This window comes from Lacerta agilis, chromosome 14 (genome assembly GCF_009819535.1).
Source record: "Lacerta agilis isolate rLacAgi1 chromosome 14, rLacAgi1.pri, whole genome shotgun sequence".
Taxonomy (NCBI): Eukaryota; Metazoa; Chordata; class Lepidosauria; order Squamata; family Lacertidae; genus Lacerta; species Lacerta agilis.
Window position 1 is genome coordinate 40,936,722 of NC_046325.1, and position 125,161 is coordinate 41,061,882.

The following is a 125,161-nucleotide window of genomic DNA, read 5'->3' on the forward strand; positions in this document are numbered from 1 at the left end:
GTGTCCAACTCTTCGTGACCCCATGGACCAGAGCACGCCAGGCACCCCTATCCTTCACTGCCTCTCGCAGTTTGGCCAAACTCATGTCAGTAGCTTCGAGAACACTGTCCAACCATCTCATCCTCTGTCGTCCCCTTCTCCTTGTGCCCTCCATCTTTCCCAACATCAGGGTCTTTTCCAGGGAGTCTTCTCTTCTCATGAGGTGGCCAAAGTACTGGAGCCTCAACTTCAGGATCTGACATCATGCACAATGCTGCAAATAAACTTGTATACGTATTTTCACACTGTATTCTAAAAAGAGAAAAAAGAAATAAGAAAAAGTAAGAAATAGAAATTATATATATAGATAGATAGATAGATAGATAGATAGATAGATAGATAGTAGTGAATTACTACACCTTCACTCTTTAAACAACTTAGCATATGGATCATATTTAAAAGAATTTAATAAAAGACTTCCACCTCTTTCCCACACAGCACTCATTTGTCTTGTTCGAAAATACTCTGTCCTTCATTATTTTTCCTTCCTTAAATTCTCTCTTAAACTGTCAGTTTCCCGCAGGGTTAATCTAAACACAACCAAATTTTTGTACCCGGATCCTGTTTACCTAGATATTCGTTAAGGCATTCCCATTTCTCTGGATTATATCCTTTGGTTTTTGCCATATTAAATCCGTCAATTTTGCTAATTCCAAATACTCACATAGCTTAAAACAAAATAAAATAAAAAATTCCTTCCAGTAGCACCTTAGAGACCAACTAAGTTTGTTCTTGATATGAGCTTTCGTGTGCATGCACACTTCTTCCGGTATCTTCAGGTATCTTCTTCAGGTGTCTTCAGGTATCTGAAGAAGTGTGCATGCACACGAAAGCTCATATCAAGAACAAACTTAGTTGGTCGCTAAGGTGCTACTGGAAGGAATTTTTTATTTTATTTTGTTTTGACTATGGCAGACCAACACGGCTACCTACCTGTCACATAGCTTAGTTAACCATTCCCTTTGTTGGAATGTAATTTCCTTTCCAATGGCTTGCTATTAATATTCTCGATGCTGTTGTTGCATACATGAAGATATTAGTTTTGTCACTAGGGATATCATTGTACAGAATTCCTAATAAATATGTTTCTGCCCTTTTGGTGAATTATATTTTTTTATCAATTTTCTAATCTCTTCATGAATCATATCCCAAAATTTCTTGATCTCTGGGCAGGTCCACCACATATGGTATAATGTGCCTATCGTTCTGTTACATCTCCAGCATTTATTACTGATTTATTTATTTATTTATTTTTGCCAATCTATGTGGTGCCAAATACCACCTGTGGTGCATCTTCATATAATTTTGTCTTAGTAAGTAGCAGGCTGTAAAATTTATGTTTTTCATCCAAAAAAATTCCAGTCTTTATAATCAATTTCATAACCTAGATCTCGTTCCCACTTTTGCATATTCTTTTCTTTAATTTCTTGTTCTAATTCAACATTATCTAATAATTTGTACATTTTGGAGAGTGTATTTTGGTTATTCTGAAGAACTACTTTTTCTAATTTTGTTATTTTATTCCCAAACCCCCTAGTCCTTATATCTTTCTCATACGTCGCTTTAAGCTGAAAATATTCTAACCAATTTATTCCCATTATTTTAATATCTTCGTAAGCCTTTAATTTAGTATTCCCATCTGTTCCTTCTATAATATCTCTATACATTGGCCAGGTGTTTTTTAATGTATTGCTTGCCTATCTTTCTCTCTCATTTTTTTGTTAACAATTTCGATTTATCTTTATTCAGTTTAAATCCTGAGACTTCGCCAAATTCTTTCATTATTGCTAATGCTTTCTGAATACTTTCTACTGGTGTTTCAGTTGTTATAATCATGTGATCTGCGAACGCTTTAACTTTGTAACATAGTGATCCCAAATTTATGCCCCTTATTTATCTTTTCTTAATGATATTAGTAATGTTTCCAGTGTCATAATAAACAGGAGTGGTGACAAGGGGCAGCTTTGTCTTGTCCTTCTTTCAATATTAAATCCCTTGGTAATTTCATTATTTATAATTAATTTTGCTTTCTGTTCTCTGTAAATTGTGTGGATTCCATTCATAATTTTCTTCCCTATGTTCAAACTTTCATATATTTTGATTAGGAAGCTCCATGAAACACTATCGAATGCCTTCTCGGCATTCCCCAAATCCTTTGCCCAGTGTATCATTGCACATGTAATGTTTCCTTGCAGGCACCAGGCAGAGTGGTGGGCAAGTGCTGGTGGGATTTTGGAAAACCGGTGCCCCAAGGTGTGAGGGTGCCCTTTCCCCAGCACAGCACGAAGACCCAGCCAGCCATCCAGTTGGCTTCCAAATGTGAAACCGGGTGTCTGGGTGAGGTGCTCTCTCCTCCTTCACCTCTCACAGGAAAACGTCCTTGTGGCTGGCCCTGAAAACAGGTGCTGGGCCTGAGCGATGGCTTTCATACACAGCTTCCTCTTTCCACGAAATCCCTGCCGGAGGAACATCCCCACCGTTGTGGGGAAGTGGCCTTCCTAAGGGGGGGGGGACTTCTCTTTTGATTCATTTCCTGTGGATGGCTAGACTCAAGTTCCCAGGCTTGCCACTTCCCCAAACGGCGACAAGAAATTGCATGGTGTAGGACCAGCAGATGGACTTCTCTTTTCTCAGAGGGGACATCAGGGGCTGGGCCTGCTTTGCGAAGTCAGATCGCAGGCCCCCTTGGGAGACTGGAAGCCCTAAATATCGGAGTACAGTAATGTTTCCTCTGGGCTAGAACACTGTGGCCATCAAACTATTAACCACCTCAGGTTGGTCAATCCCTCTTCGCTCAGTATAATAAGCCGATAAGGCAAGGGTTGAGCATACATTAGGTGTGTCCCCATTTGTTCAGTCACCTTGGTTACATCCTCAGGCCTTGGCAACTGAAATCGACCCAACTGAAACTAGAGCGGGTGAAACTATGGAGACCTCCAAATACAGATTCAACGGTTGCGTCTGAGTCAGGGCAGACATGGGGTTTGTTTTTTAATCCTCTGTGAGCTTTGAGAACATGTCACAGAGAGCCCTCTAGGGTTCTGCAATGTCCCCAGGCAGGCCAGATTGCAAAAAGCCCTGAAGGAACCGCAAAAGCTCTGCTGGGGGTGGCACTGCAAGGATGCAATGGCGCTGGAAAATAACTGCTTATTCCTTGACACCACAGACAACGAGGAGGCTCCAACTAGCGTTTTCAATCAGATTTATTGTGCTGCAGCTATCTTCCTTCCTGCTTGGTTGCCCTTTGCTCCCTAAATTACCAAGGAACCTGTTGGGATAAGCTAAGCGGAAAAGGGTGCTGAGGAGGAAGGGTGTCAAAGGCTTGACTCATCTTCATATTCCGCAGAGTGACTCGTGCCAGCTGCGGCAACTGGAAATTCCCCAAGGCTGTCTGGACTCCTGGGGATTCCACGAGCCTCCTGAGATGGACCCCCCCCCCCACCTAACCAGCAGATCCATCTCAGCAGGGGGGAACCAGATGCAATGAGACTAAGAGCGCCTCCGGACATGCGAACCACGTGTATGGAAACTTGTGAAGCAAGCAAATCAGGACGAGCGCAAGGCAAATGCTCGTTGTCAACCAACCACCCCATAAACTAGTCAGAAGGAATGCTCGATAAAAGTCAGATAGGATCTAACTTGTGTTAACTTTTGTGCAAGCAAATCTCGATGAATGCTCAGCAAACAGGCCATCTGGAAGAGTCCAAAACCTCAACAGGAAGCAATTAGATCAGGGGTCAGCAAGGTTTACCTCGCCTGAGCCGGAGATCCCTCCGTGGGCCGGATTGCGAGCATGCGTGATTTCCGGCGTCTGCATCAACGTGATTTCTGGCGTTGCGGAAGTGAGTCCCTGCGCCATGCCGGTTTAGCACAGCGTGCGGGGACTCGCCGAGCAGGCAGCTCAGTTCAGGGGCAGCTCGTGGGCCAGTTAAACGACCCCTGTCGGCCGCTTGTGGCCCATGGGCCTTAGGTTGCCGACTCCTGAATTAGATCGACAGAGATGTCAGAATACCCCACTCCTCCCCCCCCCCTTTCAGACTGAGAATACGAAGCAAAATGTGTGACGAGTTGGTTTTTATTTTTATCAGGGATGTTGGAAGCCCCCTCTAGTATCTTTAAAAAAAAATGAAGTGGGGTGCAGACCTTTGAAATAAGTCAGTACGCTCAGATGGCTGTAGGCTAACCACAGATGCACCTGTTCGGAAGGGTGCATCACCTGCAAGAAAACGATGCGTGCAGCAAACTTCAAGTGCGTTTGAATGCTTGCAGATGCTATATGAAAGCGCTTTTTTTCGATCGTGCAGTCTGCGTGTGTGGCGCTATGCGACTTTTCACAGCTGCAAAAGCAACAGGATTTACACGCAAAGGGGAAAAAAGAGAGCATGCGACGGTTAAAATTCCACTGGGAGGAGAGTCTCCAGCACAGCCAGACAAGTGTGGGAGTGAATTTGGCAAGCCTGCATTTCCTGTGTCCAGAGCTCAGCCGAACCCACCCAGTTGTTCTGAGATGCTGCTTGACCCAGCATTTACGCAAAGGCAGGGGGCAAGCGGGTTTAACCCCTGCTAAATCTCAACAGTGGGAGATGTTGGGAATCAGGAAGACTGAAGGAAAACAAGGCACTGAGCCTGGCAAGATCATGCCTGCCATTGCTGCTCACATTTTTATCAACAAGTCTGAAGGCTTAGAATCCTTCAAAATCAAGTAGGGGAAAAATAAGAAAATTGAAAGCCTTGTTCGTTTATATATCTAAAAACAGTGTTGTTGTTTTTCTGGGGGAACGCAGGGGTATGCATACCCCTAAATATTTTGTGAATGCTTTTGTCCATTTACTGTATTTATTTCCCCCGAATTGAACTATAAAATGGTGATTTTCTTGAGTCAAATTGAGAGTACCCCTAAACATTTTTAAAGAAAAAGAGCACTGTCTAAAAGTGTGTGTGTTTCAGTTTTAATAAGTAAAAACAGGTGGCTTCCAGCCAGAAGTGGCATTAATGAAAAATATGATATTCTTCAAAAGTGTCAGGGAGCAGTGAACAAGAGTCCACAACAAAATGTTGCAGTTTGCCCTGGTTTGCATGTGTGAACCTGATCCTGTGGCTGAATTGGTTGGGCAAGGGGGAGAGTTAGTATCAAAGGAAGGAGTCTTTGTTCTAACTTGGGTCTTATTTCATGTTTGTATGTTATGTGTGTTTTAAGGTCCTGAACGTTTAAAAATGCACCCAGTCTGCATGCCAAGTCACTGGAACAGGAGTTCAGCATGTGACTGAGTCACTGGGTTAGCCTGGAAGTGCAAAGAGACAATTTAATTAGACTGACTCTGCTGGCCCCAGGGGTTTGTCCGTGAAGCGAGGTCCAAGTCCAGTCCTGGGTCTAGGGGTCCAAAGGAGGTCAGTCCGGCAGAGAGTGAGGCAGGGAGCAGGTCAAGGTCCAAGGCAGGTGCAGGCACGAGGTTGCAGGTTGAGCATACGCTTGCAACTAAGTTGCTCACGCAACTAAGTTGCTCACGCAACTTGGGCTGGGTCTGGCTGGCTTTTATCTGGCCCTATGCTTAAGGCGGCCCCGATCCTCCGGAGACTCGCCTCTCCTCCGGGCCTGGAGGCGAGCACTCCTCCTGCAGACACTTAGCTCTCTTCGCCTCTCTGTCCTGAGCCTCTGTAGCTCAGGAGAGGCTGGTGGGTTACTGGACCCAGGGGCTGCCTCAGCTTCCTCTGAAGAGGCTGGGAGTGGAGCACCTGCAGGCAATGGGTCCTCCCTCCCATCAGGAGCCAGAGCAGACTCCGCTGATGCCTGCACCTGGGGATCCAGCACAGGTGGGGATCCTTCAGGCTCAAGCCCTGGCCCCGGCTCAGCTGGTTCTGGAGGCGGGGAATCCTGTGCAGGCTGGGATCCCTCAGGTTCAGCATCAGAGTCTGACTCCCAGGCCATCACACTGACCTTTGCTGCAACCTGAGAGGTGTGGGGAATTTTTTGAGTGGGGATCCAAACTAACTTCAGCCTCACCTGCAAAATTAACAGTACGCTATATGGGCAGGGCCAGGGGCATCTTGCCCATAGAGGCAAGTGGCGCGGGGCACCAGGGCGCCATGTTCTGGAGGGCGCCAGGGAAGAGGCGGAGGCTGGATGCGGCACCTCCCAGCATCAGCTCACTGCCCTCGCCCGCCTCTGCCATGCTGCGCCAAAGCAGCGCCACGTCCGGAGCCTCCGCCTGCTTCCCGGCATCATATCGCTGCCCTCACTGAAGCAGCGCCTCTTCCCCGCCAGGAGCCGCCCTCCAGCTGCTGCCTGCCTCCTCCAGCCCCGCAAAGCTGCCAGCAGCGCCGTAAAAAGGTTGGAAACTCTGGGAAATTGGGGGGCGGGGGCAACCACCGGAGGGATCTTTGCACCACGGCGCCGGATATACTTAAGACGGCCCTGGGCAGGGCTGCTGTAGACTATTCTCAGTGAAGCCCTACAACCTGCAGTACATGTATAGCAATGAACTATGCTGCAGAATTGCTGCGTACAGCTCCACCCGCAATATGGGACTAAAAAGAAGAGTTTTCTCCCCTCCCCCTGCCCCCAAACAGGCAGCATCCTGTGTCCACCCCAAAGATACTGCAGACTTGGCGTTCCCCTCAGCCTGCCAATACCTCCCTCTTGTGCTCTTTTGATACCCTTCCCCGAAGATTGGATCTGTAAAGATTTTGAGAGATACCAAAAGCTCTGATCCCTGCAGAGCAGATTCGCATCAAACTTGGGATGGTGGTGGAATCCTGGGGCATAATTCTTTCAGAAATCCTTTCAGAGTCAGCTGCCTTGGATAAACTGAACAGGCAAGAGATGCCATCAGGGGAGGACTGGGGGGGGGGGAATAGGGACAGAAGTGCAAGCCAAATTAGCAGCAAGGCCCACAATTGCAGCAGGGTTATCTTACTACATTTTGAAGCCCTTACTTACTGTGTGTGTGTGTGTGGGGGGGGGGGTCCTTAGGACCATACAACTAAAACGACCAATTGCACCTTAGCTGTCGGGGGCAACTTAACACAGTTTAGCTACCTATTAATATAATTTCACCCTCCCCTCATGCATAGTTGCAAATGAGCCCCCTAAACCGGGCAGGGGCATGGAAGGGGCGCCAGATGCCCGTCTCATGCCAGTCTTTTATCTGAAAAATGGCACGGGGGAAGATATAAAAACCAGGGTCCCTGCGGCTGTTTTGAAAGCAAAACCACAAACCGCAATTTGAAATCTTCCTAGATATTTTAAATCAGTCTGCAACAGGCATAAGCAAACTCTAGCCCTCCAGATGTTTGGCACTACAATTCCCATCATCCCTAGCTAACAGCACCAGTCCAGTGGTCCGGGATGATAGGAATTGCAGTCCCAAACATCTGGAGGGCCAGAGTTTGCCTATGCCTGGTCTGCAACAAGCTGCTAGGAAAATGTGCAGTCAGTGTCAAAATTCCACGCTGTTCCACTTTCTTTTCCACGTGAGTAACACGTAGCAAGAGGTACACCCAGAAACACATTTTTAACATCAAATGTGAAAATGGTTGTTTTGAATATGGCAGAATAACAAAGACTTTGCACAGTGCTGTGCTGAAATGTGTCCTCCAGTTACTTGAGTTTTCATCCTCTGCAAAAAAAAGAAAAAGAAAAAAAATTGTTACCTGTACTTTGTCTTTTGCATCATTCTCAGGGTTCTTTAGAAATTCAGTGGCTGCGAGATTTTGAGCTTTCCTTACTGCTGAGAGGTGGGTAAGGGTGGTGTATGTTTTTCTTTCTGGTAAACATTTCTCAAGCACATGCACAGCCTCCTTGGTTGCCCACACTTCCTTACAAGACAGATTGCCTCATAAAGGTTTCCCCTGAGCTGTAGCTGAAACCTGGGCACCTGGGGAGGCTGCAAAGTGCAGACTGCTGGTGAGATGATTTGTAGACTGAAGGAACTGCCATAAACGAATATCCTTGGCCACCTCAGAAGTTAAGGTAAGTGCAACAAAAACCACATAATTCACTAAAAAACAACAACCTCAAATGCAACTTGTTTTCTCATTAATTGATGGGAAAAGCTGGTGGGTGAAGGAAGAGGCAGCTGTAGACCTGCAGTGCCACCTCCTTTGAAATGCAAAGTCAGCAATGAGACAAGCTTGAGAGATGACACCTGCAAACCCTACAGCTCCCTTGACATATGGAAGATTTAAGGAGAAAGAAACGTTAGGAACTTAAGAGCCCTATGGGATCACGCCAAGGAAACCATCTAATCCACATCCTGTTTCCCACAGTGGCTAACTAAACGCCTCCAGGGAAACTCAAGAGCAGGACGTGAAGTCAACAGCCACCCTTCCCTACTGTTGGCTAGCCTAGTATTTAATCACATAGCACCTCCCAACACGGAGGCTAATTAATAGTTGCGTGATTGATAGCTGTTGATAGACTTGTCTTCCCCAGTCGAATGTTTCACAGCTTCTCTGGAGCTACCGTGAATAACCTGATGTGCCTAAGAGTTCTTAATTTTTGTAATGCAGGGGGATTTTTAAAAATGAAAATTGCCAGGCCTTTGGCTGGCCTACATATAACACATTCCCTGCCCTGGGAACAGAGAAAAAGCGAGTCTGCCCATTCTCAGAAAAAACTCTCCTCTTTTATTATGTTCCACATCTTTCAGGGCTGGCCCAGACCCTCTAAGTGTCCCTATTTTCCAGGGACAGTTCCAGATTCATAGATGCCGTCCCAGTTTCTGATTTGATCCTGGAATGTCCCGCTTTTCCTTAGGATGTCCCTATTTTCATTGGAGAAATGTAGGAGGGTATGGAGTTAGGAGACCCCCAAGCCAAGGAGATAAGTAACTATACAACTTTTAGGTGATATCTCAAGGCAGCCCTACATAAGGAAGTTTTTATGCTTAGGTTTTCATTATGTTTCTATATATGTTGGAAGCTGCCCAGTGGACGTCCCTCTCTCCATCGGGAAATGTTGGAGGGTATTCGGCCTGCGAAGCCTGCCTTCCGAGTTCGCCAGGAAATCACACATTTCCCACCATTACAACTCCAGGTGCGTACTTAAAGAGGGCGGACGGGGAGCCGGTTAACGCCACTGCGGCGGAGGAACGAAAACCTCCGCATATGCTCAGGAGAACGGCGTCTCTTGCTTCTCGCGCAGAAGCCTCCCTGCCCCATACCAAAGGCTCCGGCTCCCTCGGATCGAGACCCACCCCCAACTCGCCCCTGCGCTTTCCCTTCTCTGGTCGAAGTCGGGAAAAGGCGCAGCCCCGTCCCGGCGGCGCTTTCTGAGCCGCCCCGATCGCTTCACCCGGCCCCGATGCTTGAGTTTTGGCACCGGACCGGAGCCCGCCCGCCTTGCCGAGCGCGCCCCGGGCCTGTCTCCCTCGCCCAGCCGGCCCGCGTGACTCATCCGGCTGCCGGCCCCCCGGAAAGGGCGGCTCCTCCCAGGGCAACCGGTGGGGCTGGGCCGGGACGCGCTCCTCCTCCTCCTCCCTCCCCGTTCGGGCGCGGGGGCGGGGAGAGCCGGGGCGGGGCAAGAGCCGGGCTGAGCGAGCGCGCCAGACGGCCGGGGAGCTGTGCGCCGGGAGGGTCCCCCTCTGGCATCTCCAAACGCGCCCTGGGCGCACCGTCCTTTCCTTGGCTCGCCCTACGTGCGCGGATCGAGGCTCCCGCGACGAGCTCAGGCACCGGATGCCGTTCCCCGGCGGCTTGTGGTGGTTGCTGTGCTGCAGGCAAGGTTTCACCTTGCTCCGACGCGACTATGGCGAGGCAGGCAAAGGGGGGGCGGACGACGACGAAGCTGAGGAGTCCTTCGAATTGCGCAGCAAAGGCGACGAGGTGAGTTTGGCAGCTCCCGGAGTTACTTGCTGCGCCCTATTCCCGCCGGGGGGCTGCAGCTTCTGCAGAGCTTGCCGGCAGATCTCACTAATTTTTTTTTTTTTAACCTTGCGCTTTTGCGAGGAGCCCGCGTGCCTTAACTCGTCCCCACGCCCCCGATACCGGGGGGGGACGGACGGGACCAAGAGGACAAAGTCTTCTGAACGCGCCTGGGACGAAAGTTCGCGCAGGTTAACTGCGGGTTCGCCTTTGGAAGCTCTGTCCTGTGCGTCGTGGGGGGGGGGGTGCGGATTGCTCGCTTTACTCAGTGTAAAGGAATTCGCTTGAAACGTGTTCGGAGGCTGTACTGAGCCTTGACTCATGCAGCCCTGGACCTGCGTTCTTCATTTGCAAAGGAGCAAATGAAGGTGGATCCAAGGAGGGCTGGCGCAGTAGAAATCAGTGCATATAAACTTCTTCAGGCGCTTTTGCACCTAGGTTATATGCTCTTTGGAGCCGATCTAACCTGCAGGATAGCACTCCCGGCCCCATCGGCGTGATTGTCTCCATCCTGTAAGCAGTTTGGAAGCCATCCCCAAGGCAGCACTGCCCCGTCTCCTCATCCTCCCAATTTCGGGGGAGGGTGAGCTTTCTCCGGATAGGTAGCGTCAACTAAGTCGCAGGAGTGATTTGCTGGCAACGTGAGTTGGGGAGCGGGTGTCTCCTCATATTCATAATCCTTATGTAATTCTACAGCCATGAATTATGCAGAATGAGCTGTTGTCTTGGCTGCTTGGGCACCTCTTGCTCCCAGCCCATTTCATTTTCACCGTGGGCAAAAGGAAGTCATGGAGAGCTGAAGCCTAGCCAGCTTCAAGAGTGACAGAGAGCAGGGCTGCCTTTTGGCTGGCCCGGACACAGGGCCCTTCACAACACGACCGGAGTTCAGAAAGAAGCCATTCATCTCCCCCACCCTGCATTCCCCTCTGCTTTCTCCCTGGGAAGCAAAAGGGGCACCGCCAATTCCTCCCTCTATTGCCCTATTGCCCACCTAACCGCCTCTTCCAGAATAGGACCCAGACCAGCTCCGAAGGATGAATTTCTTGACATCAGCTGAAGCCGTAGCCGTAGATTTGTGCCGGTTGATTTTTACAGGAATAGTGATGCTTGCTCTAGGGCAGAACGAGACTGTTCCCTCTAATAAAAGGTTTCCTTTCTCTGACCTAGTACTTTGGATACTAGGCATACCTTTGCACTTGTGTGCTTCCTCTGCAAGAGATCCGGAGAGCAGCAACACAAGAGCAGGGACTTTTCTGTGGTGGCTTCGCCTGGCGCCTTCATTACCTATCATTAGGCACCGGGCAAAAACACTCCTCTTCTCCCAGGCCTTTGGCTAATTAAGCAATCCATGGGCTTTTAAACAGTGTGTGGGGGTTATTGTTTGTTACGATGGTATTTTTTAATGTATTTTTACATTGTAAACCACCCCGTGATCCTTGGACGAAGTGTGGTACAGGCAAAAGGTTGCAGAGAAGCCGGTTGCGGTCTGGCTGGCCAAGGGACTTGAAAAGGTTTAGCTTAACCCGAAGCTGGATCTGCTGGGAAAATTGAGAGTCTTCTCTCTCTCTCTCACACACACACACCTTTCTGCTCTGAAACTTCTCCAGTCAGAAAGGCAGGTCCTATCACGAGGAACGGGACGTGACACGTTGGAGGCGATGCATCACTGCAGCCTGGAAGGAACAGGTTTGGGGTTCTCCAGATCTCCGTGTTATTAGACGTCCGTGGAAGAGGAAGCTCTAGCCCTGGGTTTGGAGGAGGGGGAAGGGACCTCCAAGCTGGACTGCGCAGCAAGTTGTAGCCTTGGTTTGCCAACACATTGCTGCCTCTGGCTGCATTTGCAGGTCCTGTTGCCCTCCCAAGAGGAAACAAAATTTGGGGCGGTAGATGATTTGGCTGAAGGCATGAAAAGGCTGCGTCACAAATCCCGGAGACAAGTTGTTGGGGGGCTAAATATACGCATGCTGCTTGAAGCGGATTGCCTCCCCTTCCTTTGCTCTCCCGTGGCTGGGGAGCACCTCCTATTTAATCCTGCTTAGCAGTAAAATCGGAAGCATGTATGTCCAGCTAAAGAAGGAATGGAGAAACTGTGGCCCTCTAGATGCTGTTGGGCTACAGTTCCCATCTCAGTTCTCCAAGGAATATGGCCACTGGTGGTGGAAGATGGGAGTCCATCAACAGCTCCCCAGCCCTCTCCATTTGCACCCTTCCCATGTTGAGAAGAAAAGTACCTCCATACCTGGAGCTTCTGTTTAATTACCATGGCTAATACCTTCTGATAGGCCCATTTATAGAGGATAGGTCCAATCCCATTTCAGAGCCATCTAAGCCCATGGCCATTGTCTCTTGTGGCTGTAAGTTCAACGCATTGTGTCAGGACTGGGGAACTTGCGGCCCTTCAGCTGTTCCTGGACTCCAGCTCCCATCAGCCCTAGCCAATGTTTAGGGATGATGGGAATTGTGGTCTAGCAATGCATTGTGTGACTTTCTTTTGTCTGTCCCCAGTCTGCTGGCCGACCAATTTAACAGGGTGACCCTCAGTTTTAGCATTGAAAGGGGTGGGGAAATTCCCCCTCCCCAATACCATGCCTGATTTTGCACACCTCTGTCTTAACCATCCTTGTCTGTCAGCCTGGATAGCTCAATTGGTTGGAGTGTGGCGCTGATAACGCCAAGGTTGCAGGTTTGATCCCCGTATAGGTTAGCTGCATATTCGTGCATACATAATCCTCAGGGTCCCTTCCAACTCTACAATTCTATGATTATCTGATTCATTCATTCTCCCCCCCTCAAAAAAAAAGTAATTTCCAAGTGCTCTAGCTTTTTTTTTTTTGGACAGGAGAAATGCTCCAGCTACTCCATCATGTCTTTTAACTATAGCCTTTGTGCGATGCTGCCAGAACCTGTTTTCCCCAACGGGGTGCTACGCCAAAGGAGAGCTGGGGTGGGCGTGAGCTCGCTTACCACTACAAAAGCAGCTTGCCTAGCTGGAGAGACCAGATCCTGAGACCGGTCATCTGATAGGTGTTAACTGGGCGTGCCGTAGTGTCACACACACCTTGCCCTGACCCCTCAGGAAATTTAAGGATTTGGAGCAGGCACCCTCAACCTTCGGCCCTCCAGATGTTTTCGGACTACAATTCCCATCGTCCCTGACCACTGTTCCTGTTGGCTAGGGACGATGGGAGTTGTAGTCCCAAAACATATGGAGGGCCGAGTTTGAGGGTGCCTGACTTGGAGGATGCTATCCAGCTTAGGTTGGCTGGGGTTAGGGTGGTCAGGGAAGAAGGGAGTTGAAGTTTGCCAACATCTGGAAGGCCACAGCTTCCTCACCCCCCAGCATTTGAAATTAGCCAGGTGCCAGGCACGTTTTGTGACTGGCGTGGGTCCGATTGCGACCACTTGGAGATCTCTGGATGCCAGGTTGGCAACAGTCACCCCCACCTGGCTGGCCTCTCCAGCTTATTTATTGCATTTATATCCCGCCTCTTTCTCCAAGGAGAACATGGTTCGCCCCCCCTCCAATTAATACCTACAACGATCCTGTGAGGTAGGCTGTGACTGGCCCAAGGTCACCCAGTCAGCTTCATGACCGAGTGCAGATTTGAACCGTGATCTCCCAGGTCATAGTCCGACACTCTTAGCCACTGCATCACCCTGGCTTCCTAGAGTACTTCTGCTGTGCTATGAGCTAAATCAAGTAGGCAAATAAATATGGGGGAAAGCAAAATGTCACTTGGAGAAGGAGCTGAAATATTTTCCTCGAAGCGTGAATTTGTTTTATTCTGGATTTCTTTATTTGATGATTTAATGGGTTGTAAAGCGCTTTGGGATTTCTTCTTCTTTGAGATATAAAGCAGTCTAGAAATGAACTGAAGAAAAAGAAAAAGAAATCTCATTGGGGGGTGGGGGTGGAATGGCGCCTAGACATTATGTTGTGGCGACCGTAACCTAGGTTTTAAAGTGCCATTTGGCAATGAGCTTATATGCCCGAGTTTCCTAACACGGCTCACCCCTGGTTTATGAACAGCAAGGCTCGGAAAGGGACGCCAAATTTCCCCCTTTCAGTAGCTTGTCTCCAAATCCAGTGCTTTTGCCACGCGATTTGATCCAAGGCTTTCTGAAAGAGGAATGCAGAATTTATTTTTCAGCCATGCAAGTTCCTTCATTTCGGGCCCTCAGAATGGTAAGGGAAAAAGCGTCCAGTTCCCTTCTCCATCAGGTTGTGGTGAGAAGTGATCAGACACAACCATGTTTTCACCCGCAGATTCCGCTTTGCCCAAGTGAGAAAATCCACGATTTGTCAACTTGCTCATTTATGTGGATTGTCGTCCGAAGAGTTCCATAAGATGGAACAGTTGCATTTTTAAGGGAGTAGAGTAATCTCTTTCGAAGGAGGCGGGAAAGCTGCTGTAGTCAATGGGTAAACTCTTAACAAAGAGTTTACTATTTCAAAACACTTTATTTCTAAAGTATTACAATGTTCACCTGAACCACAACCCTACCAAAGAAAGCAAAGAGAAGTATCTGGCTCCTTTTTGCTCCCTGCCCCCCCAGTCCCTCACAGTTCAGACTGCTAATCTGAAATATTTCATTTTTAAAATAATAATTTTTATTCATTTTATCCAATATAACAAAACAAACACACAACAGCAAAAGCAAAACGTAACATAAACAGTTAAACGCAACAATAAAACATACTATTTTTATCTAATTTTCTTAACATCTTAATGGGACTTCCTCTGGTCTTCCCTTCCTGGTTTCCATTTTAACTCCTATTTTAAGCAGGTTCATCTTCATATTTAATTTTCCTACCTCTTATTATCCATTTAATCAATTATTCGTTTTATAACCCATTCTTGCCTATTTTCTTAACTATCATATTTATTTTACCCCATCCTTCTTCTTCCCCCCCCTACTATTACTAGTGCTTCGAGGAACCCCTAGGTGTATCCTCTGAATTTCTTATCTTAAACCTTGAAATCATATATTCATTAACTTTTATAATTTTCCCATTTTCCGACTCCCCCACCTCCCCCTCCCCGTCTTGCAATTCCGCTGACAGATCATATTCCCCAACCCCTCTTCAGACCAATATAATCTGAAATATTTCAAGTAAAGGTACTTTTTCGGTTGATTATGGGGGCTTGCAGACTCAAAGAGGGCCCTTCCTTACCATGCAAATTTGAGATAATTGCTACAAACAACCATTAAACTTTTAAAAGCCTTCCTGAGCCTAGTTATTATAGTATGGCCTCATTCACTTCTCCTGGAGAAGAGGGAAGGGATGGACACCTGTCAGAGCAGGGGGAGGGGTGTTTCATTTTCATTTTTCATTTCACATTTAATTTGTATACCGTCTTTCTATTTCACTGTACCCAAGGTGGTTTACAAGCTGAAGAAACAAAGAATGTACACCATATAACAATCCAAACCAATACAAAAATGTGATAATAAAACATAACTTTAAAATAAGCAACTTATATCAAATAAAGTAAGATTCAGCAATCCCTTAGAATAGTATAGAATATTAAATACCAGTATATAAGAATTAAACAGAAATCCACTCTTAACAATTACAGTAGATAATTTCTAAACTATAATCAATAAAAAACAACGGCAAGTCACAGTTTATAAAATAATACAATACAAATTTGAGAAGCAGAGATTGGAGGGTGGGGCAAGGCAGGAGGAAAGGTCTTGCCTGATGGACAGCTGGAAGTCTCTCCTCTTGAGGAGACCTTGAGGAGTCCTGCGTAGGGTTCTCCTTGCCGGAAGCAAATTAGGGCCTTCTCCCACAAAGACTCTGAACAGGGGCGTCGCTGGGGAGGGGCGGTGGGGGCGGTACGCCCCCAGTGACAGGGTGAGCAGCGGCGGGTGGGGGCGACCCCTCCCGCCACTCCCACGCGCCGCTGCGCCCTCCGTCACCCCGGGAGCAGCAGCACACGGATGGGGTGCTGCCGCCGCTTTTTTCGGCGGGGGGGGGGTCGACCAGCGAGGGGGGGTGTCACGCTTGTCACCCCCTCATCGCTGGTCACCACCCCCCGCCGAAAAAAAACCGCGGGGGGGGGGCCGGGAAAGGAAGCAGAGCAGGCGAGTTTAAGCGCCGCTCTGCTTCCTTTTCCCCTTTCCGCTGCTTTTTTTCGGCGGGGGGGGGGCCCGACCAGCGAGGGGGGGTGTCACGCTTGTCACCCCCTCCTCGCTGGTCACCCCCCCCGCCGAAAAAAACCGCGGGGGGGGGGCGGGGAAAGCCTGGAAAGGAAGCAGAGCAGGCGCGTTTAAGCGCCGCTCTGCTTCTTTTCCAGGCTTTCCGCCCGCTTTTTTTCGGCGGGGGGGGGGGCCCGACCAGCGAGGGGGGGTCACGCTTGTCACCCCCTCCTTGCTGGTCACCACCCCCCGCCGAAAAAAACCGCGGGGGGGGGGGCGGGGAAAGCCTGGAAAGGAAGCAGAGTAGGCGCGTTTAAGCGCCTCTCTGCTTCTTTTCCAGGCTTTCCGCCCGCTTTTTTTCGGCGGGGGGGGGCCGACCAGCGAGGGGGGGTCACGCTTGTCACCCCCTCCTCGCTGGTCACCCCCCCCGCCGAAAAAAACCGCGGGGGGGGGCCGGGAAAGCCTGGAAAGGAAGCAGAGCAGGCGCGTTTAAGCGCCGCTCTGCTTCTTTTCCAGGCTTTCCGCCCGCTTTTTTTCGGCGGGGGGGGGGGCCGACCAGCGAGGGGGGCGCGCTTGTCACCCCCTCCTCGCTGGTCACCACCCCCTGCCGAAAAAAAGCCTCGGAAAGGGGGAAATCCCCCCTTTCTGCATACACGTGCGTCGGGAAGTCATGATGACGTCCCGACGCACGCGTCGTGCCCCTCCCCCAGGGGGGTGCCTCTGCGCTGCCGCCGCCCCCAGCAGCGCAGAGGCTAGCGACGCCACTGACTCTGAACCTGCAGTTTCCAGCTCTGGTAGCTTAATCCTGCTAGGAAGTCATCTGAGAAGGGTTCTAGGAGAGCAGTCTCAACTCCTGGTTGTTTCACCAGGCAACGGATGAGTGTTGGCCTAAGACCTGGGAGACCAGGGTCCATATTTCCACTCAGCCATGAAGCTCACCACCACTGACCCCAACCTACCTCACAGGCTTGTTGTGAGGATAATAATGGAAAGCAAAAGAGCCACGGACATCATCTTCAATGTTCGAAATTAGCTAATTGGCCAAGTCAAGATGCCTGGGCTCCAGGATGGCGTCTGACATCTCTACCATCTGGGGATCATTGGATCTGGACTGTTTTCACACACTAGTACCACGTCCTGTAGAATTCTGTCCGTTATATTTTATCTGCACAATCAGAATGAATTTCTGGAACCAAACTGATGTTTTTTCCTTCTTCTGTGCAGCCTGAGTAGGAGTAGTCACCATTAGGAAAAAGATGTGCAAATAGGTCATTATATGTGTCAGGACGTGGGTGGCGCTGTGGGTTAAACCACAGAGCCTAGGGCTTGCCGATCAGAAGGTCGGCGGTTCGAATCCCTGCAACGGGCTGAGCTCCCGTTGCTCGGTCCCAGCTCCTGCCCACCTAGCAGTTCGAAAGCACGTCAAAAGTGCAAGTAGATAAATAGGTACTGCTCCGGCGGGAAGGTAAATAGTGTTTCTGTGTGCTGCTCTGGTTCACCAGAAGTGGCTTAGTCATGCTGGCCACATGACCCGGAAGCTGTATGCCGGCTCCCTCGGCCAGTAGCACGAGATGAGCGCCGCAACCCCAGAGTCAGACACGACTGGACCTAATGGTCAGGGGTCCCTTTACCTTTACCTTTACCTTTATGTGTGGATAAGTTCTTAAGTTCTTAAGCTAGCTCAAGGTTGTCATCTGAACCAGCCAGATGCTTAACAGAATCACAGTCAGTCCATCATTTGGAAAATCATCATCATTCTGTATTCGACCGTCAGTCAGAAAAAATACATTTATCCATACAGAATTAAAACATTTAAAACATCTAAAGGAACTTTAGAATAAAACCTAGCCAGCACTAAGATGAAGCTATACAGATAAACCCATGCATTTGGAAAATAAGATTTTAGTGCTTGCCGCGGCAGCACATAAACTGAAATTGGAGCATGGAAAAAATAAGACTTTAGAGCCTTCTTGCCCCAAAATGGCAACCAGACATTCTGTTTTGGTGACTGTGATCTTGGTTTAAGGAGCCATTTGGCCCCTAGCTTATATATCTTGAGTTTCTAACGCTGGTTTGAGCTCTTTGGAGGAAAGTTGGGACAAGAAAGCTATATAATATAATATAATATAATATAATATAATATAATATAATATAATATAATATAATATAATATAATATAGCATTGTTCTGGAAGCACTCTGTGTGTGTGCCGTTTCTAGTGATCAGCTATTATGAAACTGTAGGCTCTGGGTTGCCCTCAACTTGGACACGGGACTGTAGCATTTATTTACCAACCTTTGCATGGGCACCCACTGGAAAGATGCAAAAACAAGGGCAGGGCCTCTTGCACTTTGAATAATTGTGCAGAAGGCGGCATTTCAAGAGTTGTCGCTTGCATGGGACGAAGATGGCCCCATCGGTGCTGCAAACCTTGCTGTTTGGTGCTTTGGGGAAATGGTGGCTCCCGGAAGCTGGCATTCCCCACCCCCATAACACGAGGATAGTTGAGAGCTAAGGGAATCACAGCAAGTCTTATAGTGTTGGGGGATGTGGTGGGATGGCTGCCAGGCAGCGCCGCTTCTGCTGGTCCTCTTTTGCAAGCCCCCTTCTTCCTCTCTGTGTGCCCAGTGCTTGCCCTCTGGGCAGATAAATATAGTGCTGTTAACTATGTGCTGGGCAACAGTGCCAGATTGCAGGCATACTGTGATTTTTTTTTTTTAAAGATACAATACGGCCTGACATATTACAATGGCACTCACGAAATGAAGACAGCTTTTGCTTGTGTCTTCGCCTCCACATACTCGCTGTTTCTTGCTGTCTTTTCAGCCATGATCCTCTTCCTCTGTAGGTTGGGACAACGTTGAAGCTAGGGCTAGCTTGGTGCATGAATTTTAATATGCTTGCAAATGCTAAAGGTTTTAAGCTGAAGAGAGCAAGATGGTGCATGTTGCCGAAACAAAAGGAAACCCAGCAATGTTTTGCATTTTCAAGCATCATCAGAACATCACACTTCTTCTGCTTTGCTGATAATAATAATAATAATAATAATAATTTATTATTTATTATTTATACCCCGCTCATCTGGCTGGGTTTCCCCAGCCACTCTGGGTGGCTTCCAACAGAACATTAAAATGCAATAATCTATTAAACATTAAAAGCCTTCCTAAACAGGGCTGCCTTCAGATGTCTTCTAAAGGTCGGGTAGTTATTTTTTTCTTTGACATCTGGTGGGAGGGCATTCCACAGGGCGGGTGCCACTACCGAGAAGGCCCTCTGCCTGCTTCCCTATAACTTGGCTTCTCGTAGTGAGGGAACCGCCAGAAGGCCCTCGGCACTGGACCTCAGTGTCCGGGCAGAATGATGGGGGTGGAGACGCTCCTTCAGGTATACTGGACCGAAGCCATTTAGGGCTTTAAAGGTCAGCACCAACACTTTGAATTGTGCTCGGAAACGTACTGGGAGCCAATGTGGGTCTTTCAAGACCGGTGTTATGTGGTCTCGGCGGCCGCTCCCAGTCACCAGTCTAGCTGCCACACTCTGGATTAGTTGTAGTTTCTGGGTCACCTTCAAAGGTAGCGCCACGTAGAGAGCATTGCAGTGATCCAAGCGGGAGATAACTAGAGCATGCACCACTCTGGCGAGAGAGACAGGTAGGGTCTCAGCCGGCGTACCAGATGGAGCTGGTAGACTGCTGCCCTGGATACAGAATTAACCTGCGCCTCCATGGACAGCTGTGAGTCCAAAATGACTCCCAGGCTGCGCACCTGGTCCTTCAGGGGCACAGTTACCCCATTCAGGACCAGGGAGTCCTCCACACCTGCCCGCCTCCTGTCCCCCCAAAAACAGTACTTCTGTCTTGTCAGGATCCAACCTCAATCTGTTAGCCGCCATCCGTCCTCCAACCTGATAATTTTCTGAACGATTAATTCATTTTTAAACACAGCCTACGTGTTGGAAAGGCTGATTTTATGCATGCTGAGTGAGTCACAAATCAGGATTCACTTCTTCTTTTCCATTGCTAGTTCCACCTTATGATAATAAAGGCGTTTGTCCTTCTCTTGTGTTGTATCCTTCTCCATAGCCTTGGTCAACATTTTGATCTCCTATATTAGCGACTGCCACTTTCTCTAATTCAGATGAAATCACCAGCAATGGCAGCACATACTATGCTGTGCTGTATGTATGTAGTCACTGCATAGCATGGATGTGAAGCAAGGAACCTCTAGCAGCAATAGCAGCCTTTTGTGGGCATTATTTGGGCGCCACAACTTTCGGGGTGTCCTGGTTTTCACTTTCTGAAATACGGCAAACCCTAGGCTTTTGGCCCATACCTGAATTTGTACATTCCTCAGCTCGTCACTTTCAAGTCATAGTGTTTTCGATCCTGAAATCTGGCAGCATTTATGATAACGGGTGGTGATAATTAACTGAGCTAGGAGAAAAAGGGTTCTACTTTTTTTGGGGGGGGTAAGCATTTGAAGGTGTACGAGGGTCTCCCCGCCACTTCCAGCGTTGCTTCTTCTCCGGAATAATCCTTCCACACTCTCTTGGCGCCTGCTGCCAGCCTGCCTGCCCCTGCAGGATTGTGGCAGCCCGTGCCAACTTGATCTGAGTTATAACAGGTGTTCTAATGCCAGAGGACAGTTGGTGCCCTGTCTATAACAGGCTACCTGTTGCAGCAGCTCCCTGGCTTTATATTTAGCCTCTCCCCGTTTTTTCCACCTGGCCTTTGCTCTGGCAGGGAGAGGGGGGCCAGGAGGAGTGCAGGGCCTATGTCGAAACTGGACCTGGCTGTGTGTCCTACACTGCACTGCCCCTCCCTCTCCCCCCTTCCCCGGTCCCCTTTAACTGTGCCAGGACAACCGAGCCCCTTTGAATAAGGTGCACAAGGCCAGGTTTTCCTCTTGCCCTCTGCTGGGGGCTGTTCAGCTCTCCTGGCTTGCCCATCCCCCTTTGCAGGGGAAGGAAGCCTTAGCTACAATAGGACTTTGTTTGCCTGTATCTTACTCAGCAATGTGCTTGTGCAATTCTGCACAGCCCCGGAGCCCAACGCCAAGGTCGGCTGAGGATACAGGAACCCGTTCAGCTGCTGCAGCTTGCGGTGTGTGTGTGCGGGGTGGAGGTGGGGGGGTGGCGGAGCGGGTGGTGGTGGTGTTGGCTAGCCAGACAGACTGTGGCCTGGGAGGGGCAGCAGCCCAGACGAGGCAGCCTGGGAAAATTGCAGATTAATAATTCACTCCCATGTGTGGTTGGGGAAATGGGAGGGCCAACGTTACTGTGCATTTTTCCCCCCAATCTCTCTTCGGGCCGGCCTCTTGCTTTTGTGTGAGAACACACACACACACACAACATAAAAATGTGCGACAGAGGGTGTTGTTCCGGCTCTTGAAATCCCCCCACCCTCGGTCTGAAAAGCCTTCTAGCACGTCTCCTTATCCAAATCACCTGCAAAGCGTAGCTTTTGTTTTCTGTGTCCTCATCAGTGTCTCCCTCCCCACCTTGCTTTTCAGGGAGCTCCCTTGCAGGTGAACGTCACCCAGCCCAGTCGGACCAGCAGCGGTTCCGAAAGGTGAGCAGCGAAGGGTCGTGGGGTAGCTCAGTCGGTAGAGCACAAGGCTGTGAATCCCAGGGTCGCGGGTTCGATCTCCACGTTGGTCAAAAGATTCCTGTGTTGTATGGGGTTGAGCCGGATGACCTTTGCGGTCCCTACCAACTCTACCATTCTGATTCAATTTGGGGCGTGGCACTCGAATAGGCAAGTGTATTGGTGGGGGTGGGGTTGGAGTAGCTGTTCATGTCAGAATTCTGGCTCCTGTCAGCAGAAACCTGTAGGATCCTGCAACTCTTGTGATTGGCTTAGGCCCTGACACTTATTCTTTTAAAAAAATAAAAATAAAGACCTATTTGGTCAACTAGATCTTTTCCCCACTCCCATGCCTGCAATCTAAGTCAGAACCCCTGCCCATCAAAGGCCAATGACTGCCTGCCCCTTCTGTATGTTGCCAATTTATTCCCTTCTTCGATGCTGTCATCAGGCTCCACCTTTGGCCCAAAGCAAAATACTGGAAAGGTATTAGTGAATACGGTTTTTTAAAAAATCTCTACGGCTGAAGCCGGCCTCCGTGACAAAAACCACCTTTGCTTCGAAGTCCTACCTTCTGATTTGGGATGCCCAGTGGTTGGCAACGCACTGCATGTGCTTTTCTTGTTGCATGTTTAAAAAAAGCCACTCCTGGGACTTGGTCCTGTCTCAAATTAGCATATGACTGGGGGTTCCTACTGACTTAGATTGCAGGCATAGGAGTGGGGGATCATTCTAGTTGCCCAAATAGGTCTTTAATTTTTTTTTAAAAAAAGAATTAAGTGGCAGGGCCTAAGCTTGCCTAGAAAACCCACCCTCTCCCCTGAAAGTTTTCTCTCAGATATCTGGAGGCGGCTGTGTGGGGAAAACACTTTGTGCATGTTCAGATGCACCCTGTTACCGTTTTACATGAGAACTGGCTAGCTCGGGGGGGGGGGAATTGGACCAGATGATCCTCATGGTGCCTTCCAACTCTGCAGTTCTGTGATTCTCTGTTTTAGAGCAGAGGGGAGCCATAGCTCAGTGGCAGAGCAACCTTCTTTGCAAATAAAAGACCCCAGGTTCATTTGCCGATATCTTCAAGTAGGACTAGGGAGAGAAACCCCATCTGAAACCCCGGAGAACCGCTGCAAGTCATTGTAGATTATTATTATTATTATTATTATTATTATTCATTTATTTCATTTCTATACCCCTTTATAATTTTTAACAAAAATCTCAAAGCGGTTTACAGCATATTAAGCATCAATAAAACAATCCAGCACCAAACATTTCTGAAGGAAGTACACAGTCAAAGCAACACAATTAACAGGAAACCAAAATACCATCTCAAAAGATTTCAAAATAAAACATTACAAAGGAGGTCAACTGCGGAATACATATTTAACACAGAAGTTTACCAAAAAAGAAAAGAAAAGAAAAAGAAATCTTAAACATTTCAAAAGAAAACATTGCTGAGTGAAGTCAAATATAAAATGCACATTTAACAAGAGAATGAAAGATTATCATAAGCATGGCTCGGCGGCCTGGCAGGCACAAAAAGATGGGGCAAAAGAACCCAATAATTAGGATCTGTCGTCAGGCATCGTGATTGTAGATGACGCTGAGCTACACAGACCAATTTCCTGACACAGAAAACCTAAGAGTTCAGCCCCGATTTGGGGGGCATTCCTCCTGGGCCTCAGATTAATGCGTCCCAAGAGCATCTTGTTTTGTTCCTTCTTGGAAGGTTTCTCGCTTCTTTCTCAACTAGAGAGCAACAGAGAGAGAGAGAGAGGAGAAGCAGTTGTGGGAAGAATTCTGTCTGGTGACCCACACTCCTCCCGCCCCGCTTGCAAGCTAATGGTTCCCAGCTGGGGTCAGGCTTAGCGACGGCGCCTGGAGGAAAGGGACTCCAGCATCTTCCTCTGTTGCAAGACAGGGCCTGGGAAAAAGGCCGAGGGGAACAGAGGCCCGTGTGCGAAGCTGAGAGCTCTGGGGTTCGTCCTCCACAGAGCGAGTGTCTGAACATAGCTGTGGCTGAGCGCCTGGGCAAAGCAGAAAGGAAAAGGGACGAATGATGCCTTTTGGGAGGGGGGTTAAAAACATCTAGGTGGCAGTGGACCACCTATATATATTGCTGTTGTTTAGTTGTTTAGTCGTGTCTGACTCTTCGTGACCCCATGGACCAGAGCACGCCAGGCACTCTTGTCTTCCACTGCCTCCCGCAGTTTGGTCAAACTCATGTTGGTAGCTTCGAGAACACTGTCCAACTATCTATCTATCTATCTATCTATCTATCTCAGTGTTTTTCAACCACTGTTCCACGGTACACTAGTGTGCCGCGAGATATTGTCTGGTGTGCCGTGGGAAAAATTGAAAAATTACTTTATATATAGTCAATATAGGCACAGAGTTATTTTTTTTTAACATTTTCTAATGGTGGTGTGCCTCGTGATTTTTTTCATGAAACAAGTGTGCCTTTGCCCAAAAAACGTTGAAAAACACTGATCTATCTATCTATCTATCTAATTGTAGAGTTGGGACCACACAGGTCATTTAATCCACCCCCCTGCAGTGCAAGAATCTTTTTGCCCAACGTGGGCAAGTCTCGAACTAGGTGTCTGGACAAAGGACAGCAGGAGGTGCCTGAGATGGGTGCCTCTCAATCTGCACTCGATCCTCGGGACCTATTCTCATTACCAGGGCGAGCAAAGTGGTCAACGAAGGAGATCGAGCAAGCACGGGCGTTGATTTCTCTTATCATGGTATCACGTACTTCCGGGTCAAAGGCCGTGGGCTTGGCTGGCAGCACCTCTTTTCTTGGTAGGGGAGCTTTCCTTTCTACCTGAGCTCACCTGGCAGGCTATCAGGGTGCCACGTTCTGATCTTGGATGGGGCCGAAGCCCAGCAGTGGATGTGGCCAGGACCAAAGCGTAGATGGGACCATCCTTGGCTCCCTCACAATCCCCTCTCTTTCCCTCTTATTCCCCACTCTGCAGTCTGCTATGGGAGGGATGGGTCACTCTTGCCAGAAACCTAAAACTGGCCTTCAAAGTTAGTCCGGCACCTGCTATTTGCCTGCCCTTGTCCTGGTGTAACTGGGAGTCTTGGTTTGCCTATTTTCCATCTCCCTTGTGGGGTGTGTGGGGGCCCCCAGTCTGCCTCCCTCTGGTTATGGAGAGCCCTCCCTCTAAGCCCCGAATGGATTATACCGTAAGTGCTCATTTCGTAGTAACAAATGATAGTACCCCTGAGTGGGACGAGCGCCTGAAATTGAGCTTGGAGTCGCTCCCAGAAAGGATAATATTGTATATCCCGGACCCATGGAAGTGTACAAATGGGAAATAGCACTTGCAAGTGGACCCTATGCATTGGGGGGGGGGAGGAAGCAGAGCCGAAATTCAGAGATGGCGGTGGGTGGATAAGGCTGGAAATCGCTTACGATTTCACACATTTTGGAGCAGTCCTAACAACACTGAGGGGGGGGGGAGGGGGAGCCCAATTCAAATATGAAAGTCAGAAGCAAAAATCAATAAAATAAATGTGGGGCTGGAATCACTTCATAGACTCCCTTCATAGAGAAGGTTGCAGGATTTAGGGGTGGTGGTGGGGAAGCCCTTCCCTTCCTCTTTTGTCGCCCCCCCCCGTTGCCAAAACGCACACGCTGTTCCCTCGGACAATCCAGCCGGCATCCTCTCCTCTCCTGAGCTCCTTCGTTTCCCAAATTCTTGGCAGCCTTTCTATATAAACAGCTTATTTTTAGCCGGAGGTTAACAGTGCAAGAGCTCTCGGCCCACTTTCCCACAGCCGTGGAGGGAAGTCGGTGTGGGGCCGCGTCCGAGGAGGAGGAGGAGGAGGAGATGAAGCAGTGGGGACGGGTGCTAGAATGTGCGTAGGCTGCAGTTTGGTGTTCTGTGGGGAGTGAGGCGAGGAAACTTGGGGGCACGCAGTTTTCAAACCCTGAGCCCCACCTTTAGCTGAACATTAGCAGTTTTGGGCCTGTGACTTAATTTTTGACCATATAGGTTGCGAACCCACTTTAGTTCCAGTTGAAATGCAGTTGTTGTTTTTTTTTACTCCCGACCCACCAGTGGGAGACCTGGCCTCCGGAGATGGGTCACACCCAGGGTGGATCTCACGATTTAAATCACTAGTCAGTAAGAGTTGATTTAAATCATTTTTTTTTTAAACAGAAAGACTCATTCTTGCTGGTATAATCTTAATGTTTACAACCAGATGAAGGTTTCATTTTTGGAAGAATAAATTTTCAGAGTGGTTTTTGCAGTTACATAAAAAATTACTGATATGGTTATACTACTAGAAATACATAGACAGATAATTATGAAATTATTCCAGTTACAGGTAGGTAGCCGTGTTGGTCTGCCATAGTCAAAACAAAACAAAATAAAAAATAAAAAAAATCCTTCCAGTAGCACCTTAGAGACCAACTAAGTTTGTTCTTGGTATGAGCTTTCGTGTGCATGCACCATACCAAGAACAAACTTAGTTGTTCTCTAAGGTGCTACTGGAAGGATTGTTTTTATTTTTTATTTTATTTTGTTTTGACTGTGAAATTATTGTGAGGTTTAATAAGTTAACTGTTTATATTTGGACAACTTTTCTGCTGTACTTTATTGGAAGGAGAAAAAACATCCATTTCCTTAATAACATTTTAAACAATTTATTTAACTAAAACAATAACATTATAGCATATGTATCCATGTTTGTTAAGTGATGCGGTTAAACAATTAAAAAAACAAACAGACTGAGTACACACATGAAAAACTTAAAACAAATCCTTATTTCCTGATGAATAGCCTTTGGACTGTAATGTAACTTAAATAGAAAACTAGAAAGATTCCCTCCCCAAAAGCATTTTATTTTTAAAAAAATCCAATTTAAATAAAATAAAATCCAATTAACATTTTAAAAATCTTAATTATTATTATTATTTTTAAAAAAATAATTGTTGATTTTTAACCACCCTGACTGCCGTTTTCTCCCTGCCTTGCTACCCAGCTCAGGTTGATCTCATCTCTTTACCTCAGGCATATGTAACCCCAGAGGTAAAGCAAGGCCCTTCAAGGCTGTCAGTTCGGCCCTCAGCAACCCCCTTTGCAGCCACACACCGTCTCTCCAGACCGCAGCCCTCACCAGCCCCAGAATATTGCCTGACTAGAATATTTCCTTGCACTCAGAGGGGCATAGAAACTAGCCTATGTGGAAAGGTTTGAGCATTTGCATTTGTTGCTCCAACCACTTTTGGCCCCCAGAAGCTTGCTGACAGGGGATTGCGGCCCTCGAGCTCGGCGTGGTTTTCCGGCCCTGCTTGACCCACTCTGTCGTCCCACAGGTCTCTGCCAGTGTCCGAAGAAACGCACAGTCTTATCACAGAGAAGAAGAACGAGAGACTGCAAGGAGAACCCGATGCTATCGTGAAAGGTGGGGTCTTAAACGCAACGCGACTCCCCAAGCAGAATCGGGGCTCCTTGGTTTCGTTTGGGTTTTCATTATTCCTGCCTCTGGGGAAGGGTGGTAGGACTACCCGACGCTGCCCAGCCTTTTTTCAGCAGGGTGGTTCCCAGTCATTTGGAGGACGTGCGTGTTGAAGGGATGAAAAGCGTGGTTCTTGGACCGCAAGTTGCGCTGAATTAAACAGCAGCCACAGAGCGTTTTTATCTTCAATGGTTTTGCAAGATACTGGATGAGCTGCCCAGCTCTTTTTGCCTTCTGGCGCTTTCCAGATCCCATCGTTCCTGACCGTTGGGCCATGCTGGCTTGGGCTGGTAGACGTTACCCTTGACACCAACTCGGGGAATGCTGCTTTGACCTTGGCCTCTCTGCACATTCTGGAACGGTAGTTCGCGATGCAGAATCGTGCATTTTTCAGAGTTTTCTTGACATTCGCATTTCTAGTCTCTCGTCGTTGGCATCCACTGGGAGCCAGTGTGGTGTAGTGGTTAAGAGCGGTAGACTTGTAATCTGGTGAAGTGGGTTCGTGTCTCCGCTCCTCCACATGCAGCTGCTGGGTGACCTTGGGCTAGTCACACTTCTCTGAAGTCTCTCAGCCCCACTCACCTCACAGAGTGTTTGTTGTGGGGGAGGAAGGGAAAGGAGAACGTTAGCCGCTTTGAGACTCCTTAGGGTAGTGATAAAGCGGGATATCAAATCCAAATCCAAACTCTTCACCTGCCTTGAGAGACAATGGAGTGTGCCTCCAGGGGTGAAGTCAAAACTGCTGCGTTGGCCACCCTGGGGTGCAAGCCTGGGCAGTGTGTATGGAGGCCCTGGGCTGCCCGGACAACAAGACACCCTCCCCTTTCGGCCTCGCTGATGTGGTCCAAAGGAAAGCAGAGCAATACGTTGGGCACCAGCTTGGCTGCAGGAGTTGCCGGAAAGAGGCGTACAAGGCGCCGTCCAACCATCTTAGGGACTCCACTCCAGATTTGTGTACGGTTTACTCCTGAGCCTTCTCTTCTTCTGGAGATAGCCCTCAAGAAGAAGAAGAAGAAGAAGAGTTTGGATTTGATATCCCGCTTTTCACTACCCGAAGGAGTCTCAAAGCGGCTAACATTCTCCTTTCCCTTCCTCCCCCACAACAAACACTCTGTGAGGTGAGTGGGGCTGAGAGACTTCAGAGAAGTGTGACTAGCCCAAGGTCACCCAGCAGCTGCATGTGGAGGAGTGGAGACACGAACCCGGTTCCCCAGATTACGAGTCTACCACTCTTAACCACTACACCACACTGGCAGCAGAGGTTTTGGATCAGAGTATTCCTTCTCCTACATAGATGGCCTACCTTCCCAGGTTGACCTGCCCTACCTGTAGAGGCAGAAAGAGAGTTAAAGTGTCCTTGGGGGTGGGGTTCAACCTGAGCACAGGCTCCCCCCCCCCTCACCATCTTTCTATTGCCTCTTCCAGGCTGGCTGCAACGGGAGGTGCGGGGAGGTATAAAGACCCCTTGGCTGCGTCCTCGCAAGTACTGGTTTGTGCTGACGGAGGATTCCCTCGACTACTATAGCGGGTGCGAGGTGACCGCCCGGTGCCTTGGTTCGCTCGTCCTCACCAGCCTCTGTTCTGTGCTGTGGCCTGACAAGCAGACCTACAAGGAGACAGGTAAAGAATGTGGGCCTAGGCCTGGGCCTGGCTGTGAAGTGAGAGCCCAGGAGCCAAAGCTCCCTTGCTTGGGTATCGAGCCTTTTAGCACAGGGGTGGAGAACCTCAGATCCAAATGTGGCCCTCTGAAACCCTTTCCTCTGGCCCTTGGGATTCTCCTCAGACCACGCCCTCTTCTAGTTCAGCAACTTGGGGGTGGGGGTGGGGGAACCAACAACTTTTCTGTCCGGATTTTCACTTTTTGAAATATGGCAACCTGACTGGAATGTGCCCTTGGTCTGTAGCAATGCCTCCTACTTGTTTGGGTGGAGGTGTGTGTGTTGCGTGTTGAAACTGGCTTTTTGTGTGCATTTTGTGCAGCTGGAGTGCAGCCTTCTGATAGCTGTGCCTGCTTTGTGGCTGCCCTGCCCATTTCTGGCACCCCCAGCCCATGAGGAAATGTGGCCTTTGGGCCAAAGCAGGTTCCCCATTCCAGTTTCAGCTTTCTTTGATTGATGGATGGATGGATTGATTGATTATATGCCGCCCATCAGACTGGATTGCCTCAGCCACTCTGGGCAGCTTCCGGCAAATGAAAACATCAAACACAGTAAAACGTCAAACGTTAAAAACTTCCCTGTGCAGGGCTGCCTTCGCATGCCTCCTAAAAGTCGGATAGTCGCTTATTTCCTTGACATTCGAGGGCAGCGCGTCCCACAGGGTGGGCACAACGACCGAGAAGGCCCCTCTGCTTTTCACTACCTCGGTCTCAAAAGCTGCTTTTCTGCGATAGAAATACATTGCATGCAAAATGTGAAAGCATAAATTAAACCACAAAACCTTGGGGATTTTTAAAATACGGAAAACCTTAAACTTGTTCATGAGACAAAGGCCTCCTAAGTTCAAAAGGATAGATTTCGACATAAAAGCATAGCCTCTCTATGACCCGTGTGTGGCCATCATGCAGAATCCAAAGCCTTTTCTCTTCCTACTTCCATCATTTCTGTGTTCCTTTCAGGGCTATATCTGCTACTAATGCTAATAGATATAGATCTATAGCTATAGCTATATTATATGGTGCGTAAGTTAAGGCCTGTACACTTCCTGCTTCATCCTAGGGTGTGTGTATATTTTTGGGTTGCCATATGTCTGGAATTTTTCAGACATTGCCAGGATTCAGCCGTTGGAAACAGTGTCCGGGTGGAAATTGTTTAAACGTCCGGGAAAGTCCGGTCGTATGACAACCCTTGTTGGAAGTGTAGATCAGGGGTCGGCAAGGCTTACTGGGGATGGGCCGGATTACTCTCACGGGAGATCCTCCATGGGCTGGACCAGTGCAGCGCGATGCCGGAAATCACTTATATGCATGTCTGCGGTGCCGGAAATCACTTCTGCGCATGCCCAGACGCCGAAAATCACGCCTGCGCAAAAGCGATTTACGGCGTCTGGGCATGTGCAGAAGTGATTTCCGTAGCTGTGGAAGAGAGTCCCCATGCTGCGCTGCGCTAAACCGGGGACCCACCGAGCGGGCGGCACGGTTCTGGGGCAGCTCATGGCCCGGTTAAGTGACCCTCATGGGCCAATTCCCAATTCTCATGGGCCAATTCCGGCCCATGGGTCTTAGGTTGCCAACCTCTGGTGTAGATTCTGGCCAGTTTCCTTTTAAATAGCTCAAAAGCATTTTTCTGGGGTTTTTTTTTTTTTTTAGATCTTACAGAAAAATTAAATAGAACCTGAGTACCTTTTGTGTCCAGATTTTCACTTTTTGAAATATGGCAACTCTAATATATTTATATCTGTGTATACGTGTGTGTTTGTGTGTGTGTGTTTCTGTTAATCACATGCTGGTACCCCCTTTTCTCTCCCTCCTCCGCAGGATACTGGGCAGTGACTGTTTTTGGCAGAAAGCACTGCTACCGCCTCTACACAGAGCATTTAAACGAAGCTGTGCATTGGGTTTGCGCCCTGCAGAAGGTCATCATCAGCAAGCCCCCCGTGCAGACCCCGACGCAGCTCCTCATGTGTGACATTGAGGTGAGCGGGGCAGGGGGGGGGCAGGAAGGGAATAGGTGCGATGTGAGGGCCAGGACACACCCACTCACCGGGGCTGTGAATGGGCCAAGCCACGCTCCCGTCAGGCAGCTAAGGGCAGTTGCAGAAATGCATAATGAGCACGCCCGGCGGTTTACTCCCTTAAAGAAAGGGAGCGGCAACTGCACACACAGCATTTCTTACTCCTTTAAGGTCATGTTGCTGGTTTGGACTGCCATTTTTGCACGCTTTAATTCTTATTCATAACTGCTTTAAGAGTGCCTGCAATGTTACGGGTTTGACGGGTTGTTTAAACATCTTTTTATAATTATTATTTTTCCTTCCGCCTCACCCCTATTGTAAAATAATTTTTATTTGATTTTAGAAAAATATTTCAAAGTCAGTTAAAAATCCACATAAAGAGATTGCTCTGAATCTCAAGACTCCCCCCCCCCATCCCCTCCATGGGTCCTAATGTCAATATTTACAACTGCATATCATGCACATTTTTAATCCATCTAAATCAGGCACTCCCAACCTTTCAGATGTTTTGGACTACAATTCCCATCATCCCTGACCACTGTTCCTGTTAGTTAGGGATCATGGGAGTTGTAGGCTGAAACATCTGGAGGGCTGCAGGCTGGGGGTGCCTGATCTAAATTGTCCATACTGTAGTTTTTTGTTGCCTTACAAGTGTGATTAAAATCCTGCTAACGTTTTCATCTGCTTACAATGGTCTCCTAAATAAATTATAATTTCCCCCCATTCTTTCTTAAAGTTTTTGTCCTCTTGGTTCCTGAGCTTTCCACTTAATTTTGCCATTTCAGCATAGTCCCATCAACCTGGTTTGCCATTCTTCCCTGATCAGGATTCTTCTTTCCATCTCTGGGCTAATGAAATAAACACATTTTTTAAAATATAATTTAACGATCTAAGCCTTGGGGCAGGGGGCTGGTTTCTGTCGGAGAGGCGAGGCCTATGCTAATTAAACAAACGACCAATTAATATTGTTGCGGGTAGGGGTGGAGAGCTAGGCCCGTTCCTTATTGCTGACGTGCCCAAAAGTGTTAAGTTGCGCCACCTGCCCTGAGGATTTGCAATGTGAAATGCAAACGGGTTTCATGCCCGGAGCCTACACACACCTGGTTATCCACCTTTGGCTAGGGCATTCCCTTCGTGATGGCAGCAGGTATTTGCAGGCAGGTTTCCTAAAACAGCTCTTCTGGGAAGCTGCTCTTGTCGACACCGCAGCAGTTCCCAGACTAGAATCAGTAGCCTTGGGCTAGTCACACTTCTCTGAAGTCTCTCAGCCCCACTCACCTCACAGAGTGTTTGTTGTGGGGGAGGAAGGGAAAGGAGAATGTTAGCCGCTTTGAGACTCCTTCGGGTAGTGATAAAGCGGGATATCAAATCCAAACTCCTCCTCCTCTTCTTCTTCATGTCTAGAAATTCTGCAAGCAGAGAAATGGCTCAATTGACAAAGAGGTTAAGGGGAAATACAAAACAATCATTTACCCAGAAATGGGATATATTCAAGAAATACCTACAAAAATATAATAACGATAGAACATCTATGGCAGCGTTTGAATGACCCTTGTGTAAATTAAATATTAATATTAAATATTAATATTAATATTTTTCCTTATTTATATTTAATTAAATATTAAATATAAATAAGGAAAAATGCTACGGTATGTTACAAGAAAGTATTAGAAAGATATATTGAGAGTAAGGTAATAAGTATACAGGTGAAACTCGAAAAATTAGAATATCGTGGAAAAGTCAATTTATGTAAGCAATTGTTTTCATCAGCTACTGGAGTTTAATATATGAGATAGACTTATGACATGCAAAGCAAGATATGTCAAGCCTTTGCTTGCTATAATTGTGATGATTATGGCGTACAGCTGATGAAAACCCCAAAGTTGAAATTGTTAATTTGGGGTTTTCATCAGCCGTACGCCATAATCATCACAATTATAACAAATAAAGGCTTGACATATCTCGCTTTGCGTGTCATGAGTCTATCTCATATATTAGTTTCACCTTTTAAGTTCAATTACTGAAAGAAATGAACCTTTCCACGATATTCTAATTTTTCAAGTTTCACCTGTAAGTACATTCAATATTGTAAACGTAAAGTTCATCGGGAAATGACGAGAAGTCTATCTTAACAAAGTTTAATTTATTTGATTCTACTTTGGCTTATTTTAGTTTAGTTAGAAAATATAAGAAAAGAGCACATATAAGTATAAATTAATATTTAATGGTAAAATCATTTATTATCATCATCACTATTACATTTTCTTTGTGTGTGAATATAAGATCGTGTATGATATCCATGGATTTAAATTAAAAAGATTTTTTAAAAAGAAAGAAAGAAATTCTGCAGGCAGGGTGGACTTATAAATCAACAAAACCCTTCTGGGAAATTATTTATAGTGAGCTAAAAAAAATGTTTAAAACAACTTTTGATAAAGGGTATTGATAAAGGAGACTTAACAGATTGAATAAAAGTATTTAGTCGCAGAAATGAGAAGAGATAATTACTGGGAACCGGGGAGAGGAGTAGGGGGAAGTCCGGGGGTTGGAAGAACCCCTATAAAGGTGCTGAATTTGTTATTGATAAATGCAATTAATATTGTATGCAAATAAATAATTAAAATACATGTATAGATATTTTAAAAATCTGCAGGCAACACATGTGCTCAACTCTTCCGTCTCTGAACAACGTTTGAATGGGAATGCTTCTCACCTGCTTTTTTCCTTTCTCCTCCCCATCCCAGGAGAACCGTGACAGGCCAGAAATCCTGGATCAGATTTATCAAAATAATCCCATCCTGTGCTACACGGCTGGCCCAGTCTATGCGCCTCTGCTGCCCTTTCCGTATGCAGGTGGGTGACCGCTTCCTTGCACATGGGTCAGCATGGTCCTAAAATTCGTTGGCTTCAGTCCTTGGGCACCACGTGCCGTTGGCTGTGCAGTGCCAAGCAGTTGAGCAACTTGGTGGTACGTGTCTCAGGACCGCAATACCGCAAGGACAGCCTCTTTCCATATGAAGCTTCCTGGACCCTGAGATCATCTTCTGAGGCCCTCCTTCATGTGTCTCCTCCTCGAGAGGTCCAGAGGGTGGCAACACGAGAACATGGCCTTCTCTGCAGTGGCTCCCCGTCTGTGGAATGCTCTCCCCAGGGAAGTTCACCTGGTGCCTTCATTACACACCTTTAGGCGCCAGACAAAAGCGTTCCTTTTTAACCAGGCCTTTGGTTGATCTTATTGACATCCAATACCCTTTTAGAATATGGCTCTTTTTGGGGTTTTTTATTGGGCTATTGTTTTTAATTTGATTTTATATACGGTGGTACCTTGGTTCTCAAACTTAATCTGTTCTGGAAGTCCGTTCCGAAACCAAAGCGTTCCAAAACCAAGGCGTGCTTTCCCATAGAAAATAAGGCAGAATGGATTAATCCGTTCCAGACTTTTAAAAACAACGCCTGAAACAGCAATTTAACATGAATTTTACTATTTAACGAGACCCTTGGTCCATGAAATGAAAGCAATAAACAATGTACTGCAGTCACACAGTCAATCTATCAGTAGCTGAACTGGGTTCCACACAGTCACAAAAACAAAAGAAAGAGAGCCACAAAAACAAGAACGCAGAATAAATAGCAAAAACAGACAGACCTCAGCGCATCACTCAAAACGGAAGTGTGGCACTCAAATTGGAAGCACAGCACTCAAAACGGAGCGCGTTCGGCTTCTGAAAAAAGTTCACAAACTGGAACACTTTCTTTTTTAAAAAAATAAAATTTATTGGTATTTCCACATAAACACAACAAATAAAACCATACATTCTACGTATAAAAACAAACACAGCACACAATACAAATAACAATCAAATAAAAACTAATACATACCTCTCACCCTACAAAAACACAGGAACACACCAATCTACTTATTATAATCTTCTGCGTTCAGTTCTAATTTACTTTAGTAACTTTGTTACTAATTTAACAATCATTCACCATTATTCTTAATCTTCAAATAAAACATCTTATCTCATACAACTTATTATCATCAAATAAAACATCACATTCCAAATCTTAACTTCTTATATCCTTTTTTCTCTTAACTCAGTAAAACTGTTGCTCTTGTTACTTCTAATTCCTACCTTACACAAACTGGAACACTTTCTTCCGGGTTTGCAGTGTTTGGGTTCCAGGTTGTTTGAGTACCAAGGCATTTGAGAACCAAGGTACCACTATATTACCATTTTGTTTGTGAACCTCCCTGATACCTCCAGGTATAGGGCGGTGTATAAATCCAATTAATAATAATAATAATAATAATAATAATAATAATAATGGAGCCTGAGCTCACAGCTTATTTCTCCCTGTGTCTCTGCAGCTCCCGGTGGCCAGGGCTACGCGGGGATCCGGGACGAAGCTGTCAAGCTCTTCCACTCGCTGCAGCAGCTGGAGGGGCTGCGGGAGCCAACCCTTCTCATGCAGGGGGTGCTGCAGACGTGCCATGACCTCCCCGCCCTGGTGGACGAGATCTACTGCCAGCTGGTGAAGCAGACCACGGAGCCTCCAGCGCCGGGTGCAGCCGCGGACCTGCGCTACTGGCAGCTGCTTGCTTGCATGAGCTGCACTTTCAGGCCGTCGCTTCCTGTGCTGTGCTACCTGCAGCTGCACCTCCAGCGGTGAGCCCTGGGGCAAAGGGAAATCGGGGTGCGTGTATGTATGGGGTGCATGTATTGCCTTGCTCATCATCATCATCAGGCAGAGAGGCCAGAGATGATGGAATCGTGGAGTTGGAAAGGACCCCCGGGTTCATCTAGGTTCAGCGACGCAGGAAACTTTTGCTGAACACAGGGCGCGAACCCACAACCCTGAGGTGAAGAGTCTCATGCTCTGCTAGCTGAGCTGTCACTTGGCAGAAGCTTCTCTGCTACCCTAAGCGAAGGCAGTCCTGTTCTCCCTCTGCAACGACTCTTGTTGATAGGACGGTCAGGAAAGGGGCCCCTGTTCTCTCTCTCTCTCTCTGTGCTTGGAGGTGGAATGCAAAAAACAGGAAAGAAAAGATTGTCCCAACTAAGGATCAGTGGTTGGACAAATTAATAGAGTTTGCAGAGTTAGCAAGTCTGACGGCCAAAAGGACTACTGATGGAGGGCGGGGGAGGGGGGAGTGAATGGGAACGGCTTGAAGAGTATTTAAATAAATACTATGGTATTAAGGTAAACTGGCAAGTAGAATGAGCCTATGATCGGCAGTGGAGAATGTAAGTGATGGGGAGAAAGGATGCTAAAATAAAGGTGTAGCAAAATAACGTGAATTGGATGTCAGTGAAGGATAGGTTGGGAAGTCCATATAAGACGATGGCAAAACGACGGATGTATGTAAAATATAATCTGGAAAAAAATGTATAAATAAAGCTCCGTGCTTGGAGGTGGGATTAAACCTGCCAAGAGGAAGTAGACATTCTTCATGCCCTCCCGTCTCTGCCAATGCCAGAGCAGAAAGATCATGTCTTTCATGCACGACGGCAATTTGCAGGCCCTTTCCTAGGAATCTTGTTTGTGGATGGGGGCGTGGAGTGCTGAGCAACGTTCTCGGGCGTGGGTTCCCTAATGCCGCTGTTTCCCTGGTCCCAGCAGGACAGAGAAGCAGTTCCCAGGCTCGGAGGCGACTTGGTACGGACGCTTCATCGCAGAGGCCCTGCACAAGACAAAGGGGCGAGAGTGCGTGCCTTCTCTGGAGGAGATTGCGGGGCTGATGGGGCGCCAGGAGACCGAGTGCGGTGTGCATTGCCCTAGCATCGCCACCTGCCATGTGGCCGTCACCTCCCAGACCACAGTCCAGGAGGTGAGCAGAAGCCCTGGGGCTGGATGGCGAGGGCGGGTGGTGGGCAAGGGCGACGCCAGTTGGGGAGAAATCCCTACCCGTGGGGCTTGTGGGTTGCCAACAGGAAGCTGCGGCTGAATTTGTGGATGATATTGGTGGTGTTTACTTGGGAAAGAGGGAAGAAGCAAGGGAAAGAAGACTTGCCTCTTTCTTCGCCAAAAGGCCCAAGCAGCCAGGATTTCGTCTTGCATCGCGGCGCTGGCTGCTTCCGTTCCGCGGTGTGGTTGGCGAGAGATGAGGCGAGCTTCTTTGCCCTTCTCCTCCCACCACAGTGCACCAGTTGGGTCTCTGTGCCCCTACCCTTCCACCCCTACCCTGCCCCCCTCTCCGCCCCTCCGCATGCTTGACGCTGTCTGTCTGTGTGTGTCCCCTTTGCAGCACTGAGTGCCCTCCTGCTGGACATGCCCAGGCTTCCTGTCACCCCCTTTGTCTCCTCGTCCCAGGTGGCCCTGGAGCTGATGTTGCGCCTGGGCCTGGCGCATAGCCCCAACTCATTTGCCCTCTACGAGGAGAGCTGGCAGCATGTGCGCCCCCTGCCGGAGGATGCCCTGGTGGCAGATGTTCTCACGAGGTTCGAAAGGTAAATGAGCTCCCCCCCAACGCAGTACAATTTAACTTGTGTCTCGGTCACAGCTGGACACACAGGAGCCAGGAGGAGTTAAAAAGAGTTGGCAGCACGCTGAAAATCCCAACTCAAAATAAAACAACATCCTAGCCTTTGCGGCTCCAGAGAGGATCTTGCAAATACATGGGGGAAGTCGCTTGGGAAATGCTGGGTTGCCGGAGGAGGAATGTGCACGTGATTTCAGGGCTGGGGTCTATTTCAGCTAGCGGGAGCAGAACTCTGCAATAATAATAATAAAAACCCTAGTTATGCAGGACACACTTCTGAGTTGAGTACAGGATGTATCTGTGGGGAAGAGAGATACAGTAAGACCTCGGTTGTCGAACGTAATCCATTCCGGAAGCCCGTTCGGCCTCCAAAATGTTCGACGACGGAGGCGCTCCTTCCGATTGGTTGCAAGAGAGCCAGTGTGGTGTAATGGTTAAGGGTGGTAGACTCATAATCTGGTGAACCGGGTTTGTGTCTCCGCTCCTCCACATGCAGCTGCTGGGTGACCTTGGGCTAGTCACACTTCTGTGAAGTCTCTCAGCCCCACTCACCTCACAGAGTGTTTGTTGTGGGGGAGGAAGGGAAAGGAGAATGTTAGCCGCTTTGAGACTCCTTTGGGTAGTGAAAAGCGGGATATCAAATCCAAACTCTTCTTCTTCTTCTTCCTGCGTTCAAGCGGTAGCTGCATTGGATGTTCGGCTTGTGAAAAATGTTCAAAAACCGGAGCATTTACTTCCAGGTTTTTGGCGTTTGGGAGCCGAAGCGTTCAAAAACGGAGTTGTTCGGCAACCGAGGTTTGACTCTATCGAGCTAGCAGGGAAGTTTCAGTCTTTTTCGTCTGCCCCAGTATACGTGGCATATGCGGTCGGAACGTTTGATCAGGCTAGGGCGTTTTTGCATGTCCCGGAACTGATGGGATGTCTTTGCTTGCCTTGTTCTAGCTCAGTTGGGGAAGAGCCACCCCGGAAGCCCCCTGGGAGACTCTGGTTCAGGCATTATGGGTGTCTGAACCTGGACTGCGTCCCCTGCAACAGCCAGGAGTTTGCAGTGCTATTTGAACAGGTAAGGGTCACGCTCACCAAGAGAACAAGCTTGCAGGTGTGGGGAGTGCTGTTGTTCCAAGCGACACACCCTCTCCCTACAAGGCCCATTAGCTCTCCATCTACGGCAGCATTGCCCATTTGAGATGTTCCAGCCTTGGGCTGCATCACACTTGCAGAACCCGAATGGAGGCTTTTCCACCCACGCCCACATGCCTTGCTTGGACCAGCTTTTCTTTATTGACCTGCTGTCCACCCGCCTTATTTGCCTGCTCTCTAATTCCAAGATCTTCCTTACTACCAGGGGATCTCTCGCTGGAGCATCATCTGCTGGGCTGTGGGCTGTCCCGCCCGTGGTCAAGCTGCGAGCGGAGTGGAAGCAGCTCCCGTGCAGCCATTTCATGGAGACAGCCTCTCTGACAGGAGTTGCCATGTACGAACGGAAACAGATACAGGGGACGAGGCAGCCAGAGATCAGCCTGGCGGGCACGTGGTCGGCCTTTGGGTCTGTCCTCTGTGATGCAGAGGTTTATTTATCAGGTACGTTGTCCCACCTGCACTTCCGTATTTCCGGGCACGACTTGAGAAGGTACATGATGGAGAGAACTACGAAGAGACCAGTGGCACACACTTGAGGCCAACTGTGAAGAGTAGTGAGCAGGCACTGCTATTTGGCAAAGCAGGATCTGACCATTATTGTGGAGGGAGGATTTTCCAAGATATGTAAAGGTAAAGGGACCCCTGACCGTTAGGTCCGGTCGTGTCCGACTCTGGGGTTGCGGCGCTCATCTCGCGTTACTGGCCGAGGGAGCTGGCGTACAGCTTCCAGGTCATGTGGCCAGCATGACTAAGCCGCTTCTGGCGAACCAGGGAAACGCCATTTACCTTCCCGCTGGAGCGGCACCTATTTATCTACTTGCACTTTGACGTGCTTTCGAAAAGCTAGGTTGGCAGGAGCAGGGACCGAGCAATGGGAGCTCACCCCGTCGCGGGGATTCGAACCACCGACCTTGTGATCGGCAAGTCCTAGGCTCTGTGCTTTAGACCACAGCGCCACCCGCATCCCTTCCAAGACATGTAGCACACTCCAATATCAAAACAGATTTGGGTGTGTTTATCTTTATCCAATGCTGCTATCTATTATCTTCTGGAAGGGTGTGTTTTCAACACACAGCGATTTGCATCGTGCCGGGGTAACTCTTAAAACCTGTGTTATTTTCCTAGAAAAAGAGGTGCCAGAACTCACCATAAACTCCTCCCTTGTTCTCTCATAATGGCAATGGTGCCCGCCTGAGAGGTGCCGGAACTGAGTTCAGGCTGGAAAAAAGTCCTGCGTCTTAACTGATACTGTGGGACCTAGTCATGGCAGGGCCGTGACACAAGGTGGTAAACAAGTTTTGCTGAAACGACACATTGGTACTATTGTGGGCAGCAACTGTTGGCTTTAGAAAAGGGACTCCCTGCCCTGTGGCTTGTCATCAGTCCCGAGGTAGCTGCGGTTGGGGGATTACGTACATTATGGAAAGCTGATTCATCTCAATAAATGTACTTAAAATGTGCATTTTTCACCCACCCCTCTCTTCCTGAATTTTCAATTCTCCCCCCCCCCCCATTTTTGTACAATCTTAAAATTTTATTTTGGAAGCCAAACTAGTGAGAGATGGCACCTCTGACTATATCGTCTCTCCACTTACTAATGGTTTGAGATTTTTTTTCGAAAAGAAAAGTGTAGCCTATATAAACACAAATCGAGCCCTTCTCCGTAACCTAGCCCTAGGGAGGGTCAGAGTTGAAACCCCCAGCTAGCGAGCAGACTATCCTCTCTATGCCACTTTAAATAAATCACCTTGTATTTAGTGTTTCACCAAATAGATACCCATCTCACTGGTTGTCTTTAGCACCCCAGAACAGTTCCTTCTTCCCTTCATCAAAAGCTTTGCTTTTTTGAAAGCGGAGCTCCTTGCTTGCGGAATATATACCAGTCTGGCTGAAGGATATAGACTACCCCTTTCTGCCCCACTCCCTTATTGTCCTTCAAGGGAAAGGAGGTAGAGATTTAATCTGCAAGCAGAGGGGCAGTAAATAGCATCCATAGGAGGCGTGGGCCGAGCTCTGACCTTGCCCCATTTTCTTTTCAGGCAAAGGAGGCGGTATACAGCAGTGCCAGCATATTCCGCACAGAGCTGCAGGAGGAAACTCCCGCGGTGACCGCCACCACCAGACAAAGGACTGCACTTAACCAAACGGCCGGCGACGGGACCCTGCCTGCGCCGAAACTTCGCCCTGGCAGCAGCCTTGAAGGCCGGGCATATCTAGTGCCTTCCCCAGCCAGACACTTGCAGTGACGATACCAGTGGTACTTTATGCTCCTAAGGAGCTGGAAACGTATGTCCTCTCCTGTGTAGAGGGATTCCCTTCCCTTCCCTTCCCTTCCCCCAACGTGTGTAAAAATTTATTTATATCTATAGATCTCCGTCCCTCCATTCGGTCTCTTGGAGCAAGTAGTTGGCACGCTTCTCTCTTCTGCCGGTAAAGCTGCAGGCAGCTTGACACTGTGCCTATCGCATCTGGTCTCTGTGCAGACACTGCGGTGTTTTCACTCGCACATAAAGAGATGGTGAAGAACAGCAGGGGACTTGGGAGTGCTGGGTAGAGCATCTCCTCCTGTCGCTCTCTCTTGTAAAGCTGTTTTTTTTTTATAAAAAGAAAAACAAATAAATGTAGAAAAAACAATCCAGTGGCTGCTTAGCTTTGAGCTGGATGAAGCGTGTCTTGTGAGAGGGATTACCAGTTTCCCCCGGAGTTTCTTGTCTCTTTTTCCACCACAAAGGCCTCTGGCCAAGCTGTTCTGAGCCCAGCTGATAGCATAGTGATTATCGGCGAGAATCGTTTTTTTAAAAGGCAGGGTGTAAATCTATAAATACTGTACAGTAACAGGGCGCCTCTAAAACAGCTGATGCTCATATTGCATCGCATGGCCTCTTGCCTTTTTGTGCTGAATCTCTTAATATTGTAGCTCGTTTTTCCGATCTCTCTTACTGCATGGCGAATGGCTTGCAAATCCGCACCATCCGCAGAGCATTCGTGTGAACAGAGGCTTGCTCAGCTGCAGATCCGTGCACATGGAGTTCCCACTCCCTTCTACACAATGCCTAAAGAAATGCACACAAAAGCTCATACCAAGAACAAACTCAGTTGGTCTCTAAGGTGCTATTGGAAAGAATTTTCTATTTTGTTTCGACTATGGCAGACCAACACGGCTACCCACCTATAACGAGAATTTTTAGTAAATGAAGTGCAGGGGCCTGCTGGACCAGGGTGAGAGAGCCCACGTCACGCTACAGGCAATTTTGGCAAATAGCTATGTTTTCTTTGAAGTCCACAAACTGTGTCAAGACCCGATAGGCAGCAGGGAAATACGAAAAGCTGCTTTGAAGCACACACAGAATGGCTTTCACTTATCTGCTGAGCAAGTGTATTGAGCCTGAAATCACAAGAATCTAAAGTGGCCTTCAGCCCTTGCTGAAATCAGACCGCAAATAAGGTGGTTACTCTCATCTCTCCAGCTGCAACCTCCAGGATGATCTTAACACACACCAGTTTAGGCATGGAAAACATTTTCAAGCCTAACCAATACGGGGGGCGGGGGGAGAAGAGAGGCCATAGACGTGAGGTAGGTTCTCACAGCCCCCAAAAGGTTGGCAACCCCAAACAATCCAAACTCCTCCCCCTTCTTCTCCCATCTCCACCGCTTGTGCATCTACGTACCAAGAAAACAGAGCCCCACCAAAAGCTTCTGAATCCATCCAGCAGCACTTAATAGTTAAATTCCACCTCTTGCCACCAAAAGTCCACTATAATCGTTTTGGGGATTTCTTCTTTGCGCCAATCTCCTCTTTTTTTTTTTTTTAAAGAGCTGCCCATTCTACATAAACAAGATCAAGTCTTTGTTGTTCAATCAAACGCTCCCATTTGTGGGATGGGCGAAACACTCCCCATTTCTGGGACACTTTTTCGGGGGCGGGTGGGTCACCTATGAGGCACTTGCTACGAAAACGGCAGAGTGTAACCAGATGGCGGGAAAGAAGAAAGAGCTTGAAGTATCGCTCCCCCTCGCGTCACGAAGTGAAAGCAGCTGAAAAGGTTAACCTGGCAGTTTATTGTTTTTTAAAGAGGGCGAAGTACGAGGCACTCCTCGGTTCTGATCGCCCAGCACCGATACTTGCCCATCATGACAAGCCCATTTGTGGGCTCCTCTTTCTCCTGCAGTGGTTGGGCTGTGCAGAGGAGAGGGAGACAACCTGTAGCCTCATTTTGCGGCGGAAGGGGCAACCCCACCCTTACGCCAGTGCAACCCTCAGGAGGCAAACAGGTTGAGCCACGCTAATGCAGTTTCCTCAAGGTGTAAGAGCTTTTGGAAGAATTCATGGTAGGAAAGAGGAGGAGAATCCTATTGTGTTGTTTGAAGCAGAAGAAAACAAATGCCATCACTACCCAAAAGAAAAAGGAATAAAGGGTTCTTTTGTCCAGCAGCTTTAGGAGCAAGGATTGTGTCTGTTTCATCCCTGCTACTGGTCTCCATGGTCCTGTCCCTTTATCAGCATGAACAGGGGTCAGCAACCTTTTTCAGCCGTGGGCCGGTCCACTGTCCCTCAGACCATATGGGGGGCCGGACTATATTTTTTTTTGGGGGGGGGATATGAACGGATTCCTATGCCCCACAAATAACCCAGAGATGCGTTTTAAATAAAAGCACACATTCTACTCATGTAAAAACACGCTGGTTCCCAGACCATCCGCAGGCCAGATTGAGAAGGCGATTTGGGCCGCATCCGGCCCCCAGGCCTTAGGTTGCCTACCCCTGAGCATGAACCGCCCTGTTAAAAAAGATAGCCGGATGCTGTGATAAGAAGTTCAGTATCTCCTCACCTGTGTCCTGCCTTACATGTAGCTACAAGTCAAAAGCGAACCCCTGTGTTACAACTCGAATGAGAACCCCAAAATACAGTAACATGAGACCAAGAGCAATGCAATGAATTTAAAGAGCTTAATATCATTGAATAGCGTGAACATTCCAAGGGAAATTCCTTCTAACGACATAACAGAATATAATGCGTATGAATAGTCTCTACTAATTCAGCATTGAACTATAATATTCCAGCAGAGCCGAAGTGAAGGAAAAACTAGTGAGTGTCGGACAGCGTTTCCGGATACAGCCACTGTTTCGTTGTTACTTCTTCAGCTAATACTGTGTGCAAAATTTGAAGCTGCAGAACAATAAACATGATAATACAGAATATGTACAAACAAAGGGCTAAATAACGCAATAATAACAGTAAATAAAAACTAGAAAAACATACCCCATCTAGTGGCATAGAAAGCATACGAAGGGACAGGGCTCATAAGAATATGTAAACACTGCCAACGCATTGAAAGCTAGCAGAGAGTTATAAGGCCATATGCAGGTGTAGCCAATAACAGTGCAATAAAGCTGTATACAAACTTAACAACAAACAACAGACAACCCGGTCAAATTGCAGGATGGATACAAATAACCCAAACCGTGCAAGTATTCAATCATATATATATATATATATATATATATATTCATATTCATATATATATATATATATACACACACACACACACAACCGGAAGGGATATTATCCATAACACGTACAAATGTCTCAAAAGAGGCAATTAGAATTCCAAAAGTGCAATGTTCAATGTGCAAAAAGTTCAATGCAATAAAGCGCTCAAGTCTCTTAGACGTCTGTTTTCCTTTCCTCTTAAACAACAACAATAATAGCAATGTACACAGTAAGCATTAGAATTAATTGATTTCAAAAAAAATGCTAATGCTCACTGTGTACATTGCTACTGTTGTAAACTGAAAACAGACGTGGACGTCTAAGAGACTTGAGCACTTTATTGCATTGAACTTTTTGCACATTGAACATTGCACTTTTGGAATTCTAATTGCCTCTTTTGAGACATTTGTACGTGTTATGGATAATATCCCTTCCGGTTGTGTATATATATATATGATTGAATACTTGCACGGTTTGGGTTATTTGTATACGTATAGAAACTTAAAGCTACAGAGATAGGACACGCCCAAAGCTGAGGTATAAAAATATATATAAAAACAGTACAAAATAGATACACAGTAAACCACATAACACGGTAGAACAAGGCGAGATACATGTTATAACACATTCATGTGACGCCTGAGGGGGCTATCCTGATGGCATACAGTCCCAACAAAATGTAGTATGACGTTTTTCTAGTTTTTATTTACTGTTATTATTGCGCTATTTCACTTCGGCTCTGCTGAAATACTATATTTCGATGCTGAATTAGTAGAGACTAATTCATACGCATTATATTCTGTTATGTCGTTACAAGGAATTTCCCTTGGAATGTTCATGCTATTCAATGATATCACTAAAGCTCCTTAAATTCACTACATTGCTCTTGGTCTCGTGTTACTGTATTTACGTGTAGCTGCGGCACAGTTTCTTTCAGTTGCTGTGGGACGGTAACACAAAATACCTCAGGATCGTACACAGAATCCACAGACGCCTAGTTAAACTTCAAAACGTTGCATCTCTTTATCCGCTTTGGTGCTTATTTCCGCCTGCGATCGAATACGTTTCAATAACACACACGTGCGACTGGAAAACCGCTTAGCAGAGGAAAAAGCTTCTTAGGGACGGGGAAAGGAACAAACAAGAAAAGGAGCTATCCTAATACTGCTAACCAGACTCGCTCTAGGGAGAAATGCCAAAGAAACAGCCTGGTTCTTTAAGGCAACGGGGGAGGGGGGGGAGTCAGGCCCAGGAATGGGAGCATTAGGCTTCAGCTCAACAAGTGATGGAGAATTCTAACAGGAGAGCCAAAAACACCACAAGGAATCCCTTCCCCCGGTTTAGGGACCTGCAAGTACCCTCACAGTCCCAGCCCTGGGTCACAGAAGGTGAAGGGCGGCCTCTTTGTCCCTTCTCACTGCTCTTGTGTGCCCCAGGAGATGTAGTCGGGCCGAGTGGCGGCGTGGTATTCGTCTATCAGCTCCTGGACAACCTTCCGGGAGTCGTCGAGCTCGTCAAAGTTCTCCTTGAAGATGTCCTCCTTGCGGAACTGCTCCAGGAAGGCTTCGCGTTTGCGCAGCTTGTCGTACTGCTGGCAGGTGCGTTCGAAGAGCTGGGTAAAAAAAAAGAACAGGAGGCGTTTGGATTTGATATCCCGCTTTATCACTCCCCTTAAGGAGCCTCAAAGCGGCTAGCAATCTCCTTTCCCTTCCTCCCTCACAACAAGCGCTCTGTGAGGTGAGTGAGGCTGAGAGACTTCAGAGAAGTGTGACTAGCCCAAGGTCACCCAGCAGCTGCATGTGGAGGAGCGGGGAAGCGAACCCGGTTCACCAGATTACGAGTCCACCGCTCTTAACCACTGCTCCACACAGCTCAGAAAGCCACGGCGGGCATGGCACTGTAGATTGGCATCAAGGTGGAGCCAAGCGGAAATAAATCGGTGACTTAAAAAAACCCAAAAACTATGGTATGTTTTGCGCAGTGGGGTTGCTAATAATTCCAATGGCTCCGGCTGCTCAGAATGCAACTAGGCCTCTCAGCACTTGAAAGAACTCTGCTGCCCAATGTATTACAGATTTAGTTGCAGCGGGGAAGGATTTTTTTTCGCTGCTACTGTTTCTGGCTGTATCTAGAGCCTCCGAACCAGCTGTCAACAGGGGCTGGGGATCTCTACCCATGGAGGCTTTTAAATCCTAGTGGTTTCATCATGATCATTATTATACCCCTCCCATCTGGCTGAGTTGTCCCAGCCACTCTTGGCGGCTTCCAACAGAATATTAAAATACAATAGTCTGTTAAACATTAAAAGCTTCTCTAAACAGGGCTGTCTTCTAAAAGTCTGGTAGTTGTTTTTCTCTTTGACATCTGGTGGTAGGGCGTTCCACAGGGCGGGTGCCACTACTGAGAAAGCCCTCTGCCTGGTTCCCTGTAACCTCACATCTTGCAGCGAGGGAACCGCCAGAAGGCCCTTGGAGCTGGACCTCAGTGTCTGGGCAGAACAATGGGGGTGGAGATGCTCCTTCAGGTCTAGTGGGCCGAGGCAGTTTAGGGCTTCAAAGGTCAGCACCAACACTTTGAATTGTGCTCGGAAACGTACTGGGAGCCAATGCAGATCTTTCAGGACAACTGTTATGTGGTCTCGGCAGCCACTCCCAGTCACCAGTCTAGCTGCCACATTCTGGATTAGTTGTAGTTTCTGGGTCACCTTCAAGGGTAGCCCCATGTAGAGCGCATTGCAGTAGTCCAAGCGTGAGATAACCAGAGAATTCACCATAGTTCTCCTGCCCGCCCTTTGCTCCATAAAGAATTAGTCAAGGCAACACCCTCTCCATACAACCCATAAGCACCAACCCTTTACCTCTCCAGGAACATCTTACAGGATTTTCTTTTCTCTCCTAGATTTACTTTCAGAGAGCTATCATCTTTCGGTCCTTGCTTTTCTTACATATATCTCGACAAACATGAAACTTGAGCACGAAAAGCCTTAAGGGAAACTGAATCCAGTTTACAAATGATTCCTGGACTGTGATCAGCGTTAGCTGAAGACTAGTCCGGAGAGAAGTAACGGGCATGCTGCCAGGGAAATATTTCTTGGGTCTGAAAATGCCAACCTCCTTAGTAAACAGCCGCATCTGTGCTTGCGCCCGAACTCACCGACGAAATGTTGGTATGGTTGGCCATCATCAGACCGCTGACCCGATGTGCTGACGGCAAGTATGGAGACTTCCTAGAAAGTGCTACTTGGATGCTGGCTGGGCCCCAGGGAATGAAATTGGCCAGCTTCCTCTCTCGGATCCGCTGCAGGCTCTTGTGGACCTGGAAGGAAGGCGGATTATTTTCAAGGGTGCAAACGCAGCTGTTCAAACCAAGGGGCCTGTATAGAATCATAGAGTTGGAAGGGACCACGAGGGTCAGCTAGCCTGGCCCCCTGCAATGCAGCAATCTTTCACCCAATGCGGGACTCAAACCCACAACCCTGAGATGAAGGGTACTGTGCACTACCAACTGAGCTATCCTGACTACTTCCTCTTTGGATCATAGAAAGGTAGGAGTCGGACGGGGCCCTGACGATCGCCTAGTCCAGGGTTCCCCAAACTTAGGTCTACAGCTGTTTTTGAACTACAATTCCCATCATCCCTGATCACACTAGCAAGATATGATGGGAGTTGTAGTCCAGAAACAGCTGGAGACCCATGTTTGGGAAACCCCCGAGCTAGTCCAACCCCCTGCAATGTGAGAATAAGCAGCTACCCCATACGGGGATCAAACCTGCAACCTTGGCATTATCAGCACCATGCTCGAACCAGCTGAGCTATACAGGCTAGGAAGAGACTGTGGACGCTTTATATTTTGAGTAGTGGTGGACCTCTGCAGCATTCCACAGGCACCGCAGAGGTGTCTGGAGGTGGTTGGAGGGTGGATGGCATCTAACAGACTGAAGTTGAATCCTGACAAGACAGAAGTACTGTTTTTGGGGGACAGGGCGGGCAGGTGTGGGTGCTTCCTTGGTCCTGAATGGCGTAACTGTGCCCCTGAAGGACCAGTTGCGCAGCCAGGGAGTCATTTTGGACTCACAGCTGTCCATGGAGGAGCAGGTCAATTCTGTGTCCAGGGCAGCTGTTAACCAGCTCCATCTGGTACACCGGCTGAGACCCTACCTGCCCGCAGACTGTCTTGCCAGAGTGGTGCATGCTCTAGTTATCTCCCGCTTCGACTACTGCAATGCACTCTACGTGGGACTGACTACCTTTGAAGGTGACCTGGAAACTGCAGCTAATCCAGAATGCAGCAGCTAGACTGGAAACTGGGAGCGGCTGCCGAGACCACATAACACCGGTCCTAAAAGACCTACATTGGCTCCCAGTACATTTCCGAGCACAATTCAAAGTGTTGATGGTGACCATTAAAGCCCTAAATGGCCCAGTATACCTGAAGGAGCGTCTCCACCCCCATCATTCAGCCCGGACACTGAGGTCCAGCTCCGAGGGCCTTCTGGTGGTTCCCTCCCTGCGAAAAATGAGGTTACAGGGAACCAGGCAGAGGGCCTTCTCAGTAGTGGCGCCCACCCTGTGGAACGCCCTCCTACCAGATGTCAAGGAAATAAACAACTATCTGACTTTTAGAAGACACCTGAAGGCAGCCCCTTTTAGGGAAGTTTGATGTTTTACCATGTTTCTAATATTCTGTTGGTAACCGCCCAGAGTGGCTGGGCAAACTCAGCCACATGGGCAGGGTATAAATAATAAATAATAATAATTATTATTCCTAAATGAAATGTGGGTATGAAATGTAATGTGGGTATGTGGTTCTCACATTGCTTTGACACTGCCGTCACGAGAAGTGACCCCTGGTGCGGGTTCCTTCCATGCAGTCGCTCGCCTACGGCTGATCTTTCTCTAGCCACTGACCTGGGTGGGGTCCACTTCCCCCTGGATGATGTTAAGGATGGCGATATAGCAATGGTTCGTCTGCCGGTCACGCCCCATGGACACCATGACGTTCTTGGGCTGCAGCAGCCGCCGCATCACGTCAAGGACGGTGGTTTTGCGGACGCTGGCCACCTGCGGAGGGACAGGTCAGCATAGGCATTCAGTTGGTAGAAGGATTGACAAAGGTCACGCCATACACCGAGAGAGTGGATCAGCACAGCTGGGGAAAATTCTCCATTCCAGGGAAAGTCTTCCCCCGGGAGGGTATCCTGAGACATTACAGAAGAATCACCCCCGGGGTCCAAGGCCATTCGGAAAGAAAATTTTGCAGCTTCATACATCTCTTTACTGATATTTGGGGGAGCAGATTCACCTTCTTGGGCCACTCTGGCTTCCCTTAAGCGACAGAGATAGAGACAGAAATACAAGCTGCCAGGTCAAACCCTATATCCACAGATCAAGGTCAAGAAAAAAATAAAAGAAACAGGGAGCAAGAGAGCTCTCACACACGGAAGTCGCCACACCCACGCCATGCATTTGATACCCTCTTCTGAACTGTCAGCCTCTGCGATCTGCCCTTCTGCATCTTCTGCTGCTGCTTGCGAGGGAAGGGGAGAAAAGGGGAGAAAACATCTGTATTTAGCAGGGTGGGAGTGCTGCCGAAGGGGTCAGCCTCAGGTATTACCATAGCTGTCAACTTTCCCCTTTTTTAAGGGAAATTCCCCTATTCCGAATAGGATTCCTCGCAAGAAAAGGGAAAAGTCGACAGCTATGTTACCCTTCCTTTTCCTTTCTGCACACTTGCAGGCAGTGATTTTTTCAGGGGGGGGGGGAGGGATGCAGGGGGACGCATACCCCGAAACATTTTGTGATCTAATGGGAGAAGAAACTAAAAATTTCAAAATAAATAAATAAAATAAATTAGTTTCTTCTCTAGCACAGTGAATCGTCAGTTCCGTTGCTACCCCCATTTCCTGTCCAGAGTCTCAGACGGAAGTGAGCGTTTAATGTGTGAAGTAGGAGCTGGAATCTAGCACGGCGATGGGTCAGTTTCGGGAAGATGTTAGTGCACACAACCTCATGCCAACGTGGAGGTTACTGGGAGCTGCCAGCTGTGTAATACGAGGCAATGCGTGTTCTTTGTGCTTTTGTCCATTACACTGTATTTATTTCCCCCAGATCTGAACTAGAAAATGGTGATTTTCTTGAGTCAAAATGAGAGTACCCCTAAACATTGTTTTTTTTGGGGGGGGGGGGGGAAGCACTGCCTGCAGGCCTCTAACACCATTATAATCATTTCGACCATAGACCGGACACATTCTGACTGCACCGTTCCTAGGATGTGCGATGGCTGGCCATTAAAACAGGAGGGCAGGAGACTAAAGACGGTCTCTTCTCAGACCCCCTGAGGGTGCAGAGGGGGCTAAGAGCATGGGAACTCCCAGAGCTTGACTTAGGAGAAGAGGCGGGAAAGCACTTACAGCCTGGTCTGTGGTGAGAGGGGTGTAGCCCGTAATCAGGAAGTGCAACCTGGGAGTGGGAATCAGGGAGGCGATCAGACCGATCAAGTCGTTGTTCATGTAGCCGGGGTAGCGCAATGTGGTGGTGCTGGCAGACATGATGGTGGAGACCTAACCCAGGAAGCAAAACCAAAACCGTAAGTCAGGGCAAGACTTTTTGGCAACACCAAAAGGAGAATACATTCCGACCTTGGATCCCGAACGCCTTGGTACTCGGGACGTTTTGGCTCCTGAACGCCGCAAACCTGGAAGTGAGTGTTCCGGTTTGCGAACGTTCTTTGGAACCCGAACTTCCCGACGCGGGTTTCATGGCTTCCGGTTGGCTGCAGGAGCTCCCTGCAGCCAATCGGAAGCTGCACCTCGGTTTCCAAACGTTTTGGAAATCGAACGGACTTGCGGAACAGATTCCGTTCGACTTCCAAGGTACCATTGTACAGTGGTACCTCGGGTTACAAACGCTTCAGGTTACAGACTCCGCTAACCCGGAAGTAGTGCCTCGGGTTAAGAACTTTATTTCAGGATGAGAACAGAAATCGCATGGCGGCAGCGGGAGCCCCCATTAGCTAAAGTGGTACCTCAGGTTAAGAACAGTTTCAGGTTAAGAACGGACCTCCAGAACGAATTAAGTTCTTAAGCAGAGGTACCACTGTCCTGTTTTCAAGGGGCTCCAGGAAAAGGGACACGTGCTCATTTTCCAGGACCTCTTCTTTCAACCTTCTCTCAGAATCCTAAAATATAATAGAATCATAGAGTTGGAAGGGACCACGACGGTCACCTGGTCCAACCCCTTGCAATGCAGCAATCTTTTGCCCAATGTGGGGCTCGAACTCACAACCCTGAGATGAAGAGTCTCCTGCTCTGCTGACTGGGCTATCCCAGGTCCAATGTGGGCCACAAAGCCGAGTCAGAGGGAGATGTGCTGGAGCTAAGAGTTTATTCCAAACAGGGTGGATAAAAATCAATGATTTTTTAAAAAATAAATTAAACAAAATGGATTTTTTTTATTTAAATTGGATTTTTTAAAATAAAATGCTTTTTGGGGAAAATATATTACCATCCAAAGGTTATTCAATCATGAAATAAAGATTAGTTTTTTAATTATGTAGAATAAGGCTGTATATGTTTAATTTTTTGGTAAATAAATTCCATTAATCCATTCACAATGTCATTTATGCTCTTCCAGAGGTTTTTGTAAGATTATTGGGCAGTTTCTCTGCCTACAAGATATTATCACAGATGCTTGGTTTACTTTTGCAGTTCTCAAAACTGAATTTGACTCAGCAGAGATCACATGCCTCTTCTTCACAGCAAAAATGTTATAACATGAACAGAGTTGAGAAAAAGACCTTAATCCTATTGTTCTACAAACCTATGAATACAGAATCAACCCCTTCAGTGTTAAGTTTCAAGAAGTTCAGTGAACAGAATAGAAACAATATTTTTCTGATTGTTTGGAATGGAAGGGATCTAATAAATCTATTTAAATTGTTATTATTAAGGTAATGATTATTTGTCTCCTTCCTAAGTACAACAGAAAAGTTGTCCAAATATGAATGATTAACCTATTAAACTGGGGATAAAAAAAAACTAATATGAAAAGTTGTTATTGTAAAAATCTTCATCTACGTGCATATTAAAGTTATACCAGCAAGAATTAGTCTTTATGTAGAAAACTGATTCAAATCAAGCCTTACTGACTAGTGATTTAAATCGTGATTTAAATCAGTTTGATTTAAATCAAATCCACCCTGATTCCAAATACTTCCAAGTTTAGAAAATAAATGCAGCCAACACGTAGACGCTTGCCTTTCCTGTGAAGCAAATGTTGGGCTTGGACATATGAGAACCAGGTTAAGTCTTCTACAGGGCTCTCATCTCTGCAATAAGGCTATTAATCTTGCATGATGTAATAGCACTCTTAAATTAACTACACACAACCTAACACAAGCCAGTAAAAACACCCAAATACTCAAACTTGCAGAGAACATGAGAAAAAACCAATAGCTAGCAAACTAGAAACGCCCAGCGCTGAAATCTGAAAAAGAGGAGCTTGCTTATTTCTAGCGAGTGAATAGGGTGGGGCTAAAATGTCATTTGGGTCAAGTTCATTAGAAGCCCACACTTTTATTTGTCTGAAAACATTACGTGCCGCTTTTCATAAGCACTTTTTTTTCTTTAAAGTGGCATGCAATCGCCATTTTAAAAAAGCGCCTACAGAACCAAAGGGATGGTCAACAGCAGATTTAAATTCCCAGGGAAGTCAAGGTATCTGAGTAATCCCAAAATGTGGACTTAATATTGCGTCAAAATGTTTTATTTTCTATCTTTTTATTTTAAGCTTATGTGATGTGATAATATTTAATTGTGAAAATTAATTATTTAAAAAAATATTTTAAAATATAAATAAATTCCCCGCCCTGTGTCTTTGAAATCACCTTAACCCCCCAGCCATCCTTCTTCAGGGGCTTGGGGGGTGGGGACAGCATCTTCTCCTCCCAACACCCCTGGTTACTCACCAGCTGGTTAATTTGAGAAAAGGTGGGATTCTGGATATGCAGTCTGTCAGTTGCAATGCGGTTCAGGGCTGTGTTGTCTAGAACCACCTATCAAAGGGGAGATAGGGGTTAAGAAGCAAAGGATGAGTACATGATGGGAGGGAGGGCATCCCTCTGCCCGATTAATGGACACATGATGTTCCAATTCCACCCCACATCCCCATTTGTTTCTTGACTGCTCTCAGCTGAATTCTCAGCCACATTACAGGGCTAACTGACGTGGAGGTACTAGGGAATGAAGAAGAAGAAGAAGAAGAAGAAGAAGAAGAAGAAGAAGAAGAGTTTGGATTTACTATCCCACTTTATCACTACCCGAAGGAGTCTCAAAGCGGCTAACATTCTCCTTTCCCTTCCTCCCCCACAACAAACACTCTGTGAGGTGAGTGGGGCTGAGAGACTTCAGAGAAGTGTGACTAGCCCAAGGTCACCCAGCAGCTGCATGTGGAGGAGCGGGGACGCGAACCCCGTTCCCCAGATAACGAGTCTACCACTCAATGGAACCTCAGGAAACACCCAGAAGCTCCCCGATTCTGACTGTGTTGCCATACGACCAGAGAAACCTTTAAAAAACACCAACCAACTCTACGGAAATTGTTCCCGTGGTCCATCTCTCCATATATAGTGGTACCTTGGTTGTCAAACGGCTTGGCTGCCTAACAAATTGGCTCCCCGAACGCCGCAAACCCGGAAGCGAGTGTCCCGGTTTTGCGAACGTTTTTCGGAAGCCAAACGTCCGACGCAGCTTCCGACTGAGTGCAGGAAGCTCCTGCAGCCATTCGGAAGTTGCGCCTTGGTTTTTGAACTGTTTCGGGAGTCGAAGAGACTCCCGGGACGGATTAAATTCGAGAACCAAGGTTGTTGTTGTTGTTCAGTCGTGTCCGACTCTTCGTGACCCCATGGACCAGAGCACGCCAGGCATGCCTATCCTTCACTGCCTCTCACAGTTTGGTCAAACTCATGTTAGTAGCTTCGAGAACACTGTCGAGAACCAAGGTACCACTGTCTTTAAGAATAGGGTGTTGTGCTTCTCAGCTCTACTACTGAGACCTGGGGGGGGGGCAAGGGAAGGAAGGAAGGGAGTTTCGCCTTCCCCACCCCACGGCACCCCCAATTTTGCAACCCTTACCACACAGTCGGCATTCTGTGTCAGCCGCTTGAGGGTCAGGAGAGAGTTGTAGGGCTGCACAACCACATCGCTCATCTCATCTTGGTTGGGAAAGACTGAGTATGTCTGCACCAGCTTCTTGGGGTACCTGTGAGGAGAGAGAGAGACAGCTGCTTCAATAAAGACGAACATCCTGTATCTCTTTGTGCTTTTGGAGGACTCGTTTCTGTGGCCACAGCGCCAGGGTGCGCATGACGACCCAGTGACCATTTTAGATTAGATGTGCTACTGAGCTGAGGCCTAATCAGATGTTGGGGTGGTGAGCATCGCGGGGTATCTTACTGACTCGAGGCAGAGTCTTTTAACAATTTATACTTTATTCGTATAGTTAAAGCTATGGTTTTCCCAGTAGTTATGTACGGAAGTGAGAGCTCGACCATCAAGAAGGCTGATCGCCGAAGAATTGATGCTTTTGAATTATGGTGCTGGAGGAGACTCTTGAGAGTCCCATGGACTGCAAAAAGATCAAACCGATCCAGTCTTAAAGAAATCAGCCCTGAGTGCTCACTAGAAGGACAGATCCCGAAGTTGAGGATCCAGTACTTTGGCCTCCTCATGAGAAGAGAAGACTCCCTGGAAAAGATCCTGCTGTTGGGAAAGATGGAGGGCACAAGGAGAAGGGGACGACAGAGGATGAGGTGGTTGGACAGTGTTCTCGAAGCTACTAACATGAGTTTGACCAAACTGCGAGAGGCAGTGAAGGATAGGCGTGCCTGGCGTGCTCTGGTCCATGGGGTCACGAAGAGTCGGACACGACTGAACGACTGAACAACAACACCACTTTATTCTTGGCTTCTTCCCCTGCCAGATAAATTTAGACATATATTTCTGCCATTCCTTGCAGTGTCCTGCGCCGCTGATTACGGGTATCCATTGGAAAAAAGGTAACATTCTTGGCGATACATTCATTTCTATTACTGATATCCTCCCCCAGAGAGATAAATTCATCCTTCTCCCATACCTCCAAATTTGTCTTTATTTCTTTCCAAGTATTTGTATCCTTAAAGATATTTATATTCCTAGCTGTCAACCACACTCCTAAGTATTTGACCTTTTCCTCTATTATCAGTTCCGTAATTCGCTGTAGGTCTTTTTTATATTGTTCTGCCACATTTCCCACCAACATTTTCATTTTACCTTTTTTTTAAAAACCTGAAACCCGCTACCTGGCCAAACTCACAAATCTTATCCAAGACCCGTGGCATACTAACCACCAGGTCTTCCACAGTAATCACAAGGTCATCTGCATGCTTCACTTCCCACCGAGAAGCAGAGGAAGGCTCAGTGGGGTGTGGGGCAGACATGTCATTTTTTAAAAATACTACAATTGTGTGAGGAAATCACAGCTCAACTATTTTGGCCAAAACCGAGAAGATGCCGCTTTCAAGCATAATGAAAAATAACCACAACCAAGGAGTGTTTACTTGAGGCTTTATTTCCGAGGCCAAAGGGCAGGAGTCAAGTAAAGGCTGCGATGTATCTGCATCGTCACCGATGGCTCCGTCCCCTCCTCGCAATTTCTGAAAATCTTGCAAGGACGCAGGCTCGCAAATCACTACGTGTCGACGCCAAAGAGATGCGGTTTGCTTTAGCAAAAGCTAAAGAACATTCCTTGCCTGAGGTGGCAGGCTGATCTCAGCCTCTTCTCCCCCCCCCCCACCCCCCGTTTCAAGTCACAACTTCACCAGCTCCAAGGCTTGCCCAAGCTGGTGTCTGGGTGGGGCAGGCCTGACTCTGAGTCAGCTGGGCGTCTTACTCATCCGCCGGGCTGCTGGCTCTCCAAAGTAGCCTGCCTGCCTGCATCGCCTACCACTCGCCGAGCGGTGTGCGCATATGGGTCCGTGCACGTGTGGGGTTTTTTGCCCCATTGCTCACCTGTCATTTAATCTCTCCAGGAGGTAAGAGCCCAGACCAGAGCCTGTCCCACCGGCGATGGAATGGCACAGGACAAAACCCTGGAGGAAAGAACGACGTGCGACAGAAAATATGTCAATGCACATTACAACCGTCGGGCCAAAGGACAATTGAAGCCACTCTCTGTACTCAACAAGGTGGCGCTGTGGTCTAAACCACGGAGCCTCTTGGGCTTGCTGATTGGAAGGTCGGTGGTTCGAATCCCCGCGACAGGGTGAGCTCCCGTTGCTCTGTCCCAGCTCCTGCCAACCTAGCAGCTCGAAAGCACGCCAGTGCAAGTAGATAAATAGGTACCACTGTGGTGGGAAGGTAAACAGCGTTTCTGTGCACTCTGGTTTCTGTCACAGTGTCCCGTTGCGCCAGAAGTGGTTTAGTCATGCTGGCCACATGACCTGGAAAGCTGTCTGTGGACAAACGCAGGCTCCCTTGGCCTGAAAGCGAGATGAGCACTGCAACCCCATAGTCGCCTTGGAGTTGACGTAACCGTCCAGGGGCCCTTTACCTTTACCTGTACTCAACAGGTGAAGGATGGTTGAACTAGCCCATTAAAAAAAACAAAAAAAAAACTGCCACGCTGTGTTCATTTACTTTTCACGGAAAATTCAGACAACGCTACTGCCCAATTGCTTTCTGCATTACCATCTTGTAACCTTTTCGGCGCTCATCTTGCTTTACTGGCTGAGGGAGCCGGCATACAGCTTCCAGGTCATGTGGCCAGCATGTGACTAAGCTGCTTCTGGCGAACCACAGCAGCGCACGGAAACGCTGTTTACCTTCCCGCCAGAGCAGTACCTATTTATCTACTTGCACTTTGACGTGCTTTCGAACTGCTAGGTTGGCAGGAGCAGGGACCGAGCAACGGGAGCTCACCCCGTCGCGGGGATTCGAACCACCGACCTTGTGATCGGCAAGTCCTAGGCTCTGTGCTTTAGACCACAGCGCCACCCGCGTCCCATTTTGTTCACAGTAGGGAGCCCCAACCAAACATTGCAGTGTTATCTCCCAGCTGTGAAGAGGAGTGCTTCTGTTTAGGGCTCTAGATAGAGAGCCTTCTAGGGCTGTATGATACTACACAGTGGCTGGGTGGGATAAAAAAATTATAGCTTTCCTTTTTAACTTAAAAATAATATATCCTATTTCCCCCCTCCCGAAGCTTCCCTATAAACTTCAGAGCGAAGAGCTTTTAATCTCACCAACATGCGATATTCCAGAGCATTATAAATGGTTAGGGCTGGGGTTCCCAAACTTGGTTCTCCACCTGTTTTGGACTACAACTCCCACCACCTATAGCTAGCAGGACCAGTAGTCAGGGGTGATGGAAATTGTAGTTCAAAGCCCCCCCCCCCCAGATTACAGTGGTACCTTGGTTCTCAAACGCCTTGGTACTTGAACAACTTGGAACCCAAACTCTGCAAACCCAGAAGTAAGTGTTCCAGTTTGCGAACATTTTTTCAGAAGCCGAATGTGCTCCGTTTTGAGTGCTACGCTTCCGATTCGAGTGCCACACTTCCGTCTTGAGTGCTACGCTGAGGTCTGTCTGTTTTTGCTATTTATTTTGCGTTCTTGTTTTTGCGGCTCTTTTTGTTGTGTTTTTGTGACTGTTTGGAACCCAGTTCAGCTACTGATTGATTGATTGTGGGCGTGACTGCAGTACATTGTTTATTGCTTTCATTTTATAGACCAAGGGTCTCGTTAGATAGTAAAATTGATGTTAAATTGCTGTTTTAGGGGTTGTTTTTTAAAAGTCTGGAACAGATTAATCAATTTTGCATTACTTTCTATGGGAAAGCACGCCTTGGTTTTGGAACGGACTTCCGGAATGGATTAAGTTTGAGAACCAAGGTACCACTGTACAGGTGAAACTCGAAAAATTAGATTATCATGGAAAAGTCCATTTATGTAAGCAACTGTTTTCATTACCTACTGGAGTTTAATATATGAGGGAGACTCATGACATGCAAAGCAAGATATGTCAAGCCTTTATTTGTTATAATTGTGATGATTATGGCGTGCAGCTGATGAAAACCCCAAAGTTGAGATTGTTAATTTGGGGTTCTCATCAGCTGTACGCCATAATCATCACAATTATAACAAATAAAGGCTTGACATATCTCACTTTGCATGTCATGAGTCTATCTCATATATTAGTTTCACCTTTTAAGTTGAATTACTGAGAGAAATGAACCTTTCCACAATATTCTAATTTTTCGAGTTTCACCTGTATATGGAGTAAAAGAGAGAGGAAGGGAGAGAGAGATGGAAAGAGAGAGAGTATCAACTTCCCCCATATTAGAGAGAGAGAGAGAGAGAGAGAGAGAGAGAGAGAGAGATTTAACTTTTCCTTAATTCCAGAAATTTACTGAGCCTAAATGAGCTGCTTTAAAACAACAAAAACAACAACTTTTCTTCCTTTAATCTACAAGGCAATACAAGGCCTAGTGGAATCTCTTACAAGCAGAAAACACTGTCTTGTTTTAGGACAAAACAAAATAAAAAATTCTTTCCAGTAGCACCTTAGAGACCAACTAAGTTTGCTCTTGGTATGAGCTTTCGTGTGCACACGAAAGCTCATACCAAGAACAAACTTAGTTGGTCTCTAAGGTGCTACTGGAAAGAATTTTTTATTTTGTTTTGACTATGGCAGACCAACACGGCTACCCACCTGTAACTTGTTTTAGGACAGACCTATTTCAAGACACCTGATCTCTCAAGCTTGGCACGAGAGGGAATCACAACAAGTTTCTATTTAACTAAGGGATTCAAAGCAGTACACCTGGAGGATTTCCAAAAAGACAAGTCTCAGGCAGAAGCTAACCAGACCATGGATTGGACACTGATAGCTAAAGGAAGTAACAAGGCCGCGTTGAATAGAGCTGCCATCCTTAACTGTGAAGCAGAAAAGTGTCTCTCTTGTTTTACTAGTGTCAGTGGCACGCAAGTAGCCAGAGACAGACAAATCCCCAAGCTGTAGCTCTGTACCTAGAAGCAGCAGCAGAGCAAAAGTCTGAACTACTCTGGAGGAAGGAGCCCAGAGAGGGCGGCTGCTGCTGAGGTCTGCCAGGCTGACTGCCAAGATAGGTCATGCCTCGTTGCAGCTGCCAACGGAATAGCAAGAGTAACCCAGCGGATTAAAACGAAAGGGATGTGGGGGAGTTAAAAAGATTTTTTTTTTTAAGTGTTTCTTCCTACAAGCAAGAGCGACACACAGCTGTTTGCGAGAGCCGGTGCAGCCTTGTGTACAAGGCCAGAAACGTCACCAACTGGAGTTTTACCAGTCTGCTATTTTTTACCTTCTACCGAGCAGGCTGCCAGAGGAAAAGCAAACCGCTCTGCCGCTCCTCAGCCAGTTCTATGTGGGGCTACCTTTGAAGGTGAACCGGAAACTACAATTAATCCAGAAGGCGGCAGCTAGACTGATGACTGGGAGTGGCCGCCGAGACCACAGAACACCGGTCCTGAAAGACCTGCATTGGCTCCCAGTACATTTCCGAGCACAATTCAAAGTGTTGGTGTTGACCTTTAAAGCCCTAAACGGCCTCGGTCCTGTATACCTGAAGGAGCGTCTCCACCCCCATCATTCAGCCCGGACACTGAGGTCCAGCTCTGAGGGCCTTCTAGCAGTTCCTTCACTGCGAGAAGTGAGGTTACAGGGAACCAGGCAGAGGGCCTTCTCGTTGGTGGCACCCGCCCTGTGGAACGCCCTCCCGTCAGATGTCAAGGAAATAAACCACTATCTGACTTTTAGAAGACATCTGAAGGCAGCCCTGTTTAGGGAAGATTTTAATATTTGATGTTTTATCATGTTTTTAATATTACATTGTGAGCCGCCCAGAGTGGCTGGGGAAACCCAGCCAGATGGGCAGGGTACAAATAAATTATTATTATTATTATTATTATTATTATTATTATTTCAATGCTGGCTGCGGTCGTCAAAGGGGTGGACTGAGGTCTAGCCAGATCCTACGTAGGAGCTCATCTTCAGGTTTTTCTTAATAGTTCAGTTGTCGGTGAGTGGGTTTTTAATGCTCTACTTTTCACCATTTCCCACATTTGAACAGCTTCCCCTACTCCCAAGCTGCTACTTGCCCAGTGGGGTAAGGAACACATAAACCTGAATGGTGTCTTTATGTCCTCCCCAAAAGTCCAAATTATCAGCTGGGGGTGAGCTGCAATTTAGATAAGGAAAAATCGGGGGGGGGGGGGATGTCAAAACATATTTTCCTTGAGCCGCTCCTTCAATTGGCCACCTACCTCTGTGGCTGTTTTGAGCTAAACAAAGGGGGGGGGAAGCATGCGGGCGAGTCAGTCACAAATCTCTGCCACAAACCTGACTTGAGTGATCTTTGAGCAGTTGTCTCCACCACTCAGCCTAACCTGAGTCGCATGGTTGTTGCGAGAATTTTTTTAAAAAGGGGGATTGGGAAGGAAGCCACAACCACATATCCCAGCTTGTGCTCTTTGGAAGAAAGGCAGGATTTAAACAAACAACAACAATGCAATTATTTAGTGATGTGGATTAAAAGATAGCCAAATTTAGCCTGCCCTGTACGCCAGTAGAAGTTTGTTTTTGAAAACCAAAACACAGGGGGTGGGGGGTGGGGAGAACTATTCAGCTATTTTGGAACGAGCATGCAGGAAAAGGCCTCAAAGAGGGACAAAAGCAGTATACCCCTGCTAAAGATTTGGAACAAATGGACTGGAATCCATCTGGAAAGAAACAGCTGCTTCCAACAGAAAATTCTAAGAAAACAGACTAGGAAGGCCTCCCTGGACCAGCAAAATGCCAGTCCTGAAGTCAGTACCTCCCTCCTCGCTTCTTAAGGTTTCTCTTACCTCTAAGCTGTCACTGCCGTCAGCTTCTCTGTCTATAATGTCAAATATGTCTTCATGGATCTTTTCTCCCTGAAGAAAGAAGCGCAAAACAAAACCAAATATTTATCCTCCATTTGACTTTGATTTTTTAAGCCAGAGGTCAGCAACCTAAGGCCCATGGGCCGGAAGTGGCCCATGAGGGTCACTTAACTGGCCCATGAGCTGCCCCTGAACTGAGCCGCCTGCTCGGCAAGACCCTGCACGCTGCGCTAAAGTGACACGGCGCAGCGCGGGGAATCTCTTCCGTGGCTCTGGAAATCACTTCTGCACCTGTGCATGTCTGCAGCACCAGAAATCGCTTCTGCGCATGCCCAGACACTGAAAATCGCTTCTGTGGACGTGCACAGATGTGATTTCCGGCGTCACGCTGCGCCGGCCCGGCCCACAGAGGATCTCCGCAGGAGTTATTATTCGGCCCATGCCCGGTAAGCCTTGCCGACCCCTGTTTTAAGCTGATAGAAAATTAGAAAACTATGAAACTAAACCCTACTGTTGATTATATCTCCCATTCAAGCAGTTAAAAACTATGAGAGATGGTTGCTATTTTGAAGGGGGTATCTGGGAGTTAGACTCTGATGCTGAACCTGAGGGATCCCAGCCTGCACAGGATTCCCCGCCTCCAGAACCAGCTGAGCCGGGGCCAGGGCTTGAGTCTGAAGGATCCCCACCTGTGCTGGATCCCCAGGTGCAGGCATCAGCGGAGTCTGCTCTGGCTCCTGATGGGAGGGAGGACCCATTGCCTGCAGGTGCTCCACTCCCAGCCTCTTCAGAGGAAGCTGAGGCAGCCCCTGGGTCCAGTAACCCACCAGCCTCTCCTGAGCTACAGAGGCTCAGGGCAGGGAGGCGAAGAGAGCTAAGTGCCTACAGGAGGAGTGCTCGCCTCCAGGCCCGGAGGAGAGGCGAGTCTCCGGAGGATTGGGGCCGCCCTAAGCATAGGGCCAGATAAAAGCCAGCCAGACCCAGCCCAAGTTGCGTGAGCAACTTAGTTGCAAGCGTGTGCTCAACCTGCAACCTCGTGCCTGAACCTGCCTTGGACCTCGACCTGCTCCCTGCCTCGCTCCCCGCCGGACTGACCTCCTTTGGACCCCTAGACCCAGGACTGGACTTGGACCTCGCTTCACGGACATACCCCTGGGGCCAGCACAGGAACCAAGGCTGCTCAGCTCCCAGTTTCGTGACCCTCTTACCTGTGAAAAGCCACTGGCCCAGTTATTCCCAGCCCCGCCGCCATGCTCAGACAGGTATATGTTTTCTGGGTTGTACAGGTTGGCGTATGGAGAGTTCAGGATGGAATGGATCACTCGTGGCTCCAGGTCCAAGAGGACAGCTCGCGGGATATAGTGTTCATCGTCTGCCTGTTAACAGGAAACGCAAGCACCTTGAACCCAAAGGACAACGGCACCAAAGAAAAACCACTCTGCCCCTTCCAGCAATCTTCTGCCTGCAAACCTGTAATCTTAAAATGAGTGGCACACATAGTGACAATTGCCACAAGAGCGCACAGCGGATGCGCCTTACCAGTTGCTGTTATTTTCTCTCTCTTTTTTTTTATAAAAATGGTTTCGTATTTCAATAAACATATTCAAACAGACGCAATGTACAGGCATAATAACCACTTAGTTAGCTTTGTTTGCCCAGATACTATACGGCCTCGGCCCAGTTATACCTCAAGGAGCATATCAACCCCCATCGCTCAGCCCAGCCACTGAGGTTCAACTTGGGAGGGTCTTCTGGTGGTTCCCTCATTGCAAGAAGTGAGGCTACAGGGAACCAGGCAGAGGGCCTTCTCGGTAGTGGCGCCCGCCCTATGGAGCGGCCTCCCGTCATATGCCAAGGAAATACAGTGGTACCTCGGGTTAAGTACTTAATTCGTTCCGGAGGTCCATTCTTAACCCAAAACTGTTCTTAACCTGAAGCACCACTTTAGCTAACGGGACCTCCTGCTGCCACTGCGCTGACAGAGCAGAGTTTCTGTTCTTAAGCGGAGTTCTTAACCTGAAGCGTTCTTAACCCGAGGTTCCACTGTAAACAACTGACTTTTAGAAGACATCTGATGTCTTACTGTGTTCTAATGGAAGCTACTAGCTATTCTGCCTGCTGGCTATGACACTTATCCTTTCACTTTACTCTTGGCTGCTATGTCCAGTTCCCACTCGTAGCAGCGCATTTTGAACCCACAAGGCAGAGGGAATAGAAGCCTATCGCACCTGGTAGAAGAAGACATCTTTTCGGTCAGTGCCCTCGGTGGCAAACTCCTCCACAATGCCCTCGGGGCTGATGCCATGCTCTGCGCAGAGCTGCTTCCAGAATTCAAAGCCAACTGCAACAGGAACAAAAGCATAAAGGTAGCACCTGCCTTGCCATCAAGTATACAGAAGAAGGTAAAGACATCACCCTACTACTAAGGGGGAAATAATGCGTGTGCAGGGGAAGCTGCATTCCCTGTTGCACAGAATTTTGACGATACAATACTAGCCCATGAAAATAAGCCCATGAAGTTACCAGCTTGCTTTAAAACAAAAAACTAGCCTGCATTTTTTTTGGGGGGGGGTGCTGCAGAGGAGGAACAGTGAGTTGCATACCTTTATAAATTTAATAAATAAAGAAATGAAATATGCATCATCTTTGGTGCAACAAGAAGCCCGAGGTATTCCACCTGCTGCACATCACAATGCCAGTTCCCTCCCCACCCCCTATATCCACAGGGACTAGCAGCCTTGGCAACACAAGAGAGTCAGAGAGTCATGGCTGTGGCGCCATGCTGTTTATTTCCTTGTAATTACTGATGTGGCTTTAATAGATTTATACATATAGGTTTAATTCGAGCAATACTTTTATTTTAATGATTTGCGTTTCCTCTTCCCCCTCCCCCATGCCCCTACGGGCCGCTCTGTGTTCAGGCTGTTCTTGATTTTATCTGTAAGAGCCGCCTCGAGTCCCTGTTCAGGGGGAAAGACGGGGTTATAAATCCAATAGAGCAGGAGACCCTTAATCTCAGGGGTCGTGAGTTCGAGCCCCATGTCGGGCAAAAGTATACCTGAAGGGGCGTCTCCACCCCCAACTGTTTAGGGAAGTTTTTAATGTCTGATGTTTTATTGTATTTTTAATATTTTGTTGGAAGCCGCCTAGAGTGGCTGGGGAAACCCAGCCATATGGGTGGGGTATGAATGAATGAATGAATAAATAAATAACATCAACAATAATTATCATCATCATCATCATTCCTGCATTGCAGAGGGGCTGGACTAGATGGCCCTTGGCGTACCTTCCAAATCTTCAACTCAAGTGTCTAGTCCTCAACTCTTTTCCTCCCCAATAGAACGCGGCCAACGCCAGGCCACGCCCCTTTAGAACCTTCGCTGTTCCCCCGCCTCTCTCCCCCGCCCTACGCGCTTTTCCGTGGACCCCCCCCCCCCCGCGCATCCCGGCCTTACTTTGGTTGCCGCATTGCCCCAGCTGCAGAGTGATGATCTCCCGCGGCATGGCGGCTCCGGCCTCTGCTCCTCCCGGGCCTGAGACGCGTCCCCTTCTTTAAAAAAAAAAAATGAAAATGAAAATAAATGCCGTTTGCAGCCCCGCTACACGCTTCTTCCCGCCTTCACCTCCTCACACCCTATGAATCCGGTATATACATACATATATATATATATATTATTCCCTTGGCAACGCGCATGCGCCGAAACGGCAGGAAGCGCGCTTTCCGTACGGCAAGATGGCGCCGCACTATGTTGTCGCCGGCATGGGGGCGGCCATGCGAGTGTGCGAGAGGCGGCGGCGGCGGCGATAGTACCGCTGCCGCTGCGGTGTCCGTTGGTGACGGAGAACGATGATCCTCCTCCGCCATCCGCGGGTCTCCCGGTGACGCTGGGCAGAGAGGAAGGATGGAGGCCGAGGCGGCCGGAGGAGGAGGAGGAGGCGGCGGCCGGAGCGGAGAAGGCTCCTTCAGCACCGGCGGCGCCCAGGCCCCGGCGGCGTCGGAGCGGGAGCGGCGGGTTCGCGCGCTGAGCGCCTACCTGAAGGGCCGCCTGGGGCCTTACGAGCCGGCGCTGAGCGCCCTGCAGGCCACGCTCGTCTGGGAGAGGCCGGCGAGGAGCGCGCTGGGCTGGGCCGGAGCTCACGCCGCCTTCGGGTGCGACGGGCTCGGGGGGTCAGGAAAAGGAGTGATGGAGGAGGCGAGGGGACGCGGGCGGGAAACGGGCTTGACGTTTAACTCCGCGTAGGGTGAAGCTTTTCCTTCTCCTGCGGTGCTTATTAGCACTGCCTGAAGTAACAAATCATGTGGGAATATCCTTTCAGGGGTTTGTTTTTATTCTGGCGGGGTGTGTGTGTGTGTGTGTCGTGTACCTTGTTTTCCTAAAGTCATAGAATTGCAGGGTTGGGAAGGATCCTGAGGGTCATCTAGGCCCACCCCCTTACAATGCATTAATCTTTTTTTGCCCAACACGGGGCTGGAACCCACGACCCTGGCATTAACCCACCCAGATGGCAAGGTATAAATAAATCATCATCATTATAATCATCATCAAGAGGCTCGTGCTTCTCAGTCTGAGCTATCCCAGGTTGTTGTTGTTTGTTTATTAGCACTATCTGAAGTATTGAGTGGTGTGGAAGCAGGCTGCATACCTCTTTTGAAGTACTCTTTTAGCTTCCTTTCACAGAACTGCAGAGTTGGAAGGGATCCCCGGGGGTCATCTAGACCAACCCTCTGCAATGCAGGAATCTCTCACTCGGGTTGGGACCCTGAGATTAAGAGGCTCATGAGCTGTCCCGGGTTATTAGTTATTATAATTACAATTATATGCTATTATATTATATGCTATTATTATATTATATTATATTATATTATATTATATTATATTATATTATATTATATTATATTATGCTTGTTTATACTGTACCCCCACCTTTCCCCTCTGACTACAAGGGACTGCCAGGTGGGCTATCCTGCCTTACAACAGGTGGCTTAAACTCTCCCAATGAAATGAGTCTCTGAAGAGGAATATCCATTACGTTTTTATGAAGCATGGTGGTATTTTGGTTAAAAGGATGGTTTATGTGGCACCCTTGGTGGGCTCTGGTCTCAAGTGCATTGTCAGGGAGCCTGGCTAGTGGCCAGGAAGAAAGGGACTTGGTGGAGGCTGATCCATTTGGGGAATGGGGCACTGCGCCACCAACCTCAGGCTGGCCTCAGTGAGCTGCCACTACCGCCCCATCACCCTTCTTACTTACAGCCAGTCCAGGGACTGGCAGCTTCCTGAAGAATTTGTAGAAATCTCAGAATTGTAGGGTTGAAAGGGACCGGTCCAGCCCCCTGCAATGTAGGAATCTTTTGCCCAATGTGGGGCTCGAACCCAAGATCCTGAGATCAAGAGTCTCATGCTCTAGCAACTGACCTATTGTTGGGGCCCATATGCTGTTGCCCCTGCTAATCCCTCCTGTTTGCATGCCTGTTGTCAGTTTTGAATAAAAAGGAAAAAGTGATGGACTGAGGAAGAGCTTCTCTCTCCACCCTCCATTGTGAAGACAATTCTGCTAGCTAGCTTGCATCTAGTGTTTTGACATCAAGACAGTATATGGGATAAAAGTATTTATGGCAATAGAAGCCTTCCTTCTATCCAGAAGTGAGATTTGAACTGATCTTATTTTTGCTTTAGTTTTTGTGTAATCTTGGACGCAAGAGAAAAGATTGCCGGCAGAAGTCATTGCCTAGATCTGTTTTATAATGTGGGTTTGTTAGGCAGGTTGGAGCATGCTGAATTGACAGAGTTCAGTTGCTCTCTGTTATGAATCATGAGGGCTAGTGATGGGTGTGCTGGCCAATCCTGCACTTGCCATGGGAACGCCTGGAGACTTGATGGAGCTGCTTGGATACTGAATGGAAAAGTTAGGATCTTAGGCTTTCCTAGTGCTTCACCCAACATCGATGGGCAAAGCTATAACCCCCCCCCCGTGGGGATAGCCAGCAGATGGGACAACCAGTAATCCCAGAGTTCCTGCTCCCACTGCATCGTGAAAGGGTCCGCTGGCTATGATCTGAAGGTAGTTGTCATGAGTTCTGAAGGTTGCTGAAGGTTTCAGAAGGTTTTCTGCAGGTATCTGAAGGTTCCGAAGATTCTGGAGGTCTCTGGAGTGAAAGATAGGCTAAGCTAGGTAGCGGCCAAAACTTAGAAAGCCAAATAAAAGTTTTTTAAGTAAAAGAAATAAATACTACGAGACTGCAGTCAATGGTGAAGAAGCTCTCAACTGCTCTGTGCGGCTGGTTTTACTTTTGGTTTCTCTCTGGCTTGTCACGCACCAATGTTCTCTCTGGCTTGTCTCGTGCGTTCTCCACACACGCTACAGATAGCGGAGGCTATTTATTAAGGAATCAAACATCGTCATAACATTTACATGAACCAATCACAACCTTGTCTCTAAGCTGGTTTCAAGGCGGGAAACCATCTATTGACCGTTACATTGGCTAAATTGGCGCGCTTTTCCTAAACGCGGAGGGATCCATGCAGCAAACTCCCTGCTGGATCCTTTACCCTTCCTTCCTAATGTGGAAGCACCCCAAAAACATATCCCCCCCCAAGGTTCAAGTATCCTTTATAGAATCCCCTTCAGTTTCTTAGACTAATTCTCAACCCAGCAGAGCAAAGATTAGTCCATGACCAGCCAAAATCTGCCTCTTATGTGGTCACTGCCTATGCTTCCAGAAAGTAGTTCTGGGGAGCCAGATTACAGACTTCTGATCCCCTGTTCTAGACAGTAATGGTTTCTCATTGTGATAGGCTGCTTCTCAGAGCACCAAGCTGCTATGGCTGCAACAGTGCTTTTAAGGAAACAATAGGAAGTGTGTAGTCCCCTGAACTGCCTTCATGTGAGCATCAGGACCCACCTGCTGACCTACTTCTGGAAATAAATGTTCAGTTGCAATTAATAAAAAGAGAGGATGAATGCAGGCAGTTACATGCTGCACAAGTGACTGGGTCTACCCTGCTCTCAAAGGGAAATCCCCTGGTGCTTGATAATCTATTATTGATAACTTATTATTACTGGGTGAAGCCCTGGGAAGCTTCCCCATTCAGTATGACCTTCACCGTGGCAAGATTGCTTTAAATGCACACACATTTCCTTTGGTTGTATTTATCAGCCAAGTAATTTGTATTCTGGAAAACAGACCTGAAGTGTGTTGATGCCATAGGTAGGACACCAAAGAAAGATTAGCATTGTTCTTGATAGGAGCCTGAGGTCTTCTGTGTATCTTCTTGCTAAGTAAAGGTAAAGGTAAAGGGACCCCTGACCATTAGATCCAGTCGTGTCTGACTCGGGTTGCAGCGCTCATCTTGCTTTACTGGCCGAGGGAGCCGACATACAGCTTCTGGTCATGTGGCCAGCATGACTAAGCCGCTTCTGGCGAACCAGAGCAGCGCACAGAAACGCCGTTTACCTTCCCGCCAGAGCGGTACCTATTTATCTACTTGCACTTTGATGTGCTTTCAAACTGCTAGGTGGGCAGGAGCAGGGACCGAGCAACGGGAGCTCACCCCGTCACGGGGATTCGAACCGCTGACCTTGTGATCAGCAAGCCCTACGCTCTGTGGTTTAACCCACAGCGCCACCCGCGCCCAGTACTTGCTAAGTACTGGTGTGTAATTGGGTCTCATTGTAGAGCCCCTTATTAAATGCCTCGGATTGATCATTTATATCATTAGTTCTACAAATGGCTTGGTAGCCCACTTTCTCCCAAGGGCTGGTTCTCATTAAATGATTGAATATAGCCATCTGTCTCTAATTTGGGTGGTTGCAGCTTCTTCCCAACAATACTGATTATATTTGACTAATCATTGCAGAGAAGAAAGCACACAGCTCTTATTCAGTGAGGGAACAAGCAAGTCTTCAAATTTTCTGAAAAAAACAGAACCTCTGAGCTCACATGTCATTTTGTGTGTCAGTGCTGAGTGGTTCTGCCTCTCACTGACTTAACAGGCTTCTTGGCATTCACTGAGTATCTCTCTTGCCAGATTTAACAGACTGCAGCCATTCAACAAGGCTCAGGCCTAGCTTACCAGAAATATTAAGAATGTAAAATCCACAGTAATGCATGTCTATGTTGAAACATAATGACAAGGATCTTGTGTTGGCTGCTGAGTGTTTCAATTTGAAAAAGTGTAATCATTCTTTGTATGCATGGATACAAGGTTATTTACATGTTTACATTTATGGTAAAAATAATTTTGACTATACAGTCGTACCTCGGGTTACGTACGCTTCGGGTTGCGTACTTTTCGGGTTGCAAACTCTGCTAACCCAGAAGTGCAACCTGACGCGTGCGCAATTTGCACATGCGCAGAGCGTTTTTCGCAGTTTTTTCGGTGCGCAGACCGAATTGTTCGGGTTACATCCTTTTCGGATTACGTACTGTAACCCGGAACGGATTAAGTATGTAACCCGGGGTATCAATGTACTGTAGAAAGCTGTGTAACTCTTATTCACAGCTTACAGTTGTAGATTGATGTTAAATAAGCTTTGCAGCACTGCAGATTTTGCTTCTGGTTATAATTGAGTGGAAAGTGACCACTGGCGAATACTCTCTAAATGCCTGATATGTTGATAGATACTCATTTGTTTATAATAACTCTTAAGAGATAAATAAGAATAACATGAGGAGAATACACACACACACACACACACACACCCTCTTTCTGTGGTCCATAGGCAATTTTAAGGTTTCTCCCGCTTGTCTGCAAACTCCTGACATTTGATGCTGAACATTTTTTTCTCCCCTTGATCTTTGTCTCTTTAAACATTGTCTTGCCAGAAGGTGCAAGCCATTGTAAACTGGTTCCTGTCCATAGCAACCCATATACTTAAGATTTCAATACAATGATAATAAATAAGCTACAGCTGCCATAAATGTCAGTTTCCTTCTTGATTGGCAGAGTGAATAGCTAAAATGATCAGTTTTCAGATCATTGATCAGAAACAGAATGATATCTGGTGGATATCCGAGGTCTCACACGCAAAATCCTCTCTCACACACATTATTAACCCTAATGGAAATATATACGGTACTCCAAAGAGCTGTTGTGACACCTTCCATTCCTTGCCTGTTGTTTTCTAACCTCTTCCTGCTGATCATAAGGCAATAATTATTTATCTTGGGCTTCTCCTGCTCCATGGCCTAACACCAGCTCTTGCTTTTAAGGTAACATTTCTAGAGGAATATTGTGTACTGACTAGCTTTATTTTCCCTCAGGTTTTTTGCTCTGACGTCTCTTCATCTGATATTCTTGGTTGCTTTCACCCTGATACTAATAGTGTGTTTAGATCAGTGGAAGAATAAAATATGGCCTGAAATAAGAGGTATGTTTTCCCCCACTTGACCTTTGAATTCAGCTGTGGTCTCCTCCCCCACCCCCATTTCTGAACTCAAGAAATTGCAGATCTCATTAATCAAAACAGTCATTGACAAGGATCTTGTAAACTGGGCTCCTTCCTAGTTGAAATGAACGTTTAGGAGTTGATAGTGTTGAAAAGGCACCCTGGCTGCTCAGATGGTGGGAGGCAGAAGAGCAATTCCACCATAATGAAACTGGTGATTTGGAAAATGGGGATTTGTATTTCAGGTTGCTGCATTTTCACTACTTGTTCATGTGTAGGGGCTTTGCTTTCCAAGTTCGCTTACCCAGATCTCAGATGTTCCAAAGATCTGCTTTTGTTCTCTAGCTGCAGAAAACGCCTTTGTTTGTCAATGTTAAGACATATTCCAAAGGGGTATTTTTTCTTACTGGTTATAGAAACATTTAGTCCAGGCTTTAGTGCATCATTAGATTGAGCATTGAACTAACATCTTGGTGTATATCTTAAATTATATTTTAGTCTGAAAGCAGTCAAGTTAATTCAACAAAACCATAGTATAATTTCTTAGGGAGGTAACCATGGTAAAAAAAATGTCTTTGTTGACTATAGTAGTTTATGATATAGAAAACTGTATTCATGAAGGATGGAATAATAAATTAAAGCAGTAGTTTTAAAAGCTTCATTGAAGACTGAAACCTGATGGTTTTTGTCTCTAATATGCTGGAGCTGAGGTAATATTTGATTAAAAAAAAATCTGTTCCCAATTGAAAGCCTGCTTGCATTTTGAGAACTATCATCTTAGATAAGAACTAAAAGAACATTAGTTCAGGTTGCACTTAATGCTAAGCAAAATCATGGTTTAGTGCAAGGCCACAGGTCCTTGGAGAGGAGATGGTGGTTTCTTGTTCCTCCAGTCCTGCTGCTATGAGCTAAGCCATAGTTTGGCTTAGTATGTCATCCAAACCCAAGCTTGTGGTCTGTCTCCACCAGATAATCCATGAGCTGTAAAACAAGGGTAAACTTGAGTTACATTTTGTGTCAGACCACGAGCTTGATTTCAAATTACACGAATGACTGAAGGAAGAGCAAAGTGACAGTAATATGTTCTCTGGCAACCCACACATTTGCACTAAGCTATGGTCAGGTTTAGCATTACATGCTAACCAGATAATTGACTGCTAGGCCCACCCGCACCCCATCATGCTGCTATCTTGAGGGGCAGTGTTTTAATTTTTTTAATACCTTTTAAATATATTTGCTTCACAAACAACAGCAGTGTACAATAAAATACAAAATGTTTTCATTTGTAAACTAAAGGCAACAAAACCATTTCTACAATTGTGCAATTGCATTTGTACAAAATTACAAACATAATAAATAAATAAAGTTGAATTTATAAAAGTGGGGGCACAGAATTGGATAAAATACTAAGCTCAGGATGTTTTCAGTTGCAGGCTGTCAGTGGGAAACAATTATGCATTATTCTCAAGTCATTGTGTATTTTAATTATGCAGCAAAGAGTTTTTCCCAAGCATTTCCCTCACAACTAATCCTGATCTGTCTTTAATTTTTTAGTAGCAAGACCTGATGAATTAGACAATGAAAGGTATGAAAAATTAAATATCCTTTTCTTTGTAGCATGTCTCATGTTACATGTGCTTGTGTGGCTTAGCTGTAATGCTTTTTGTTAATTTAAACCTTATTGGCAGTGAATGCCCTTCAGTGGCTGGGTGGAAGGAAAAACCCCTTGCTCCTAAATATTGTTGCTTATCTACCTCTTCTCCTAGTTTGTAACTAAGGCTGCAATCCTATGCTTGCTTGGGAGAAAGTCTACTGCTACAAAGTAGGTCCCAGAGTAAGGTTGCAATTTGTGTCCCATTGCAGTGAATAGCACTTCATTCTGAGTTGACATGTAGAGCATTGTGCTGTAAACCATTACTGTACAGTGGTACCTTGGTTTGCATACGTTTTGGATTACAAACATGTCAAACCCGGAAGTGCGTCTCCCAGTTTGCAACATTTTTTTGGATTACAACCCATTTTTTATTTTTTTTATTTTTGATTACGAACAAAAAAATTTTGGAGGCCTCATTGGCGAAAGCGCGCCTTGGGTTACAATCTGTTTTGGTTTACAAACGGACTTCCGGAACGGATTATGGTTGTAAACCTAGGTACCACTGTATTAGGATTAGGCTGCAAGCTACATAAATCTGAGACCTTGAACTCTACATGCACTGGGTTCTTAGAATCCCCAGTTTTCCTAGAAAAGCTGGGGAAATCCAACCTGTTCACTGCTCTTTAATCTCGTCGAGTGCACAGCCAAGGACATGGAGATTTAAGTACTTATTAACACCCTTTAAACAGCCTATAGTCGTACCTCGGGTTACGTACGCTTCGGGTTGCGTACTTTTCGGGTTACGAACTCCCGTAACCCGGAAGTGTAACCTGCTGCGTGCGCAATCCATGCATGTGCAGAAGCGGTCTGCACGCTTCGTGCATGTGCAAAGCACATTTTTCGGGTTACGTACGTTTCGGGTTACGTACAGCGACCCAGAACCAATAAAGTACGTAACCCGAGGTACGACTGTAATTGTGAATACATGTGAGTGGCTTGTCTGCCCTATAGAAGGTTGCCTCCAGTGACAAATTCTTCTGCACGTATCCCATTGAAATGAATTGAGAAGATCTCATTTACGTCTGTGGGATATGTGTTTGGGAGTGCCGCTGGTTTACAAAGGGCTCAAATTAAGCAAGTGTGGGTGTGAAGTCCAAATGCAGGGTCCATTTCTTGCGTGTGAAACAAGAACCCTGAGCAGCTTCAGTGAGGTGGAATGAGAAGAGGGCTGTTTTAAAACTGCAGTAGCATCCATTTCTTGATATTTTATTAGCAAGGTAAGATGTCGTTTTTGTTGTCCCTCCAGCTGGGGCTACGTCCACCCCCGACTGCTGAGTGTGCCTGAACTATGTCACTATTTGGCAGAAGGATGGGTCACAGGAGACAGCTTCATGAGGAACCTGTTGGGCTTCAAAAGGCAAAATCCGGGCAAGGTGAAAAGCAGTCCTCATTCGTACTAGCCATCAGGGAATGGGTCGGAGGGGAAGGGAGAGGGTTTACCCAGAGCAAAGAACAAAGAATGGCAGCAGTTTGAATTACTCTTTTATTTATGTAGAGGTATAATCCGTCTGTAACTGTGTATGCAAAGTGCTCTGTAGTGTACATTACTGGGAAAGAAGGAAACTGGAGGATTGAGAGGCAGGTACAAAGGGGAAAAGGAATGGGATGCCAAAATGGAAAATACTGCAGTCATCCTATTAGATGGAGCTTTCATCAGACTGGTCTTACTTCCACCTACATTCCAAAGTAGAAATGTTGCCCTGATTCTGTCAAAATCACTCCAGGGCTTGGTCCAAAGGCAGCTGTGGCTTATGAGGTTCCTCCCTCCCCTTCTCCTAACGCTTGTGCAAGGCTTCTCAAGCAGAATTCCTCTGTTTTGGTCTCTGTTCCCAAGCATTGAGCTTGCTGGCAGCAGGCAAAGTGTGTCTGTATGGTCTTGAGCCGTAGGAGCCACTTTGCTCACTTTTCTTAATTCGGCAGAGACTAACTTTGGGTTTTGTTTTCCAGTTCTGCCTTCTGGCCTGTGGTGTCCTCACATTTTTGGCTGTGTTGGGCCAGTACATTCCAGGTGTCTGTCTTGCCTATCTAACAAGTGAGTATCTGTGTGCCGGGCGGGGATTGGGCAACAGAGTGCCCTTCACATGAAAGTGCAGAGCATTTGCAAACGAGGTTATTCTGAGTTGTTCCAACTCGGTTGCATTGCAAACTCGTGCGTACATAACAGTCTATTAAGTGGTTTACAGAAAAAAAAAGAAACTACAAAGCAAACAATAAAACCACAAACACATTATCTATATGTTTAGATAAGATCTTTATGTATGATATAATACACAATATCTCTGTTCTATTATATTGTATCCCAAAATGCCTTCTGAGAGCGTTTATTGAACACCAACCCTCTAATCATTCTCTTCCTGCAGTGGTTTCCATCCTTCTGTGGCCACTTGCTGTTTACCACCAGCTGGGTCACCGCCTGTACACCAAATTGGAGCCAGCTCTGCAGCGGCTGGACTTCAGTGTTCATGGCTACATGATGTCTAAACATAAGGAGAGGCAATGTAAGTCTTGTGCAGGGCTGGTACTAACTCACCCACTTCTTGTCTGCTACCTCTTCTTGTTGGTGATGTGAGGAACCTGACAAGATCGGATGAAAACACTGAATGAATCAGCAGTTACCTAAGAATGTTCCTCGCATCCCTGACCATAGTTTTGGTTGGTTTGGGGGGAAGGGAGGAAGGGAATGAGCATTTCCCACAATTGATGAGCAATTGAATGTCAGAACTGTTTCTATCATGGGACCAGAATTGTTGCAGTCCTAATTAGGGCACAGTGGTCAGTTAGCATTTTAGCTCTTGGGGCGCTCTTCCTTGCCCTCTGCAGCCTCTGGTTTGCAATCCCAAAGTCTTCTCTCTGGATCACACCTGTTTCTTCTGCTTGGCTTCTTTATGGGCATTCAGAGTTGCTTCCTTCCCATTTATAACTGCTGTTCTGTGTTCCGATTTCACTGCAGTGCGAAACCAGATGCTGAGGCGGCATGCTGCTAGCGCTGATGGGAGCGACAGTGAAGAAGAACTTGCTGCTTTCTGTCCCACGGTAAATAGGGCATGGATCTTGTTAAAGAATAGGGTGCTGCTAAGATTGGGGTGGGGGAGGATAAGCAACAAGCCGGCCTGTGAGTTTTTACACATGGTCAAACTTGCCTGATTTCTGAAATAAAGCATCTCCTGCTGGCTCTGTTCTTCTTAACTTGAATATGAAATTATTATTTTTATAATGCCATTGGATTTCCCTCATTACATCTACATCTCGTACTTTCAGAAGCAGATTTAGGCATTTTTAATTTTGCAAAACAATTTTTGGGCAACACTTGGGTGGCTGTAAAATGAAGTAAAGGCCTCCAGAATGGAAATGAAGAACTGGAGGACAGCACCTGGCTTTCAAGTTCCTCATTTCTGTTGCTGAGAGGAACGTCTCTGGGTCCATGTGGGGTTGAATGGCATTCTGGAGGTATGTGTGCTCTCCAGTAACCCAAAATTACCTTGCTTAGATCCTTTTTTTATCACTTGCTTCTTTTCAAGTTGGATGATGCAATAGTTGCCAAAGAGCTGGCCATCTCTGATTCGGAGCACTCTGATGCAGAAGTATCCTATACTGAGAATGGGACATTTAATCTCTCACGGGGTCAAACCCCCCTGACAGAGGGATCTGAAGGTGAGGACCGCTATTATCGAAGTTATTAAAGAACATAGTTGCTACCAAATAGTATATTAATCATACAGTTGCAGCTGTTGGTTGTTGGGATAAAAAAGCAAGATATCAGAACCTGGATAAAGTGAGACCAACCAGGTACTGTACAATATGGAAGGTTTGCCTTGGTCCTGCTCTAAAAAGCTTGTAGTTTACATTGAATGAAGCAGACAAAGATTGGTGCAGGGAGAAGTTGCGTACGCTGGTCCACTAAGTGACAGAACCTGGAATTTTATTCTTTGAAATGGGAACTTTCCGTCCTCAACACCTTCAGTTGAGGGCTTTCTGGTGTTAACAGAAAGGCTTCTGCCTGTCGGATTGTTTTAAGACCCATTTGCCAATTAAGAATGCCAGAATCCAGATAGAGTTAGTTCTTGGTCCCTCAAATTCAATTCTGAGGTCTGCTGCAGTACAGAAGCTTTGTAAACTTTCTCTCTCATGCAGAAGATGCAGCTCAGTCAAGTATTTGGGAATAGGTTTCATAACTCTTAATTTTTTCCTCCCCCCCCCAATAACATTATAGATCCCTGTGGGAAGACAATATAGTTTTAAAGAAATTATTGTCTATTTTCCAATAGGAAGTTAGACTGCTTAGTGGTAGGCGAAGAAACCGAGTAATGACTTTGCGTCAAACTAATTCTCTCTCTCAATAGACTTTGATGGCCACAGTGACCCTGAGGAATCCTTTGCCCGAGATCTTCCAGATTTCCCTTCCATCAACCCTGAGGTGACAGGGATAGATGATGAAGATGATACCAGCATAGGCATACCAAGCCTTGCCTGTCGTGTACAAGGCCAGGAAGAGCTGCGACTTTCTCATGACCGGGAGGAAGTGACTTCAGATATCCTAGGTAACCTGCCATTAATGCACAACCTCACAGATGACTTGGCTGGCTTTGTAACCAGGGGAATGATCCAGCTGGCCTTGTCAGGAGCCTCCCAGTCTGGCTCCATGCCTGGCAACAGACGGCAGCAAAGTGCCAAGGCCTTCCTCCGGACCTCCAGCTCGGAGCTTGATACAGATGCTGAAGGAGATGACTTCGAACTGCTGGATCAGTCAGAGCTGAATCAGATGGATCCATCCAGTTCCCGCGGCCAATAAACAATTGTCTTCCCTTCCCTGCTGTGGCTCTTCTGTCTCATGGAGCACAGATGAAGAGCCTTGTGCAGGAGTAGGATAATACCCCATTCTTTGGTGTATAGCCTGATTGGGGCAAATTTGGGAGACAGTGTGAATTTTAGAACAAAACCCCTCTGGTGCAGAATCGGAAGATATTTGTTGCTGAACCTGCCATGCCCTTCCACCTTTCTAGCTTGCTGTGTGTTGCACTCTTTGTTCAAAGCCAAAATGTCCCGCTGCTGTGGTTCACGTTCCAAAATGGGCCTTGGAAGACAGATCTCAGCTTCTGTTTAATGCAACAGAAGTCAGGCAACAGGAACTGGCTTTTATTTAAATGCCAGATAAAGAACAAGTTCTAAAATCTCTTGAGTGATGGAAGTGACTTGTGCCCAGCTGTTGATTGTAAGAAGGAAATCTTCAGATCCAATTGAGTGTACCTCTGTTATGTTTGTGTATGGGACCCTGACATCTGCAAGATATTGGAAGCAGCCTCTATCTATCCCCAGTAAGCATTTGCACGTAATGACCCCAAATCCATATATTTCGAACTTCTGGAGCTCTGATTTGGCTCTTTTCGCACATGATAATGGCAATAATATTTCGGTAGGTTGGACACTCACGCAAACAGTCACACACACACACTTTACTCTTAACTATTTCAGAGAAGTTCCCAGCACTAAAAATGCTCTCCACCCTGCACCATAAAGGTTTGGGCAGAAGCAACAAAAGATTTGGCTCCTAGTTACCCTCTGTCAGTCACCAAAGCCAGCACATATGCGGGAACCATGAACATGCTTCCTCACTAAACAGTCTGCAATCTGTAGTGGCAAAGGGTCTGTCAGTCTGAAGTGTCCATGCACTGGTCATTTGACACCTGCTTCAGAATTCATGGGTGTTTTTTGCTCTCAGATGGCCCCCTCTTTTTGAAGAAAACAATATAGTTGCTATAGAATTTTTTTAGCATAGGATGACAGATGAAAACTAGTCGCAAAGCCAGATTCCTAGGGCCTGCTCACCCACAATATGTGCAGTTTTGCAAGTAGAGCATAAAAGGGGGGTTCACGGCTTCAGAATATTTCATTAGAAAAAGCCTCTGATAATACAGAATGAAACCATATCATCATTTCTGTGGATCTCTGAAATCAGTATGGCGGCAGCATTGTTTTGGCTAAAAGTATTTGAAGACCAAATTTGGATTGGCTCGACGACTGATTTAGGGTACCAAATTCCTATATCTTGGTTGCACTGTGTGCACTGCTGTGAAGATGGTGCTGTGTTCCTCAAGAATAAACCATTTACAAATGGCATCTGGATGTTGCTAATGTTTTTGGTGTGGATTTTCACAGGACCCTCGATACCTGTTTCTCCTTGTTTCAGTAAAACCAGCACAAGTTGTTAACTATGCTGGTATGGTTTTAAGCAGTGTCTCAGACCTGCAAAGAACCTTCACAGAACATACTGTGTGGAGCTGTGTGATGCAGCTAGTAAGTTGGTGATCCTGGTGCTCTATATCTTCCCTTTTAGAACACCACATCCAGACTTTTTGGGTTTGTATACAAAAAGATTAGAAGAGTGTACCTTAGGAGTAATTATTCTTGGTGCAAAGCCATCCTGATAGCCCTCTGTGGACTGAAGAGAGACTTGAATAAATGCTGTGCTTTTACTTTTACTTTTATTTAAAAGGTTTCCAGCCTATTTTCACAACTTGTGAATCTGCTGAACTGAACCATCTTGAATACCTGCATATCCAATTAGCCTTCTAGGTTCCCATCGTTCCAGCTCAACTTGCATCCTCTTTCAGGCTCTGTAGTTAGGCGTTTACATATTTTTCCGACTTCGCATCTGAAGACCTCTGTGATACGCTGCCTATTGTTTTCTTGGCCAAGCAGTAATGTGATGTAGATGCTTTATGCCTAAATAGGACATTCTTGCAGAAAAGACTCAAGAGGGTGGTGCTTTGTATATTTGAAACAGCTTGGTTTTGGTAGCATTTGTGTGGCAATATCATGGTGTTTAACTGCCTTTTTTAGTGTTTACAAATCAGCCAATATTGTGGAAGTTTATAGAGTAATTTGTCATCTTGCAGAAGTTTTTAAAATAAGATGCTGATAACTTTTGAGGTGGGAAACTGACGTTATTTCATTAGGTTTTGTGTTATGTGGATTAGAACAAGATTTTAGTGCAATAAAACAACCATACCTTACCCACTGTATCAGTAGTGGGATGATACTTTTTTTGTTTTTATTGAGTGTTTCTTTCTGCCCTAACTGGAGCAAAATAAAGAATTTGAGACAAGCCCGGTTTCTTTGTTTCTTCAGTGCTACACTTATAATACAGAGATACTTCAATGGGCATGGGCACACATGCAAGCCCTATCTCTAATGTCCCTAATGGACTCGTTTTTAGATGTGCAAAGCTCTGTAGAGAACAACTCCCTGTGATTGAGAACCTGGCTTCAAAATGCTTAGAAAGCCTTAGCAGACCTTGAAGCTACAAGTGCAAAGGCATGCGTCCCTGCCCCTATCTAGGGGTTTAAGACATGTATGTTCAGGCAGTTGCCTGTTTGGTTTCCATACTATTCTATAAAATGGTTCAATTACTTCCCCTGCAAGATTAGAGGAAGGAAATTCCAGATGATGGAATTTTCAAATCAGGTGTTCATGCATTTCTAGCATTCCATCTCATATGCAGATAGGGTTGGAATGCTTTTTAGTTGTCATTATTTTTCTAAAACGTGAGTTGAGACTTACTTGTTCTGATTCATCCTGTTCTATCAAAACTTCAAATCTCCACACTGAGTGCTAATAGCAGGCTTTCCTGGTTCAGATCAAGCAGTAAGTATTATTGGGCCACTTACCTTGCCAGGACTAAAGACGGTTGGATTGGCTTCACTCGGGCCTCAGTTTGGAGTGATGCCAGGTAAGTATGATGAAAATTTGCACAGGTGCATAATATCCAGCACAAAAAAGAACAGCAAGACCACCACCCTTCCTACATGATCACAGTACTTTTAAAGTGTCCAGCATAGGTTTTGTTTGGTTCTGCCAACCTACACAAAACGGGTATATTTATTTATTTTAAAAGTCTTTCTAAACCACTTCATTTTTTTTTAAATCTCCAGGTGGTACTTAACACTATGAACAATATTAAAAACAATATTCATTATAAAAAAGTGCAGACGATGAATCAATAGAATGGTATGACATCAAAGTAAAACAGATTCAGGGGGTTCATACTCATTAATCAGGGTCCAATCTTGTAGGTCAGGGAAAGGTTTAACGAAGTGCCATCTGTGACAAGTAAGGTGGCAGGTTTTGGAATAAGTCTTGGCCGCACTTCCATTCTGACTGCGGCAAAGAGTACTGGCTAATAAAGGTTTTTTAAAAAAATAAAAAACAACAACCCTTCAAATTCCTTTCTCCTCGCCTTGCCATCGATCAAATGGTTACTTTCGTGCAAGTTAGAATAATTTCCCAATGCTGCTGTAATTTATTAAAGACCACAGGAATTAGTGCAGCCCAGCCTTGTAAATCATTCTAAACTTTTGAAATGGTAACATCAACTCCCTGAAGTCAGACAGGAAGGCAGGAACTTCCTTGTCTCCGTGGCTGCCCTTTTGCGAGCAGGCGGGTATGTGTCGTCGTCCCCCCCCTCGCCTCCGATTCCTGCCGAGGCCACCAGCTGCATCTGCCCCTCAAAAACTACATTTCTCCTTGTTTACTCCCGCGAGCCCGGAAGCCACACTGTGCTTATCCATCTACTATTATAGCTCCGTGGTTTCCAGTGCGCCCTCCCTCTCCTGGCCCGAACGCGCTCCCGGAAGCCCGGCAGGGCCTATCCATACAAAGGTATAGCTCTATGGTTTTCACTGCACCCGCCTTCCCGCCCTCTAAGCGGCAAGCTTCCGCTTCCGGGTGTTTCCGGTAGGGGGTCTCCGCCGTGTCCAGGATGAGCGGAGCAGGGAAAACCCGGGAGGGAGCTGCAGGTAAGGCAGTGCGGGTGGAGAGAAAGTGGGGAATCGAGGGGAAGGCGGAGGGGGTGGGAGAGAATGAGCGCGAGCGTGCGTGCGTGCGTGCATATCGCCGCCTCTAGGCCGCGGCTCGGGCCTTCCCTACTCCCTCCGGTCCTTTGCGTTGCTAGGCAACGGCCGGGCCTCTCGCCGCAGGCCTCCCTCGCCCGCGGAGTCCGGATCCGGGCCTCTTCTGACGGTGTGTCTGGAGACCTGTTACCTGCTTCTTGCCTTACTTCAGGCGCCAATTCGCCCGTTTTCTGGAAGGCCCCAGAGGCTGCGTGGCGATTATTATCGTTATTATTATTCTTATTATTATTATTCTTATTATTATTATTATTCATTGCATTTGTATGCCGTCCTTTATCTGAGGGCCGCAGGGCGCCTTACCAACTAATAATAATGATAAGTAAATAAATAAAACAGGAACAAAAGAAAAGAAAACGAAATATGTAACAAAGGAACAAAAGCAAACGCATAACACCCTCCTAAAGATATACGATTTCACCCAGCGCCTAAAGATATATGATGATGACGTCAGTCAAGCCTACTGAGAGTGTCCCGCAAAGGGGGAGCTGCTGCTGAAAAGGCCCTGTTCTCGTGTTGCCACCCTCTGTATCTCTCAAGGAGTGGGGTGCACAGAGAAGGGCCTCAGGTGGTGATCATGGCAGGATCTGGGTCTGTTCATGTGATGCTGAAGTAGGCCCTTGGAATGAGCTGAACCAAGAATGGAAGCCCTCAGTCCTCTGTGTGTGTGTTTATTATTAGTTGGGGGCAACCCAAAGCAACTTGCCAACAAAGAAACAGAAAAACTCACATGGACACATTAAAGGCGGGGGCGGGGCGGAATGCATCAATACATGTTTGTTAACCACCACCTTTTCTTCCTATATACTGAGGATCCTTCCTATTTTTCCCCATTGCAGTTCTTCCCAAGTTGCTGTCATTGGTAATAGAAGGGCCTGCTTTCTGCACTCTTGATGGAATAGCCTTAAGTGCCATTTTGCTTTTTCTCCCCAGCCCCATGCTCCTCTTTCTTTGATTCACACCGCTTTTTCTGTTTCCAAAGGAGCTGGAGAAGGTGCAGCTGCCATCCTGCTACGTTACCTCCAGGAGCAGAACCGGCCTCACAGTGCTCAGGATGCCTTTGGCAACTTACAACGAGAGCATGGCCTGGGCAAGACGGTGAGAGAAGATCTTAGAGGTGAAGGTGTGGGAGCTGTATCATCCACCATTAGCGCAAAATAGACATGTACAACATCTTTCAAAAGCTAAACACACTCTCTATACCTTTCAAAAGCCCCAGATTATATTGGGTATTCCTAGTTTGATACTGTCTTGATTTTAAGCAAATCTGCCAAATATTTTGTACTTCACAATGCTGGACATTCAGTGGTGTGAACCATCCCTAAGGTAATTGTCTGACTGAGACATATACTTGTTTCTCTACTCAAGTTATGAATTCAGCTAAGCCTCGTCTGCTTACAGCAGCAGTTTTGTCATCATGTTATACAATGCAGTAACGGTGCAGCATGGGAGGCTGGCTGTAGTAAATCTCACACTGCTTCCTAGGATATTGGGCTCTACAGCTCTTCCCACTTCCACAGCTTACTGATTTTTCCCTGGCTACTAGTAGATAAAGGGGACGCGAGTGGCGCTGTGGTCTAAACCACTGAACCTCTTGGGCTTGCCAATCAGAAGTTTGGCAGTTTGAATCCCCACGACAGGGTGAGCTCCCATTGCTCGGTCCCAGCTCCTGCCAACCTAGCAGTTTGAAAGCATGCCAAAAAGTGCAAGTAGATAAATAGGTACCGCTCCGGCGGGAAGGTAAACAGCGTTTCCGTGCGCTGCTCTGGTTTTGGTGTTCCATTGTGTAAGAGGCTGCTTAGTCATGTTGGCCACATGACCCGGAAATACTGTCTGCGGACAAACGCCGGCTCCCTCGGCCTGTAAAGTGAGATGAGCGCCGCAGAGTCGTCTGCGACTGGACTTAGCTGTCAGGGGTCCTTTACCTTTACCGTTACTAGTAGATAGCAATGTGAGTTGTCAAGTCCTATATCATGCTGGACTCCTTTATCTCCTTTGATGTGCAAGTATCTTGTGGGAAGGGGAGTCCTCAAAGTTTTAATTTTCAGTTTTTGTTCCGTGACAAAGAGACTTAGATGCACATACAGAAGATCAGTCTGTCCACTTCACAGATATCTTGTGAATATTATTTTTCTCATTCCGTTCCTTCTCTTTTTTCTTTAGGCTGTAGTGAAGGCACTAGAACAGTTGGCTCAACAAGGGAAGATCAAAGAGAAAGTGTACGGAAAGCAAAAAATATATTTTCCAGATCAGGTAAGGGAAATGCCTTTCAAGTTCTATGGGAAGTAAATATTTGCTCACACCAGTAACTGAAGCAAACTATAAAAAAAATATTCAAAGACAACTGTATAGGAAATTCAAATTCCATGAGTGAAATGTAATTGCTGGACAGGGAAGTAGAGTTTGTGACATGGTAACAATTTTATCCTCTGTCCCATTGGTCTTACTATGTTAATAACCCTCACGTCTTTGGTCATGCAGGATCGCTTTGGTAGTGTGAATGACTCAGAGCTCAAAGGCCTGGACAATGAGATTTCGGAACTGTCTTGCAAAGTACAGACCCTCCAACAGAACTGTCGTCACATGGAGTCAGGTGTGTTCAGGCAGGTTCAGTCCGTCTGCTGTGCTAGCCTTTGCTGAGTGAGTGCATGTGCGATTGAGCACTTGAACAGTATGGAGCCTTTGTGAAATGTTTGTAACTGAGCCATAGTACACAGAATGCCTAGAGTCCTTCCCACTGACCGATGCCGTCTCAGATGTTGTAACTAGCAATTCCATTCCAGAACTGAAAGAACTGAAGGGCTCTATGACAACCCCAGAGATGGTTAAGGAGATTGAAGAGTTAAAAAAAGATTGTGCCAATTATACAGAGAAACTGGAGCGAATTAAATCTGCTGCCAATCATGTGACTCCTGAGGAGAAAGAAAAGGTAATGGAGCTGCCAAGGGAGAGGCCAATAGTGGAGACTGGCACGGTCCAGACAGGTATAGTTCTTTCTGGGTGCCCTGCCAATCTCTGCCAGCCATACGCAGGGCCCCTAGTGCTGCTGAATTTTCAGCTTGCCTCAAACACCAAAGGATGGGAGGACTCCAAAATGCATACTGTCATTTATTTATTTATTACTCTTCCTGGGATCTGGGCAGTCCCAGCACTCATCCTGTACCTAGAGCATTCAAATGGGGATAAATGTTGATTTGTCTGGAATTGTCTAGCATTTAATCAAATCAAGGCAACCAGTGAGCACATGTTCTTAGGAGCCTTTTAGCTGTGGGGCTTGTTTAAAATTTCACGAAAGCAATTTTTGTAATATGGATGTCCTTACTCACAAGGTGAACAGTCCCCTCTGTAAAAGCACAGCTGCTTGCCATTTCTGGGATTCTTTCCCACACAGAAAGCTTGTGCACACACTGTCCAACACAATTGTTGTGGTTTTGGTTCTCACATCATAGCTGGCTGCGTTACTGGCCATTCTGTTGGGGACTGATTGTAAGAATTGTTTTCCTTTTGCTTGTTGCAGGTTTACAATGAAAAGAAGCTGTATTGCAGGGAATGGCGTCGCCGGAAGAGAATGGTAAGGCGGCTTGTTTTTCATATAGGATGGGAAAAATAAGTGGTGCGCGCAGCCCCATGGGCAATTTTTTTATGCTATTGTTTAGATCAGAGGTACTGCCCCTCCCCTAACACCCCATACATGTTGTAATGGGGTAGTTTGCCCACCTTTGGTCCCCACCCTTTACTCAGCTCTTACCTGTGGCTCTTAGAAGATGTCAGCGTGCGACAGTGGCCACATGCCAGGAATGGCTTCAACTGGCCGGCTAAAACAGGCAAGAGTGGCCAATTGGTCTCAAACTCTCTGTGAGTTAGGGACTTCGCCTGCATGCAAAGACAGGTTCCAGCGGATTGAGCGGACAAAACCAATAGTGGGTTCAACGGTCAAGAAGGTGGTTTCTGCACGTGCTGCAGAGGGAAGTGAGGGGCAGATGGGGCTCGTCAATCTGTGAAGGTAGCCCACCTGGGAGAAGGAAAGCTCTGATCCTAAACCTCTGCTGCCTTGCGAAATACCTTCGGGAGAAGAAAAGGCTAAATAGCAAACCTCACACAAATCCAGAGTGAAGTCCCTAAGACGGTTGTACGCCCATGAGCTCAGGTTACTTTGGTGTTGCTGATGCAGAAGTTTCATTTCATCCCCAGAGGTGCACTCTATTGTCCCTCTCTTGAGAGACGGATGCCAACAACTGTTTAGTTCTGTAACTTCATCCAGCCAGATGTGCATAGAAAATGCTATACACATGTGATAGGTGCTACACAAGTCTGGAAAATCGAAAAAAGCAAGGCCCTACAATGTTCAAATGCAGATCCACTTTGTTGCCCAGTTTAATCTGGTTGCATGTTAGGAGGGAGAAGTTTCCAGATGCCCTTTCCAGAGATCGGAACCCCAGAAGTAATGAGAGATGTCATTGAAATATTTCATCAGTTTCTCCTTTGTAAGTTTGACTGTTTGATTCTGTTTGTTGGTCCTGATGAGTTCAATGGGATTGCAGGATGAGCATTCTCGAAAATTCTAGCTCATTATGTTTAATGTTCCTGAGATTGTGCTTTCCGTTGAACACTTGCTAACCTGTGGTGGGAGCTATGAGGGGCTGTGGTTTGCATGTTGTTTTGCACCATGTCTTCCTTGCCAAGGATCTTGCCCACACACGTGAACAGTTATTTGCTTATGAAATCTTTCTTCAGTTTGTTTCCTTATAACTCCTTTGAGGTTAGTAGCTGAGCGCTGTAGCAGACAGTCTAATTGGCTGTCTTTTGTATTTTGAGCTAAATCTTAATTCTATGTTTAGTCACTGTAGTCTGCTGAACAAAACAACAGGGTCTGGTTTTTAAAGAGAGAATGCCCAGGAATTTCAAGTTTCAAGATGGATATGAGGTTTAGACCTTTTGTATTTCTCATTGGCTCAGCATTATAATACTAAGCTAAACCATGGTTTAGCATGATCCCGCAAGTGTGCTGACGCACATTTAGAAAATCACAGCTGATTTGACCCTTCCCTGCTCCTTCCACACTACCAGGAGCGAAACCATTGTTTAGATCAGCATTACTTCTGAATCTGGTCTCCAGAATGGTAAGTCAGGATCATACCTAGAGATGGAAAGGCCTAGAAAAACCCCAGAAAAATTGAGAGAGAGAAAACAATTTTTTCTGTGTTTTTTTCCCCAAAGGTGTTTTTTTCTGGAAAATTGGGGGGACGGGACAGTTTGATATAGTTTGCATATTTCACACACTTTTTGAAACTTTTTTTTCTGGGTTTTTTCCAGTCCTTCCCTTCTCTAATCATACCAGACTGTTGTATTCTGCACTATTAAATACTCTGAGGAGGGTGTTCCCCAAGAGGTTGAGAAATAGGGAATAGCTTGCTGCCATTGTTCCTCCCAGCTACAACTTGTAAACTCAACCGTGGCTCCTGAAATATTTAGGCTCATCTTTTTTGGGGTAATCTTTGTCTGTATCATCAAGAGGACTTGTTTCTGTCTACCAACACTGTGGTATAATTCTGTCTTGGTTGAAGGGCCAAGTAGCCAAGTGTGTGTTTTGACTCTCTCAACAGGCAACAGAGCTACTTGACGCGATCCTGGAAGGATACCCCAAAAGCAAGAAGCAATTCTTTGTGAGTACAAACCCAACCCACCTGCCACTGAATGACATGGCCACATAACAGTGGGTTGAGCAGGCTTTTCTCGGCGAGCTCCCATAATGCATTAGTCCAACTACTGCACAGAGGTGGGATATAGGATGCTTCTGTTTTCCTGCCCTGCATCTTAAGGAGTCTGTGTTGTCCTTTGTGCAGGAGGAAGTTGGCATTGAGACAGATGAAGATTTCAATGTTACTTTACCCACCGTCTGAACCCAAGGGCTTCCCTGTTTTATGAAACTGTCACCTACTTAGCACTCAAGTTTCAGTCCGCCATATTCCACATTGCTGTATATTTTTGAAACTACGTTTGCGTTCATTGGAGATAAGCAGACCCTGCCTACTGCACTATTATTTCTTAGTTCCAGCACCTCTCCCCTGGCATGTCAGGCTAATTGCCGTTTTGTTCTTAAAGCTGTTAGTCTCACTACACAGGACTGCTGATAAGCACTTGAGAAAATTGTCTGGGGGTGGGGTGCGGGACACAAAATAAAATACTTGAATTAACTCTGAAGGCTGTATCATTTTTCTCTGTTTGTAACCAGCCTGCATCCTGTATAGATGGTGTGTTGTGCATATTAAACCCACCCAGCTCCTTTGCATTCTGCGTTTAATGCTTCTTCTGTCTGCTTTCTGGAAATTGTGTTTCGTCTAGACTATTTATGCATTGGGAGGGGGAGGGGTGGCTGATTATATATATATATATATATATATATATATATATATATATATATATATATAGGCTTAGCCATAGACATATGTGGTTGAGATACCTCAGGAAGATTCCTTTGAGATTTTAACCATAGAAATGTTTTTTGCAGAGCAGCATTTGTTTGCTTAAAACGGGGGTTGGCAAAGCTTACCGGCTATGAGCCGGATCACTCCCACGGAGATTGTCCGTGGGCCGGACCAGCGCAGTGCGACGCCATAAATCTCATGCCCGTGGCGCTGTAAATCGCTTCTGTGCATGCCCAGATGCCGAAAATTGCGCCTGAGCAGAAGCCATTTTTGGCACCGCTCGGCGAGTCCCCGCGCTGTGCCAGTTTAGCGCAGTGCACGGGGGATTCACTGAGTGGGCATCTCAGTTCGGGGGCAATGGGCCAGTAAAACGGTCTTCATGTGCCAGATCCAGCCCATGGGCCGCATGTTGCCAACCCCTGACTTAAAAGGCTGGTGTGTTTTTAGCCTAAGATAGCCTGACTTGTGCAAGTAACACTTGGGGGTCAAGGTGATCGTTCCATCTCTCACCGATAAGAGAAAAATGCTGGAATAACTTTAGTGCTGGAACTCTCAAGGTATTCAGGGCTGGATGTATCAGTGTGTTGGAGAAACCGGTTTCTAAAATTCAGCTTCGGCTATGTGTGGCTGAAAACAAACAGGCTAGCACAGTCCAATCATTCAAACACTTAGCAAAATTTATTAGAATTGCTTGTCATGATATAAAAAAATAATTTTCATTTTCACAAGTGAGGTCTGTCTAAGCGAGTCCTTATCCACCAGCCAGCAGCAGATCTAGAAAGTGGTGCTTATAAAAGGACAGGGGACCCTCCTTCTTTGTAGCTACAGAACAGAAAGCAGAAGCTGCAGAGGAGGGTTGAATTACGCTCACTTTTTGCTGCATTTTTAGAAACGGTGGGGCTCCGAGGGGCTGAAAAGGCTTCCCCTGCCATGTAAGCCTTGCCAGCCTCTCTCAATCTGTGGTACTGAAGGCAAACGGTATTGTGAACCGGTCAAACAATTATAGAAGCTGGAACTGGGGAGCAAGGCTTCAGTGTTAGCATGGCTTATTGCCCTTCTGGACGGCAAGCAGAATACATCATGTATGCAAAACACACCCATTTATTGCATAACTTGTTCAGGTCACAGCCCTCAGTAGCCCAAACTAAATGCTGGGCAAAGGCATCTGGGTGTCTGAGTAAAACACAATAGAGAGGGGGCTCTGTTTTAAAGTGTCCACACCAAGTTAATGCCACTTAGACCAAAGCCTTATGTGTACAAAGAATTTAAGAGCCTCTGCTCCTGATTTGAGGTGAAGCGAAGGCTGGAAGAGAGCTTGAGTCCCTTAGGAAAGGAACTTTTCTGACAATCAAACCCCAGGACTGTGTGTTGCAGATGGATTTTTATCAGACAAGCTAGGTCAACATGAAGAACACATCAGGGCCAAGGCTTGAAAGAGCGAGACCGCAGCGACTGATCCTCATGAACAGACAGCTAATTTCTTTCCTGCTCACATAAGGAGGCCGAGAGAAGGGTTTCAGAGGTCAATACAATCAATAGCCCTCCAAAAAAGCTTGAAGAGGAAGTACTGGCAGGAATAGCCTCTTGGCTGCAGAGCGCCAGGCTACCACACACCCCTCCTGGGGTGCCCAAAGGTGGTCAGTAGAGCTGGCTCTTCAGTTGTTGCAGGACGCCAATCACAATGTCCCGTAGGGTCTAGGAGAGGAAAGTCCATAGGAATTCGTAAGAGGCTGGTTCAGGTTATAGGGTAGGGCTGGGAAGAAAGGGGAAACTAGCCTGGATGGGATTAAACCAGAACCTTTAGTTTTCAGGCTCCTGACCCATGGGAATCATCAGCCTCTTAACAGAGGGACACCACAGTCTTGTGCCTTACCCTAAGGACCACCTGAGACCTATTATTATTATTATTATTATTATTATTATTATTATTATTATTATTATTATTATATTGTTTATAAGCCGCCCATCTGGCTGGGTTTCCCCTTATGTCACAGTTTAATTGCTGAGACCTACTGGAGGAATGCTGTTAACTGTCTCTCAAGTGAATGAGGACTGTCGGTATCTATGAAAAATTTAGCATGGCTGACCCAGCAATGTGGAATGCCCTCGCTATGGAGATCAGCCAAGAAACATCACATCTTATTTTTAGAATAAAAATTAAAAAAATCCTTCCAGTAGCACCTTGGAGACCAACTAAGTTTGTTCTTGGTATGAGCTTTCGTGTGCACACGGCTACCTACCTGTAACTTATTTTTAGAATAAAATTTTTTAAAAATCCTGCCAGACTTCCTTGGGTTTACGTTGGGTGGATTTTATGTGATTGGCAAGTTCCTTCTGATTTTATGTTTGCTGTATGTAGCTTAGACATTTTCTATACGAGTTAGCAGTATATAAATCTTTTTATAAACAAATACTACACAACAGTTGGAGGAGGAGCCAGTTGTCAAGTTCCTTAGGAGCATCCTGTGTAAAGTGTTGGTAATCAAAGCCTGATGTGGCACTATCCTGAGGATCTGAGGTGGGGCAGGGGAATGCTTGGAAAAGTTGAGCAATTTATCAGCATTGAGCAAATATGGACGAGACCTCTAGTAATGGGAGGGGAGATCTTCTATGAATACATATCTGCCTTCACATCTCGACTCCCTTCCAAAAAATTGTGCAAGTTAAAACACTCAGATCTTACTGTTCAAACTAAATTGTGAATTTACCTAGGTAAATGTTAATGTGGGTGCTGAACTGAGATGTTCTGGTCACAGAATTCTATAGCAGGCGGTAAAGCCTGAGCCAAAATCAGCAGGGGTGGGACATCTTAGGAGCCAAGAGGAAGTTGTGTCCATTGGGACACAACTGTACCACTTCTGCAGCACTTTGTCATCTCACTGCTGGGGACCAGCCTGGCATGAGCTACTCTTGACGGTCCTGAGTCTCAGAGCTGCATTTATTCAGTTTTCAGATATGCAGCTGAAACCACTTGGGCACTAAATGAACCAATTATCATACACTGGGAGAGGAGAGGCAGATGGACTAGGAGCTGGCATAGCTGGGGACACTGAGGTCCATGAGATCAGAGACCCGTTGTCTCCTGAGTCAGAATGGGGCAGAGCAGCCTTCATCTTTTTGAGTCCTGTGATGGACAAGCAGCTCCCATGTAGGCTGAAAGTGTTATTCGTACTTTTCCAGAAGGCCATTTTCCCCCTGATTTTGCCCCTGCGTTCTAGTGGAAGGGGCTAACCCTTTGCTACCTGCTCTAGTGCCCTGCTGACTTGGGAGTATTTGCATAATTAAGGTACTGTGGAAGATAAGGAAACCATTTCTCTCCTATCAGGAGTTCAATCTACCCAGTTCCAGCTGTACAAAGAGATGAACGCCATAGGCTACTGAGTGGTACTTAGCAACAGCAGGAGGAGTTAAGGAAATCCATCTCATGACCCCTTGATCGATTCAATTTCCACCTGCTTGCCTCTGAGCAGCACGGACTCCAAAGAGGTTAGCATGAGCAAAACAAGCACGTATTTGCTGCACGAAACTGCTGGCCACATGCTCTCAAACTGCGGGATTACCTGTGGCTTGCAGTGCTCTTCTATCCAGCTGAAGACACATGCCGAGAGCTCCTGAAAGCTTGTCACGGAGATGGAGGCGTTGAAGGACTGGAACAAGGAATCCATGATACCCTGGAAAACGTTGAACTTCACCTGGTCGGAGACCTGGTTCTTCCCTTCATTAGGATTGTCCTGGTGAGCTTTGACAATCTGTTCGTAGTTTCTGAAATGCATAAATGTGGCTGGTGAGCTTAGGAGAAGCTTGGGCTGGAAAGACGTGGAGGGCTTATTTGAACTCAAGGATGTTTTATAGCAGCTGTTGCAGCGGGGAAAGCTAAAAGCTCAAAGGAACAGGATAGGATTGACTGCTCACAATTAAGGAGGTCACTTCCGTCCCTTATAAATATTGTGGGAAAGGCTGCTACTGAAGCATGCTGTCTTAATGGCGTGCGTACATAACAGAGGGTCTTACATTTTCATGATTTTCAAGGCCATTACATCTTTCCGGAGCGTGGAGACCTCTTCCTCCTGCTTCTTCTTTTCCTTGTGCAAGAACTGGATATAGTCAATGGCTGAGGAGCAAAGACATCAGCGGGTTAGAACACAACCAAAGTGGGGCTTCTCAAAACATAACCAGAACCTGTGGGCTATTCTGCCCTGTTAACTCAGGAAAGTTGCAGTCTCTCTCTCCCCCTGGGAGGGTGACAAGGAAGCTAGGCTCCCTTTAGGCACTAGCGCTAATAAGACACATCTATCCAGAGTTCCAAAATCTTAAAAAGAGAGCGAGCAGAGGATGAAACTGGTTTCAAGACTAGTGGGAGCTTGGCAAGAAATAAAACGGAAGATAAGAAGAAATAAGAGACACAAAATGCAATTTGAAGGAAAAGCCAAACACACCCAAGCAGTTCCTCAACTCACTTTTCTGCAACACAATTGCCTTGCTTAACTTCCCTGAGCCTATGGAGAAATCCTGCTGCTGGCATGTAGGTACAATCGACTGCAAATCGTCGTAGCCTTTCTGTAGGAGAGAGGGAGAGGCGGTGTTAAAACTTACAAAGCACCGCTGCCCACCCCCCCACACCCCAGGACAAAATGATTAGCTAAGTCAGCACACCTCCAGCCGCCATTTCTTGTCTCCCTTTCTCTGCTGCTCCAGGGAAAGGGCAGTGCAAACTTGCTATACCAGGGGGACAGAAAGGGGCGTCGGGCATAGATGTGTAGGTCACCCCACTTTCTGACCTTGATGGCATCCCTCCGCTTCTGCTCAGCCTGCGTGTGGGCGCGGCGGCGGCGGTCTTTGTAGATTTCTTTGTAGGCTTCCTGCTGGTAGTCGGAGTCTTCATCATCTGCAAGCAGGAGAACAGGCCTTGTCAGCTAAGGGGCAAGGCAGCAGGAAGGGGCCTAAGGGAAGCGGGGGAGGGCGCCCAGCAGCTTCCTCACCGCAAGATTTCATCAGGCTCAAAGTTGCTACGAGAAAACTGCACGGGTATATTGGAAGAATCGCCATTTGTAGGCTGTGAAAGCGCAAGCCAGCCTCCTTTTCTGGGAATAAAAGGGAATAGACCACCTGCTAAGGGGCTTCCTTTTCTCTGCATTTTCACACTTCCATGGCGCCACTGAGAAGGAGGGATGGGACGCAAAAAAGCCAGGGATTAGCTGAGAATTTGGCTTTGTCAAACTAGGAGTGCAGTTTCCAAAAGTCATTACCAACCAGCTGCAGGCAGGATGGTGAACCTGACGTCCGATTTGGTAGTCTTTTAATACCTCTCTTTTTCCCTTCCATGGCACTCCCTTCACTTGGAATACTTAAGACACTGCCTCCCAGCTGCCCAGGAATAACGTAGGGGTACAGGTGAGAGGCTCTGTTCACTTCACAGTTGGGAGACGAGTGACTATTCCATTGACCGAGAAGCCAGTGGGCTGTACCTGTGTTGGGTACCGAAGAGGCACTGGTGGAGCCGATGCTGTTTGCTCTTGATACAATGCTCCCTTTCCTCCTGCTTTCCACAAAGAGTGCTGAAAGAGAAACACCACCAAAGTAGACCTGACAAGAGTGCACCCTCAACATAATTTTACTCCTTAATACCCTCTATCCACCCTACTGCATTTGCAGTTAGGGGGATAAAAGGGTTCGGTCCTCCCTCTTTGATGGCACACTTTTATGTGAAGCAGGGATTTACTGGTTGCAATTGGGCAACCGGTAGCTAAGCTACATTAACTGAATGCAGTGGTGTGATCTTTCATATCTATCTCTGGTAAGTGTATGCACGGCACAAAGGGCCCACAAACTAGGTCACCATAACTGCCTCCCTCCCTCGCAATTGTCCCTTGTCATTTCATGCTTCCAGCTCAAAGATGAGGCGTCGTACCCCTCCCACGCTAAGAATATGGGTGCAATATGCAGGGGCACACAGATTCACACAACCCTTCCATTCCCAGCTGAACTCTTCCGAAGGGGCAACACGGGAGACCTTGTCCTTCCTAAATCCTGTGCGTGTCTGAGGAGGGGAGGAGAAGAGTCAGTGGCAACCACAAACTATGGCTAGCCAAAAATTTGTGTATCCAAAGCCCAGGTGAAATATGTAGGGCCAAAACACGAATCCACCAAGGAAGGGAATAGCTCCTGTTAAAACACGAGGGCCCAGGGAGAAGCAGGGGAAGCAGCTAAGGATATATAGTAAGACAATAAGCAATCCAAGAAGTCATGAGAAAGAGGGGCTACCAAACACTTACCAGGATCCAGCCCGTTGTCGCTAAACGTTGAGTCAACCTGGTTTGTTGTGCCACAAGAAAGGGGGGGGGCAAATAAGACAATTTTTTCTTCAGACACATGCCAATGACTTGCTTGAACTGTGGCTGGTTCTGAACAGGCATTCTTAAGCATCTCTAAAGCTGAAACCTCTGTGCTATGTGCACAAAGAGGGATGTTCAACAAATACGCTGTCATGTCAAGTAAAACTAAAAAAATAATAATCCATCGACACCCATTAAAACATCTTTTTTCAAAACCAAATTACTCTATGTAGAAAGATCAAAGTGACAATGCAGGAAGTCAACCTCCTGAAAGGTTGCATTTGCCCTTATATATTTTATAGCACTAAAGGAAGGAAACTGTAAGTTATATATTGCAGCCTCTGGATACGAGACAAGCAATATTCCTCCGTACTTTCTGGGGGGGGGGGGGAGAGGTAGCTTTGGGAACTATCCCAGAATCTCCAGGAGCAGGGCCTAAGAAAGGATCTTGGAGAGCTGCTGGCAATAAACAACGCTAGGTGGGGTGGCTCAGTGGTCTAAGGCAGCGTTCCTGAAACAGGAGCCTCACATTTTCAGGCCTTTTGGAGCAGAGGTCTCAGTGCCAAGCTTTCTCCACTCCTCTTTCATTCTGGCCCATTTGCAACACAGCGGAAAACGATCAATGGGCAATATAATCTTTTCCAGCTATTTTCCTATGCACTTAGCAGCTCAGATACACACAAACATTCAACAGGGTCTCTCCTTACTCTAGCCTTTCCCAACCTTGGGTTCCCCAGTGCCTGTTGAACTACAACTCCCATCATTCCTGACCGCTGGCCCTACTAGTTAGGGATGATGGGAGTTGTAGTCCAACATCTAGGAACCCACAGCTGAGAAAGGCTCCATCACCGTGAGCGCAGAGGGAGGGTCAATTCAGGCTGTCAAAGGGGCAGGAGGAGTCTTGAAAGCCCAGAATGCCAACCCCGGGAGAACCAACTGCTGCTTAAAAAAAAAAAAAGTCTCCTTGGCATCTATTAATGCAATTAGGAGGGATTGTTTATCAGCTCCATTAAGACACGTTTAAACTAAGCCCAGATTTCAGCTGATTTCGTAACAAGAGAAATCCGCCCCAGAGGCGATCAAGCAAGCGCCTTTCTTCCCACTTCTCCCTATTCACTGGCCGGGAGGGGGGCGGTTTAGTTATATACACTGAAAAGGCCCCAGGCCTGCTTCCCAGTGGGGAAGGGGCATTCTTCACATGCTCAGAGACACCGTCTTCAGCGCCTCGCGGGTTCTGAGCTGAGCAGGCTACCGGGACCCACCCACGCCGTCCCGCAGATCTGCCCCATGGCTTGAGCCTCAGTCCCCAGGCGCTCGCCTTGCCCTTACTTCCCCCGGGCTCACTCACTCTGGCTGTCCAGGAGCTCTCCGGAGAAACGCTCGGCGGCTCCGCCATCTTTCCAGACCCTCCCCCCCCTCCGCCCCCGGGTCTGGCACAGCGTCACGCGTCATGCCGTGACGTCGCCCAATCAGGGCTGCGGGAGGGCAGATCTTGGAACGGAGTGCGCTCGGATGACCAGGGGAAAGATTACTCCCCACCCCCGCCCTCCCACTCAGACGCCCTGCAGGGTAGGCTAGCCTGCCGTATTGCGCCCACCTGCACAGCAGACTTCATCATCATCATCATCATCATCAATAAATTTATTGCACTAGCCAAAGGCCACGACAGATCCCTGCAATCATTTTAAAATGTAAATCGAGCAGCTGCTAATAAAAAAAATAAGTGACCATGCACTGCGAGATCATCGATAGCAGGGACACCACTAGCTGCGTTGCAATTTGAAAGAATGAACTTGCAATAACGTCGCCCAGTGCTATTGCTCCCACATCGGGGGCCAGACTTTAACAGCAGCGTGCAATAGCCTTTGCAGGGTACCCTAAATATTGCTGGTTTGAAGCTGAGGTTGGTTTGACATTCGAGTCAACACACACACCTGAGGCTGTATGGGCTCAAAATCGCCCCTCTCAGAAACCCTCCCTTTGCAGAAGACCCTTTTTGCAAACCGCCTGCTTGAAGCGTCCATAGACTTGCAAGGCAGGCAGGTGGCAATTGCAGTCGTTGCAAAAGCGCAAAACAAATTCTAAACAGAAATCACAAGGAAGTATTAGCAGAAACATCTCTGCAGAACAAACTCAGTTGGTCTCTAAGGTGCTACTGGAAAGAATTTTTGATTTTGTTATCTCTTTTTTTGTCTGTCCTTTTTTTGAGGGGGGACACCAGCTGATTGGTCACAGTTAAATTATTTTAAAAAATTACAATTCTCCCCTAATTCCTATGGACAGCCGCCCCGGCGGCAGGGAACATAAATAAAAATTATACTGAGAGCAGAACACCCATTTCTAAACTTCAGTCTACAGAGCAGCCTTTAATCAGCCTTGGTCTGATTGGACTACGACTCCCATCATCCCTAGCTAGTGCGGCCGGCGCCTGGGGATGATGGGGTTTGCAGTTCAACAGCAGTTACCGATCTCGAGAAAGGCTTGCTCATCTAGTTTCCAAGTCTATGGGCAGCGCCGTCAGAAGAGGAAACCGGAAGTGACGGTTGTTGTTGTCTTTATCCCCGCTCCCCGCCCCACCCACTTTCTCTATGATCCTTGCGCTGTAGAGGCGCCCCCGGAAGTGCCCGTCAGAAGGCTGCGCGGGGGGCGCAGGGCGGTGGAGGCGCCATGGCGGAACCCGTGGACGAGCTCGCTAAGCTCGAGTACCTGTCCCTGGTCTCCAAAGTCTGCACGGAGCTCGACAACCACTTGGGCATCAACGACAAGGACCTGGGTAGGCTCCGCGGGTTTAAAAGGGTTCCATTTTGGCTGTTACTGTTTTTATCTGTAAGCCGGCTCGAGCCCCTGTCGGGGGGGAAAGGCGGGGTACAGATAGATAGATAGATAGATAGATAGATAGATAGATATGTATATGTATATATGTATATGTATATGTGTATATATATATATATATATATATATATATATATATATATATATATATATATGTATGTATATGTATATGTATATATATAAAACAATAACAGTAATAAATAATCTGTGACTTGTTAAACGTTTGAGGGGGCTGTTGTTATGGTTATATGTATTATTATGCTTCCCAACGTGGTGCACACACCCCACAGGGGGGCAGTTTGACTTTTATGGAGGGCAATTCGAGAATGTGTTATTAACAGTGTTTTTTTGCATTTCTTATGGTTCTAGGGGCCTCATACACAGTACTGTATATAAATACCGGTATATATTGTGACACATTTTTAAAATGAAAATCAGAATGTACACAGCAGTCACCTGGTGACAATGGAGAGGTTATCACATTATTATTATTATAATAACAATTTCTTAGTGATTTCTTCCTCAGTACTTCAGCGGTCCTTTTGTTCTTTAATTTTTCTCTTTCATGGATGCCATGTTCTTTGGAAGCTTGTTTGGACCAAGTTAATGGTCTTTTAGGCTTCCTCCACATGAATAGGAGTTCACTTTTTGAATAAGAATTATATGTCACAGGATTTTAGAGATGCTTAGGTGGGGCATGGCAAAAAAGAAGAAGTTTGCACGTTGTGCAAATTATGTTCTTGATGTTGTACGCAGCCCTGGGATCTTTGGATAAAGGGTGGTATATAAATCGAATGAATAGTGAGTTTGCAAAAAGTGAGGTTACAGGGGACCAGGCCTTCTAGGTAGTGGTGCTCACCATGTGGAACACCCTCCCATCAGATGTCAAGGAAGTAAACAATTATCTGACTTGCAGAAGACATCTGAACAGGCAGCCCTGTTTAGGGAAGTTTTTAACATTTGATGTTTTGTTGTGTTTTTAATATTCTGTTGGAAGCCACCCAGAATGGCTGGGGAAACCCAGCCAGATGGGTGGGGTATTAACAACAACAACAACAACAATATTTGTATTGTCTGTCGGTAAAGGAAGGAGGTGAGGGGATTCTGGGATGAAAATCCCACATTTGCTGGGCTGCCTTGTGCTCTCTGGAGGCTGCGTTTATGAAGCTGGGGTATTAATAAATTAATAAATAAGAATGCCAGAAGAGCCTTGCTAAATCAGGCGAACGTCCCATCTAGCCCAGTATCCTGTTCTCATAGTCGCCAACCAGATGCCTGTGAGAAGCCCGCAAGCTGGACATGAGTGCAACAGCGCTCCCTTCCCACCTGCAAATTGCAGCAACTGGTATTTAGAGACTACTACTTCTTTGGCAATCATTTGAAGCCGAGGAAGATTGTCTTCCATGAACACGGTCTTAACAGTGAGTCTGTAAGGGACCATGGAGGCCAGTTCTGGATGCACACATCCTTCCACAGTGGGGACATAGGTTTCCAAGCGGGAGTTGATCACGGTGAGGGTTTGCCAAATGTGACTTCCTCTTAGCATGTTTCTTCTTTTGTCCTGAGTTCGAGTGTCTTCAAGGTCCACAACACATTTGGTAAAGGCTGTTCTCCCACTGGAGCTCTCGCAGGCCAATGATTTCCAGCTGTTGGTGTTTATACTATACTTTTTTAAGATTTAGAGACATACTACCTCTGACAGTGGAGGTAGAGCATAGCCATCATGGCTGGTAGCCGTTGATATGAAGCGCTCTCATACAGAGGCAGAGGGTTACATCCTCCCCTTAGTCAAATTACCAGTGGTGTGAATTTATGGGAAATTTTCCTGCAATGGAAAACTTCCCACTGCCCTAGATAGGTGGTTAATTGTAGCATGTTTGTATATGATGAAAGAATACAGTTCAGAAATAGTTGCAAAAATAAAAAAGTTCACCTATGGTCATATGACTGGCAATAATGCTTTCAGTTATCATGTGACAAATGTATGCATTTTAATTTATTATTTGTTGGATTTTTATTCTGCTTTTCCTCAACAAGCAAAGAAACAATTTAAAAAACCACTGGTACCATTTAACATCTTTTAAAAAGTTATTTTAAATTCATTATAATCAATTCTGTTTCCCCCAATACACCCCTCCCTGTTGCCAGGCTTCTGTTAGAGATGTTCCTAAATCTGAGAGTGCCCCCTCGTGGCGTATGCTTCTTGACTGGCTTGCTAATGTAATCTGGACTGTTTTTAATCTGTGGGCATCTCTTCTTTGTTAAATCTGCTATCTGCTTATAGCATCCTGTGAATTTCAGGGTGCACTGGTTCTTCCAAGCAATATGTAGTTGGGAAATGTAGATGCAGGTATTTTAAGATTTGGGACCGTGCCTGCTCCAAAACATTGTGAGCCATTTTCTCCTAACCCTTTTTCCTTTCACCCTCCAATTGTTTACAGCTGAATTTGTGATAAACCTCGCAGAGAGAAATACAACCTTTGATGCATTCAAGGCAGCCTTGGTGAAGAATGGTGCTGAATTTACAGTGAGTGCCGAAATCTTTTGACTGCAGCAGGTGCAGAGGGTGGTGTTGGTGGTTGAGCTGGTGGGGGCGGGGGGGGGGGAGGATTGCAAGACCAATAAATTATGTTTCTGCTTCTTTTTACAAACCCAAATCCTGTATTTCAGGACTCCCTCATTAGCAACCTGCTGCGTCTTATACAGACGATGAGACCGCCTGCAAAACCTTCCACTAGCAAAGGTAAGTGAAGCCTCACAGGCACATGGGCAGAATGGGGATGAAAGGGACCTGGCAGCTGCAAGTTGTGGCTAGAAATCAACCATTAATAGTTGCACAGTTCTGGAAGAGGTGTACAAATAAACAAAAATATGGGTTAAAAACAGATACCACTATGGGTTGGTGCAAGCCAGATTGTGGATCAGCACAGTTGCAGTCTCTCTTACAGTTTCATATTGTGAGCCTTTAGTGAGTGGTCTTGGGATTGCTGCCAAAATTCCACACCATGAGTTACAGGGTTTCAGTGCACGCCTTGCCATCCTCAGTATTTGGCCTGTCAGAAGGGATCCCATCGCCTGCCTGTCACCAGGAGAAAGAGCTCCTCAAAATACAAATCGGCAATGGTCCTTCACCCTTCGAGAGTGCAAGTAATACAGCAGAGTTAATAACATTTAGATGAAAATCAAATAGAGAAAGTAATAAAGAAAGGAGGTGAAATGAAATGAAATTTCAAATTGTGTGTGTTTTCTTTGTTTATTATCGCCGCAGAGGCTGTAAAACCGAAAACCGAAAAAGAAAAGTACAAGGAGTTGTTTCCAGCCCTCTGTAGACCAGACAATCCCATTGTCAGGGTAGGTGGGTTTTTTGTTCATTTCTGAACTGCAGACGGGAAGAGCAGAGTGCAGAGGAATCTGGGGCAAGAGAGCACATTAGGAGCAGGTTGAGTGGGTGGGACTTGCACACAAGAGTGTGGGTGGCAGGCAATAAAGGCTGGAGGGAGGAGGTTTGTGAGATTAGGGAGGAGAGCCAGGCACCCCAAGTTCGGGAATGGGGTGGGGGTTGTGAATAATAGGAAAATAACAGCATTCCCAAGAAAGGACCTCCTTTCTGTTTGCTCTTGCTTCCCTGATCAGCAGCAGAATCCTAACCATGCCTACTTAAAAGTGAGTCCACAGAGCCTAGGGCTTGCTGATCAGAAGGTCAGCGGTTTGAATCCCCGCGACGGGGTGAGCTCCCGTTGCTTGGTCCGAGCTCCTGCCAACCTAGCAGTTCAAAAGCATGGCAGTGCAAATAGATAAATAGGTACCGCTCCGGCGGGAAGGTAAACGGCGTTTCCGTGCGCTGCTCTGGTTCGCCAGAAGCGGCTTAGTCATGCTGGCCACGTGACCCGGAAGCTGTACGCCGGCTCCCTCGGCCAGTAAAGCAAGATGAGCGCCGCAATCCCAGAGTCGCCCGCAACTGGACCTAACGGTCAGGGGTCCCTTTACCTTTACTGAATTCAACAGGGCTTTGTCCCAGTTAAGTGGGGTCCAAGTATGGTGAGATTTGACTTTGGAGCCAAGAACAACTCGGCTCTAGCTCAGCTGTCACCACGTAGATCTGAAAGAGATGTTGAATTAGTGTACCAGCGGCCTATTCAGGGGGATTCTCTCCTTTTCTTCACAGACAATGCTGGATGAAGATGACGTGAAGGTAGCTGCCGATGCCCTCAAGGAACTTGAAGCTTTGATGCCAACTGCAGGCAAGCAGGAGAAGCACCGCAGCAGTGACGACCAGTAGGTTCCTGGGGCTTCATCTCCTCAAGAAGGAAACTTTTTCAGTGTGTTTTGTTTTGTTTTGTTTTTAAAAAAATAATAGGTGATCTAGCTCAGAGGTGGGCAGAAGGCAGGTTGGGATCTACTCATAGGTTTAAGAATGGCACATAGTAGATTGGCAAGAGTTTCTGATTCCCAGTTGTCTTAACAGTAAGGTAAAAGGTAAAGGGACCCCTGACCATTAGGTCCAGTCGTGTCCAATTCTGGGGTTGCGGCGCTCATCTCGCGTTACTGGCCGAGGGAGCCGGCGTACAGCTTCCGGGTCATGTGGCCAGCATGACTAAGATGCTTCTGGCGAACCAGAGCAGCGCACGGAAACGCCGTTTACCTTCCCGCTGGATTGGTACCTATTTATCTACTTGCACTTTGACGTGCTTTCAAACTGCTAGGTGGGCAGGAGTTGGGACCGAGCAACGGGAGCTCACCCTGTTGCGGGGATTTGAACCACCAACCTTCTGATCAGCAAGCCCTAGGCTCTGTGGTTTAACCCACAGTGCCACCCGTGTCCCTTAACAGTGTCTAACAGTAGCCTTGTCTAAAAGAATGTGACAGCGTGACAAAGGGTGTGTGTGGATGACAAGGTGAAAGGACTTGCAAGGTTCTGTTATTGATTGCAAATTCATTGATGGCACATGTACCTTTTTTCCTCTTAATTCTTAGTGCCCCTCACTCCCAAAATAGCTACTGTTTTGCACCTGCCTCTTATTGGTAAACCTCAAGATTTTACTTAAAAAAATACAGTAGATCCCAAAAGCCTGAAGTCTGCCCACCCCTGATCTAATTCAGCTCTCTTATCTCAGGTAGGTTATTCCATCACAAATCCACAAATATCACCATCGTAATGCACAATATTGGAGTACAGACCGCAGCTTGGAGAAGCTGCTGAATTTTGCCATTTCATTTTTGCAAGAAAGCATGAAAAGGCACCTGCCAATATTTTACTATTATCAGCCAAATTAGGTTGCCCAACCAGACTCTGCTCCTGGCACTAATTCTGCTGTGCCCTGTAATCTTCCACTTGACTGACCGAGGAGGAGGCTGCAGTGGTGTTTTAAAAACAGCTTTCCTTGGTCTCCCAAAGTTTGTGCTTCCTTCCTTGCTTTCTCTACCGCTCTGCAGAATCCTTTTCCAGCTCCTGTTCTTCTCCCCGGAACTGTCTGCAGCATCAGAATGCAATTCCAGCGGGCCCCTCTAACCATCATGTCCCAGCCCAGAAAGGAAGAAAAGCAAAACTGCTTTTAAAAAATAAAAATAAATGAAGGATGCATGGATGGAGGCCAAATCCAGCTACAATAAATTGACAGAATTGACAGAAATCTGGAATAGATGTATTCTGGGGAGGGGAAAACTGTCCCAGAAGAATTCTTAAAGGAAGATGTTCAAATGCTGCTAGTGTTGGCAATGGGGATTGGCAGGGGGGGAAAGTGGTGTGGTATTTTCATTCTGGGAAGGATTGTGTTCACTATCCCATGTGTTAGCAACCTCCTCCACTGAGAGTCAGTGTGGTGTAGTGGTTAAGAGCGGTAGACTCGTAATCTGGTGAACCGGGTTCGTGTCTCCACTCCTCCACATGCAGCTGCTGGGTGACCTTGGGCTAGTCACACTTCTTTGAGACTCCTTCGGGTAGTGATAAAGCGGGATATCAAATCCAAACTCTTCTTCTTCTCCTCCTCCTAAGTAGGCCACCAGGCCTGCCTATTTGGTGTGTGGGGCCATTCGACGAAGCCACTCCCACCTGCCCTTCGGGTAAAGACATGACTCAGCTGAAGGGATTTTGCAGGTAGTGTCTTTTGGCAGCTCCTGCAGTGCACTCTGCAAAGCACTTCATAAAACCCAAAGATCAGCTGACAGGTAGGTCTTGTGGAGGGCTTTGAGACAGTGCAGGCCAAAAGGTCACCTGATGTCATTGGGACTCCAGGTGATGGATAGGTGAGTGGCCTGTGGGGGAGATAACGCCCTGACCTATCAGCCAGATCCTGTTCCCTACTCCTGCCTTTGGAGCCCTGGTGTGGAAAAAGCAGATCTTTGCTGTACCGTGCTCTGGGGCAAATGAAGCTTTGTTCTTGTGCAAAGCAGCACAGTATAGAGTGAACCTTTTTCTTATCCTCAACCTCTGGACGGCAACTACTGGGAGCCATGGGCGCGTCCATTAACTGTATTAAAGTAGCGTCTGAATCAAGAGTGGATCTGAGTACTCCTACTTTTTGTTGTTTGCAGCAAGAGAAGGCGGAGGAGCCGCAGCCGCAGCAGAGGCCGGGACCAAAAGCGGAAGCGGAAGTCGCCCTCTCATTCCCGGACGAGGGAGCGGAACAAGGGAAAGTCCAGGTATCGTTCCAGGAGCAGAAGCCCCAGCTGGGACCGCAAGGAGCGGGAGAAGCCTGCAGAGAAGAGCAGCGAGCGATGGCGGGATAAGCACGTGGACCGGCCCCCACCGGAGGAGCCTTCCATCGGGGACATCTACAACGGCAAAGTCACCAGCATCATGCAGTTTGGCTGCTTTGTCCAGCTTGAAGGACTCAGGTAGTTGATACAAGGTGGGCTTCACCTTTTGCATTCCTGGCTGCCACTGATCTGTGCAGTTCCAGGAAGTGAGAAACTGACGCAACATTTTTTTTTTAAACTGTACCAAAGCCACATCTGTGGCATTTTAGGCACGTACAAAGTAAGTTACATTGAAGTCCAGGAGTTTTTGTTTTGGGCAAACTTGCTTGGGGTTATGTACACCTCCCAGTCCAACAATTAAGTGTTTTATTACCGTATCCCATCTTGATACCTTTACTGTGGGTGGAGCTTACAGTGTATAACTTCGAAAAGCTCCTGCATGGTGAGACGTAGCAGATACCCACTGGCTCTTTCTGCGTCCGGTTCCCCTTTTTAGGAAGCGCTGGGAAGGACTTGTCCACATCTCAGAGCTGCGCCGCGAGGGGCGTGTTGCAAACGTGGCCGACGTGGTGAGCAAAGGGCAGAGGGTCAAAGTCAAAGTTCTGTCCTTCACTGGCTCTAAAACCAGCCTCAGCATGAAGGTAAGAGAAGGTCCATTCCATAAAAGCCCACCTCGTGTCTGCTTCTGTTTCTTTTCCCTTCCCTTTCTGCCCTTCCCTTCTGTCTTGCTTCTCCTCTTTCCTCTGTCTGCTTCATCTTGCCTTGCAGTTCCTCCAGTGCTCATTTGTCAGTCCCTAGCCATTCTCATTCCACTCCTCCTTACTTTGGCCATATAATAAAACAATTCCATCTCTGATTTGGGCCAAGGGGTGGGTCTCTTTTAGAACAATATATTGTGGTAAAAAAAAATCACTTGCTATCTGGAAAGTGAGCTGTTGCTATCAGGGAATAGTGCCAAAGTACTGTTTCTACTCTGGACTTCAACTATTCAGCCTTGCTCTGCAGTTATTTTGGCCTTGGGGTATCTCATCTGCCCTTTCCTCTAATTCACACCAGAAGTTTTAAGGAAGAGGGTAAAGGGGGGAAGATCGTAACTGGGGGGAACCCTGCATGGATCACACTGATCTCAAGAGCCGCCTGCTACTGACCTCAGAGGCAGTGGCAGATGCAAATGGGCCATTGTTTACCAGCCAGTGCTTCTTGCTTACTGGGAAACTCCAAGACAGGAACTGTTGTGGTCGATATCATCCATGCCGCTACATGTCTCACCTGGGTGACATGCTAGGCTTGCACAGTAATTGCAAAATAGAACTAAGCTAATTTTCTTTTTTAGTTTTTGCATCGCGGAGAGTGCCAATCTGTGATTTATATGTGCTTTAGGATGTAGATCAAGACACGGGAGAGGATTTGAACCCGAACAGACGTCGGAACCTCGTCGGGGAGTCCGAGGAGGCAGCCATGAGAAACCCAGACAGGCCAACCCACCTGTCCTTGGTCAGCGCTCCAGAGGTAGAGGACGATACGCTGGAACGGAAGCGCCTCACCCGCATTTCTGACCCTGAGAAGTGGGAAATCAAGCAGGTAACGATTTCTGGCTTGGGACTAAATCTCTGACAGCAACCAAGCAACCAGTCCTGAGTCTTTTGCCTAAGAAACTTGTGTTTGAAACAAGACAGACCTCTTAACTTTTTGGCTGAAGGTTTTGTCCTTGTGCTTCCCCACCCCTTTCAGATGATTGCCGCCAACGTGCTTTCCAAGGAGGAGTTCCCTGACTTCGACGAGGAAACGGGGATCCTGCCAAAGGTTGACGATGAGGAAGGTAATGAATGTTGCACTCGTGTGATGGTCTAGACTTGATTCACGTCCCACTCTGAACTGGAGAATGGTGGATTTGAGTTACAGTGGTGTCTTGGTTCTCGAACTTAATCCATTCCGGGAGTCCGTTCAACTCCAGAAACTCCAGAAAACCAAGGCGCGGCTTCAGATTGGCAGCAGGAGCTTCCTGCACTCAATTGGAAGTCGCAGAAGCAGCGTTGGACGTGCAGCTTCTGAAAAACGATTGCAAACCGGAACACTTACTTCTGGGTTTGCGGCGTTCAGGAGCTGATTTGTTCGGGAGCCAAGCCGTTCAAGTACCAAGGTACCACTGTACTTCCACTAACAAGACTAATTAACTGCTCCCCTGTCTTCCACACTGCCTAGAAACATGACTAGCATCCGCACCCATCCAGATGTTGCTGGACTACAGCTCCCATCATCTCTGATTTTGGCCCTGCTGACTGGGACTGATGGGAGTTAGTCTGCCAACACCTGGAGGGCCACAGCTTACCTACCCCGGCTGAGAACATCTGCAAGGTAGTACTCAAGGGGAGTCTCTTTCCATTGTACTTCTGTGTCCTCCAGAGGCTAGGACCATGCTTTATTGGAGGACAGAGGTTTACCAGTACAGGGGCCAGTCTGCTCTCTTTGCAGGGGCTAGATTAGCCCAGAGGCTGCTAGATACCGTATTTTTCGCTCCATAGGGCGCACCGGACCATAGGGCGCACCTCGTTTTTAGAGGAGGAAACAAGAAAGGTTTTGCAGCTTTTTTTTTGCAAAGGGGAAAGCCCTGTTTTTTTGAGGATCAGCTAAAAGTTTTGCAGGTTTTTTTGCAAAGGGAAAAGCCCTGGTTTTTTGAGGATCAGCTAAACGTTTTGCAGCTTTTTTTTGCAAAGGGAGAAAAGCAAAGCTCCTTTTGCAAAGGGGGAAAAGCAAAGAGGAGAAGCCCCATTTTTATGGGGTTCAACTCACATTTCTGCAGCTTCTAAAGGAAAGGGAGCCTTTTCTATAGTTTCCAGACAGATAATCTAATCAGCCAGTCACATGTCACTGGGGAAACAAACAACCTCCCTCTGCAGCACATTCAACAATGGAGGCTTGGGCAGGAGGGCGGGGCTGAAAGGGAGCCAGGACTCTTATCTCTCTCCCAATCTCTTGCTGATCAGCTGCTGAGCAGGGTCCTTTCAACACCCCTTTTTCTATTTGTAAAATAAAAAGTATGATCCTCTTTTGGCCCCTGGGCAATTCAGCTCCAGGGACCACCATTCGCTCCATAAGACGCACAGATATTTCCCCTTTTCAGGAGGAAAAAGGTGCGTCTTATGGAGCGAAAAATATGGTAATCATCAAATTGTAGAGCTGGAAGGGGTCATGAGGGTCATCTAGTTCAAAACCCCCCCCTGCCCTGCCGGAATCTTTCGCCCAATGTGGCGCTGTACCCACTGAGCTATCCCAGGTGCCATCCCCTAGCTTAGCTGGTAAAGAACAAGGTTGGGGCTTGTTGATGAGAGCAGGGAACCTTGTTAAAATGTGCCTGGGACTCAGCTTGGTTCCCTCTTCCAGACGAGGACCTGGAAATCGAACTGGTAGAAGAGGAGCCGCCGTTCCTGCGAGGGCACACGAAGCAGAGCATGGACATGAGCCCCATCAAGATTGTAAAGGTGATGAGATCCAGGCCCTGGGCCCTTCCATAACTGCCAGCAGTGGGGAGGGATGGCGAGTGTGTGCTGATACTTGATTTGGGGATGTAATTTGTTGGGATGGCTACTGAGATGAGAGAAGCTCGGCAAGGACTTCTTGGACAAACGTAGCTCTGCAGCAAGTAATGGAATACGTTTTTCTGTGTTACTCCAGAACCCTGACGGCTCCCTGTCACAAGCTGCGATGATGCAGAGTGCGCTTGCGAAAGAGAGGCGAGAGCTAAAGCAAGCCCAGAGGGAGGCAGAGATGGACTCCATCCCCATGGGACTCAACAAGCACTGGGTGGATCCCCTCCCAGACGGTAACCGAATCTTCCTCCTGATGTATTTTTAGTTGTAAAAATGTACTTCTGTTTAGACATCACTGTGGGAACCTGCTGTAGCATGTAACTGCATGTACTGTAAACCGGGGTGCAGCAGGCAATTTAGGAGATACTGTAAAAGCAATTCTGAAAATTCATTATTCCAAAAATGAAACCTTCACCTGGTTGTAGATATTAAGATTAAAGCAGCAAGAATGAGTCTTTCAGTAAATGATGTAAACCAGGTCTTACTGACTAGTGATTTCAGTCGTGATTTCAATCAATTTGATTTCAACCAAATCCACCCTGCCTGTGGGAATACACTCCGTGGGTGCTTTAGAACGTGCAGGAGGTAGAGAGGTTAGATCGCGGAAGAATTGGCGGTTCAGGTTTAGTTAGTTTAAGAGAGGATTAGATCGCGGAAGAATTGGCGGTTCAGGTTTAGCTAGTCTAGATAGGCTTAGAAAAGGACAGGTATAGAGAGAAGTAAAAGCCCAGGCGGGTTAGCCAAAGCCATCAAAAGAAACCATGGTTGTCTGTCTTCATTTCGTCTTAATTTAATTTTTGCAGTGTATCAGTGCTTTTGTTTGGCCGCAGTCTTGGCCACCTTTTATTTGGGTACTTTGCTTAGCGAATAGCTTAGGAGGTCGCAAGTGCTTGCAGGTACAACTACGAGGCACTCATTCATCCGAACGACTCACGCACCCTTCAGATTCAGCCTGGCGGACAACTTTTTTCACGGCGCGGTGTGAGTTAAGCTCCGGAATTACCGGCCGTCCCGGCCGTAGGCTTGGCCGGCGCCCGTGCAAGGACACACGTGAGACGCTGGCCACGGATCCCTAGCAACTGGTATCCCGTGTGCAGTTGACCTTGTCCTGCGCACGGGAGGCTCCAGCAAAGAATCCCCGCACCTGCCTGCCACACATGGAAGGGAGACTCTTCTAAACGGCCTTCTATTGGTTTTTGCTGTCCTGTTACTTGAACCCATGTGCTCACACCCCTTTCTAGTCAGCCCTCTCTTATTCCTTCCATGTTGCCATACGTACCGAAGTGTGATGTACATTTCCCTCTCTCTTTCCAGTGGATGGGAGACAAATAGCTGCCAACATGCGAGGAATTGGCATGATGCCCAATGACATCCCAGAGTGGAAGAAACATGCTTTCGGAGGCAATAAAGCCTCTTACGGGAAAAAAACTCAGCTGTCAATCATTGAGCAGAGGGAAAGTCTCCCAATTTACCGGCTGAAGGATCAGCTCATCCAGGTAAGACTGAGAAGAAGATGATAAAACCAGCTGTCCGGAATTGAACCAAGGGCCACCAAGTCCAGCATCTCAGCTTGTCGATATCAGGTGGTTTGGCCTCCACAGGAGATGACCATGGTCTTCTAAAATCCTCAGGAGCTTCTATATTCCTGCCAATTCTTCTCCCATTAAATTCTGCAAGCGGAAAACACAGAAAACCTGTGGTTGTTGGGGGTTGATGCAGCTTCAAATATGAATGCCCTTATCTAGCAAATGTTCCCTGTTTAATTCATTATAGCTGCATGCCCTGCCTTTCTATCAGAAATTCAGGGTGTCTTACAACCCAGAGAATAAAACAGTAAAAACAAATTGGTTAATATCATGCAGTCGAACAGACCAAGAAGCCAATACAGTCATACCTTGGATCCCAAACGCCTTGCAATTCGAACATTTTGGCTCCCAAATGCTGCAGACCCAGAAGTGAGTGTTCCAGTTTGCAAATGTTCTTTGGAACCCGAATGTACGACAGGGCTTCCGCGGCTTCTGATTGGTTGCAGGAGCTTCTTGCGGCCAATCAGAAGCCACGTTTGGTTTCCAAACGTTTTGGAAGTCGAATGGACTTCCAGAACAGATTCTGTTCGACTTCCGAGGTACGACTGTATAAACATAACATCAACTTTATAAAGAGAGGGCTGTGAATGTGGTATATGTATTTTGCATGTAGATTTGCGCTTCTGGATGTCCAAAACCTGACCAGGGTGAATGCCACCAGAAGTTGCCCTGTAAGGAACTTCTAGAACACCAGATAGAATTAGTTGTATAGAGGCAGGATGCAAAGCAAATTGGGGGGGGGGGGTGTTCTGCTCAGTGAGCTAAACGCCACCACCTGGTCACCGGAAACTCTACCCAGGCGTTACAGTATTTTGTTTGAGCATCTTTTTCAATTTGAGTTCTTGCTTGAGTAACGCTAAGAACTGCACACTACCAACAGAAAGCTCTGAAATTTGGATTTATCAGGTTCTGTGGTACCTGCAAGAATTTCTGTTCGAGGAAACCATTTTTCCACCTGCCGTGCTATTGCATCCATGCAGATTTGTAGGCCCCTTTCTGTAGCGTGAGAACCTGTGGCTTGTTTTAAAAAGAAAAATCGATTCATGCAGACAAAGAGCAGCACGCTTCCCTATTGGACGTAATGTTCACGGAGGAGAACGGACAAGAGTAGCAGGTGGAAGAGATTTGAGTACCTTTGAACACTGACGGTACCTGAGCGTCCAATGGCTTCTCTGTTCTAGGCTGTTCACGATAACCAGATTCTGATAGTCATCGGGGAGACTGGCTCCGGGAAAACGACACAGATCACGCAGTACCTTGCTGAGGCTGGCTACACCTCCCGCGGGAAGATTGGCTGCACCCAGCCTCGCCGAGTGGCTGCCATGTCCGTGGCCAAGCGGGTATCGGAGGAGTTTGGCTGCTGCCTGGGACAGGAGGTAAGATGTGCTGGTGCAATGTGCCAGAAGTGGCAGATCATACAATTCCATGGTGGCAGTTGCGCTGATTACTTTCCACAAGCTGGCAGGAGTGGAAAGGCCGTGTGAGGTTGTGCTCAGGGCCAACACAAGGGAATGGGCAAGAGACCAGTTGGGAAGTGCAGATCTATTCCACAGGCCGGAGGTTCCCATCCTTGCTGTACAGCTTTCAATTTGCAGTTGTTTCTTGTAGGCGGGCAGTAATCGCCAGAGCAGAAATGTTGCCCGTTCACCCCCTTCTGATCCTTTTGCCCCACTCTCCCTGGCAGGTTGGCTACACCATCCGGTTTGAGGACTGCACCAGTCCCGAGACGGTGATCAAGTACATGACGGATGGGATGTTGCTGCGAGAGTGCCTGATCGACCCGGATCTGACGCAGTATGCCATCATCATGTTGGATGAAGCCCACGAGCGCACCATACACACCGATGTGCTGTTTGGTCTCCTGAAAAAGGTGTCGACTCTTTCAAATCTCTCTCCCCACCCCCCACCCCACAACCTCCTAAAAATAACGAATTAGAAAAGAGCAATTGACGAAAGGCTTTGTTTTATTTTATTAATCTTTTTTATTTGATTTTCAAAAATGTAAACATACAACGAAACACAATACGAAATCCAAATATCAATATTACTCTCAATCTCCTGACTTCCCCCCCCCCCATTCCTTCCATGGGTCCTTTTAGTTCTATTTTCAACTGCATATCAATAATTTTAATCAGGATTCCTAAGTTATGTATACGTTCTGTTACATTGCAAGTGTATTTAAAATCCCGCTAGTGTGTTGACCTGTTTACAGTGATTTTGTATATACTGTACATTATAAACATTTCCCATTCTTTTTTAAATTTCTTGTATTCTTGATTCCCGAGCTTCCCAGTTAGTTTTGCCATTTCGGCATAGTCCATCAACTTGATTTGCCATTCTTTTCTGGTCAGGGTTGCCTCTTCCTTCCATCTCTGGGCTAGTAACATCCTAGCAGCTATTGTAGCATACATGAACAATTACCTCTGGTCCTTTGGAGTCTCGGTACCTATAATTCCTAATAAAAAAGCTTCTGGTTCTTTTAACAAAAGTTATTTCAAATGTTTTTTTCAATTAATTATATATCATTTCCCAACAACAAAAGGCTTTATTAACAAGGATATGGATTCTGCACTGTGTAACCCTGTGCTCAGAAAATAAGAAAGAAGCCTGTCTGTCCTGGGTCCTAGCTCTTGATTGGTCCTCGGATTAGTCTGGCTGCCAGCCAGGACTGTTGCTCCCTCGTGACCTGTGTTGCTGTGTGCCTTTTTTCCTCCACTGAACATGCTGTGCCAACTTCTCTCCCGCAGACGGTTCAGAAGAGGCAAGACATGAAGTTGATAGTGACGTCGGCCACCTTGGACGCGGTCAAGTTCTCCCAGTACTTCTACGAGGCTCCCATCTTTACCATCCCAGGCAGGACGTACCCGGTGGAGATTCTATATACTAAGGAGCCCGAGACAGATTACCTGGATGCCAGCCTGATCACAGTCATGCAGATCCACTTGACGGAGCCACCAGGTAAGGCATGGAATGTTGGTGCTCAGCTCGAAGGTTGCTTCATGTTGGAGGATGAAAGGCTTTCAGTCCCATGCAGTTTCAGTCCCATGCACTCCTGCAGCTTCCAAGGTGGCGCTGTGGTCTAAACCACCGAGCCTCTTGGGCTTACTGATTGGAAGGTCCGTGGTTTGAATCCCCACAACAGGGTGAGCTCCTGTTGCTTGGTCCCAACTCCTGCCAACCTAGCAGTTCGAAAGCACGCCAGTGCAAGGAGATAAATAGTTACCGCTGTGGCGGAAAGGTAAACGGCGTTTCCGTACACTCTGGCTTCCGTCACAGTGTCTTGTTGTGCCAGAAGTGGTTTAGTGCTGCTGGCCACATGACCCAGAAAGCTGTCTGTGGACAAACGCCAGCTCCCTCGCCCTGAAATTGAGATGAGCGCCACAACCCCATAGTCACCTTTGACTGGACTTAACCATCCAGGGGTCCTTTGCCTTTTTTATACCTAGGGTGGCTGGCTTGGGCTAGTTGGTGTTTAAGTCCTCTCTTTTCTGTTCATCAGCTGTGTTTTTGGAGTTCTAAAAAAAAAAAAAATGTTGACAGACACTTTAAAGGTCTATCTCATCTGCATAGACCTGCTATGAGAGTGGGGTAGTCTGTTGTAGATACTCTTCACTGGCCAACAAGAAGAAACCTTTGATGGTGGGTATCCTAGAGTAATAGAATTGTAGAGTTGGAAGGGGCCACGAGGGTAAGGCAGGAATCTTTTGCCCAATGTGGGGCTCAAACCCGCGACCTTGAGATTAAGAGTCTCATGCTCTACCAGCTGAGCTATCCCAGATCTGTAGCACACTACCCTCCTATGTGTACCCCTCTACATTTCCTCACACCATACTACTCTACAGTCATTTACCGACTCCCTGTTAAGCCCGTGTTCATGGAAGACAATCTTACTCGGCTACGAGTGATCACCAGAGAAGAAGACAACTATTCTGTTTCTGCTGCACTTGCCTTCCCGAACCCTTCTCCTTCAGGCACAGCAAATCATGCAAAGCTGCCAGTTTGGCACTCACCTAACCACAAATTTTCAAGCTTGCTTTCACAGCCATAAGGGCCAGAAGTTTGAAGCTGAGTTTGTGAAAACTGGCCACTTTCATACTTTTTATCTGTTCCGGAAGTTGCAAATGTTGTGCCCTGGCCTGCCTGCGGGTGGAGCTAATCAGAGGAACCGTTTTTTCTTTTCTGCAGGAGACATCCTGGTGTTTTTGACTGGCCAGGAGGAGATCGACACGGCCTGTGAGATCCTTTATGAGCGGATGAAATCCCTGGGTCCCGATGTCCCTGAGCTGATCATCTTGCCCGTCTACTCGGCACTGCCTAGCGAGATGCAGACACGCATCTTTGACCCAGCTCCCCCAGGGAGTCGAAAGGTAGCTGTTTCCATCGCTTTCTGGCAGGGATGGGGCCCCCCCTCTAATGCGATTCCTGTGAAAGTTCCCTTCTGGACCAGTCTGTGGAGGCTTTTGCTGCCTCCTGCTTAGCATGCTGTCTGACCCAGGCTGCGTGTCTGTCCCTTTCGTCCCCTCTAGGTGGTCATTGCCACGAACATCGCTGAAACTTCGCTCACAATTGACGGCATCTATTACGTGGTGGACCCCGGGTTTGTGAAGCAGAAAGTATACAACTCAAAAACAGGAATTGACCAGCTGGTTGTGACACCTATTTCTCAGGTACGTGGCTGGGTCTACACAAAGTCTGCAACTGGGGTCTGTAGGAGATAGAAGAATTTCTGTTGGCAGATGTGATGGATTTCTCTTGCTGAGCCCTATGAAGTATGGAGAAGAAAATTATTTGTCTGCTTGTGCTGTTAGGTGAATAGGGATGTCCTATCCCAGTGTGGCAGGAGCAGCAGTTCCCTGTCACCAAGACACCTTCCACAAATAAAAATAAATTTCAGGAGTTACTTGCTCCTTTTTATTGCACTCTAAATGTGTTCCCTAATCAGTGAATGCCCCCTCTCGTCTTTTGTATTCCCTTTTCCATACTCTACTTCAGGGATCAGCAAACTTTTTCAGCAGGGGGCCGGTCCACTGTCCCTCAGACCTTGTGGGGGGCCGGACTATATTTTGAAGAAAAAAAATGAACAAATTCCTATGCCCCACAAATAAGCCAGAGATGCATTTTTAATAAAAGCACACATTCTACTCATGTAAAAACATGCAGATTCCCAGACCATCTGTGGGCCGGATTTAGAAGGCGTTTGGGCCGGATCTGGCCCCCGGGCCTTAGGTTGCCTACCTATGTTCTACTCCAAGGGTAGCTGAATTTGGAGGCTGCATGAATTCTGAAATTTGAATGTATTCTGCTTCCGAGTAACTCTTGCTCAGACTTGGCCACAATCCCCAACATGCAGACGTGTGTGTGTGTGTGTGTGTCTTCCCCACTTCTGAGATTTTGTGGAATGACCACACACTTCCAGATCGAAGGCCTAGAAACATGCTTGCTTGTTTAAAAATGAAATTTTTGATTTTTAGGTTGCTGAGTTCTATGTTTGTGCATGGATCCCCTTGTTGTTGTACCTTTTGCCGTATTTCCCCATTTACTTATTTTTATGTATTTAAAAAAATTACATACCACTTCACTGCAAAGAAAACCCTCAAAGCGGTTAGCAAAAAAGAACAAAACCATAAAACTATCAGGGAAACCCGGTTAAAAAGCAACAATTTCAAACCTTAGAAAAATAATTAAAACCAACGCTAAGCCAAAAACCAGATTTGCTCCTGGTTCATATTCCTCTGTCACAACTGGGCTGGTTGTTGCTGGCATCCGTCTGTCTTGAGAGACAGCGGAGTGCGCCTCCGGGACTGAATTCAACCCGCTGCGTTAGCAGCACCAAAGTGACCTTCCTCAGTGCGGAAGCCTAGGCAGTGTGGATGGAGGTCCTGGGCTGCCCGGATGACAAGACACACCCACCCCTTTCTGCCTCGCTGATGTGGTCCAAAGGAAAGCAGAGCAATACGTTTGGCACCAGCTTGGCTGCAGGAGTTGTCAGAAGGAGGCATACAAGGAGCCATCCAACCGTCTTAGGGACTCCACTTTGTATAGGATTTACTCCTTAGCCTTTTCTCCTCCTGAAGATACCCCACAAGGCAGGGGAGGTTTAGGATCAGAGTCTCCCTTCTCCTAGATGGCCTACCCCTTCCCAGGATGACGAGCCCTATCTTCCCCTCACTTCCCTCTGGGCTGCTCCACTGCTAACCATGTTTCCTTCCTTCACGTTTTCTCCCACCTGCCTCGGACCTGCAAGACCTGCGGCGGTGTGGTTTCCATATTCCATGCTGCAGCTATAGTTCCCTGGTGCTAAATAAAATGCGCTGAGGGGGCAGTCGAAAGTAATTCGCTGGGAAATAATTTGTAATAAATTGGGGAAAAAATGTTTTAAAGTACCGGTACTTTTAAAAAAACAACAACAACCCAGAGTCCTTTTTGTTGGGGATAATTCAGATGGAAATTCCCAGGTGTCATAAAAAGGTTATTTATGTATGCCATTACTGCGGATCATGTTCTGCTAGCCCAAAAATGGAAAACGAACCAAGTCCCAACTGAAGATGAAAGACAACTTAAACTGCTGGAATATGCGCAGCTCGCAGACCTAACATTTAGAATAAGCGAACAAGAAGAACATACGTGTAAAGAAGATTGGAAAATATTTATTGGATATATGGGAGGAAATTGTGTATATTTGAAAACGTGGGCAGCATTAAGATGAATTCAACAGTGTAAATAAGTTTTGATGGCTGTAATAATGGGATCCTGAATGGTTTAGTTTATATAAAATATGCAGGGATTTACGTTATGCAAAATGAACCGTGGAAAGGGAAGAAGGGAAGGCATTGATATTTTAAGGTTGCTTGAATGAATATTCTAAAATGTAGAACAGAAAATCTAAAATATATATATAGAAAAAGGAAAAAAAGAAAGTACAGTGGTATTTTGTTTATGAACTTAACCCATTCCGGAAGTCCGTTCTTAAACCAAGGCATGCTTTCCCTAATGAGGCCTCCTGCCGCTGGTGCCCTTCCACCGTTTGGATTCCATTCTTAGACCGAAGTAAAGTTCTCAAACCAAGACACTATTTCCGGTTTTGCGGAGTATGTAAACCAAATCGTTCTTAAACCAGACTGTTCTTAAACCAAGATACCACTGTAATTCGCTGACCTGGTTTCTTCTCTATGATTCCCACAGGCCCAAGCTAAGCAGCGGGCTGGGAGGGCTGGGAGAACAGGGCCAGGCAAGTGCTATCGGCTGTACACGGAGCGGGCCTACCGTGACGAGATGCTCACCACCAACGTGCCTGAGATCCAGAGGACCAACTTGGCCAGCACTGTTCTGTCCCTTAAGGTAGGCACTGGTGACGCAGCAGCTGGTCTCTTATGGCGGAGCCATCTCGAGAAAAGCCTTGCAGAGTATCTTTGTAGCGGCTTGTAAAATGAACCTTCCTTCCGTTCGTAGCATTTGAGCTGCGTTGGTTTTTTTTTTTTTTTTTTGGTCAGGGCCAGTGGAAGATGTTTGTACAAGACGTGGTCTAAACCACGGAGCCTCTTGGGCTTGCCGATCAGAAGGTCGGCGGTTCGAATCCCCGCGACGGAGTGAGCTCCCGTTGCTCTGTCCCAGCTCCTGCCAACCTAGCAGCTCAAAAGCACGCCAGTGCAAGTAGATAAATAGGTACCGCTCCAGCGGGAAGGTAAACGGCGTTTCCATGCGCTCTGGCTTCTGTCCCTGTGTCCCGTTGTGCCAGAAGCAGTTTAGTCATGCTGGCCACATGACCTGGAAAACTGTTTGCGGACAAACGAGATGAGCGAGATGAGCCCCGCACCCCATAGTCACCTTTGACTGGACTTAACCATCCAGGGGTCCTTTACCTTTATCTTTTTTATCTAGATGTTTGTACAGCACCCCTCATGTTCTCTCCTTCCCCCCTCCTTACATACACAGGCTATGGGAATCAACGACCTGCTCTCGTTTGATTTCATGGATGCCCCGCCTATGGAAACTCTGATCACCGCAATGGAGCAGCTGTACACTCTGGGCGCCCTGGATGACGAGGGGCTGCTCACCCGACTGGGACGCCGGGTAGGCCCTGCGCTGTTCAGGTCTCATGGCTGTTGGGGTGGGGGGTGGGGGTGGAAGGGATATCCAAGCTCCGGGAATCTTTGGGAAATGTCGCGTGTATAACCTAGTGTTTGCAACTAGAATAAGCAACTTGAGTCTGCTTACATTTGTTATTGCATTAAAATTCTGGGACTTTGATTGTGATTATTTATATGCCGCCCATCTGACTGGGTTGCTTCCAGCAAATTAAAACATCACATATTTAAAAAAAAATTCCAGATAAGTCTTCTGAAAGTTGTATAGTTATTTATCTCCTTGACATCTGATGGGAGGGCCTTCCACAGGGTGGGTGCCACTACCAAGAAGGCCCTCCGCCTGGTTCCCTGTAACCTTGTTTCTCACAGTGTGGGAACCACCAGAAGGCATTCGGAGCTGGACCTCAGTGTCCGGGCTGAACAATGGGGGTGGAGACACTCCTTCAGGTATAAAGGGCTGAAGCCGTTTAGGGCTATAAAGGTCAGCACCAACACTTTGAATTGTGCTCGGAAACGTACTGTGAGCCAGGGTAGATCTGGAAATAGTGGAAATGGGCCAGGAAATAGATGCAGCAGTATGGGGGAGAAGGAGCCGCAGAGGGTGTTGGAAACCCTTTTCTCCCTACCCTAGCGATCTGGAAAGCTCTGCTCAGCCTTTCTCCCTCACATTGTACCAGATACAGAAGAGAGATGATACATATTTCTAATTTCTCACCCATAAGAACTAGAAACTTGTTTTACAGAAGGTGAGAACAAGCTGGCTGAGCTTGCCAGAATCCTGTAATCCATTGCGGGTGTGCTAAACCCTCGTGACCAGATGCACAGAACGTGCCCTGCCCTGACTTTGGGGGTGGGGGGGAAAGCTCCCTGTGCAGCACTGGGGCAAGAGATGGTTAGAGGTCCATAGCCCTGGATTTGCCTGGTTTGCTGTGGGAATCATCTCTGGGAAGGAAGAGCTTCAGTTATGATAGCTATACCAGACAACCAGCTGCATAATGGAGAAATGGAAATTAAAGAGGGAGTATTGAACTGTGTGTGTAATAAGTACTTGGGGCATTCTGTTCCTGCCCTCACCTCCCCCCACAAAAAAACTACACAATTCAGTGGTTTGCTGCAATCAGGTTGACTGCCACTGCTTGGGGAGGCTGCACAGATTCGAAAAAATAACCAGATCTGAATGCTGTTCCTTTCCGACAGATGGCCGAGTTCCCCCTGGAGCCCATGTTGTGCAAGATGCTCATCATGTCGGTGCATCTGGGATGCAGCGAGGAAATGCTCACCATCGTCTCCATGCTGTCGGTGCAGAACGTCTTCTACCGACCCAAGGTAAATGGGCATGTTTGGGGGATTGGACTCTCAAGGCAGCCTGGCACTGGTCGCAGCTGGGCTAGCGTCGGGGAAGAGGAAAAGAACATGGGGTGCTGGTCTGGTGGTTAGTGAATCGGATCTAGATGTGGGAGACTGCAGTTCCCTGTCACGGATTCACTTTGCGCAGCTAGAGTTACCCGACATCAGCTCCTTGTTTTGGAAAATTGATTAATATTTTGAATTGACTTGCCGCTTTTCCACAACGAGCTGTGCTCAAAGTGGCTTGCAACAACCCTTCAAAACGTTAAACATTGGAAATACCAAATGTACAAAACAACAGAGCATGTCAGTATATTCAAAATAACAAAAATCAACATGAAGAAGATGTAGGAAGTGCACAGGGTTGGTGTGTCAGCAGTGTAATACTGCAGAAGGCAAACCTCTTCTTCCCCCACCCCCCAGTCTGTCTGTTATCTGTCCAGAAACAACACAAATCCCTTGGTGACGCCAGCCCCTTAAAATAGTGGAATAACAAATAATGACTACAGAAGATCATGTGATGGGTCCCAAATTATCTGCTCAAAGGCTATACAGTCGTATCTTGGATCCCAAACGCCTTGGTACTCAGACGTTTTGGCTCCCAAACGCCGCAAACCTGGAAGTGATGTCACAGTTTGCGAACGTTCTTTGGAACCCAAATGTGCAACAGGGCTTCCAATTGGCTGCAGGTGCTTCCTGCAGCCAATCGGAAGCCGTGCTTTGGCTTCCGAATGTTTTGGAGGTCGCATGGACTTCCGGAACGGATTCCGTTCGACTTCCAAGGTATGACTGTAAATGCTGTTAAAAATATTTGCGATTATGCCTTTTTTTAGCTGACCTGCATAGATACTACCATTTTGTGCATGCACTTGTTGCAGTTTTGTAAATTTTAGGTAAAATATATTGGCTCCTCCAGAAACTGATTCCATATAAGCCAGAGTTCTGTCTGTGTTCTTCTGCTGTTCCTGATGGCAGGGGGTCTGCTGGAGAAAACTGACTTCTTGTTTTGCTTGTGTGTGTGTGTGTGTTTTGTAGGACAAGCAAGCTCTCGCTGACCAGAAGAAAGCCAAGTTTCACCAGACGGAAGGGGACCACCTCACGCTTCTGGCCGTGTACAACTCCTGGAAGAACAACAAGTTCTCCAATCCCTGGTGCTATGAGAACTTCATCCAAGCCCGCTCACTGCGCCGTGCCCAGGATATTCGTAAACAGATGCTGGGCATCATGGATAGGTAAGGGTCTGGCCACGGACGAGAATTGTGCTAGAACAGGAGGTTCCCAAACTGGCATGGACCAGTGATCCATGAGCTTCGTTCAGGTGGTCTGCAGCTTGCCGGTGGATTCGTGGTTGAAGATGGGAGCCGGGACATCCATTACGCTCAGTGCTTATATGGATTTTTTAATTGTATTTTAATTTTTTTCTTCTATTGCTTCATTGGGGCGGGAGGGACAACAGGGGAAGCATCCATTCTGTGTATGAGTGTTCCCAAAGGCATATCAGCCTTCCAGAGTCTTAATTAGAGCTGGCCGGGTTTCAGTTCCTTGTCCAAAACCTGTATGACATTCAGATCACGATACCGGTTTCAGACTTTTTGAGCTGGCAATACATCACAGCTCCCCGGCCACCGCCAGCACACCTGTCTGCCTACCTGCGCTGTGCTGGCAGTGCCATGATGTATTGTCAGCTCAAATCGCCTGCTCTCCCGTGAGCCTGCCTGGCTGCGAGTTTGCCTCTGAGCGAGCAAGCGGGGTGGGCGGCCAGTCTCTTTTCTCCCCATCGGTCACTCGGGAGGACAGAGACTGGCCGCTTCACTTGCTCCTGGGGAGGCAAACACGCAGCCAGACATTGCCCAGCCCTAGTCTTAATTAGTTAGGAATGTGCTCATAGTAGGAGGCAATACTTAACTTATCCCACCCCTGCCGCTAAGCACTAGAGCAGCAGAAATAGTAGACCCTATGAAGATAACCTAATTTCAAAAAGTTTAACGTAAGTTTTTGAGCTCGGCAAAACTCTCTTTTGAGCAGAGCACTTTCCTGGGGATTGCGGCAAAGTTTTAGCTGTGAAGTTTGTGTGTGGACTTGGGTGTAGGGCAGTCTGGATTTGCATCAACCGAAGCTTCTGTTCTAAATTCTTCCACCACTCCTCTGGTTGGACAGGCACAAGCTGGACGTAGTGTCATGTGGAAAAGCAACCGTACGAGTCCAGAAAGCCATTTGCAGTGGTTTCTTCCGGAACGCCGCCAAGAAAGATCCCCAGGAGGGCTACCGGACCTTGATTGACCAACAGGTCGTCTACATCCACCCATCAAGTGCCCTCTTCAACCGCCAGCCTGAATGGTAAGGAGGCTGGTGCATCATTGTTTCTACCAAGAAAGGGATGTTTGTATGGCACAGTTGAAAGGTTAAGGGGGAGCTCATGGGCTGAGCCTGGTGGGGTAACCCCATTTACTGTTGAACAGAACCACACAGGGAGGCTTGCAAAGGACTCGATTTGACTACCCTCCTGGGAAGTGGCATGCACACCCCATGTGCTTTGCTTTGCTAGGCTTTGAAGTCCTGAAGTTGGGACCTTAAAGCTCCTTGCAAAAGTGCTTTGAAGTCCCAACTTTGAGGCTTCAAAGCTTGACGCCAATTGCAATGTCACTTAATTGACAGGTGGGCGGTGACGCCCAATGGTCAAATTTGGTCCGCAAGGCAAATCCTGATAAGGGTCTGTCTTGTGGAGCCAAAAGGCTTTCCCAGCCCTGGTCTAAGTGGTTCTTAAAGGAGGAGGGAGTGTGGGGGGGTTGGCAAGCAGAGTAAATACTTTCGCAAGCCACCTCAGGTTTATTTTACCAAAAAAAAGTGTGTCATGCATTTTAAAATCAATATACAGTATCTTAGTCCTGTGGGAATTTGCTCCTGTCACACCTGGAGACCTTTTGAAATACACATGCTTTTGTCTTGTCATATTTCGATGCCAAATTTGTTTGGGGGGTGCATTCCAAACCAGCTGTCACGTTGCTGAAGACTGCAAGCTCTGTTTGATTTATGTCCTTGTCCTTGTCGATCCTACAGCAGTCTTTCTCAAACCTGGGTCCCCGGGTGTTGTTGGACTACGACTCCCATCATCCCTAGCTAGCGGGACCAGTGGTCAGGGGTGATGGGAGTTGTAGTCCGACAACAGCTTGGGGGCCCAAGTTCGAGAAACATTGCCCTGTGGTTACCCCTGGCGTAGGGCAGGCATGGCCAAACTTGGCCCTCCAGCTGTTTTGGGACTACGAATCCCATCATCCCTAGCTAACAGGGCTAGTGGTCAGGGATGTTGGGAATTGTAGTCCCAAAACAGCTGGAGGGCCAAGTTTGGCCATACCTGGAGTAGGGGATCTGCCTTCATATTGCACATAGGGGAAAGGGTTTTTAGAGTGAGCCGCATTCTGAGGAGAGAGGGGTGGCCTAATTCACCTGTCCCCCTTTCTCGTCCTCTCCCTGCAGGGTGGTATATCATGAGCTGGTGCTCACCACTAAGGAGTATATGCGGGAGGTCACCACCATCGACCCCCGCTGGCTGGTGGAGTTCGCCCCTGCCTTCTTCAAGGTCTCTGACCCCACAAAACTGAGCAAGCAGAAGAAGCAGCAGCGCCTGGAGCCCCTTTACAACCGCTACGAAGAGCCCAATGCCTGGAGAATATCGCGAGCCTTCAGGCGTCGGTGAGCCTTCCTCGTGTGCCAAGAACAAACGGTGGCTGGACACGGCACCATCACGCAGTCCAGCCTTGGGCATATCTGGACAACTTGCTATGTACGTTTCAAGACTAAAAGGTGTAGGGGGGGGGGGCTGGTGGTGAAAAATGCCAGCTCTTCAAGGCACCGCCCCCATCATGGCTGGTCTCAGAGACACCTTTCTTCACGGGATAGAGATTTTCTTTTGTTGCCGTTCCTGCGCTGTGCAAAGGTCTAAAGTTGCCGTGCGGTTTTGGGTTCTACTCTGTTACTGAAAGGCCTCCTTTCTCTGTTGCCCCGAACGGAAACCAAAGAGGGAACACAAAGCTCTTGTGTGACCTTTTCCCTTTGGAAACTGCCGTAGTTTTCTTTAAAGCAGCCCACTGGAAGCACATTTGAAAAGACTGCTTCTGGAGGAAGCAAGACTTAATACCCTGACCCCCTTTCTTGAATGTGGTCTTCAGTTGTGCTGCCATGTTGCTTTGCCCACTTCCTATCAGAGCCCAAACTGTACAAAAAGCTGCGTTTTATTTATTTTTAAGGATTCACTGACGTCTGAAGCAACATTCCTGTCTTTCATCAGTAATATTGCCAAGCAGTTTTTAAATTTGAAGAAAATAAAAAAAAAGCTGGAAGCCGTGTTGTCTAGATCAAAGTTTTTGTCTGTCTTTTTCTGTACGATCTTACTAGCATTTGGTGAAAAATGCTGTCTGTCCTCAAGGTTGGATGTGCCTTTGCAGTCCTTCAGGTGCTATTGAAGTTCGACCTCCCTCCACCTCTCAGGCCAGTGGTTGGGGATTATGGGAGTTGTAGTCCCAGCAATATCTGCAAAGCCACCTGTTTTAAGAGATGCAGTACAGATTCAGATGTACTTGAGGGAGTGGAGAAGAGAGCGCAATGCCTCCTTGGTGCCTCTGTGACTCTTCACAGCACCCCTTCATTGCAATTGCTGGCAACTTTCTGCTTGCCTACTGAGGGGGCTAAGAGAAGTTGTGTGATCTTCCTTTATGTCCCGTTGTGGGGATAGCCGATGCCTTGCAGGCATCAGCTATGGGGTCAGCCTGCGGATGGGACAGCCGATAATTCTGGAGCCCTGCTCCCACCGCACCATGAAAAAGGGTCCGCTGGCTGTAATCTGAAGGTTAAGCTTGTGAGTTCGGATTGTTGATGCCTCGGAAGTTTCTGCGAGCGTCTGTGAGTTCCAAGATGTTCCGGAAAATAAGAAGAACCAAACCAAAAGGTGGCCAAAAACTAAACGGCCAAATAAAAGGCTTTGAAGTAAAAACAAAAATGAAATAAATACAACGGAGACTGCAGTCTGGTGAAGAAGCCTACTGCTACCCTGCGTGGTTGGTTTGGTTAAGAGCGGTAGACTCGTTATCTGGGGAACCGGGTTCGCGTCTCCACTCCTCTACATGCAGCTGCTGGGTGACCTTGGGCTAGTCACACTTCTTTGAAGTCTCTCGGCCCCACTCAGCTCACAGAGTGTTTGTTGTGGGGGAGGAAGGGAAAGGAGAATGTTAGCCACTTTGAGACTCCTTCGGGTAGTGAAAAGCGGGATATCAAATCCAAACTCTTCTTCTTCTTCTTCTTCTTCTTCTTTCTATCTGTGCTTGCCACGCAACGATGTTCTTACTCGGCTTGCCTCGCGCTTTCTCCACACCACAAACAGGGAGCGGCCGCTATTTATTAAAGGGTCAACCAACGTCATAACAAGCATAACAACCAATTACAGTCCTGTTACCGTGCTAAGTTTAGGTGGGAAGAAGACTAACGACCGTTACCTTATTTAAAGTTGGAGCCTTTTTACCCGCGGAAGGATCCATGCAGTGAACTGCCTGTCGGATCCCCTTTTTTTACCCTTCCTTCCAAGGCGGAAGGATATTACCAAGTAAACATAAACAAGCATAAATAAACATAAATAACCAGGTGCAAGGGCACCTACAAAACATATTCCCACATCCCAGGTGTCTGTGGTACAAGGAGGACTCTTGTAAATGAAAAGTTGTCTTCGTTCAGATTTTTTTCCCTGTCTGGAAGCTGGTTTGTGTACAAACACACACATACACACAAACACATACATATTGTGGCTGTCATCCTTCTGTCTTGAGAGACGATGGAGTGCGCCTCCAGGGGTGAAATCAGATCGCTGCATTAGCAGCACCGAAGTGAACCTCCTCTGGACGCAAGCCTGGGTAGTGTGTTTGGAGGTCCTGGTCTGCCCAGACAACGACCCACTTCTCAGCCTTGCTGTGGTGGTGTGAACAGAGACGGGAGTTGGAAGGTTGCCAGGGTAACTGGGTGTGAGGTGACAGGAAAAGAGAGTTTTTTAGCAGGGTGTTCTGAAAAGGAGGAGGGGGAGGAGAAGGGAGGAAGGAATCCATCTTGGGCAGGCTGGCTGAAGGCTGGCTGCACTGCTGTGGGGTACAAGCCCCTCTTGACCATGCTGTGCGATCTGGACTCCCTCCATGCAGACTGAAGGTGTAAAAAAAATGTGAATAAACCATCTTTCCATATTTCTTAAAGCTACGGCCATCTCCGCTGTGTCTCAATTCTCTAAAGGAACACAGGCACTGGGTGAGTGCCTGGAACCCCCGGAATCTTGCAGAGACTGGGAGTGGCACACAACTTTTTTATCCATACACATACACTCTGATACTCTGCCTGCTCACTTCTAGGGGATAACACTACTTCTAATATTGTTAACAGAGACACATGCATCTCGCACTCTTCTTTTTTTATAAATAATTTTATTAAGTTTTACATACATTCTTTTAAGCACCCAATAATATTAATCTCTTATACATATTTTTGACTTCCATCAACCAGTTCTCAAGATTTTCAAATTTCCTAATTTCTTCTTCTATTTCCAACTTCACTATTACTTTTTATCACAATAATTGATTATTACCTTCCAAAATTATCTCCGTAATATTTCCTAAAGTTAACCTTACAAAACTTCTTGTAAACCTACTAGCGTAATTTGTTGTTTACAATTGTCTTTCAAATATTTCTCTATTTTAGTCCATTCCTTCAGGAATTCCTGGTCCTGCCAGTTTCGAATTCTTCCTGTCATCTTATCCAATTCTGCATAGTCCATTAACTTCATCTGCCAATCTTCAATCGGTAATTCTTCTTGCTTCCATTTCTGTGCCAGTAACATTCTTGCTGCTGTTGTTGCGTATAGGAACAATTTTTTTATCTTGTCTATTAACCTCTTTTCCTACAATTCCAAGCAGAAATGCTTCTGGTTTTCTTTACAAACATATATCTCAACATTTTTTTCATCTCATTATATATCATTTCCCAAAAGCCTTTCACCTTCTTACATTCCCACCGCATATGATAAAACGTTCCCTCTTTCTCTTTACATTTCCAACACATCTCGCACACTCTTCTATTCCTCCCCCTGCCGCCACCTCAATCCAGAGATGTCCAACGCGCATTGAGAGGGGACCAGCTTCCCCTCTACATATCCATCCTAATGTGGTTGGCGCAAGCATTGTTTATGCTACAGTAGGGTTTACCTTTGTTTTTGATACAAGCAGTTGTAAAGAGGATAGGGAGAAGAGAGGAGCGCAATGTCGCCCTTTATGCCCATTCCTCGTTTCTGCAATCAAGCTGCTGGGGGAAAAAATCCTTTAGTAAGTGAGAGAAATGCCTCTGTGTTCCGTCGGCTTCCCCCCGCTGTGATGTGCAGAGCGATCGAGGGAAAGTACTTTGCCTAACCATTCTCATAATTGCTCTGTATATGACACCAGCAGCAGCTTGACATTCCTTGCTTCAGTTCCAAGCAGTGAAC

At 47.1% G+C, this 125,161-nt stretch overlaps 6 protein-coding genes across 9 annotated transcripts; 4 read left to right on the top strand and 2 right to left on the bottom strand.

Annotated features, from left to right (window-relative positions):
• The first annotated feature begins 9,570 nt into the window (after window positions 1–9,570).
• PLEKHH3 (pleckstrin homology, MyTH4 and FERM domain containing H3) lies at window positions 9,571–38,840 on the top strand. 2 transcript variants are annotated; one of them, XM_033170123.1, is made up of 11 exons: window positions 9,571–9,861; window positions 21,558–21,616; window positions 26,964–27,052; window positions 28,532–28,726; window positions 30,582–30,739; window positions 33,523–33,631; window positions 35,148–35,445; window positions 36,401–36,608; window positions 37,091–37,227; window positions 38,202–38,322; window positions 38,605–38,840. In XM_033170123.1, exons 1-11 carry the CDS (start codon window positions 9,715–9,717, stop codon window positions 38,818–38,820), a joined length of 1,737 nt encoding a protein of 578 aa, XP_033026014.1. In that variant the 5' UTR covers window positions 9,571–9,714; the 3' UTR covers window positions 38,821–38,840. The 2 variants fall into 2 exon arrangements, with proteins under 2 accessions (XP_033026014.1, XP_033026015.1); XM_033170124.1 differs by lacking the exons at window positions 38,202–38,322; window positions 38,605–38,840 and having other exon boundaries at window positions 37,026–37,224.
• Window positions 38,841–45,282: 6,442 nt separating this feature from the next.
• TUBG1 (tubulin gamma 1) lies at window positions 45,283–64,966 on the bottom strand. Of its 2 annotated transcripts, XM_033171177.1 has the most exons (12): window positions 64,859–64,966; window positions 64,280–64,374; window positions 63,053–63,165; window positions 62,033–62,200; window positions 60,807–60,875; window positions 55,935–56,014; window positions 54,021–54,147; window positions 52,856–52,942; window positions 50,301–50,450; window positions 48,799–48,951; window positions 47,045–47,206; window positions 45,306–45,503 (listed from the first exon to the last, which is right to left on the bottom strand). In XM_033171177.1, the coding sequence occupies exons 2-12, from the start codon at window positions 64,326–64,328 to the stop codon at window positions 45,306–45,308; spliced, it is 1,356 nt and encodes a 451-aa protein (XP_033027068.1). In that variant the 5' UTR covers window positions 64,329–64,374; window positions 64,859–64,966. The 2 variants fall into 2 exon arrangements, with proteins under 2 accessions (XP_033027069.1, XP_033027068.1); XM_033171178.1 differs by lacking the exon at window positions 64,859–64,966 and having other exon boundaries at window positions 45,283–45,503; window positions 64,280–64,414.
• RETREG3 (reticulophagy regulator family member 3) lies at window positions 64,727–78,967 on the top strand. Its single transcript, XM_033168814.1, has 9 exons — window positions 64,727–64,974; window positions 70,087–70,193; window positions 71,766–71,796; window positions 73,112–73,238; window positions 73,813–73,897; window positions 74,226–74,363; window positions 74,816–74,898; window positions 75,384–75,516; window positions 76,206–78,967. Exons 1-9 carry the CDS (start codon window positions 64,727–64,729, stop codon window positions 76,652–76,654), a joined length of 1,401 nt encoding a protein of 466 aa, XP_033024705.1. The 3' UTR covers window positions 76,655–78,967.
• Window positions 78,968–80,551: 1,584 nt separating this feature from the next.
• Window positions 80,552–87,055, top strand: PSMC3IP (PSMC3 interacting protein). Its single transcript, XM_033169682.1, has 8 exons — window positions 80,552–80,657; window positions 81,751–81,866; window positions 82,932–83,021; window positions 83,250–83,361; window positions 83,552–83,697; window positions 84,286–84,339; window positions 86,372–86,431; window positions 86,612–87,055. Exons 1-8 carry the CDS (start codon window positions 80,621–80,623, stop codon window positions 86,666–86,668), a joined length of 672 nt encoding a protein of 223 aa, XP_033025573.1. The 5' UTR covers window positions 80,552–80,620; the 3' UTR covers window positions 86,669–87,055.
• Window positions 87,056–87,849: 794 nt separating this feature from the next.
• On the bottom strand, window positions 87,850–94,980 carry MLX (MAX dimerization protein MLX). 2 transcript variants are annotated; one of them, XM_033169629.1, is made up of 8 exons: window positions 94,874–94,979; window positions 93,466–93,502; window positions 92,659–92,748; window positions 91,972–92,078; window positions 91,651–91,750; window positions 91,205–91,304; window positions 90,754–90,955; window positions 87,850–88,888 (listed from the first exon to the last, which is right to left on the bottom strand). In XM_033169629.1, exons 1-8 carry the CDS (start codon window positions 94,919–94,921, stop codon window positions 88,832–88,834), a joined length of 741 nt encoding a protein of 246 aa, XP_033025520.1. In that variant the 5' UTR covers window positions 94,922–94,979; the 3' UTR covers window positions 87,850–88,831. The 2 variants fall into 2 exon arrangements, with proteins under 2 accessions (XP_033025520.1, XP_033025521.1); XM_033169630.1 differs by lacking the exon at window positions 92,659–92,748 and having other exon boundaries at window positions 94,874–94,980.
• A 1,212-nt stretch (window positions 94,981–96,192) lies between these two features.
• DHX8 (DEAH-box helicase 8) lies at window positions 96,193–121,692 on the top strand. The gene is made up of 23 exons (XM_033169236.1): window positions 96,193–96,298; window positions 98,799–98,884; window positions 99,028–99,100; window positions 99,626–99,708; window positions 100,523–100,632; window positions 102,889–103,191; window positions 103,550–103,694; window positions 104,434–104,634; window positions 104,785–104,872; window positions 106,435–106,532; window positions 106,726–106,873; window positions 107,955–108,136; window positions 109,408–109,602; window positions 109,911–110,096; window positions 110,974–111,184; window positions 112,412–112,593; window positions 112,753–112,893; window positions 115,409–115,564; window positions 116,159–116,296; window positions 117,508–117,636; window positions 118,693–118,889; window positions 119,815–119,994; window positions 121,132–121,692. The coding sequence occupies exons 1-23, from the start codon at window positions 96,193–96,195 to the stop codon at window positions 121,349–121,351; spliced, it is 3,558 nt and encodes a 1,185-aa protein (XP_033025127.1). The 3' UTR covers window positions 121,352–121,692.
• The last annotated feature ends 3,469 nt before the right edge of the window (window positions 121,693–125,161 follow it).

What these genes read in the sequence shown, in the direction of transcription:
- PLEKHH3 (XM_033170123.1), top strand. Translation starts at nt 9,715, where the DNA reads ATGCCGTTCCCCGGCGGCTTGTGGTGGTTGCTGTGCTGCAGGCAAGGT. An exon ending in TGCGCAGCAAAGGCGACGAG is followed by an intron (nt 9,862 to 21,557) that starts GTGAGTTTGGCA and finishes CTTGCTTTTCAG; the next exon opens with GGAGCTCCCTTGCAGGTGAA. An exon ending in TCCTCATGTGTGACATTGAG is followed by an intron (nt 30,740 to 33,522) that starts GTGAGCGGGGCA and finishes TCCCCATCCCAG; the next exon opens with GAGAACCGTGACAGGCCAGA.
- TUBG1 (XM_033171178.1), bottom strand. Translation starts at nt 64,328, where the DNA reads ATGCCGCGGGAGATCATCACTCTGCAGCTGGGGCAATGCGGCAACCAA. An exon ending in GGGGCAATGCGGCAACCAAA is followed by an intron (nt 63,166 to 64,279) that starts GTAAGGCCGGGA and finishes TTCCTGTTGCAG; the next exon opens with TTGGCTTTGAATTCTGGAAG. An exon ending in GGGCCAGTGGCTTTTCACAG is followed by an intron (nt 60,876 to 62,032) that starts GTAAGAGGGTCA and finishes TTCTTTCTTCAG; the next exon opens with GGAGAAAAGATCCATGAAGA.
- RETREG3 (XM_033168814.1), top strand. Translation starts at nt 64,727, where the DNA reads ATGGAGGCCGAGGCGGCCGGAGGAGGAGGAGGAGGCGGCGGCCGGAGC. An exon ending in AAAGGCAAAATCCGGGCAAG is followed by an intron (nt 73,239 to 73,812) that starts GTGAAAAGCAGT and finishes TTTGTTTTCCAG; the next exon opens with TTCTGCCTTCTGGCCTGTGG. An exon ending in CCTGACAGAGGGATCTGAAG is followed by an intron (nt 75,517 to 76,205) that starts GTGAGGACCGCT and finishes CTCTCTCAATAG; the next exon opens with ACTTTGATGGCCACAGTGAC.
- PSMC3IP (XM_033169682.1), top strand. Translation starts at nt 80,621, where the DNA reads ATGAGCGGAGCAGGGAAAACCCGGGAGGGAGCTGCAG. An exon ending in AACCCGGGAGGGAGCTGCAG is followed by an intron (nt 80,658 to 81,750) that starts GTAAGGCAGTGC and finishes CTGTTTCCAAAG; the next exon opens with GAGCTGGAGAAGGTGCAGCT. An exon ending in CTGTCGTCACATGGAGTCAG is followed by an intron (nt 83,362 to 83,551) that starts GTGTGTTCAGGC and finishes ATTCCATTCCAG; the next exon opens with AACTGAAAGAACTGAAGGGC.
- MLX (XM_033169629.1), bottom strand. Translation starts at nt 94,921, where the DNA reads ATGGCGGAGCCGCCGAGCGTTTCTCCGGAGAGCTCCTGGACAGCCAGA. An exon ending in CTCTTCGGTACCCAACACAG is followed by an intron (nt 92,079 to 92,658) that starts GTACAGCCCACT and finishes TCCTGCTTGCAG; the next exon opens with ATGATGAAGACTCCGACTAC. An exon ending in GGCAATTGTGTTGCAGAAAA is followed by an intron (nt 91,305 to 91,650) that starts GTGAGTTGAGGA and finishes TTTGCTCCTCAG; the next exon opens with CCATTGACTATATCCAGTTC.
- DHX8 (XM_033169236.1), top strand. Translation starts at nt 96,193, where the DNA reads ATGGCGGAACCCGTGGACGAGCTCGCTAAGCTCGAGTACCTGTCCCTG. An exon ending in AAAGGTTGACGATGAGGAAG is followed by an intron (nt 104,873 to 106,434) that starts GTAATGAATGTT and finishes TCCCTCTTCCAG; the next exon opens with ACGAGGACCTGGAAATCGAA. An exon ending in TTCAACCGCCAGCCTGAATG is followed by an intron (nt 119,995 to 121,131) that starts GTAAGGAGGCTG and finishes CTCTCCCTGCAG; the next exon opens with GGTGGTATATCATGAGCTGG.